Source organism: Mustelus asterias, chromosome 25, assembly GCF_964213995.1.
Source record: "Mustelus asterias chromosome 25, sMusAst1.hap1.1, whole genome shotgun sequence".
In the NCBI taxonomy this organism is placed as follows: Eukaryota; Metazoa; Chordata; class Chondrichthyes; order Carcharhiniformes; family Triakidae; genus Mustelus; species Mustelus asterias.
The window spans coordinates 45,556,434-45,700,612 of NC_135825.1; positions in this window are offsets into that span (position 1 = coordinate 45,556,434).

Sequence of the window (144,179 nt, forward strand, 5' to 3'; positions counted from 1 at the left end):
TAACTGGATTGGCAGGCATACAGACTGAATCAGGTGCAAATGGCTCCATCGGGAAACAGCTTACCCAGATGAGGAAGTGTACATGGTGGTATACATATGCTAATTTCAAGAGTCACGGAATGTGAAAGATGCAGAAAGCCCAACTACATAGAGGGGAAGAATCAGGGGAACCAAGGTATAATTGCCAGTAGAAGCAGGCAAGCCAGTTTAACATCTAGCAGCCAAGAAGGCATTGTAACATGTAAGAGCTAGAGAGGCCAGTTTAATATCTAAGAAGTCTTAGAGCCAAGATAGTGCAGAATCCTTCGTGAAGATGGTTTAAATATCTTCACTGGAAAAGAGGTTTCCCAGACTTGATCATCCGCCTTGTATTGTGTCATAACTATATGCTGGATTTGATTTATAGATTTATTTAATTTGGATGTTGTTTGGAGATGGAAAAGTCTTAAGGAGTTCAGGGGTCACAGATATATTTTTTGGAACAAGGGGTAATTTCCATATATACTGTGTGTGTTTAGTAATTCACATCATATTTAGTAATTCAGTGTCCTACCAAAATACCATCAACACGTCCCAGAGGCCCAAACATCCTCGACCATTGCTACACTAAAATGAAAATGGAGGGTAGGTCATATGAGGAAAGGTTGAGGGAGCTAGGGCTGTTCTCTCTGGAGCGGAGGAGGCTGAGGGGAGACTTAATAGAGGTGTATAAAATGATGAAGGGGATAGATAGAGTGAACGTTCAAAGACTATTTCCTCGGGTGGATGGAGCTATTACAAGGGGGCATAACTATAGGGTTCGTGGTGGGAGATACAGGACGGATATCAGAGGTAGGTTCTTTACGCAGAGAGTGGTTGGGGTGTGGAATGGACTGCCTGCAGTGATAGTGGAGTCAGACACTTTAGAAACATTTAAGCGGTTATTGGATAGGCACATGGAGCACACCAGGATGATAGGGAGTGGGATAGCTTGATCTTGGTTTCAGATAAAGCTCGGCACAACATCGTGGGCCGAAGGGCCTGTTCTGTGCTGTACTGTTCTATGTATGTTCTATGTTCTAAACATGGCTACTGCTTTATCCCCTGTCTGCACTTTGGCAAATCAGACCACAAGGCTGTGCTCTTGTTCCCGGATTACAACCAAAAACTGAAGCAGGAGAATCCAATAAAGAAAGTCATGCAATGTTGGTTTGAGGAAATGGATGATCAACTTCGGGATTGCTTCGAATCGGTGAACTGGTCAATATTCAAGAATTCAGTGACCAACCTAAATGAATACGCCACTACAGTGACAGACTTCATTAGTAAGTGCTTAGAAGACTGTATGTCAAAGAAGCTAATTTGAGTGGTTCCTAACTGGAAACCATGGATGAACAGGGATATCCATGGCTGACTGAAATCCAGGGCTGAGGCATTGAAATTGGGTGACCCTGATTTATATAGGAAATCTAGATATGACCTGCGAAGAACCATCAAAGATGCCAAGAGAAATACCAGACCAAGCTAGAGTGCCAGGCTAGCCACACGAACACCCACCAATTATGGCAAGATCTACTCGACATTACAGGCTACCTAGGTAAAGAAGAGTAGAATCACTGGCAACAATGCACCCCTCCCTGATGAGCTTAACATACTCGATGCTCATTTTCAGCAAGAGGTCAGCGATACGGCATCATCTGCTCCGACAGCCTCAGACAAACAGGTATCCGAGGTCACCATCGTGGGCATCAGATTGGCCTTCTTGAAAGTTAACCTATGTAAAGTGACTGGCCCGGATGGGATACCCGGATGAGCATTCAGATTCTGTACAAACCAGCTGGCGGGGTACTCGCAGATATCTTTAACCTCTCCTTATAGCGATCTGAGGTCCCTACCTGCTTCAAGAAGACGAACATCGTCCCTGTACCAAAGAAAAGCCAGGCAGCTTAATGACTACTTCCCAGTGGCTCTGACATCCATCATCATGAAGTGCTTCGAAAGGTTAGCCATGGCACACATTAACTCATCTCCCAGATTGCCTGGATCCACTACAGTTTGCTTATTGTCACAACAGGTCCATAGCAGAAGCCATTTCCCTGGCCATATACTCAAACCTGGAACACCTGGACAACAAGGACACTCATGTCAGATTCCTTTTTATTGACTACAGCTCAGCCTTTAACACCATTATCCCAAGAAAACTCATCTTTGAACTCTGTGGCCTAGGGCTCAGCTCCTCCCTCTGTGACTGGATCCTAGACTTCCTAACCCACAGATTGCAATCAGTAAGGATAAGTAATGGGGCAGCACGGTAGCACAGTGGTTAGCACTGCTGCTTCACAGCTCCAGGGTCCCGGGTTCGATTCCCGGCTCGGGTCACTGTCTGTGTGGAGTTTGCACATTCTCCTCGTGTTTGCGTGGGTTTCCTCCGGGTGCTCCGGTTTCCTCCCACAGTCCAAAGATGTGCGGGTTAGGTTGATTGGCCAGGTTAAAATTGCCCCTGAGATGCGTAGGTTAGAGGGATTAGCGGGTAAATATGTGGGGGTAGGGCCTGGGTGGGATTATGGTCGGTGCAGACTCGATGGGCCGAATGGCCTCCTTCTGCACTGTAGGGTTTCTATGATTCTATGATTCTATGACACATCCTCCATGATTATTCTCGGGCTCAGCTCCTTGTTGTCCAGGTGTTCCAGGTTATTCTCAACACCGGTGCTCCACAAGACTGTGTCCTCAGTCCCTTAAGGGCGGCCCAGTGGCACAGGGGTTAGCACTGCTGCCTCACAGCGCCAGGGACTTGGGTTCGATTCCCGGCTTGGGTCACTATCTGTGTGGAGTTTGCATGTCCTCCCCATGTCTGCGTGGGTTTTCTCTGGGTGCTCTGGTTTTTTCCCACAATCCGAAAGATGTGCTAGTTAGGCCATTTTTAAATTCTCCCTCAATGTACTCGAACAGGCGCCGGAGTGTGGTGAAGAGGGGATTTTCACAGTAACTTCATTGCAGTGTTAATGTAAGCCTACTTGTGACACTAATAAATAAACATTAAACTTTGCTATACTCCTTATACAATTATGACTGCATGGCCAAATTTTGCTCCCACTCCATTTTCAAGTTTGTTGATGACACCGCTGTAGTGGGTCGGATCTCAAACAATGACGAGACAGAGTACAGGAAGGAGATAGAGAATCTGGTGAAATGGTGGGAAGAAAATAATCTCTCCCTCAATGTCAGTAAAATGAAGGAGATAGTCATTGACTTCAGGCAACGTAGTTTTGGACATGCCCCTGTCCACACCAAAGGTGATTAAGTGAAGATGGTCGAGAGCGTCAAGTTTATTTTTCTTTCCTTTTCTTTTCTTCAATGCCTCTACTTTCTCAGAAGTCTAAAGGAATTTTTTTACAGATGCACAATAAAAAGCAGCTTTTCCAGATGCATCACAGCTTGGTATGGCTCCTGCTCTGATCAAGACCACAAGGAACTAAAAAAAGTTGTGAACGCAGCCCAGTCCATCATGCAAACCAGCCTCCCATCCATTGACTCCATCTACACTTCCCGCTGCCTTGGTTAACAAGCCAGCATAATCAAGGACCTCACGCACCCAGTCATACTCTCTTCCATCTTCTTCTGTCAGGAAAAAGATACAAAAGTCTGAAAACACCGACCAACTGACTCAAAAGCAGCTTCTTCCCTGCTGTCAACAGACTTTTGTATGGTCCTATCACATATTAAACTGATCTTTCTCCTCATCCTATCAGTAACTGCAACACTATTTTCCACACCCTGTCCTTTCCTTCTTCCCTATCTACGCTATGAACGGTATATTTTGTTTGTATAGCTTGCAAGAAACAATAGTTTTTACTGTATCTCAAAACATGTGACAATAACAAATCAATTCAATATAATTAATGGTCTTACAGTTTGATAGTCCTAGTTATATGTGTTCGTCTTTTCTTTAGTTTAATAAATTGTTTAGTAATTGTTACACGATGACCGGGCTAGTTATTCTCACTGGGAGTTTCAATGACTCCTCAAACCATTCCAAAAACAAGATTATACACCACCACAAACTGGTGTTTCAAGTTGAGATGCCCTATCAGATAACATTCGTGTGGTTCGTGACACTTATAGATGGTGGACAGGCTTTGGGAACTCAGGAAGCGAGTTGCTCACTGAAGAATTCTCAATCTCTGACTTACTCTTGCAGTCACAGTATTAATAAGGCTGCACCAGTTCAGGATGTTGATGGTAAGGATTAAATGATGGTCATGTCATTGAATGACAAGGTGAGATGGTTGGCTTCTCTCTTGTTGGAGATGGTCATTGCCTGGAACCTCTGTGAAAAGAATGTTACTTGCCTCTTATCAGCTCAAGCCTTAATATTGTTTGGACATAATTTCATATTGGCCCTAAGTCCCAAACCTCCCTCAACCCGACAATTTGAGGCATTTCACAGAAATTCCCCCTGTGCCTTTTTGGTCTGTACAAAGGGGTTTCTTCTGCAGGCAACTGCTTCACACCCTTCACTTCCTCACCTTCATTTTGAGGAAAGGTATCAGCACAGACAATGTGGAATCAGTCTGGGTCGAGTTAAGAAACACCAAGGGGCAAAAAAACATTTGTGGGGATGGTATGCAGCCCACCAAACTGTAGTGGTTATGTTGGGAAAAGCATTAGACAGGAAATCAGAGATGCATGTGATAAAGGAATATCTGTGATTATAGGTGAATTTAACCTGCATATGGATTGGGAGAGTCAAATTAGTCACAGTACAATAGAGGATGAATGTCAGGATTGTATACAGGATGTTTTTCTGGACCAATACATTGAGGAACCAACAGGGAACAGGCCATCTTGGACTGGGTATTGAGCAATGAGAAAGGATTAGTTGTCAATCTAGTTGTGAGAGAACCCTTGGGGATGAGTGATCATAATATGATAGTACTCTTTGTCAAGGTGGATAGTGACATAGTTGATTCTGAGGTCAGGGTCTTGAATCTCAATAAAGGTAACTATGATGGTATGAGACATGAATTGGCTATGATGGGAAACATGACTGAAAAGAAGGACAGTGGACAGGCAACGGCAATTCAAGGAACGAATAGGTGCACTCCAGAAGTTGTTTATTCTTGTTTGACGCAAGAGTGGTAAGGGAACTGTGGTCGAACTATGGCTTACAAAGGAAATTAGAGATAGTATTAGATTCATAGAAGAAACTTACAAATTGGCAAGAAAAAGCAATAGACCTGAGGATTGGGAGCAGTTTAAAATTCAGCAAAGGAGGACCAAGGGATTGATTAAGAAAGGGAAAATAGAGTATGAAAGTAAGCTCACAGGTAACATAAAAACTGACTGTAAATTTTTTTTATAGGTATGGAAAGAGAAAAAGATTGACAAAAACAAATGTAGACCCCTTGCAGTCAGAAATGGAAGAATTCATAATGGGAACAAAGAAATGGCTGAGGAACTAAATTCATACTTTGTTTCTGTTTTCACAAAGGAAGACATGAATAATATACCAGAAGTTCTGAGAGAAACAAGTTTTAATGAGGAGTTGAAGGAAATCAGTATTAATGGAGAAATGGTTTGGGGGAAATTGATGGGATTGATGGTGGATAAATATCCAGGGCCTAATAATCTTCATCCCAGAATGTTTAAGGGAGTGGCCCTGGAAATTATAGATCCTTTAGTGGTTTGATTGGTTCCTACAGATTGGAAGGTTGTAATGTAAGCCTGCTATTCAAAAAGAGAGGTAGAGAGAAAACAGGGAACTATCGACCAGTGAAACTAATGCCAGTACTGGGGAAGTTGCCAGAGTCCATTATCAAGGATTTCATAGCTCAGAATTTGGAAAGCAGTGATATAATCAGACAAAGTCAGTATGGATTTACGAAGGGGAAATCATGTTTGACAAATTTTTTGGAATTCTTTGAGGATAATAGAATTGACCAAGGAGAACCGGTAAATGTGGTTTATTAGACTTTCAGAAGGCTTTCGACAAGGTCTCACTGCTGACTACTATGGTATGGGTCGGGGCCTCATCCTGCTGGAGAGGCTGGCAGCATAGTGCTGAACGGGTCACTGTGTATGTGCTGATCTGTTAGTGGGGAAATAGGCACATGCACATTGACCCTCCATCGCCAGCCTCCCGATTTCTTTTACAGGCCCACCACCAATCGTTGGTCTACCCAACCCCGCCCCCCCGATCGCTGGCCTACCCAACCCCACCACCCCCAGGCCAGTTCCCCATGGTCAGCCCTGATCTCCACCCCCATCGACAGCCCCGATTGCCTCTCCCTCTCCCACCGATCGCATTGCTGAGTGGCAGTGGCTCCCACCCCCCACCAACCGTCCCTCCAGTAGGCTCCGCCCCAAGTAGGCCCCCGCTTGATACTGCCTGATGCCCCCTTGGCAATGCCTGGTGGACTGTACCAGGGTTCCCAGTGGGCAGTGCCAGGGTTCCAGACTTGGTGGGGTGGGGGGGAAGTCTCAATGGCCCCTGTCCCCACCAGCTGGTGAGCACGCCTGCTCCATGTTGGTGGGGAGCAGTTGTAAACCCCGTTGGTGGGAACCTTTCCTGGCGCAGGGGGAGACACTAGCGGGCCTGGAGGATACTGCCCCGGGCCCACTAATCATATGGAAATAGCAAATTCCATATGGTAATCAACTCCGCACCGATTTCTGCTGCGGGGTTGATAACATCAGAAAAAGGGCCTGGGAGACTTGTGATTGGTTGGATGCCAGTCATGTGTCCCCCAGAGGCTGATGCTGGGAGAATCAGTCTGGGTAGAAATAAAACATTTTTATTTTATTCATTTGTGGGACGTGAGCGTCGCTGGCTGGCCAACATTTATTGTCCATCGCTAATTGCCCGAGGGCAGTTGAGAGTCAACCACATTGCTGTGGCTCTGGAGTCACATGTAGGCCAGACCAGGTAAGGATGGCAGATTTCTTTCCCGAGAGGATATTAGTGAACCAGATGGGTTTTTCCAACAATCGGCAATGGTTTCATGGTCATCAGCAGATTCTTAATTCCAGATTTTTAAAATATTGAATTCAAATTCTATCATTTGCCGTGGCAGGATTTGAACCCCGGTCCCCAGGACATTAACCGAGTTTCTGAATTAATTGTCTAGCAATAATACCACGAGGCCATCGCCTCTCCATTACAAGGGAAATACTCCTGGGAATAATCTATAGGGCCTCAAACAGTAGTTCCACAGTGGGACACAGTATGAACCAAGAAATATTGAGGACTTATAAGAAAGATATGGCAATCATCATGTGTGATTTTAATCATAGAAACCCTACAGTACAGAAAGAGGCCATTCGGCCCATCGAGTCTGCACCGACCACAAAATGTGCATATCAACTAGAAAAATCAACCCAGCAAAGTTAGCCTTGAGGGAGAGTTAATTGAATGTATTAGTGATTGTTTTTGGAGCAATATGTTGTGGAACCAACCAGGGAGCAGGCTATTCTAGATTTGATATTATGTGATGAGGTTAGGCTAATAAAGGATCTCATAGTTAAGGGTCCTCTGGGGAAGAGTGATTGTAGCATGTTAGAATTTCAAATTCAGTTTGTGAGTGAGAAACTGGAATCCCATACTAGCATTCTGAAGTTAAACAAAGATAATTACAGGCATGAGATGAGGACAGATTTGCCTCTAATGGACTGGGCAGGAAGACTAAAATGTAGGACAGTGACTTAAGGAGATATTCAAGTCCTCCCAACCAAAATATATTCCAGAAAGGAGAAAAGGTGGTAACTGTGGGAAAAGACTTCCACGGCTAAGCAAGGAAGTTTACAGAGACTAAAACTTAGGCATGCCATATTGCAAAGGCCAATGGCACACTGGAAGATTGGGAAGCTTTTGAAGATCAACAAAGGGTCACTAAAAATAAATGAAAAGAAAACTAGTGCAAAATATAAAAAATGGGTAGCAAAAGCAAGTATATAAAGAGGAAGAGAGTAGCTAAAGTAAATGTTGGTCCCTTGGATGAGGAGGCTGGGGAGTTAATTGTTTTTGGGGCGGCACGGTAGCACAGTGGTTAGCACTGCTGCTTCACAGCTCCAGGGTTCGATTCCCGGCTCGGGTCACTGTGGAGTTTGCACATTCTCCTCGTGTCTGCGTGGGTTTCCTCCAGGTACTCCAGTTTCCTCCCACAGTCCAAAGATGTGCGGGTTAGGTTGATTGGCCAGGTTAAAAATTGCCCCTTTGAGTCCTGGGATGCGTAGGTTAGAGGGATTAGCAGGTAAATATGTGGGGGTAGGGCCTGGGTGGGATTGTGGTCGGTGCAGACTCGATTGGGCCGAATGGCCTCCTTCTGCACTGTAGTGTTTCTATGATTTCTATGAATAGTGGGGAAGGCAGAAATGGCTGAAACACTAAATCAATATTTTGCCTCAGTTTTTCATGGTGTAGGACACGAGTACCATCCCAATATTAACAGAAAATGCAGAGGTTATAGAAAGGGAGGAACTATCATCACCACTATTGGGATTGAAGGCAAGCAAGTCTCAGAGGCCTGATGGGTCTTAAAGGAAGTGGTATTGGAGATCGTGGATCCATTGGTTACAATATTCTAAAATTCCATGGATGTGGGAAAGATTCCAGTGGATTGGACAAATGCTAATATAAAGCCCTTATTCAAAAAAGGAGCAATAGGCCAATTAGTTTAACACCTCATTGGGAAATTGTTAGAATCCATTATTAAGGAAGTAATAACAGGACATTTAGAAAGTCAAAATCCAATCCATCAGATTTAGCATGGTTTTATGAAGGGTAAATCGTGTTTGACTAATTTGTTCGAGTTCTTCGAAGGTGTAACAAACAAGGGAGATAATAGGGATCCTGTCGATGTAGTAATCTGGACTTCCAGAAGGCATTTGATAATGTACACACAAAAGATTGATGTGCAAGGTTAGTTCATGTGGCATTAGGGGTAATTTATTAGCTTGGATTGAGGATTGACTAACCAACAGAAAACAGAGTCGAGATAAATGGGTCTTTTACTGGTTGGCAAGATGCAATTAATGGGGTGCCACATGGTTCGGTCCTCAGGCCCCAACTTTTACAATCTATATTAATGACTTAGATGCAAGGTTAGTAGGAATCATAGCCAAATTAAGTTGATCTTTCTCTACACCCTAGCTATGACTGTAACACTACTTTCTGTACCCTCTTCTTTCCTTCTCTATGCACAGTGTGCTTTGTCTGTAAACTGCACACGAAACAATACTTTTCACTGTATACTAATACATGTGACAATAATAAATCAAATTTGCAGATGACATTAAAATAGTTAGGATTGTAAGTTGTGATAATAAAATAAGAAATTTACAAATGGATATGGATGGGTTAAGTGAATGGGGCAAAATTTAGCAGTTTAGGAGTTTAATGAGGTTATCCATATTGGTAGGAAAAATATCAAAGCAAATTATTATCTCAATGGAGAGAAACTTCCAAGTGCTTTGGTGCTGGATGTCCTCATGTATGAATCACAGAAAACTAGAATACAAGTAGAGCAGGTAATAAGGAAGGCAAATGGAATCTTGGCATTTATTGCTAAAGGAATAAAATATAAGTCGTGAAATGTTGTTACTACCGTACAAAGCATGAGTGAAACGGCATTGAGAATATTGTGTACAGTTTTTATCCCCTTGAGGAGGGATTAGTTACATGTAACCATGTTACATGGTTTAGAGGAGGTTCACTTGATTGATTCCAGAGATGAAGAGTTTGAAGAGAAGTTGGGCAGTTTAGAACTATACTTCCTGGACTTTAGAAGAATGAGAGGAGATCTAATTGAACTGTACAAGATGATAAGGTGACAAAGTAGGATGTGCAGAGGATGTTTCCTCTTGTAGGGCAATCTAGAATAAGAGGTCATAGTTTTAGGAGAAGGAGTGGCAGATTTAAAATAAAGATACGTTATTTCTCTCAAAGGGTCATGAGTCTGTGGAATTCATTGCAACAGAATGGGGAATGCCAGGACATGGAGTAAATTTAAGGAAGAGATGGACAGATTTTTAATTAGTAAGGGTTTGAAGGACTTTAGTGAAAGACCAGGAAAGTGGAGTTGAAGCTGAGATGAGATCAGCCATGATCATATTAAATGGCAGAGCAAGTTTGAGGGGCTGAATTGCCTACTCCTGTGCCTAGTTCTTATGTTCTTATGTACTCAAGAGTATAAGGAGAGTGAGGTGGAAGAGAGGGTCAGGTTGCCCAGGTGACCAGAGTTGGAGATGTGCTGGATTGCGAAAGATCAGGCTGAATGACACCACAATGACTTGCACGTTGCAAGTCTGTTGTTGTCCCACTCATGAACAAACCCATCCACAGACTTAAAACCAGAGTTCTCCTCTCTGATTATATTCAAGGTGTTGAGGTAGCTCAAGCGTGCAGTAAACTCACATCTGAACTGATCCCAATTTGGACAGAATTTTACAATGTCTATGTCCTCAAACCTCTTTTGGGAACTGCATCACAATTTGAGCCATCTCATGGAAATTCCCTCCATGCCTTTTCATTCTGTGCAGAGGGATTTCTTGTGCAAGCTGCTGCATACCCTTCACTTCCTCATCTTTGTCAACCATAATGACATGTCAATGCGTTCCACCCAATTGTTCGGAAATGGCAGGGGCTTCCTATGTGGGACTCCTTCCCTTTTCTATTGGGGGTTTGGTGTGGAGGATGTTGCATGCAGCAGTTCCATGCAACCATAGGTTAAGATGGTTCACAGATACCAACTGGGTTTGTATTTTCTGAAGCCTTGAGGAGTTCGCATTTGGTGTGTATACATAGATTGTGCGATGTTGCAGCCCCTTTTTGATTATCTGAAGTGGCTACATCTCAACTTTTGGCTGCACGCTCCTGGTCTTTGGTCACTTGGTGTGGAGAGGGGCAGGCAAGGCGGGGAAACCTCCTTGTAAACCTATTCCTTGGCCTGGCCAACCTCACCATTGCAGGCACTGGTGAGTTGAGGGTGTCATTCAAGCTAACTTTCTGCCTTTCTTATGCAGCTATGTTTGTCTCTGGAGAGGAAGCATATGATGTCCACCAGTATAGCTGAGGCCTTTCGTGATCAGTGGGTAACGCAGGGGTTGAAGTTCATCATTGGCCCTGGGAAAAAAACTTTTCTTTTAGATTTGTTAAGCTTCCTTCAAAGTTTTGTCTTGTGTTACAGTACTCTTTTCAGGGACTGTTAATTAGTTAATTTATTTATTTATCTGTCTTAAAATCATCTAAAGAGAGTCAGCTCAGACACTGGGTATAGCAGTTAGGAGGCAGGGATCTATAATACTGCATCCTGTGACAAAATACATCACTCACACACTCCTCATCCCCACCCACAGTCCGTGCCTCATCATGCCAACTCATACACCCTTATGCCTCCCACCAATCGTGATAGCCACTCATACCCTCCATGCTAACCTCTGCTGCACTGCACGGCCCCTCATACCTTCCATGTCAGCTTAGTGCAACTCATGCCAATGCATAGCCCCACCCACCATTTTCCTTTACATCCTCAAGGCCTGGTATCCACCATGGGCACACCCCAGGAACAATGGTGCTATGAAATAGAATAAAATTCTAAGTATCGATTATAGATTTTACTATGTTAAAAATAAGTCATTGATAAAAAAAATCCCATTCAATATATTTAAATCCCTCATGTACTTGATCCCATATAAAAACAAACATTTGCATTTATGGACTCAAATCAGAGACAACTAATTTCTTTAACTAACAGAAAGCAAAGAGTGGGGGGTAAATGGGTGTTTTTCTGGTTGGCGATCAGTGACTAGTGGTGTGCCTCAGGGTTCAGTGTTGAAACCACAATTGCTTACAATTTACATAGATGATTTGGAGTTGGGGACCAAGTGTAGTGTGTCAAAGTTTGCAGATGACACTATGTGTGATAGAGCAAAGTGTGCAGAGGACACTGAAAGTCTGCAAAGGGATATAGATAGTTTAAGTGTGTGGGCAAGGGTCTGGCAGATGGAGTGCAATGTTGGTAAATGTGAGGTCATCCATTTTGGTAGGAATAACAGCAAACTGGACTATTATTTAAATGCTGCATGCTGCTATGGAGAGGGACCTCAGTGTCCTTGTGCATGAATCACAAAAAGTTGGTTTACAGGTGCAGCAGATAATTCAGAAGGCAAATTGAATTTTGTCCTTCATTGCTAGAGGGATGGAGTTTAAAAACAGGGAGGTTATGTTGCAGCTATATAAGGTGCTAGTGAGGCCACACCTGGAGTACTGTGTACAGTTTTGGCTCCTTACTTGAGAAAGGATATACTACCACTGAAGTGGGTGCAGAGATTCACTAGGTTGATTCTGGAGTTGAGAGTGTTGGCTTATGAGGACAGACTGAGAAGACTGGGACTGCACTCACTGGAATTCAGAAGAATGAGAGGGGATCTTACAGAAACATATAAAATTATGAAGGGAATAGATAAGATAGAAGCAGGGAGGTTGTTTCCACTGGCAGATGAAACTAGAACTAGGGAGCATACTTAAAATAAGGGGGAGCAGATTTAGGGCTGAGTTGAGGAAGAACTTCTTCACTCAAAGGGTTGTGAATCTATGGAATCCCCTGCCCAGTGAAGCAGTTGAGACTACCTCGTTGAATGTTTTTAAAGCAAAGATAGATAGATTTTAACAGAAAAGGAATTAAGAGTTATGGTAAGCAGGCGGGTAAGTGGAGCTGAGTCCATGAAAAGAGCAGCTATAATCTTATTGATTGGTGGAGCAGGCTCAAGGGGCCTGATGGCCTACTCCTGCTCCTAGTTCTTATGATAACCTCACTGAGCTGTCCCTCATACTGTGAACTTACAAGCCTCTCACTGTGGTATGATAGATTGTGGAAGCAGTCAAGCAGCACTAATCCCACAATGATAACCCTAAGGTCAACAAATATCTACTGAAATTGCAAATGCTTATTTTGTTTCAACTGCAAGATGGCTGTTTTCTTTCAAAATTTAAAGCACAGGGTATTTAAATGAATTGATAGCTTGACAGTTCCAAAGACATTATCCACTTTTAATGCACACCCATGTTTATTTTCACAATCCCATAGAGGTATTTGGCATCTCCCAAAGGGATCCCTTACCTCTTTTCCTTAAAAGTTGTGTTTCCCACAAGCCTGGTTTCAGAAACCTGGGTGACAAAAATTGCCTGTTTGAAGGCAGCTAAACTTTTAAAGGTGCTGCTGTATTCATGAAATATGGAAGTATGAAATTACTACAAGCCCATTCTGTTCTACTGAGTAAATGTTGAGCGTTGGTTTTAAGAGTGGAACTTTGGGATTCTGGTACTTCTTGGTCAATGCACATAGGCCTTCCGACCATACGAAAATTCAGGCCATAGGTTTTGGGGCAGATAATTATCAGAAATGGATTCCACTCTGCAAAAATGTTGTGCAAATTTTAAGGACCAGATGTGTTGAAAATGGCAAGTATGTTTGTAACCCAGGTTTTGAATCTCTTCAATCCTGTTTAGTTTTTGAACAGTAACCTATTAACAGTCAGCTGGCAAGTGAGAGCAATTAAATATGAATGTTATATTCAATATTTCCTCCAATTAGGTAATTAAATATGGGTGATACTTAAATATCAAGATGTATTTTAAAATGTCAATATTTTAAATATTTCAAAATATTGCCAGGTGGCGATAAAAACTTATTTAGAACATCAAAAGTAGACATCTAAAAGAATCATAATCAGATTAATTGCTGAGAATGCAAGCAAACCTGATGATTTGGGACAATTCTAGTTTTCTCAGCAGGAGTCCAGGTGTGAGTACGTTGAATAATTGAACCTGGCTGCTTAGAAAGTTCTGCTGATTTGGATGCAGCTGATAAATTGTTTCTTCGAATGGGAGTTGAAGGTACTTCACGATTTGATGCACTATTACTGAGGGTCTTCAACACAGAATTTGACTCCACATTCTAAAATGGAAAGCATTTACAAAAAAAATGTCACTTTGATTTTGTCCACAATTTTTATAGAGAACATTGATTGATTCAGCAACTTGTGCTTAGAGCATAGAATCATAAAATGTTACGGCACAGAAGGCGGCAATTCAGCCCATTGTGCTTGGAAATAAGTTCCTTAATACCTCTACGACAAAAGCAAAATACTGCAAATGCTGGCAAGCTGAAATAAAAACAGTAAAGCTGGAAAAACTCAGCATGCCTGGCATCATCTGTGGAGAAAGAAACAAATAATTGCTTCAGGTCAGTCACCTCTCATCAGAACTCCTAACCTCCATTTCTGATTAAAGGTCACCAACTTGAAATTAATACTGGGATGAATTTTTCTGGCAAAGGGCTGGGAAGTGGGAAGGTTGTAAATATGCTGGGGGAAAAGCATCAGAAGGGAAGCCCAAAGTTTTCTGGCTCCAATAGTATATTGCCAGCAGTGGGAACCTCAGCTGTGTGACCATCCATTGGATGGTCAATGAGCCACTTAAGGGACTGATTAAAGGTCACTTCCTGCTTCCCGGCATTTTGCCTGTGTTGGGATTTCCCTGTTCCAAGCGGGGAGACTGCCAGATCAATCCTGTCTTCTCCAAACAGGTTCCTAGTGATTGGGGGCACAACTTAATGAGTCATTCTATGGCCCATAGAGAGCCCCCCTGGAAGCAACAGATGCTCCTGCAGCTAAGGACTGATGCACAAACTTATCTTTGCTTCAAGGATGCATTAGACGTCCTCTGCTTCATGTTGCAGCCTCAGCATTGGCCAGACTAGCAGTGACACTGCTTAGGGTGTTAAGCTACTAATCCTCTGATTGGGCTGGCAGCACTGGGAAGCACATGTTAATTAGCCCTGCCAATAAAATGCCATCCCAAGGTCCTGCTGGTGAGTTGTTGGCTGCCAATCTCAGCCCATGTGGTGGGACTTTAAGTTCTGAGAAAATTAATTCCTGTTTCTCCCTCCACAGATACTGCCAGACCTGCTGAGTATCTCCAGCAGTTTGTTTTTGTTCCCACATGCCTGCTCTTTTCCTATAACCCAGCATAATTTCCTGTTCTAGTACTTATCGAATACCCATTTTGAAAGTTATTGCTGAACCTACTTTCATCACCTTTTTGGACACAGTGCATTCCAGATCAGAACTTGCTGCATTATATTTCTTCCTTGTGTTGTGTCTGGTTCTTCTATCATTAGCTTATATCTGGATGTTTTGTTATCAATCCTCCTAACTGAAACAGTTTCTCCTTATTTACTTTATCAAAACCCTTCATGATTTTGAAGATTTCCATCAAATCTCCGTTATCATAGCCTCCTCCAGTTTAAGTAGAACAACTCCAGTTTCTCTAGTCACTCTACTTCCGTGAAGTCTTTCAACTCTGGCATTGTTGTAGTAAATCTCTTCTACAATCTCTTTAAAGTCTTTAAAATAGAAATGTCTAAAGTCTGTATACAGAAAGGAGAACATTTATACTTGGTAAGAATATCAAGGTATTGTATCAAAGATCAGTCAAGATCTAATTAATGAAGAAAGAAGTTCATATAATTGAATAAATTGCTCATGTTCCAATGTAATCCATAATAACACATAGAAAAATTCCAGCTGCCCATCAAGTCATTACTTATACAGTCCATGCACAATATAATGATAGTCTCTATCAAGCCTATTAAATATCCAAAGCAAAGCAATTAAACTCCAAGTAAGATCTGTGACATTTCTCCCGAGAACCCTCAACAACAATCCAGGAAAATTTCAGAGAGTTTACCACATTTCATCATCCACTAGTAGTATCATATCAGATGACTCTTCAATGTCTTCAACAGAGCAAAGAAGCAACTTTTACATAATATTTTCATATCTGTACATATCATTAATACCATAAAATATTTATCCCATTCCAAAATGTTTAATTAGCGTCACACCAACTGTTTTTGCTACTACTTGAAGAGGGAAAAATCTAATTTTTCATTTATAATTTTACTTGTGTACAAATACAAAAAGTGTAATAAGGATGATATACTTCATTCTTGCCATATCATAAGTCTGAATCATTATTTCCTCTTGATATTGTTTCAAAATTATGGGCTCAATCTTCCAGCTCTTCACACTGGCAGGATCTTCTGGTCCTGCTGATGGCACAACCCATTGAATGTTTCCCAGCAGCTTGGAGTGGAATCAATGGGAATCCCACTGATAGTGGGAGGACCTGAAAATCCCACTGCCTGCCAACAGGCATCATTTCCTGCACCAAGAAAAATGCTGCAGGGAGGCCAGAGAATTCTGGCAATATTGTCCACTTAATTTCTCTAACTAACAACATTTTTAATGCAACAAGTGGATTTGGAATGCATTCCCTGCTTGAGATGCAGGGCAAAATCTTACCAAAAAATAGCAGAGGGTTGGTTGCGATGGGAAAAACAGGGCGATTCCCACCAACAGTGCCTGTGTGATTTCAAACCAAATCTTATGTCTCATTAACTTTTATGCCCACGAGAGTCACACCACATCTATGGCATGTCCCTCTGATTCCCTGCCCTGCAACAACTTAACTGCTGTGATTACTGGGGAGCTCCATATAAACGGCTCCCCAGCATGACCCACCACTTGTTCCAGATCTACTCCAGGGAATGGCAGCCAAGAAGTCTGCACCTCACCTTTCAGAAAGGGCCCTGACCAGACTGTTGGGTGGAGTGGAGAGGCAGGACACACTACCTCTGCTCCAGGAGAAGACCTTCCAGTAAGGTCACTACCCCTGGCTGGGATGTAGTAGCAGCCCTGATGAATGCAAGTTCACTCCATAGAAGGATGGGAAAGCAGTGTTGGAAGTAGATGAACAATCTTCTTCACTCTGGACCCCCTCACACATCTAACTCTTATTCAGCCACCTTGGGAGTTGCCGACACCAGGCACGAGGCCCTCCTCCCCCTCCCAAAATCACCATGTTCTCTGCAGTAGCTACTGTGCTCCTCATACTCCAGTTCCCACACAAGTTCCAAACCTGCCACAACTCATCAGCATTTTCAATCGTATGACTCCTGCCTACACTCTCCGTCTGTGACATTTTTGCAGGACAAATTCAATTACAACAAGTGTGAGCGGGCACAGCCAGCTGGATTCATGCCCGAGCTCAGAATCCTCACACCTTTCGAGGAGCAAACATTGGAGTTGGCCAGGGCAGAGGAACACGCGCCTGTGCTGCAGGTGAAGTGAGAATCCTCAAGCCACGCTGTCATTTTTCAAGTCCCAATTAATGTAAGGAGGGAGTAATTAATGCTCCCTCCTTATCCCGTAATGCACAGATGCCATCTCCCTTCTTTTGCAGGCCATCCAGCCAAACAGCCTGAACCATCCTCATGTCCCCTGATCCACCAGACACTAGCAGCTCCGAGGCAGATTTCTCCAACCCCACCATGAAAGAAGCATCACAGATGTCACCCACACAAGGCACCACCACAGATACTCACCTTGGTTGGATCACTAAGTAGACAGGCGTCTGGGTCACTTACTGGTGAGCACCTCACAACTGAAGGTGGAAGCAGAGATGTCCCAGGGGACCAGCACTTGGAAGGATGCTTGAGGCCAGGACTCTGCTGAGCCCCTTGCTGATGATATGCCCTTGGGTTCAGTCATCCTACAACTGCTGGAGCTGCAAAGGCAGAGTTGCAAGCATCAGGAAGGGATGACAATATCCCCCCTTGGATTACAAGGCTGACTGGAGGAGTCCCATCACCTTCTGTCCAACAAGATGATGCCATCACTTCAGCGCAATGATGGCGACCACAGAGGAGACCTCGGTAAAGGATGTGCACTCCATGGTATGAGATGTCCACACCATGGCTGAGCTCATGACCTCTGTTTGGGGGGGGTGAGTGCCCTGGTGCATGGCTTCGACTGCATGGTGCAGGCATTGGTGGGAATCCATAAGTGTCAGCATTAGAAGATGGCAGAACCTCTAGATCTCACTCCAACTGTTCTGCTATCCCATGAAGGAGCACAAGGGTCGTGCAAACTTGAGGGGAAAAGAATTGGCAGTACAGCCTGGGGCCCTTCAGCCAAGGTACCGAGGCACCTCCAGGCCATCTGACACATGCCGGTTTGAGCCTCTAGGTTGCTGTTCAGTAAAGGAAGTATGAGTTATGCTTCTTCATAAACAACCTTTATTTCTCTGATCCAACTCTCCACCAACACCCAGTGCCTCTTTAAGACGGAGAAAAATGTCTCTTTGAAGCTGATGCCCCTGCAAAAAGGCAGCTTTAATATCTATAAATTTGCATTCCCATGCCTTTGTAGCTAACAGAATCAAGAAGATCTTTATGTCAGTGACTTCTATTGAATAATTGACATCAAATTAGGACTCAATTGGAATGTCTGTTAACCCATTCCTAACAGGCTTCCCTTCCTGAAAAAATTGATGAATATTGTTTCCACAGAAAAACAGAAAACACAAAACAATATTTCCCCTTCCTCCTTTTATGTTATATACATTTCTTGAGGAAAAGAAAAAAAACATGCATTCACAGAAAGATACACCCTTCCTTAATAATGTCCAAAAGTTTCTTCGAACTAGCCCATCTCTTGGTAAAACAAATGGATAACTGATACCTGCTATTGACCCATTTAATTTTTGATATTTTCCCTTTGTCCAGCATTTGCTTTATGCTGGCTACGTCGATCCTCAACCTTTTCTCATTTACAATTTTTGTGAAGTGTACATTCTCCCAAAAGGTATTTATTGTCAATGTGACACTCAATTACCCAAATCCCCTAACCAAAATTTCTGTTAAGATCTGGGATATGAAGAAAGCCTTATTCACTGCCTGTACAAGACTTAGGGTCTCAGCGACCAATATGCTTTTTACCACTCTCCTTATTTTCTTTGTTTTCCACACAAGGGGACAATATTTTCCATTTTTCCCCAAAAGAAATTCTACAAAACCTCCTGTGCTTGAAAACCCATCACACAAATTGGCATAGGATGCATCACTATAAACTACAAGTTTCAGGTGCCTAGATCACCCAAAAACAGGAACCTCAAAACACACTCCTGAATTTTTAGTTTGGCCAACATTTTGTTTGCTCTCATTAGGTCTTCCACCATAGGATCTTTCATTTTTGTACTCAATTCTAGGGCATGAAAACTAATGTCCGGTCTGGTCTGTCTACCTAGCCAATTCAGTTGCCCAATCAAACTTTGGAGTTCCTCTTTTTCTGTCTTAGAGACCACCACATCCTCTTGTGAAGCCCTACCTAATTGCTATTGGGCTGATACTCTCCATTGGACAGACTAAGTCAGGTGTCACTCAATGACAGAAATTTTGGGGTTAGGGGATTTGGGTAATTGAGTGTCACGTAAAGTGACACCTGACTCAGTCTGTCCAATTTCCAGCCCAATATATTTGAAAGTGCCTGAAGCCCGACTTCCAACCCTGAATTCCTTCCTCAGCCCAGAAATTACAATAGATTCGAAATCATTACTATCACCCCACAAACAAAAGCATCAACATGCATCATAAAGACTTCCTTCATAGTGCCAGTAAAACACCACAGGATCTGCTTTCAATTGATAACAGCCTAATTTTAACAAAACCAATCTTACCGAAAAATACCAAACTCTAGACACATCATTTAGCTCATATACACATTTATTTAACTGCCAGAGTACTCCTCCTGTGTCAAGTGCCTCTTTAAGACGGAGAAAAGTGTCTCTTTGAAGCTGATGCCCCTGCAAAAAGGCAATTTTAATATCTATAAATTTGCATTGGCATGCCTTTGTAGCTAACAGAACCAAGAAGATCTTTAAAATAATCTTTCCTGCCGTAGGTGAATAACCGTTAAATCCTGGTCTTCTAAATTTTCTTCAAATCCCCTTGCCATAAATCTGGCCTTTGCCTTATAAGTTCTATCAGGAAGCACCTTCTCCGTGCAAATCCATTTGAGATAGAGCTCCTTGTTCCCTATCTGGTACCTCCATGTATACCCCAAATTCACTCCAACTATGCAGTTCTTGCTGTTTGGCATCTTTTATAACTTTTTCATCTAATTTATCAAAATCTCACGAGCATGTGGTCTTCTACTGTTATTAGCATTTGTAGTCTTACCCATATTCTGAGTCCTTGTCAAGCTATGCCCCCATCCTGCCTGATATCTTGTTCTGTACTACCACTGCTTAATCTTTCCCTCCTACTATGGGATGTTCTTTCAATAGTTCTCGGTCTCTTCCTGTGATCACATTCACTATCGCACTTACTATCTGAACTGGCACTACGTTTCTGTGCCCTCCATTTTTGAACTTTGTGTTCCCAATCCATGGTCCTGACGGCCTCCCCTGTACGTCAAACCAGTGTTTATACTTTCCAGTGGCCTTCCCTGCCCTACTAATGACAGTTGCATCCTTCCATTGACTGGACCCTTCAGGCAAGTATATCACTTTTGTACCAACTTTTAGCAGTTGTCCTTTCGGAAAAATGGCCTGTTCTAATTCATCAGAAGCATTGTGTTCCTCTACAGAAACCCTGTCTATTTCAGTTAACTGGTCCTCATAAGTATCAGATTTCCTGGTTCTTCGTCACGTTCATCTACTCTTGCAAGTTTGTAATCTGTACCCATTATCCTTGATCTTGAGCAGTCTGATTACCATGATGCAAAATAATTGTTTTGCCATCTATGCCTATAACCTTCCCTGGGCCTTTCTATTCATTAAAATTGTCTCTCTTATAGTATACTATGTCTCCTTGCTGAAAAAATGGCATTTGATGGCCGTACATTGTGCCTTAAAGCTCTGAATTTTTTCAGAAACTTCTGTTTCCAAAAACTTCTGTTTCTACTTATATGCAATGCATTTAAATGCTCAGCAAAGACAGTCCCTTCCCAAGCTGGAGGCTGGTCATTCAAAATGGACAGAATTTTAGGATTTTTACCAAATACTAATTGATATGGATTATAGCCCTCAACCATCTGCAACTAATTCTTTCTATGTATCGTCCATGCTAAGGCTGAATTTAACTTGCAATTTGGTCTATGTGCCAAAATTTTCCGGAGCATGTCAGCTATTACCGCATGGTTTCTCTCACACACCCCATTACTAAATGGGCTTTCTGCAGCTGTATTCATGACTATGATATTCATGTTTTCACAGATATCCCTAAACTCATTGTTAGCAAATTCCTTTCTCCCCCCACCCTCACTGTCTGTTAGGAACTTTGCTGGTGGCCCCATTCCTGTCTCTATCCATTTTTCCATGATCTGATCCAGGATTACTCTGATTTCTTTACTATGTACAACGGTTGATTGACTAGATCTGGTCACTAAATCTACAAAGTGCAAAATAAATATATTGTTGCTTTATCCCAGATCTTAAGGTCCATGGCCACAATGTTGTTAAAATCTCAGGCCATAGGTAGATTTACTATCAGTCCTTCTGTACTTCCTACAAACCTCACACCGATCACTGACCTGTTCTATGAGCTTAGTATAGTCTTCATCTCTTACCCCTGCATCCGTCAATAAATTTTGCAGCCTCCGAGGACATGGATGCGCAAATTGCCGATGCAGCTTCAACACAATGAGCTTTTTTATCAGCTAAAGTCCCATTTCCGGATGTTAATAACACTTCTTTAACCTCTTTACCTGAAAAATTATTTTTCATTTCTGGAATACAATAGTGTCCAAATCATTTTCCATATCCAGTTTCATGTGTGCTATCTTCATCGACGGTCTACTCAGAAGCAAAGGCATCTCACTTGACACAACATCTGTGCTAATGAAACGATTCACTCTTGCAATATTGCGAGGGATCAGCACTCCTTTCAGTGACTTCAGGGTATTATCATCCCCAAACCTGAAACTTGTGGAACTTTCACATTCTTTAGCCTTGTTCCAATTTTTGGCATTTAAGGAGTCCAGGTAACCAGTCAATGCCACACACGGTAGCTGTGCAGCGACTGTCCAATATCACACAATTAAAGGACTCTGCAACCAAAACTCTCAGTACCAGAAAAAAGCTCTTTGTTAATAAGACAATGCCTTCTTTCTGGTCACTATCTCTTTCCTCTTCCGATTCTTCCGTGTCATGTGTAGCTTCAAACAAACACTATCATATCGTTTCGGTCAGTTGAAAACATAATGAAATTTAGAGTCACACTGAAAACACCGATTTATCAAACCTTAGGCATTTCTGGGGTTACGTTACCATTTTCTATATCCATTAGGGGTTTCTGTCCTCGTAAATTCTGGATCCCAATCTTCTGCCATACTCTCGTAGCCTGCTTATACCTGTACGATCTCGCTATCCTGTTAACAGTGTATCTTCCACATTCTGTTTCATCACTGACTGGCCCATTTGTGTTATAAAAGCCATAGGGATAGAATGTTTCCCTAAATTTTTTTTTTTTTTTAAGGCCTCTGACATTTGATCGAATAAGGTATTTTTATCTGCAAATTTAAGTCCTGTTAAAACAAGGACTCTATCAATATTTGTAACTTTAGCACAGTCCAGTAACTTAAATGCCAACACAGACTGTGGAATTCCAGGCAGTGTTTTTACAGCCTTTTATATAGTCGACTAAATTCCATCATATATTCTTCAATAGAAATATCCTCTGATTTCCAAAATCTATCATGTACTGACCAGGCTTCATACACACTTAATAAGTCATTCTTTTGATAATTCCTATCCATGAAGTTTAATAAATTGTCCAGATCTTCTTCCGAGTTTAAATGTTCCAACTCCAATTCAGAAGATACTTTCCATCTGATTTTACTTCAGTATGTTCTCATTCCTCACAGGGACGAGCAGGATTGCATTAAGAGACAGGGTGGAGTTTCTATGGGTCAAGGAACTGAATTTTAATGAAAAATATTCAATATTATGGTGACCGAGCTACACTAGTGCCTATATTCACCCCTGCCCACTAAGTGCCTAGTTTCTTAATCTAGGAGTATCCCCAGCTGAAATTCCACAGTCCAACACAGACTGTGGAATTCCAGGCGGTGTTTTTACAGCCTTTTATATAGTCAACTAAATGCCATCATATATTCTTCAGTAGAAATATCCTCCGATTTCCAAAATCTATCATGTACTGACCAGGCTTCATACACACTTAAAGTTACAAATATTGATAGATTTCTTGTTTTAACAGGACTTAAATTTGCAGATAAAAATACCTTATTCGATCAAATGTCAGAGGCCTTAAAAAAAATTTAGGGAAACATTCTATCCCTATGGCTGAAATTCCCCAAAGCAGGTATCATAGTCCACATGATGACTTCACTTCTCCATTGGTAATAAGGTTCAGTCTCTGAAAATAAATGGTGGATATCCTGACACTTTTACTCTAGGTTCCACCATCTTGTTGTTTCCTACTCACTCCTTTGTTGATATAGAATTTGAGTGAAGTCTTCTCCTTTTTTTGCTTCCAAAAATTCACAACTTGCAGCCCTTTACTTGGAACCAACAACCATCCTCTGCTACCACTGTCTGAGCCTCTAGGTTGCTCTTCAGTAAAGGAGACTCAAGTGCTGCTTCTTCATAAACTACCTTTATTTCTCTGAGCCAACTCCACATACAGTTCTCCACCAACACCCAGTGCCACCTGTGGTCCCTTTATATATCAGTGACTTCTATTGAATAATTGACATCAAATTAGGACTTAATTGGAAGGTCTGTTAACCTATTCCTAACAACCCCACCCTGTGAGCAACACATCTCCAGCCCCAAACACCGATGAGGGCAGGAGTCAATCATTCAGGCTGCCCAAAAGTAGGCCTGGTCTCTCCAGATCCTGGCCACCCAGAGGACGCCCACCAAGGTCATCGCAGGTACCAGGACATGGAAGTCAACAGGCCACCTCAATTTCAGCTGTGGATCCTGGGGATACTCCTAGATTAAGAAACTAGGCACTTAGTGGGCAGGGGTGAATATAGGCACTAGTGTAGCTCGGTCACCATAATATTGAATATTTTTCATTAAAATTCAATTCCTTGACCCATAGAAACTCCACCCTGTCTCTTAATGCAATCCTGCTCGTCCCTGTGAGGAATGAGAATGATAGTCCCTTCCACATCAATGAAGCAGGAAGGAGGTGCTGCTGCCGGCAGTCCTTCTGCCCTGGAACCCATCCCCAACCAAGGAAGGGTGAACCCCCCAGCCCGCCCCTCTGCCAAAGCACACCCCTTTCATATCAACACTGTTCTCTAGTGATCACAAGGCTAAGGAATGGCGAGGTGCTTGCAAGTCTGCCCACCTCTGCTGTAAGATGGATGTGAACACCAGGACCCCTGACGTGAGTGGGGCCTGTAATTGCTGACTGCGCTCCTGGTGTTCTTGAGCCTATGAGGGTCTGAATCGGTTGCATTCTTGGACACATGCATCTCTATCAAGGATGGACATCTCAGCCCTTCACTCTACCGCAAGCCCATGGATAACTTCACAATGCTCCACTTCTCCAACTTCCACCCTAAACCATTAAAGAAGCCATCCCCTATGGAGAAGCCCTCCACCTACACAGAATCTACTCAGACAAGGAGGAATGCAACAGACACCTACAGACGTTGAAAGATGCCCTTGTAAAAATGGGATATGGCGTTCGACTCATTGACAGTTCTGACGCGCTACAGCAAAAACCCGCACCGACCTCCTCAGAAGACAAAGATGGGACATGACCGACAAAGTACCCTTCATCGTCCAGTACTTCCTCGGAGAGGAGAAACTACGACATCTTCTTCGGAGCCTTCAATCTGTCATCGATAACAATGAACATCTCACCAAGGCCATCCCCACTACTTGCCTTCAAACAACCACCCAATCTCAAACAGACCATTGTTCACAGCACATTACCCAGCCTTCAGGAGAACAGAAACCACAACACCACACAACCCTGCCACGGCAACCTCTTCAAGATGTACCAGATCATCGACATGGATACCACCATCACACGTGAAAACACCACCCACCAGGTACATGGTACTTACTCATGCGACTCGGCCAACGTTGTCCACCTCATATGCTGCAGGAAAGAACGTCCCGAGGCATGGTACATCGGTAAGACCGTGCAGACAATGGATGAACAGACACCATGCAACAATCGCCAGGCAGGGGTGTTCTCTTCCAGTTGGGGAGCACTTCAGCAGTTAAGGGCATTCAGCCTGCAATCTTCGGGTAAGCGTTCTCCAAGACGGCCTTCAAGACACATGATAACGCAGAATCGCTACGTAGGAAATGATAGCCAAGTTTCGCACGCATGAGAACGCCCTCAACCGGGAACTTGGGTTCATGTCATACTACTTGTAACCCCCGCCATACTGCCTGGGTTTGCAAAATCATACTAACTGTCCTGGCTTGAGAGAATTCACACCTCCATAACGTGTAATTATCCTCTCTCCATGCACACTGTTTGCACCCGTAAAGACTTGATTACCTGTGAAGACTTGCATTCCAACCATTCTTCATATTCCAACCTGTAATTGTCTTGCTATTGTATCTTTGCCTATATGTGCCATGTTTGTGAACCTACCTCCACTCACCTGATGAAGGAGCAGCGCTCCGAAAGCTCATGATTCCAAATAAACCTGTTGAATTTTAACCTGGTGTAGTGAGACTTCTTATTGTGCCCACCCCAGTCCAATGCCAGCATTTCCACCTCAAAAACATTGAGGGAGGAGTATCTCTTGTGGTTCATGAACGGTGCAGCGTTACGTCATGGAGTGCGCTAAGCCACGTCAGTGCAAACAATCAAACTTTGTACCTGGGACAAGCCTGCTAAGTGGGCAAATCCCTTGACCCTGACATCTTGGCTCTCTCGGTCCCGGTTCAAGTTAATATACAGCTGAGCACTCACATAAAAGGCTTCTGTAACCTCCCAGATACTATTGTGTGTGGTTCAATGGGACATGCTACATAGATTGCCTGTACTGCCCTGGAATAAGCCGCTTGTGTAGAGGTTCGGAGTTGCTGTGAGTTTAGGAGCCACAAGCAGTGGGTGTTTTCCCATTCCATGAGGTGCCACCCCCTGCAGGGTCTGGCAAAGGTGGTCCACCATCTCCCGGGAGAAATGCAGCTTTCTACGGCACTGAAACTCTTGACATTTGCAGGTACAGGGGACCGATGTCACAATACTTGATTTCTCGAGGAATTAAGGGCTATGGGGAGAGAGCGGGTAAATGGAGTTGAAATCAACCATGATTGAATGGTGGAGTGGACTCGATGGGCCGAATGGCCTTACTTCCGCTCCTATGTCTTATGGTCTTATGGTCTCTTAATACCCTCGGCTGGTACCTATGAGATTCCTGACTCTCTGGTGCCGCTTCCCAAAAAGCATCAGGCCTTCCTCTGTAGGATGCTGGTCCTAGCCAGGAGCTATTTCTTTCCCGTGCTCTATGGCAATAAGTAGGATCACTAACTCGACAGGCTCCATTAACAGACCATGCACTGTAAAGCGAAGACCATAGTGGTCTATAAGGGATTGTGAGAGAGTTCTGTGGATGGAGAAAGGACAACTACAACAATACAACAATGATTTTAACAACAATAATGGCAGTATTGACTTTAAAATGGCTGATCTGGCTGAGTTAAGCATGCTGGGATTTTTGGTCAACTTATAAATAAGACCAGATGCAGCTCGTATGGTTACTCTGAGTCAGGACCTGGTCAGGGAATTGTGATTGGAGGCTTCCTGTGTTGACCAAATATGGGAAGTTGTTTACTCTGGGGTAGACTGAATGGCCTGAGATTTTATGGGTTGTATGCCGAAGACATGCAATTTGAACCAGCATAATGATGTCATTTGCAAGTAATTTCATTGGTGGCTTGAGTCATGTGATCAGTTTCTGGTTACACAGTTGGTTGGATGACAGAGAATCTTCTGGGAGCATGTGAAAGAATTTGTAACTAAAAGACATGTGCAGCTTTTGTCTCCAGCAATAACTCTAGAGATCCACCATTGTAAAAACCGTGCCCTGAAGACTATGAAGATAAATTCTACTTGGAAAGAACTTGGTCAGTTTTTCCTAAGATCCGGTAATGTCTATTTTCGGTTAGAGTTAATGTTCAGTTAAGAGTTAAAGTTCAGTAAAAGAGTTAAAAATGTTGCAACGATTAAGTTTGAGTTGGTACATAAAGCGTTACATAAAGGGAGTTTGTTGAATGGATTAAGAGCCAGCTCCTGTTCTTGTTTGTCTCATTAACCTGGAATGCTTGGAGGGTTTTTAAATTAATAGCCAAGTATTTCTCAATTCCACCGGGACTACCACCTAATCACAGCACACTCAGTAAGTGCCTAAACAACATCATTCACATCCTCCACTCTGACACTACAGCCATATCCCCACATTGGTCCCTGTCAACTCCAGCAGAACCCACCAGGGTCTCAGTGGCACCAAACATTTGCATTCCCCCAGATCCCCAAAGAAACCTGGTGTCAAGTTAGAGGGCAGCTGAGTGGCTGCATGTGACCAATGTTTGCATCTTAATGGGGGACCTCACTGATCCACCCTGTCATGACCTCAATTGGGTGCGTGATGATAGACATCACCATCAAGCATTCCATAAGGGTGCAGATCAATGTTATCTGTGTGATGCTGTAGCCTTTATGGGAATGTTAGCTCAATGTTTGGAACATACATTTGCAAAGGATTAAAAGGTGGCCTCCATTAAATGGCTGTGCTGTTTGGCTGCACAGCAATTATTGGCATAGCTGGGGTGGCTGTTCAGTCAAATGCCTTCCTTTTGTTGTAGACGAGACACAGCTGAATCATGAGAGGTCAGCAATTAGCATGTCCAGCACATTCCTACAGGACACCCTGTTTCTCTCAAATCACAAGTAGTGCAGAGCTGAACAGCCTTCCATGACCCATTAAAATCTATCATTACTTGCAAGCACACTTGACAATTGGTTTTGGACTGCCAGGCAGCTTCTCCCCTTTGTCCTCACATTGCTGCCTGAGTGTAGATTCTAATGACAATGCAGTCATCTTCTCCCAGGTGCAAAGACCTTCAGGCTGCATGAGGGGAGACGCAACCCATTTCTGAATCACCCACTCTGCCCTTAGAGCCCATCCTTTCATAGGACCTCACCCGGATAACTCAGAGTCACCCTCAGTTCTGAACTTCTTGTTTTCAAGCCCTCCCAACCTCTTGCCAGCCCCCACTGAGGAAGGGCACTCGCTCAGCTGTGATATGGACAGGAACCAGGACATAGGACACAGGAAGCATTGCCTGCATACCAGCCTTCACAACCCCTTTAAAACAACGTGTACCCTGACATGAAAGGAAGGTAAAGCCTGCAAGTGATCCCTCCCGACCCTCTCTCTGAAATGGCGATGCTAGGAACCCCACTCATGAGTTGAACGTATCTGTGTTCCCTGAGTCTTCTCTGGTGCCCCCATGAGCAGTGCACACTGTGGAGGTGCTGGCTGCCTGAGTGCACACCTCCAAAATAAGAGATGAAGATGCCAGGTTCACACTTAAGTAGAGCTGTTTTAAATGGCACCAGCGTGGCATCACGCCAGTGCCCATTGAATATCTGGTGAGGGGGAAGTCCCGAAGAGAGTGATTGCTAATGACATGGTAATATATTAAAATGAGCTTCCTGGATTCCCGCGGCATGCTTCATGCTACTCTGCCAATGACAGGCTGGAAATTGGAACTTGGAAACTCGCCATGACAAATCATGTTTTCTGAGTCTCTCCGGATTTTGAGCACGCCCCACCATTCCTGTGGATGGAGTGTGCAGGCTCAAAATCTCCACAGATTCAATAGTAGACTTCAAAAAGACAATGGGTACATACTTATGTAGAAGAAAAAAATGGAGATGTGGGGAAAGAGCAGGGAAATGATCTTTGGCTGGGAGTCCAGACATTGATTACACTTGTCGAAACAGCTGCACTCAAAAAAGCACATGCTTGATTGACAGCTCAGGCTCTCTGCTGTCAATGTCACAATGTTTATTTATATAAGGTTAAGTGGTTTCAAGGGCCTGCTGTTTTTGTTATTGAAACTTCTAAGGATCTGTCCAATTGATACTTATTTTGCCTTCTGAGTGAAATTACATTTTTTAACATAGGGTGAAATTTTCTCATGTCTTTGGCCTTGTGTCAACTTAAGCAGGAAAAGTAGGGTGTAGCCGCAGGCTGCACTGCCGCTTTTTCCGCCATATGTTTTGACACATATTTTGAAAAAATTAAGGAGATGACTCCTATGACGTGATGAAGAGCCCGTCCTGCCAGCAACATCAGATGCAGTGCTCTTTAAAAAGGACATCCCAATGTCAGAAAGATATTGATAGAATAAAAGAACCTTCCCCACCATGGGATACCACCTCCCCCCTCCCCCTCCAGCCCCTGCCAGACACAGAGCTCACCTCCCCCTGCTACCTCCCCAACTATGGATATGGACCCGACCTGCCACCCACCCAGTGGATATAGAACTCTCGTCACTGGACACAGGTGAGGTCCCAGAGGATTGGAGGATAGCTAATGTGGTCCCGTTATTTAAGAAGGGTAGGAAGGATAACCTGGGAAATTATAGGCCAGTGAGCTTGACGTCAGTGGTAGGGAAGTTGTTGGAGAGGATTCTTAGAGATAGGATGTATGCGCATTTAGAAAGGAATAAACTCATTAACGATAGTCAGCATAGAGTATAAAAGTTGGGGTCTGATGTTAGAGTATAAAAGTTGGGGTCTGATGTTGCAGATGTATAGAACGTTGGTTCGGCCGCATTTGGAATACTGCGTCCAGTTCTGGTCGCCACACTACCAGAAGGACGTGGAGGCTTTGGAGAGAGTACAGAGGAGGTTTACCAGGATGTTGCCTGGTATGGAGGGGCTTGGTTATGAGGAGAGATTGGGGAAACTGGGGTTGTTCTCCTTGGAAAGACGGAGGATGAGGGGAGACTTAATAGAGGTGTATAAAATTATGAAAGGCATAGATAGGGTGAACGGTGGGAAGCTTTTCCCCGGGTCGGTGGTGACGTTCACGAGGGGTCATAGGTTCAAGGTGAAGGGGGGGAGGTTTAACACAGATATCAGAAGGACATATTTCACACAGAGGGTCGTGGGGGCCTGGAATGTGTTGCCGGGCAAGGTGGTGGAGGCGGACACACTGGGAACGTTTAAGACTTATCTAGACAGCTATATGAACGGAGTGGGAATGGAGGGATACAAAAGAGTGATCTAGTTTGGACCAGGGAGCGGCGCGGGCTAATTGTTCCTGGTTTCTCGTTTCAAGGCTTCATTCTACGATCATCTTGCTGGTGCCAGTACAGAGTGAGACTGCGGATAGTTGGGAACCTGTCTCGGGGGCAGGGGATTCATATGGTGTTCGTGGAAGTGGAAATGACTAGGGTTGGGAAGCATTTTCCGATCGGGGCCATTGTGATCTCCTGGACTCGTTTCGATCGCCTCAGGGGGTCGGAGAGGAATTTCCCAGATTTTTTTTCCCCATATTGGCCCTGGGGTTTTTCACTCTGGGTTTTCGCCTCTCCCTGGAGATCACATGGTCTGGAATGGGGGGGTGGGGGTAAGTTAATAGGTTGTAATGAACAAAGCATCGTAGCTGTGAGGGACAGCTCGGTGGATAGGATATTGGTATGTAGATAGGCTGGAAAATTGGGCGGGGATCCTGGATTCAGGATTCAATCCTGGACCGGGGAGCGGCGCGGGCTTGGAGGGCCGAAGGGCCTGTTCCTGTGCTGTATTGTTCTTTGTTCTTTGTTCTTTGTTCTTTGTTTTGTGAGAGGGAGGTCATGCCTCACTAACCTGGTGGAGGTTTTTTAAGAAGTGACTAGAATGGTTGATGAGGGAAGGGCCGTGGATGTCGTCTATATGGACTTTAGTAAGGCGTTTGACAAAGTCCCTCATGGTAGGTTGGTGCAAAAAATTGGATCTCATGGGATAAAGGGGAAGGTGGCTAGATGGGTGGAGAACTGGCTTGGTCACAGAAGACAGAGGGTGGTAGTGGAAGGGTCTTTTTCCGGCTGGATGCCTGTGACTAGTGGTGTTCTGCAGGGCTCTGTATTGGGACCTCTGCTGTTTGTGATTTATATAAACGATCTGGAAGAAGGTGTAACTGGGATGATCAGTAAGTTTGCAGACGACACGAAAATGGCTGGACTTGCAGATAGTGAGGAACATTGTCAGAGGCTACAGAAGGATATAGATAGGCTGGAAATTTGGGCAAAGAAATGGCAGATGGCGTTCAATCCAGATAAATGAGAAGTGATGCATTTTTGTAGAACTAACATACGGGGGAGCTATACGATAAATGGCAGAACCATAAAGGGTGTAGATACGCAGAGGGACCTGGGTGTGCAAGTCCACAGATCCTTGAAGGTGACGTCACAGGTGGAGAAGGTAGTGAATAAGGCATATGGCATGCTTGCCTTTATAGAACAGGGCATAGAGTATAAAAGTTGGGGTCTGATGTTGCGGTTTTATAGAACGTTGGTTCGGCCGCATTTGGAATACTGCGCCCAGTTCTGGTCGCCACACTACCGGAAGGACGTGGAGGCTTTAGAGAGAGTACAGAGGAGGTTTACCAGGATGTTGCCTGGTATGGAAGGGCTTAGTTATGAGGAGAGATTGGGTAAACTGGGGTTGTTCTCACTGGAAAGACGGAGGATGAGGGGTGACCTAATAGAGGTGTATAAAATTATGAAAGGCATAGATAGGGAGAACGGTGGGAAGCTTTTTCCCAGGTCAGTGGTGACGTTCACGAGGGGCCATAGGTTCAAGGTGAGCGGGGGGGAGGTTTAACACGGATATCAGAAGGACGTATTTTACGCAGAGGGTGGTGGGGGCCTGGAATGCGCTGCCGGGCAAGGTGGTGGAGGCGGACACACTGGGAACGTTTAAGACTTATCTAGATAGCCACATGAACGGAGTGGGAATGGAAGGATACAAAAGAATGGTCTAGTTTGGACCAGGGAGCGGCGCGGGCTTGGAGGGCCGAAGGGCCTGTTCCTGTGCTGTATTGTTCTTTGTTCTTTGTAGAACCTCTCAGGGGGCAGTGCCAGAGCATTGCCTTGAAATGATCTCTGCATCCCCAGTGGTTCTGTTGCCAGTTTCCTCCTTTTAAAAGCCTGTTGTAAGCCCAGGTGACATGATGCCATGCTGCCGGAGTGTGGAGAGGCGGGGAGCGGCACATGGGGGTACTTTCCTACATGGGGGTTGTTACAGAGGGGAGACCAGTTAGTTATGTTATAATATCTTATAATAGGGTTACTGTCATTGCATGGCAGGAACCCCATTACATCACTGGTGGAGGGGGCAGGTCAATCGAGCAGGGAAATCTTGTTGGCGTAGAAATATTTTGGGACTCCCCCTTGATTCTCCCCCTCTGTCATTCCCATCCACCGAAAATGGGGGGAAATCACCCCATCATAGAAACTTATGAATTAATTACTTTTTTAAAGGTTCTTTTTTACATATGCTGTCACTATAGGTTTCATTGGTTCTATACAGTGTATCGTGAATCAGTGGGCATAGAAGTGTCATAGCTTGTCATTGGAGGTATGACGGGTAATAAGGGGTGAGTTAAAGGGCAGATTTTGGCATATGGGGCAAAAGCAGCCAAGGGGGTAGGTGGAGGGTATAGCTTGGCATGCAGCGCCTAAGGATGTCCTTTTGAACTTAGCTTTTAAGTGGTCCCTTTATGCAAACTAAGCTTCATGACTCCTCTCAGGGGCTGTACACCATGACTATTTAAAAACCTGGCCCATCGCCATGAAAACTGTGAAGGAATAGAACATGCCTATTAGCAGATCTGGCCGGGTCAAGAGTGTGGGATGCAGGTTTTTGATAGGAACTATCCCGCACCCGCATTCTCTCCTTTCTTTCTTTATGAATAGTATGCTTTGTCTGTATAGTGCACAAGAAACAATACTTTCCACTGTATACCAATACATGTGACAATAATAAATCAAATCAAATCAAATCAAAAGGCATTCCCAGCCAGGGAATGGGGTCAGGAATCCTGGAATCAGGACCCACCCACCATTTTTAAAGTGCTCCAGAGTTGACTTGACTCAGTGAAAATCCAAGCCTTTGCCTGTGTACTGCTTTCATTCCTTTTCTGTAAAAAATAAAGTTTCCCATGAAAAGTGCCTTTCACATTTTATCAGCATTTAGTTGTTGGGCAGTCAAGTAAAGAGATGGAATGTAGTTTTCACATCACTGCTTCGGCAGCCTTAATACGGTTTATTCTGATTAATATGGTGGAGAATGAAATGGATAAAACATATTTACTCAGCCCAAGTAAAACTGAGAAGGTAACTTTGGTAGGAACTCCAGGGAATCCAATAGGCCATTCATTTGGAATGTCAAATAATTTATGGTTGATTAACAGGATGAGTTTGCATATTAAGGAATTTTCATTCATGATTAATTAGAAATGGAGTAATGACAGCAATTCAGTGACAGTTACACCCGATCTAGCAGCAAATCCCTGACTCCAAACCTACATCCTGCCTGGTAAATGGTTATGGCTGACAAAGGCTCATGTTATTATGCCAATGCAATGTTGTCTCTGCAGAGTCTTGAGGATAATTGAAGCCAGCCGAATAGTGTCTGAAGGATCGTTCTCACATTTTTATCATCACCCTGGTTAATAGGAAATATCTCCACGCACAGTGGAGTCACGTATAAACAGGAAGAACACTCATCTCTGGTCCTCTGGATGTCCTTCACCTGGAAAGGATGTGGTGGGGATGTCCTGGCTACAAGGAGGCCAGGCAAAGGGCCTAGCACTGGTCTACAGGTTTTGAGATGAAGGGAAACCTGTAAAAGATATGCTCACTAAATGTCTAACTTCAGTGGGTTCACAGATCCACTGAGGCATTGAAGATGCAGGCTGCAGGCAATCCAGCTTTGGTACTGACTCTCATCCAGACAAGCAGAAGGGCCTGTCGCAGTTTGGCACATGACCAGGAGGAGCACTGGCCTGAGCAGCAAGGGGTAACGGGGTCTCAGACGTCAAGATGTTGGTGAACAGGGTCCACTGCAATGGCAACCATTGACCCAACCATCGATGTATTGCAGGTGGTGCTTTTATCTAGAAACGAGTGCAAGATAATACTGGAGGCATCTTTGTTTGTCCCAAGATTGCTCACATCTGCCAGCTTCTCCACATGGGCGGCATCCCATGCCAATGGAATTGAAGGTCATCACCACCTTAAACTTTTTTTCTAGCAGATCCTTCCAGGGCTCCAGTTGAGATCTGTGTGGTATCTTGCAGTCAATGACAAATAGATGCCCTGTTCAAGAGTGCTTGGACCCTGAAAACCAGGCTGCAAGAGTATTGTGATATGCAGCAATCATAGGGTTTCCCCAAGTGGAGGGCAGGACATAATTGATTGCACATGTGGTCTTGAGAACTCCCTGCTAATATCCTGTCAGATTCATCAACAGAAAAGGATTCCACTCTTTGAACATGCAGCTCATTTGCAATCACCGAAGTCAAATTCTGTGCATTTGTGCTCGGTGCTCAGAGAACACTGAATACGCATGCATTTTGAGCTACTTGCAGATGGTGCACGATTTTGAAGGATCTTGGAGATTGCAGGGCTGGCTCCTCTGGGACAAGAGATGCTCCAAAATGACTTGGCTGATGACTCCAGTTGAAAGTCGAGTGCTGCTGAGAAGAGTTACAACGGTGCAGATGCTGCTACCAGGTCCCCGATTGAGCAGATGATAGGTCTCCTAAAGAGATCCATTGGTTTCAACTGCTCAGGCAGGACTCTGCAGTATTCACCACAGAGAGCATCCAAGATCATTGTTGTCTGCTGTGACAACATAGCGCTACCAAGGTGGCTGTCTTTCTTGAGGGCGATATGGAGAAGAAAGATGTCTCTACTGACAAGGGGGGCATTGAAGGGAATGGAGCTGATGAGGGCCACGATGTGGCACATGAAGAGGCCTTAGCAGGTGTACAGTGCGGCAGACATGGCTGTGACAACCTGATAGCTATCATCTTCCGGGTAGAGTATGCTCCGCTACATTTGTTGAACTTTTTTGTTTTCTATCCTTTGCTGGCTGAAGACCCCAGCACCTTTTCTGTTTAGGGGCATTATTTTTTGCCAATATTCTTTGATTTCTGAGAGCTGAGTTCGTTAGCACTATTTACCATCTGCCCTGATGTTGGTTTGATCCAAAACTATGCTAAAATGCAGAGACCTGCTGCTAAATGGGTGCAGTAGAACCAAAATGACTTTTCTCACAGTCTCAGGCACCTGTAAGTACAATAGTGATTTCACCTCTGCCCTTAACAAAAGCCATGTGTATGATAGCTTGGAAGCTATTTATAATCTGAAATCACCTGGCTTGCACCCTAAAACACCTGTTTCCAAAGGGAAGCCAACCAGGCAGTGAGCTCCTACAGGCAGAACCAGATAGCTGGGTCCACAGGGAGAAACAGCATGAAAGTACTATTTTTCCCCTCAAAATTGCTCTTCAATGTAGATTGATGAGGGGTGATTGTGTTCCTCTCCCCCGCCCCACGCCCCCCCCCCCCACCTCCCACCCCCCCCTCCCCCCACCCCCGCAACAACCAGAACCCCAAGCCCTCCCATAATAACACCAGGAGTCAGCTGCATTGTACAAAATAAAGTAACGCAAATCCACAGACTGGGACAATGCAATAATGGACCCACTCAGGGGCCTGCTTTCTACAGAACTTGGTATATGAGCTCTACCTGGTTAGTTAATTACCAATCCCTAGGGAGCTCATATTCAACAAGTCCTAAGTGAGGTCAATCAGTGATACCACGCGCAAGCTCTGAAGGTGATCATTCCTCTCCCCTCCGAGTCTGAGGGCACCCCCTCGCTCTTTGGCCTGTGACCTTCACTCTATTTCATACTCTGGACAGGTGGTGTACACCATAGCTGTGGGTGTCTCTTTCTGGATGACGGTCAAAGTATCACTGGAGGTGTTTCTTCCTCTACGATGGCTTCTGGCTGGGATTCCACTGCTTCTGTTTCCATTTTGAAGTCAGAAATCTCATAGGCTGTTTTTGAGCCTCCCATTGGTTGAGTTGTTTTATAGTTCCACAGTGTATTTGGGCAAGCTCACTTTGTTCGTTCGTCAACAGCTCCCGACGGTGTAGGTGGTCTACATCTTTCCTTAGGATCTTGTCCCCAACCTTTACCATATAGGACACTGGCCCTGTCCTTGTAAGAATTGTTCCTGGTGTCCATGGGGTGCCATCTCCAAAATTTTGCACTTCAACTGTGTCCTGGTGAAAAACCTTTATCAGTTTTTAGTCCATCGTGGTCCCTTTTTTGGGCTTCTTGCTTTTCTTGAATTCTTCCACCTAAGTTCAGGAAGGTAAGGCTTAGCTTGGTCCATAGGCGCCTGCCCATCAGTAACTCAGCCGCAGCTAAGCCTATTATTATGTTTGGCATTGTTCTGTAATTAAAAAGGAAATGTGGCAATTTTGTGTTTACAGACTCCCTGGTCTGATTTTTCATTCCTTTTTTTGAAAACTTGGACTGCTCGCCTCATTAATCCATTTGATGATGGATAGTACAGAGCTGTGCGCACATGTCGTGCTCCGTTTGTTTCCATAAATGTCCTAAATTTCCTACTGTTGAATGGGGTTCCATTGTCCATCACAAAACCCCTGGGATTCCACGAGTAATAAAAGATTGTCTAAGTCTCTCTATTGTGGTCTGCGATGTGGTGGATATCATTCGGCACACCTCCATCACGTCAATTAGTATCAGAAATATTGAGCCCATAAGTGGTCCTTTGAAATCCCATGGTCAAACCCATGGTCTTCCTGGTCATTTCCAGGGGTGTAGGGAAGCTACTGGCGGTGCCTTCTGGTTTTCTTGGCAGATTCTGCATGTTTTTAACCATCTTCTCTATGTCCCCATCTATTCTGGGCCACCAGACGTAGCTTCATGCTAACATCTTCATTTTTGATATGCCTGGGTGGCCATTATGAAGTTATTGGAGGATAGGTCTTTGGGCGGGATGTGGGATAACTACCCAGGCTCCCCATAGGATAATGCCATCTTCTATGCTTAATTCCAGGTACTTTGTCGTATACGGCTTCAAGCCTTGTGCCCGACATTCTTGTATTTCTCCATTTAATATTACATGACTTAATTTTGTCAATGTGTGATTGTTCTGAGTCCAAGTCTTTGTTTTGTCGAAATTGGTAAGGTATCCATAAAATTTAATGTCATTACGACTTTGTCCATTTTCGGTGGTGAGGGTAAGCTTGTGGGGAAAGGGAGACGACACAGGGCGTCTGCATCGGCGATTTGTGTCCCTGGTCTATGCTCCAGGGTGTACTCACAGGCACTTAATAATAGTGCCCATCGCTGCATTCGGGCTGATGCTATGGAAGGAATTGTTTTGTGCTCGGAAAAAAGGCTCAACAGGTTTGTGGTCTGTTATAATGGTAAAGTGTCGACTATAAACATGTTGATGGAATTTCTTCACTGCGAAGACCATTGCCAAATCCTCCTTTTTGATTTGTGCGTATCTTGTTTCCATATCGGGTAATATCCTTGAGGCATATGCAAACGAACATTTCATCCTGGTGCTCCTTTGGTGTGACAGTACTGCACCTATTCCACAGGGAGAGGCATTGCATGTTATGACCAATGGCCTTTCCGGGTTGAAATGGGTCAATACATTGTCCGACTGCCTGACCCTCACAAAAGCATCCTCCTATGGTTCTTTCCATGCTCATTGCTGATGCTTTTCAACAAAGTATGTAGGGGTGCCAGTAAGATGGCCTAGATTGGAATAAACTTTCCATAATAATTTACGAGGCCAAGAAACAATTTTAATTCTGTTGTATTCCTTGGTGTTGGAGTCTCTTTTATTGCTCTTACCTTTTCCTTGACTGGGTGTAGGCCATCTTTGTCAACCCTGTACCCGAGGTAGGTTACTTCAGCTGCTTGAAAAATGCATTTTTTCCTTTTTAGTCTGACTATGTCTTCTGAAAACCATCGCAAGACTTCCTCTAAATTTTCATGGTGTTCCTTGACAGTGGCTCCTGTGATTAAAATATCGTCTAGGTAAACTGCCACCTTGGTATTCTCAGCAATATGCTTTCCATTACTCTTTGGAATATGGCACCCGCCGATGATACCCCAAAATATAGACGAGTATATTCATACAATCCCGTTACCGTCATATATTTTCTTGATAACGCTTCTAATTCTAACTGGAGATATGCGTGACTCATATCCAGCTTTGTCAAAATCTGGCCTCTGGATAATTTTGCATACAGCTTGTCTAATTGTGGCATCGAATATTTGTCCAAATGAAATGTTCTGTTCGCTGTCATTTTATAATCACCACAGAGGCGGATTGTGTTGTCTGGCTTTAACACCGGAACTACTGGAGCAGCCCAATTGGAAAATTGCACAGGTCGAATAATACCCAGCTCTTCTAATCGCTTCGGCTCAGTCTCTACTTTTGCTTGTCGGGCATCTGGAACTAGTCTTGCCTTAAAAAAGCATAGTTGAGCATCCAGGTCTGCGTAAATGTTTGCATTGAATCCCTTTTATTTTTCCAAGCCCTGTCTGGGTACTTTCCAATTACCTCATATAAGTTTCCAGTGCCCATTTTGAAAATTTGCTGTCAATCCAAGCAGATCTTTTGTAACCAGTCCCTTCCCAAAAGATTGGATTCTGGTCCTTGTACCACTGTCAACGGGAGCTGGACTGTTTGTTGCCTCTATGTGACTGGGATTATAGTGGTCCCTATTCCGTGGAATGATTCTCTTGTACAAGTTGCCAATCTTGCCTTAGTGTCCCTCAACTTGAGTGAAGAGATGCCCAATCGTAATTTTCTAAATTCTCGCTCCCCTGCAATGGATACTACTGCACCCATGTCCACCTTCATTGTTCAATGGTTGTCCATCCATTTGGAGCTGTATCTGTATTGTGGCCACATTTGGTGTGGTGAAATAATTTAATTGTGCTAGTTCCTCTTTTTCAGCCTGACTTGTCTGATATGTTCTGTTTTGGGGTGGCTTCGCCCTTCGATATGGGTGCTGCATGCTCTACTTGTTTCGGTAACCTTGCTTGGGGCAGGCTCCCTGGCTACATGCACAGTGTTGTTGTGCTGGCCCTAAACTGTGGCATTTCCTCTTGCCCAGTGCCTGGATTTCTGGTTTCCTTTTTTTTTTGCTTTCTCTTGCTCAAGACTGGGGGTCACAAGCGTGTTCAACTGGGGACCTGGGTCTATGGTAGGGGGCTTGCCTGAGCCTAAGGACTTTGTTATCTCTGGGTCCTTGCAGATCTTAAGCACCTTTGTACGTATTTTCATGAGATAAGGCCAAGTCTATGACTTATTTAAAATTTAGGTTTGGCTCTGTCAAAAGCCTTCTTTGGGTTGCTCACTCATTTATGCCACAAGCTAAATGGTCTGTCAGTATTTCAGGTAATGCTGGGCCATACGCACCGTGCTGTGTCAGTTTTCTTAGTTGTGTCAGGAATTCTCTCACTGGTTCCCCTGCAAATCTAGTAGTTGTACCATTGTAAGATCACGGGAAGTTTAGGATTGTAATGATTTGCCACCATATCCACTAACTCATCAAAGGTCTTGGAATCTGGTGTTGCCAGATAAGTCAGATTTTTTATAATACTGAATGTTGCAGCTCTACGCAGTCATTAGGATGATCATTTGCCAGTTCTCTCCTTCTATTTCATTAGCCTGAAAGAAGTACCTAATTCTTTCAGCACATTGTGGCCAGTCCTCAATACTCACATTGTATGGCTCCAATTTCCTGCAATGCTAAATGATACAGGCTTACCAGGATCTGAGGAGCACAGTTACCGAAACACTCCTTTTACCTTGTTGCCAGTATAATAAGTCCAGGAGTTTACTGAAAAAGAACAGTGCCTTATTGCACAAAATAAAGTAAAGCAAAACAACAAACTTGTGGTGAACACAAACAGGTCCCAACCAGGACAATACAATTATATTGGTATACGGTATACGAACTCCATCTGGTAAGTTAATTACCAATCCCCAAGTGGCTCGTATTCAATGACTCCTACAGAGAGGTCAATCAGTGATTCCCCATGCAAATCCCCCATCGCCACTCGCAAATCATAACCCCATATTCCCTTGACAGCTTAATCATGCTGGGATGATAAGTTTGTAAATTCAGAATGCCTGAACTACACTGTGGATTTCTAAGCTGCATCCACTCTGGACTCTCCAATCGCAAAGGCCCTTGAAGGGGGTTCTGCTGCGAGAGTCTGCATTCCTATGGCTTATTCCTAGCCTGTGGGACACCCTGAGTGTTTTGAGGCGCTCCTACTAAAAAAAAACTAAATTCTTGTGTTCTTCCAGCCATATTATAGTTGCTAAAATGGCTTATCTGCGTGCCCAATCTTGACTTGGTATTGTCTTGCATTATGTGGTAACTGCTTTCGGGATGACCTGATTAGGTTTGATTGTTTGCCTATTGTCCTGACGTTGTGAGTAAGCTATGTAGATGGTTTGATGGGATTGTCGGTTACTGGGCCTTTGTTGGGATGGAGGCCCGAATGGGATTTGTGGACTATCCTCTCACCAGATCTGGAGTTGGTTCCTCTATGGGGGCTTCTGGAGAGGCCATGCTTGAACTCAGTCTCAGGCTATTGTTTAAATGTTAATGTTTCTTGGGGTGTGATTCACAGACAGGCTGCTGTTCCATAACCATTTTTAAAAATAGCAAAATGCACACGCATCAGTATCAGTATTTTCCCATTCTGTAGCTGTTCCAAAGTGCAAATTCATAAACTATGGGGGTGATTCTCCCATCCCGCCGTGCTAATTTTTTAGCGGCGGGCCGGGAGAATCATGTCGGCCGATTCGCAAAATTTGTACATGCATTCCCAGTGCATGTGCATCTCCCAGCACCAGATATCCGATGCCAGCCACGCTGGAAACTGGTGGGAACACCAGGTAAGTACTTTGCGTCTGTTTTTAATCTTATTTTAATGTGATTAGCAGGCCCGGGACTGAATTCTCCAGGCCCGCTAGCATCTCCTACCTCGTCAGGAGTATTTAACTCCAGAGGGGTTCAGACTAGCTCCCCGCTTTTGGGGAACTAGAGGGATGACCCCACTGAATTGAAGGGGGGTGCAATTGGGGCTCCCCAGAGGGTCACATGATGGAGGGTGGTGCTCCCTGAGCACGGGCACCCTGGCAGTGCCAGCCTGTGCCCCCTGGCACTGCCCAAGGGGCAAAGTGCCCATGCCTGGGGGCACTTTGGCATTGCCCATCGGGCATCAGGCAGTGCCAAGGGGGTGGGGCCTATTGGGGGTGGGGTCTGGTGGGGGTAGGGCTTGGGGACAATCAGTGGGTGTGGGGAAGGTCCAGCTGCCACTCTGCCATTGGGATTGATGTGGGCTGGAGGGATGCCAGCGATCGGGGCTGGCTGGGGAGGGGTGGGAGGGGGTGTGGTGGTGGGGGTGGTGATCAGCGAGGTGAGGTCTGCCTCCCGCGGGGGATCTGTCAGGGTAGAGGAGTCTGCCTGCTTTTGGGGGAGGGGAGGGGTTCTAAAAAGTCTGAGTTCTAGAGGGGCTTAGCATTCATGCGACTTTGGGAACACACCTGCTCAGGTATAATTCTTTCCTGCATGTACCCTGTAGAGAACTGTTAAGGAGTTGGTGATTCTTCACATGGATAGCCTCACAGTCCTCAACAGATCCAGCACACAGGTCCATTCAACTCTCTCTCCCCATTCACTAAAACTCCTATCCTTCAATGACATTGAAAGCACTTTGGTTACTAATTCATTATACAAGGTCTACTGGCATACTTAATAAGGGGGCAAACAGGCCATAAATCTCCATGTGAGCTCTGATATAAACTTCAGCAAAATGCATACGCATCTGTTAAAGCCGACACTCAAATTCCTCTTGTGGTCAAGACTAAGGCATCTGATGCCACCTTATTTGCTTTGACCTACTTGCTGCATGTTAGCTCAAAAGGACAAATCAACAAGGAAGGACATTCATTGAATGTGCCAACCGCATCTTCCTAAAGGCAGTTAAGGCAGCCTCTGGTTTTTACTGTTAAGAAGACAGTGTACAGTTTTAGTGTCTCACTCCCAAAACTGCACCTATATTGTACCTTGCTGCTCGCATAGCATATTTAACTCTTCTCGAATACAGGACGATGATTGGGATCCTGTTTGATCCCAACTGATGTTATTACTGGAAGGTTAGGTCTCAGAGTGGAACCCTGGGTCAATAGATGGTTGAAGAGTTGCAGGACTGCCAATTAACTTTTAACAAAAGAAAGGAGCTTTATTAAGGAGATGTATTCAGCACAGGTTACAAACCCACTCTGCATAGTTACCCGTGAAAACGATCAGTGACATCATGCTTGCATTATCTTGAAGTGCTCAGTTCAGCTTAAATGCTGCTGATAAGAAATCACTGTAAACCACTATAAATACACATTTCCTCACCTTTTAATTCAAGTGTGCCCTGCATATTTAAACACGTATAATACGAACAATTAATTAACAACAACAATCAATAAGTCAGAGGATTTGGAGATCATTCTTCTCTGAATGGTTGCCAGCGAACTTCAGGCAGCTGCTTCTTGGCACTAGTTTAAACTCTGGCATTTTTGACTTTATATGAACGCGCTGATGGTCGTTTTGACTGCTGTCGACATCGACATTGTGAGGACAGGTTGACGCTGTGCTTGATCTGAAATTGAGGAGTTGTTTTACCCAATCGGTTCTGTCAGTGTCAGGTTTTCAGGAAGGTTCAAGTCGGAACTCAGCAAAGTTGGAGTCAGATTCACTACAGCACACCTTCTTCGGTGACTCTTGTTACTACTGAATTGCAATTGTTGAAACTGCAGTTTCAGAGCTTTCACTTCAGAGGCTAGCTTCTTCTTCTCCTCCACTTCCTGTCTATATTTTTCTTGCAGTTTGAGCCCTCATTCGCACTGCAGAGGGTGGTACACCCAGGGTAGATCTTATCTGGAGTAAAGTGGAGCTGGCATTCTGCTGGTGTTTGGGGTCTTTGACTTCGCTGAAGCTCACCTTCCAGCCTCTTTAGTTTTTGCTCCAGGTTGTCGATCTGTTTCTTCATTGCCAACAATTTCCTCTCCAGGCTATGTACCACGGCTTCCTTTGCCTGACTCTCACGGTACAGCTTCTGCTGTGTATTCTCCAGATTATTGCGGGCCTCCATCAGAACATGCATCACTTTCCTTGGGGCTGCATTCTCACTGTGTTCACAATTGCACTTTTGGTTTTGTTTTTGGAAAGGAACTTCTAAACTGTCCAGTTGAAGCTGCTGCTCCTGAGGATTTTCAGAAAGGTTTTCACCCTTTCAAAACATCTCAAATTTAGCCTTTACAGTTGGGTTGTTAAGTACAGCTGATGACTGTGAGGAGATTTTCCCCTCAGACCAGGTCATGGTCATTCGTCTTTCCATTGGTATGTTCTTTGGACTTCAAATGATGTTGTACAGAGTGAAATGAGGAAGGCATATTGATATTGCAGACTGCGCCCTGCACAACTTCAACTCTTTTTATTTGGTCACCTGGGGTAACTCCCATCAAAACATCCTTTGTGAGTTCCTGTGCTGGCTGCTTCTGCCCCTGTTGTTGAAGTTGTTTATGATCAGCACCTTTTTTATTCTTGTTGACCATTGCTGAATGAAGAAAGTCAGCAGCTCTTTTTCAAATTGAACGTTCTTTCCAATGAACTCGAGAGTTTCCTTATGGTAAGTAGTTTTGAGGTGTGTCTCAAGTTCTTGTTCCTCTGTGGTTTGAAGTTTACAAAGGGAGCACGTAAATGTATTCTGGTAATCTTCCTCGTATTTCTCAGTATTCTTTTGACCTTAATTTTTGTCAACACATTCACTTGCATTTTGTAAACTCTTCGTCCTGTTTCCTGATCCTGAACCACATTTGTACAGTATGCTGATCCTTTGTTGTCTTGGCCCCAGTGCTGCTAACCTGAGCCTTAGCCAAGGCTACTTTCTCAGCAGCTGCTACTCTGTTTCTTTAGGATTTTGATAAGGCCTGATTTTGAATCAGTCATCCAGTTGACTTCAGCCTAATTTAGTCGAATCTTTTCTAAACATGTTCAACCAATTAATGATGGACAATTGCCCTTTACTATGTGTCTGTCCTGAAGAAATCACTTTAAAGGCACATCATTATAATATACCACTCTTTCCCCAGCCATAACTTCACAGATATATACAGGTTTGTAATGATAATGCAAGTTCCCCAATATATGTTAAACTCTAATGTTCTCACTAAGTACACAGTCCATGTAAATCAATAGGTGAAATGCGGTCAGACACATCACAACTAAGTGTCAGATGCCACCTAAAACAACTTCTGCTTATTCTCATCAAATCCTCCCAGATGCTTGCCAACTGGTCTCACTGGAACTCTGACTTCCACACAAATATTTCTAAACTCCATTCTCGAAAAACACGCTTGGAATCTTACCCCAAAGAACACTTTCTCTCGGATGCCTTCACCAAGGATCTATCACCAGGATGTCATTCTTTCCTTTTGGTATTCCTCTGCCTTGGGTTGCCACATGCATTCAAGCTTCCACACAATCTCTAAAGTATCCATCCACGCCAACGGAACACCCCTACTTAAGATGTCACCAAACTTTGGATTTACCTCAGCAAAGAAAAATGGCATTGACGCAGACTTTGGGGACCCGGGGTTCGATACCCTCTATGGTAGATGGTGACATTTGAATTCAACAAAAATATGGAACTAAAAATCTAATGATGACCATGAAGATATTGTGAAATGTCATAAAAACCCATCTGGTTCATAAATGTCCTTTAAGGAAGGAAATCTGTCATGCTTACTTGGTCTGCCTACAAGTGACTCCAGAACCACAGCAATATGGTTAACTCTTAAATGCTCTCATGGATGGGCTTTAAATGCTAACCAGCGCTGCCCACATCCCATGAATGAATTAAAAAAAGAATGTCTGGCTTCTCACCTAACCCTCCATGCCACTTCAGGAATAGCACCTACAGAAATGTTTATGGGCAGATGACTCCACACCAGATTAGGTTTGCTATTCCCAAACCTGGAGGCTAAGGCGGAAAAGCAACAAGAAGCCCAACACAAATGCCAGAACAATAGTAGTCGGGAGAGACAATTGGAGGCCGGTGAAAAGGTTTGGGTAAAGAATTACGCAAATGGTCCCTCATGATTACCTGAAATGGTTGAATCTAAGATGGGGCCTGTATCCTACAGAATACATGTGGGTGAAGCCATCCTGAAAAAACATCTGGACCAGGTGCGGGCCACGAAATCACAGTTCATCCTGGGGCCAACTATGCCCAATAGGCCAAGAACTGAGGAGATTCCTCCCAGACTGCCAGCCCCACCTCTCCGTCACCTATAGTTAGGACCTCGGAGTCCGAAGTGGACACTGCTATTCCTTTGCCATACAGTGGCCTCAGGCAAGGCTAGGGGAGGTGGGGTCTGCTTCCTAATCAACACCTCGTGGTGCCTAGATGTAGCAACACGGGCAACTTTCTGCTCCTCAGACCTAGAATACCTGACGCTAAAATGCCGGTGAAAAGGTTTGGGTAAAGAATTACAGTATTACATCCCTAGAATATCTGACGCTAAAAACCTTCCCCGGGTGTTTACCTCCGTTATCCTGATGGTAGTTTACATCCCACCCCAGGCGGACGTGAAGATCGCGCTGGACGAAATATGCACCAATACGAATAGGCTTGAGACGAAACATCCCAAGGCCTTGTTCATCGTGGCCGGGGACTTCATTCAGGCCAAACTCAAGAGCGTACTGCCAAGTTACCACCAACACGTCTCCTGTTCCACCAGAGGCCCAAACATCCTAGACCACTGCTACACAAATATCATGATGTGGAGATGCCGGCGTTGGACTGGGGTGAACACAGTAAGAAGTCTCACAACACCAGGTTAAAGTCCAACAGGTTTATTTGGTAGCAAATACCATAAGCTTTCGGAGCACTGCTCCTTCGTCAGATGGAGTGGAAATCTGTGGATTTCTGCCACTGCGGAAATCTGCCACTTTTTCCTCCTCTGTGCCCTTCTGCAGTTCAGGGCCCCACCTTTGCTGTGAAGTATGCTGTCCCTCATCAGCACTGGGTTAAAATCTGACAGCTGTGCCCCCACTGCCAGCTGCAGCCCTTGTTTTGGACAAGTGGTTGACCTTTGCCAGTCTTGCTCCAGCTCTTCTTACCTCACGATGCTAGGGTTGACAATCCCATTCAAAATCTGAGCACTGTGCATTCACTCTGCCCACCATCTGTGCAGCGCCAAAGTGACTGGAGTGAGTCTCTGTTTCCTTGTTGACCCTCTTATGGGGCTGGGGGTAAATCGCTGGGACAGACATGACTGGCTCTAGATTCTTTATCCACTTCCCTTCAGCTGGTCAGTAACAGTTAGTTCTTGAAGCCCATGTGACTCCTTCAAAATTGCAGTCTTCACCTCTAACAAGCTCTTAATGAGCTTTGCATGTATTTCATTTGGCCTCACATAGAAATTGTAAGGTGTTGGGTACCATTCGGTAGATCTTAGTGAAGTCTTTGTGGTCTTCAATAGGTTACTGTATGTATTTATTAGCTACAAGAGTATGTATATATATGCAGTAAAGGGTTCAAGCTGGGGGCTGTCTCCATGCTTGCTTGTGCATGCCACTCTGTCCAACACTTGGCTGACTCTTGGGTCATGTGTTCTCTTACATCACCTTGTGGACGGTACGGTGCTCAGCCTGACATTAACCTTATACTGGCCACCCTTGCATTACATGTCCAATCCTATTCCTGCACTAATGAACAATGCCAGCACTAAGAGTCTCAAATAGAGTCTCATGACATGCTGGCAGAAGTCACTATTCGGACTTTCCCAAACCCCACCCCAACCTGCCTTAGTAAACAGCTACAGTTCAACCTGAATATAGTATACAATGCAGCCACAAAATGAATGTTTATTGCAGTTGAAGGAAAACCAATCAAGTAAACAACTTTGTCATAGATGATGTCAAACTTCTTGAACGTTGTTGGATCTGAAATCATCCAGGCAGGTGGAGAATATTCTATTATGTTCATGACCATTGTAGATGATGGAAATAATTTGGGGAGTCAAGAGAGGATTCAGGATATAAGGAGATAAATCACTAGCCACAGAATACTCACCCTCTGATTTGGTCTTACAGGTAGGCACAGGCTCAGTTAGGTTTCTGGATAATGGTGACCCTCAGAATATTGAGGGTGGGCGATTTGATGATGATAATTTCATTAAACTTCAAGGGGAAGTAGTTTGAATCTCTCTTGTAGGACACAGCTATCGCTTGACACTTGCATGTGAGTGTTGCCAAACATCAGTCAAAGATCGGGATATTGTCCTGATCTGGTTGCATCTGGGCATGGTCAGCTTCATTATCTGAAGAATTGAGAAATGAACACTGTGCAATCACCAGCAAACATCCACATTTCTATCTTTATGATAGAGAGACGATAATTTATGAAAAAGTTGAAGATTTCCAGCCTAGCAAAGCGCCCTGAGCAACTCCTGCAGCAATATCCTGGGATTGAGATGGTCGGCCTACAACAGCCACAGCCGTCTTCCTTTGTGCTAGGTATGATTTCATCCAGTGGTGCGTTTCCCCAGATTTGCATTGACTTCAGTTTTATTGGGCTTCCTTGAGGTTGCACACTTGGGCCTGAATTTTACATTTGGGTTGCACCTAAAGTTGGCGTAGGCAGCAGACGATATGAAACCTACTCCCACCCAATATCATGTTGTTAACGCGATATTATGTTGGTTGGCCAATTAACAGCCATCCTGTGTGAAACACGCCCTAAAAAAAAGGCTGAGAACTGTTGGGAAGGGAGGAAGGAGGGCAGGCACTCACAAAAGGGAGCATGCGGGCTTGCACTTCCAAAGTACTCCCTCAGGAACAGCTTCTGTGACGCTGTATGAAAGAACTGCTGACCTGTAAAAAATAAATATCAGCAGAACGACTATACTAAGTGTCAAAAAAATTATACACTGACCTCAGTCCAGAGATACAATTGTTAATTTTATTTGAGTCTTGACTTTCCTTCCGTCTTGGATCGGGATTGCAGCTTAAATGTAAAAGCCACCTTGCCAATAGGCCCACTCGCCGACCCTGGGACTGCACAGTGGTTAGCACTGCTGCCTCACAGCGCCAGGGACCCGGGTTCGATTCCCAGCTTAGGCCACTGTCTCTGTGGAGTTTGCATGTTCTCCCCATGCCTGCGTGGATTTCCTCTGGTTTCTTCCCACAATCCAAAAAATGTGTTGGTTCGGTGGATTGGCCATGCTAAATTCTCCCTCAGTGTACCCGAACAGGCGCCGGAGTGTGACGACTAGGGGATTTTCACAGGAACCTCATTGCAGTGTTAATGTAAGCCTACTTGTGACACAAATAAATAAACATATAGGCAGACTGGAAATGTGAAATCCCAGTCAATAAATTTAAATTGGCTACCTAACGTCATCCCCTTGCTGACTGAAATATCACACGAGGGCGCGATGACGTTGGGCGCTTGACCCAGTCTTCTTGTGTGATTTTTCACCTTTTGGGTCAGGCACACATCTGCCTGAGCAATATAGAATTCTGGCCGTGGTCAAATATTGCCAAGATTGCCAGTCACAGTCACATCACCTCTGGAATTCAGCTCGAGTGCATGGTTGGAACAAGGAACTTATGAAGTCTAGAACAGAGTGTTCCTGATAGAACTCAGCATCAATGAACAGCTTATCGGTGAGTAAGTGGTGTTTGATAGCACTGTCAATGAGATCTTCCGTCACTTTGCTGAATTTTCAACAGTGACTGGTCAGATTTAATTTGTCCTGGATTTTTGTGGACAGGGTTTACCTTGGTAATTTTCCATTTAGAATCCCTACAGTGCAGCACAAGGCCATTTGGCTTATTGAGCCTGCACCAACAACACTCCCACTCAGGCCCTTATGTATATATCCTGCTAATCCCCCTGACAATAAGGGGGAAGTTAGCATGGCCAATCAACCTAACCTGCACATCTTTGGAGTGTGGGAGGAAAGCATGCACCCGGAGGAAACCCACGCAAACATGGGGAGAACATACAAACTCCACACAGAGAGTGCTCCAAGGCTGAAATTGAGCCTGGGTCCCTGGCACTGTGAGGCAGCAGTAATAACCACTGTGCCACCATTTGCTGTAACTTAAGCAGGCATGTTGACATCAGGCTCACAAGCATAAGAATTGTTTTGCATGGCACTTGTAGATCTGCATTTTATAAGTCAGCAACTCCTTTCACAGGGGCCAGAAGCATGTGGCAAGGCTGAGCAGGTGGTGGTGGTGTTTCGTGTAGGATATTATCAATTAATGGCTGGCAAGCAGTGGAGGTGTCCAGTGTATTAGGACACGCCGGAAAAGTTCTTTAATATCAGTATCTCAATCAAGGGCAGAAACACTTCTCTGTAAGTTCTCCATCACAGCCTGGAAAAACAGAGAGAAGTCTTGATTCACCAGGATGGCAGGAGAAGGCCGACACAGCAGACCACTCTGGATAGTTCCCTGCAATATGCTTTCCATTGTTCTTTGGAATATGGCGCATGCTGATGATACCCCGAAAGGTAGATGAGTATATTTGTACAATCCCTTGTGCGTGTTTACCGTCATATATTTTCTTGATGGTGCTTCTAATTCTAACTGGAGGTATGTATGACTCACATCCAGATTTGTGAAAATCTGGCCTCTGGATAATTTTGCATAGAGGTCCTCTATTCGCGACATTGGATATTTGACCAAACGAGATGCTCTGTTCACCATCATTTTGTAATCACCACAGAGATGGATTGTGTTGTCTAGCTTTAACGCCGGAACTACCGCTGCAGCCCACTTGGAAAATTGCACGGGTCAAATAATACCCAGCTCTTCTAATTGCTTCAGTTCAGTCTCTACTTTCGCTCATTGAGTCTATGGAACTGGTCTTGCCTTAGAAAATCTCAGTTGAGCATCTGCGTCTACATAAAATTTTGCCTTAACATCTTTTATTTTTCCAAGGTCTGTTTGGAAAACCTCTGGGTACTTTCCTATTACCTCACATCAGTTTCCAGTGCCCATTTTGAAAATTTGCCACCAATCCAAGTGGCTTTTTTGAAACCATTCCCTTCCCTAAATTGTGAAACTCCCTCTCATCCGGTGCCAGGATTTCCTGGTTTCCTTGTTTTCTTGATTTTCCTCACCCAAGACTGGGGGTCACAAATGCAATGAACTGGGAACCTGGGCTTGCGGTAGGGGGCTCTCCCGAGACTAAGGATGTTGTTATCTATGGGTCCTTGTACTTTTGGGCTCCTTTTTATGAATTTTCACAAGGTAGGCCAAGTCTATGGCTTTCTTAAAATCTAGATTTGGCTCTGTCAAAAGCCTTCTTTGGGTTGTTAGATCATTTATGCCACAAACTTAATGGTCTCTCAGCATTTCAGGTAATGCTGGGCCATACTCGCAATGCTCTGCCAGTTTTCTTGGTCATGTCAGGAATTTCATCACCGGTTCCCCTGCAAATCTAGTGGTTGTATTCAACCTATACCATTGCAGGATAACGAAAGGTCTAGGATCGTAATGATTTGCCAAAATTTCCACTAACTCATCAAAAGTCTTGGAATCTGGTGTTGCCGGATACGTCAAACGTTTTATAATACTGAATGTTGCAGCCCCACACGCAGTCATTAGATTGACCTTTTGCCGGTTATCTCCTGTTTCATTAGCCTGAAATAAGTACCCCATTCTCTCAGCATATTGTGGCCAGTCCTCAACACTTGCACGGTATGGCTCCAATTTCCCAAAAAATGGCACTGCAAAAACTAAGTGATACAGATTTACCAGGATCTGATGAGCAAGGTTACCGAAACATTCTTTTTACCTTTTGCCTATATAGTAACTCCAGGAGACAGCTGTAAAGGAACAGTGCTTTATTGCACAAAATAAGGTAAAGTAAAACCACAAGCCTGTCGTGAACACAAACAGATCCGAACCGGGACAATGCAATAATAGACCCACTCAGGGGCCTGCTTTATACAAGGCTTGGTATACGCGCTCCACCTAATAAGTTAATTATCAATCCCTAGGGAGCTCATATTCAATGAGTCCTATGGAGAGGTTAATCAGTGATTCCCCACGTAAGGCACAGACCTGCTAGGAGAAATAGGTCTCTCTTTCTCCAGGAATACTCTGGAGTCTCGAGGACTGGCAGCTCATGTAAGCCTGTGTGTTGCTGACTTATTTTGAAGAGGAGTTTAAGTCTGTAAGAGTATTATTGCTTGAATTGGAACTAATAGATTAGCAGTTAAGAATTGTATCGTCATGTTTAAGTATTTCAGTTGATTAAAGTTAAGCTAATTAATTTGTTATAGCTAAACAGCATTGTTAAATACAGTTTGTTTTGATAAAAGCTTCCTAGTGCATCAATAGAATCACTCTTGGAGAGAAACACTTTATCTCACACTAATGCCAAAAATAGAAAACTGTTGGGGTCTATTCAGGCTTCATAACATACTATGGGGTTTCTGATCCGTTCCTTAACATTATATCCTGTGGAAGTCTCACCTACACAATATTGGTTGCAACCTATATTTCAAAGTTCAAATGCAGAGTTAATCAGAATTGTTCAAATATTCATTAGATAGTAGGAAATTTGCAACATTCCTATTTGTAGCCATGTATAATTTTCCAGGTCTTGCTTCAAATAACCACCTTAGTCCTCTTGCTATTTTTAGTGAACTGATCCATTTGTAGTCCTGTACTTTGCTTTCAAATAGTATGATTAATTGTTGCTCATACATTAAAATACGATTAATCAAAATTAATTTCCACAATGAAATATTAAAACTTCAAAGTCTTTTGTATTGTGGCATCCTGAATTTATCTTCAAAGTTTGCAGTGAAAATTACATGTTACCTATGTATTAAAAGCAAGGTCCCTGCACATGACATTCGTAAACTAACTAGACAGCTTACAGATCTACAAAAGATGTATTGTAATTTTCATCTATTTGAAATGTTCTCTTGGCTTTTGTTGCCACAGGTGAAGTCAGCATCCACCAGCTATGTATTTTGTTTTATAATATCACAATGTATCTATTTTTAAGTGACCACCACTGCTATCAAAACCATTACTTGGGTTTTAATCAATTTACCTTCTTTAATTCATCTTTCAAAGATTTGATTGTATCCTTCATTGCTTTAGTTTGCCTAACAAAAACATCCTAGAAAATGAAAAGTATTTCACATTAGACAAAAATACATCACCATACTTTGATGTGCATTTAAATATTTGTACTTTGAACTGGAAACAAAACTTTTAGTCAAAATGATATGGAAAAGCTTTGATGATGGAGCAATTATTATATGCTGGTCATATTGGGATGAAGCACAAAAACATAAAAACATGTTTTATTAAATGCAAATCACAAAAATAGATTAATGGCACCATAGAAAGCATTCTTTCTGGTTGTGTCACAGCTTGGTATGGCTCCTGGTCTGCCCAAGACCGCAAGGAACTACAAAAGGTCGTGAATGTAGCCCAATCCATCACGCAAACAAGCCTCCCATCCATTGACTCTGTCTACACTTTCTGCTGCCTCAGCAAAGCAGCCAGCATAATTAAGGACCGCACACACCCCGGACATTCTCTCTTCCACATTTTTCCGTCGGGAAAAAGATACAAAACTCTGAGGTCACGTACTAACCGACTCAAGAACTGCTTCTTCCCTGTTGCCATCAGACTTTTGAATGGACCTACCTTGCATTAAGTTGATTTTTTTCTACACCCTAGCTCTGACTGTAACACTACATTCTGCACTCTCTCGTTTCCTTCTCTGTGTACGGTATGTTTTGTCTGTATAGCGCACAAGAAACAATGCTTTTCACTGTATACTAATACATGTGATAATAGTAAATCAAATCAAATCAAATCAAAAATCAAATCAAAACCATACTTTTTGATCCAATTGACTTGAAGGTTTTTAGCTGGGAAGTCCCAAGTTACATTTAAAACATCAAACTTTGAAGTTTATTCACCAGTAGTTGAGCAATATGACAGTTTTAAATAGGAGATGGTTTGACACATTCCCAAGAGAGGAATAGAAGGGTATCCAAATGCTAGAGATCTATGTATATTTAAAGATATAGGATGGAATTCTCCAGTTTTGAGACCAGGTGCAATGGCTGATGGGTCTGGCAGTGTCTGCCCTGCTGACCAGAATAGTCGGATCCCATGCCAGATTCAACGCTTGGAACCTTATAATTGTATTTAAGGAAGAGATAGATAATGTTTTAGATTTTAATGGCATCAAGGGGAAAATGGCATTGAGATTGAGGATCAAATGTGATCATATTAATGGCAGAGCAGGCCTGAAGGGCTGAATGGCCCATAGCTATTCCTCGGGCCCGATTCTCCCATCGTGACACGCAACTTTTCTGGCAGGTCCGGTCCGGAGAATCGCGTGTTGGCCATTTCGCGAGGTTCACAGATGCAGCTGATCCTGTTGGAAACCGGTGGTAAGAGAGGTAAGTCATTTGAATCTCTTTTTAGTATATTTTAAATATATTTTCCATGTGATTATCGGGCCCAGTATGGAATGTGCTGGGCCCGATAGCATCTCCCACCCCGCCAGGAGTAGTTCATTCAGCGGGGTTTAGAGTAGCTTCCCACATTCAGGGAACTAACAGGAGACCCTGCCTGAGTGAAGGGGGGGGCAATCGGGACCCTCCAGGGGGTCGGGCGGCAGGAGGATGGTGTCCTCTGGGCATGGGCACTCTGGCAGTGCCAGCCTGTGCCCCCGGCACTTCCCAAGGGGCAAAGTGCCCCAGCCCAGGGGGCACCTTGGCACTGCCCACTGGGCATCGGGCAGTGCCAAGGGAGGTGGGGCCTATTGTGGGCGGGGCCTAGGGACAATTGGTGGGGGTAGGTGCTCCCGCTGCCACTCTGCATGAGATTGGTCTGGGCTGCAAGGAGGTCAGTGATCGGGGCGGGCTGGGAGGGTGGTGGGTGGGGTGGTCTGCCTACTGGGGGGAGGGGGGGGTCTGACGCTGAAGGGGGCTGAGCAGGAGGGAGGATGCGGGGGGGGGTCTGCCAGGGTGAAGGGGGTGGGGGGATCACCACTGCTGCGGGGGATGGGCTGGACATCGGGGCACTCCGGGGCGGGGGGGTCAGGCTGGCCCAGGAATTGTTGTGGGGGCCGCTAATGGGCCGTGAGGAGGAGGGGCTGGAAGGGCAGCAGTGCGGTGGTTCCGGGCTGGCCAGCGATCAAGCTGATCAGTAAACGAGGAGACCGACAGATCGGAGCTACTGCACACGCACAGAGTCCCGGAGCTGTCAGACTCCGGTGCGAATAGCACCCCACCCCCGCCGGGTTTTTAATGAGATTCACAATTTTGACCACTGCAGTGCACAGAGTGGGGAGATTCAGGTCTGAAGCTGCACTGAAAAAACAGTCGTGATCTAGAAAAGTTTTCCCACCAACTCAGCACTTTTGGGAGAATCGCCCCCCTAGTTTCTGTTTCTAATTATGCACAGGCGAGTTTCCCTCCACCTCTCCTGGCAGTTGATTTGTCTGCTGCCCTCAACTGGTGGGTTTGTAGGTCCCGGTGCACACCCTCCCCAGCCTACCTGTCTTCACCAGACCCTTCAACATGTCAGGAAACCAGAGGGAAAACACTAACAGGCTCACAAAGAAGGTAGCATCGGCATTCAATACCAGGACCTTTGAGGGCTTTATTTGGGGAGTGCAGGCCCTACGGCATGTTATCTACCCCAGGGATGGCTCAAAGAAACACATGAATTCCACCTGTCCAGCCAAGGAGGTTGCTGCCTAGGTCAGCATGGTTGTCATATGCACGTGAAATGCCATTTAGTGCAGGAAGTGGATGAATGATCTCATCCGCTTTGCCAGGGTTAGTCCTCTCTCAGCATGACATTATGTACCAAATGGCTACTCTCTTCACGGATCTCACATATTTATTAGAGACAGTCACATATCAACACTCACTCTTGCAACAAGACTTTTATATCTCCACCATTCCATCTATCTTGTTGCTTGAACTTCATTTTCTGTCTCTTCTGGCAGGGCACAACACACACATGAGACATGCATTTCACTCACCTTTTGCTCCATTCCCTCTGATCACACCTCTCTCTTTTATCTCCACAAAGGCCAAATTGTACACAAGTGAGAGTGAGCCGAGGCTGGGGGAGGGACTGTGGGGTTCATTGGCCTCACTGAGTTCGAGGAAGCTGCTGCAGAGCTTGCTGGCGAAGTCGGAATCTCTCCTGTGATGACACAGAACTTGTACTCTCGCATCAATTTGATATAGATCTCAGCCCCACCACTTCATCCAATCCTGCAATTCGAAGTGGGTGCAATATACTCTGAATTAGCTTCAGCTCATCCACTAAAACTGTCCTTTTGACTTCTGCAGTACCAGAAGACCATAGCCAGCTAGCCAATCCAGCAGCTCTCCAAGCCACCAAATCATGTCTAAAGATGAAGGCATTCAGGAAAAACCATCACAGTGCTCACCTGCATTTTCAGCCAGTGCTCACCTTGGTGGGGTTCTGTTCAAGGTTAGACTTGGGGTGACTTTCTAGAGACCACCTCACAGAAATGTGCCCGCAGCAGTCAGAGGCAGGGACTGTCCAAGTCTCTGGCACTTGGAAGGTTGCTGAAGATCAGCCACTTGCTCAGTCCCAGTCGGATGATGAGTCTCTAGAGGCAGCTCCCAGCTCACTGATAGAGATGCAATGGCAGACAGTGGAACATTGGGCAGAGCTTCGACAGTCACTCATCTGAGTAGAGAGCACAATAGAAGAGTCCCTCCACATTCTGTCGGATGTTGTGGCTCCGACATGCGGCCAGACCACCACAGTAAGTTTAGCAACAACCACTGAGGCCTCAATCCACAGATCCTGCCAGCTTTGTACTCGGCCATTGGCACTCTATGGCCAAACACTCTAGTGGGTACCATCAGGATGTAGGCATATGGGGACCAAGCACCTTGCCCCATCTCCTCCAGGAGGCATGCTGGGAATCTTTGGCACCCACACGGAAGATGAGCATCAGCCTGCCTCCACTCAGGACACTCCAAAGGTCTGCAGCCTCTCACATGCCCCTGCCTTTGCCCCATAAATCCAGAAAGCAAGTTGTTAAGGGTGCTTCTGTTCCTGAGCAGGTGATCCTTATGAGCCCCTTTCAGGGCTTATACCACCAGAGGACATCCACTAAGGTCATCACAGGCATCAGGATGTAGCAATCAGCAGACAGCCTCCGCCAACTGTTACGGATGTCAAGACATAGTGACAGGGTTAGGAAAGTTAAGAAGTTTTAATGTCACCTCAGGGTTATGGGTACTTTACCACTGAATAAACTGCACTTTTTAAAAACCATTCCATGGGTGGCATGGTGGCACAGTGGTTAACACTGCTACCTCACAGCTCTAGGGACCTGGATTCCATTCCCAGCTTGGGTCACTGTCTGTGTGGAATTTGCACATTCTCCCCGTGACTGTGTGGGTTTCCTCCGGGTGCTCCGGTTTCCTCCCACAGTCCAAAGATGTGCAGGTTAGGTGCATTGGCCATGCTCAATTGCCCCCCTTAGTGTCCCGGGATACATAGGTTAGAAGGGTTTGAAGGGTAAATAGATAGGGTTACGGGGATAGGGCCCAGGTGGGATTGTTGTTGGTGCAGACCCGACGGGCCTAATGGCCTCCTTCTGCACTGTAGGGTTTCAATGATTCCATGATATGTGAATGTAATGGTCAGATGGTTTGGATCTTTTGCTATCCTCTTATTCCAAAGTTCAACCTTTGTCAGAATCAGAGTATCCCCTTTTAAGATTAACATTCATGTGATGCAAACCTCAATGCCCTCTGATACCATACCTTTGTCTTGTCAGGGAGGTGTGTGTGATTTTTTTATTTGGAATGTATAATGGGTGAGTTCTCAATCATTAGTTTTCAAGGGTTAGCAATGGCTAATGAGGGCTCATCAGATATGTGACTCTGCGCATCTAGGTTTCCTAACTGATGGTCTCCCAAACCATGACATGCACATTAGGTTGAAAGCCATGCACTGATCCGCATTTTTTTTCGGCAGTATTTGCATCCTTAAGTGGTGTGGGCTATATCCAACCTCAACTCACATTGCTGTTCTTTCTTGCTGGACATTATGTTGAGAGAGTGAGCACATTACCAGGACACCGATAAGCACCACTAAGATCCGACTCATGGTCAACTGATGATCACACCGATGTGTTGTTGATTGTGAAGTGCCGCACAGGTCCCCAGTTGCTCCCTGGAAGTACCCAGAGGCAAAGAGATTGAATGCTACCATCACCTTCAGGGGAAGCCTCAAAACCCATGTAGTGTCAGGTCTTCTCAGAGCATGTGCCATATCATATTTGGTAGACCAGATCTCTGCTCAATCACAGCTTTGGTCTGCACTACATCTCTCACACACTTATAGAAATCAGACTCATGGACTATAAACCATTGGTGTTGCCAGTCATCTCTGCAGTCTGTGTCACTGCTCCTCAGCCTCCTGTTGATGCTTATGCTTTCCTTGGCTTTGTCCCAGTATCTCCTGCTCAGTTGCTTTTCCTTTTTTCGCCACCTGCCTCGAAGGAGGATTAGTAGAAATACTGCTTGAACTCCTGGATCTATTCTCACTTTTGGTTCCTCACTGAAAAGAAATATTGAAGACCAGAATGGGTAAAGGGTGCTGAATGGTGTGAATGAGAGAGCTGTGGGAGAAGTTGTGCAGTTAAGCTTTGGCACCTTACATAGCTTTGTTCCTCATGCTTACCCCTGGGACTTGTGAATTACATAACTGAACCAATGTGGCTCTGTAGAAGGGGTTAATAGACATTAGCAGCTAACAGTTAGGATAGAGAGAGATATATAATCAATCTTCCCCAACATGAAGATTGTGAGCAGTTGATTATATGTGAAAGAATTTGAAACAATATTGAATCATGATCTATATGCTTTATCTAAATGAAATCAATAATAATAGAACATAGAACAGAACATAGAACAGTACAGAACAGAACAGGCCCTTCGGCCCACGATGTTGTGCCGAGCTTTATTTGAAACCAAGATCAAGCTATCCCACTCCCTATCATCCTGGTGTGCTCCATGTGCCTATCCAATAACCGCTTAAATGTTCCTAAAGTGTCTGACTCCACTATCACTGCAGGCAGTCCATTCCACACCCCAACCACTCTCTGCGTAAAGAACCTACCTCTGATATCCTTCCTGTATCTCCCACCACGAACCCTATAGTTATGCCCCCTTGTAATAGCTCCATCCACCCGAGGAAATAGTCTTTGAACGTTCACTCTATCTATCCCCTTCATCATTTTATAAACCTCTATTAAGTCTCCCCTCAGCCTCCTCCGCTCCAGAGAGAACAGCCCTAGCTCCCGCAACCTTTCCTCATAAGACCTACCCTCCAAACCAGGCAGCATCCTGCTAAATCTCCTCTGCACTCTTTCCAGCGCTTCCACATCCTTCCTATAGTGAGGTGACCAGAACTGCACACAATACTCCAAATGTGGTCTCACCAAGGTCCTGTACAGTTGCAGCATAACCCCACGGCTCTTAAACTCCAACCCCGTTAATAAAAGCTAACACACTATAGGCCTTCTTCACAGCTCTATCCACTTGAGTGGCAACCTTTAGAGATCTGTGGATATGAACCCCAAGATCTCTCTGTTCCTCCACAGTCTTCAGAACCCTACCTTTGACCCTGTAATCCACATTTAAATTAGTCCTACCAAAATGAATCACCTCACATTTATCAGGGTTAAACTCCATTTGCCATTTTTCAGCCCAGCTTTGCATCCTATCTATGTCTCTTTGCAGCCTACAACAGCCCTCCACCTCATCCACTAATGATTTTGAAATAATCTGTTGCATTAAAATAATCGATTAAATTGTATTAATTAAGGTTTTAAAGCAAAAACAGTACCGTGACTAAAAAAATCAGTAACATTAATGAAAGAATACAAGACTTGGAACATTTGATGATACATTTTATATGATTCAAGCTGTCCAGGCCTGGAATGATGCCGAATGATGGGCCCATGTTTGGCATTAGACCAAGTCTTGGCATCTTTTCTAGTGCTGACTTAAGCAAAAAAATGTTTCTTGGATACTATGGCAACAAAAAAGTAATCTATGCCAAGACATGGACTTCTGCTAATCGGAATGAACTAATGAAATAACGTTATTTAGGGTGGCAGATTTTAATTGATTTAAAATACTGTCATGATTAGATTGACATATTAAATAATAAACGAAATCACACTTAGCTCTTGATAACAAAAAAGTATAAATGGCTTGTATTTTGGCACGAAAGACGGGATCTTTTGAAAAAGCTCTGTGGTACTGTTGTGCTGCCTGGCATATCTGAGGTCTCCCTTCGGCTGAATTTATTGTTCTGTCTTTTTGTATGTCATGTTTGATTTTTCTATGTTTTAATAAACAAGTTTTAAATAAATTCTGTTACGCTTTTAAAACTGAGTCATTTTACCTTTGCAAAGTTTGCATTTTCAGAACTACTTTAGTATTTCTAAAGATATCTGGCCACCGAATCAAAATTCCCCACAAGAGGCTCTGAACTCATAGCATAACTATGAGCATTTGTTTGTTCACGGTGAATGAATGGAATTTGTTTAGCCACTGATAAATGGCATTAATTGTTAACCCGTGACTCCCCTTCACTGATCGGATGGAAGAATTGATGCAGCTGCGCCACCTTGACTATAGAATTCACTCTCCAAGGCTGCATTACCATGTTCCACAACATAGTCTTCAAAATTTTACATCAGCCTTTTATTAAGTTGTGCCGATCCCTTTCAAAATGCTAAATTAGAAATCTGTCTTGGTCTTTCTTCCTGGACAAAAAGCATTTAGACAGTTACATGGATAAGATGAGTATAGAGGGATATGGGCCAAATGTAGGCAATTGGGACTAGCTTAATGGTAACAACTGGGCAGTATGGACAAGTTGGGCCGAAGGGCCTGTTTCCATGCTGTAAACCTCTATGACTCTAAAGGGCTTTGAGTCCTGTGTAATTGACCTGGATCCTGTCCACAGCAGTGGCACCAACAAGTGAGTATGTATTGCAAAAAAGCTTCCCTCCCCCCCACCTTCGATTGTTCGTCCTCTTCATCCGCTTCCTTGCCCCTCTGCCTGCTACTGTGAGACCTTGCCCATATCCCATCCCCTCAGCTCTCCTTCAACATTGCCCTCTAGCATTTGCCTTCCCCCTCCTTGCTCAGCCCTCCTTCTGCATTGCTCCTAGGATTTGCCCTTCCCACACCTCACTCCTTGCACAGCCCTCCATCCACATTACCCCACCGTCTTATCTTTGTGTGGTGGTTGCATGTGCCCCACAGTAACAGTGCTGTCCAGATGGACACTGGTGTGTGGCACCGAGGGGAAGGAGGTCCCTTACTGTGCAACCTCAGGTGCAGTACTCATCTGAGTTGATGACACAGGAGGGTCCATGCCTCCAGCAGCTGGGTCCATGAAGACCAGCTCAGCATGGAGATGGAGGGCAGGAACTGGTGCACAGTGCATCTGGAGCAGCGCGGCACAATAGCAGGTAGACTTTGCATGTTGCACTCACTTCAGTGCAACATGTCTTGCATATGCCAGCCTTTATCAAATGGGTTTGACATCAATGTAACTTCCCACTGGCACGACGCAAGATTGGAAGGCCTGATGGGATTCTGCGGGAAATTGTTTTAATGAGCATTCATGAGATACAATTGAATGCCAGTGGGAAGAGCAACCCCACTTAACCTGCCATTGGGAGAATTGCAACGTGATTTTATGCTGGTGGCTTTCCTACTTTTTGCCTGTCGCCTGTTTCTCTGCGCAGCCTGCCATTAAACCTGTCTCAGGCAGGTTGGGAGAATTATGCCCATAGGAACTACAGAGACAGAAAAAAGATGCTTAAGTCAATTGTGAGTTTCATAACAGAGAACCAAGGTGAATATAGAAAGTACAGAAGTGATCAAAAGATAAAAATAAGAGAAGAAAACAGAAAAGGTGTTAGAATAGATTGGGGCCAACATAAAAGGGATTTTCAAAGTCTTTTATAAACATATAAACAGGAACATTATGGCTAAAGAAAGGGTGGACAGCTTAGGGTCAGAAAAAGAGACGTTCTTTAAGAGGCAGCAATACTAAATGAGTACTTTACATTCTGGATTCTAAGAAGTTCCATCAGATTGTAAAGTAACAAATATGACCCCTCTAGTCAAGAATGGAGGGAGGCAGAAAACAGGAAAAGATAGGCTAGTTGGCTTGATGTCATGGAGAAGATAATGGGGAGGCAATGGCCTCGTGGTATTATCGCTAGATTATTAATCCAGAAACTCAGCTAATGTTCTGGGGTCGCCTGAATGTTCGAATCCCCTGAATGAATAAAATAAAAGATGATTGGAGGTTACAAACATAGAAACAAGACCAGGAGAAGACCATTCAGTGCCCTGAGCCTGCTCCACCAATTAATAAGGTCACAGCTGATCTGTTAGCAAATTAAACTCTGCTAGAAAGGAGGGAGAGGGAACCACAGGACAGTTAGCTTGACATCAGTCATGGTCTGGACAACATGTGACTCCAGAGCTACATGTGGTTGATCTCAACTGCCCTCAGGCAATAGGGATGAGCAATAAATGCTGGCCAGCCAGCTATGCCCATGTCCCACGAACAAATGAAACAAAATCGATCATTAAACAGGTTATAACCAGGCACTTAGAAAAATTATAAGCAATCAGGAACAGTCAGCACTGTTTTATGAAAGGAAACTCATGTTTAGTTGGCTTATCATGTGCTCTGGATAATGGGGAACCTGTAGACATGCTGTTCTTGGATTGCCAGGAGGCATCAAAGGTTATTGAGGAAAATAAAGGCTCATGATGTGGTGGGTAATGCATTAGAAGATTGCTGGCTGGCAGAAAACAGTCTATGCAAAAATGGATCTTTTTCTGATTGGCAAAATAATGGGGGAGAATTCTCCCAGCCCAGTGCGCTGCTTTTCTAGTGCAGCGGGCCAGGAGACTTGAGCAGAGGCCGTTTCGCGGACTCCCTGCTGGGCGCAACGGCCTTGGCACATCTCTGGCAGCTGGACTTCTGGTGCCATCAGCTCCGCGCCGGAAATCGGTGCAGAGCTGCATAACTGAATTAAATCCCAATTTGCATACAATTGAAATACCATTAGGGGGCCGGGACTGAAATCTCCAGGCCCACTAGCCTCTCACCCTGCTCCCCCTAGCAGAAGTGGTTCACTGCAATGGGGTTTAATATAGCTTCCCACTTGCAGGGAGCTGGCAATCCAACCCCGCTGCAGTGAAGGGGGGGTCAGTCGAGGCAAAGGGTCGGTGCCAGGGAGGGTGCCCCATGGGCATTGCCACTTTGGCAATGCCAGCCTGGGCCCCCTGCACTGGCCAAGGGGCAAAGTGTCAATATCCGGGGGACACCTTGGCACTGCCCACTGGGTATAGGGCAGTGCCAAGGGGGAGTGGCATAATGTGGCCGGGGCCTGATGGGGTGTGGGGCCTCTGGGTCGAACTCTAGGGCTTGGGGGTCCCACTGCCACTCTGCATTTGGGCTGAGCGACTGAGGGAGGCCAGCAATCGGAGCTGGCTATCGGGGTAGGGGTGAGCCTGCTCGGAGGTGTGTTGAGTCAGGACTGGGAGAGGAGCGGGGGAGGGGCTGCAGGTGGTGGGGGGATGGGGGAATCAGGAGATCGGGGCTGGGGGAGTGGGGGAGGTGGGGGAACACATCGAGGTGGGCTGGGATGGGGAGGTGATAGAGGCTGGCCCAGATAAGTCCGGGTGGCCGGCGATCAAGCCCGTGGGGATGCCGCATGGCCAGTGATGTGGAGTTGAGGGGCAGGCCAACAATCAGCTGGCCAGCGATCAGGAGGCCTGCAGTGCAGGGCTACTGCACATGCGCCAATCTCGGCTGACAGCTAGGTGCATGCACAGTGGCCCGCTCAGTGCTATGCGGCCAGCCTCTCCAGCAGGAATAGTCTCTGCCCACTGAATTTCAGTGTGACTCATGCAGAGGCACTCTGCAGTGCACAGAGTATGGGAGGTTCATTTTAAAACTCCCGCTGAAAAAAAAAGCAGGATTTATTCAATTTTTGCACAAATTCGACACTTAGGGGCTGATTTTACCATTGTGATCGACCCGTTTTTGTGCGTGAAAACTTGGTAAAGTCGACATGAGGTGAGTAGCACGATCAACACCTGCCTCCGTGCTGGTTCCCCCTTTACCAAGGCCTGAAAATGGCTGCGATCGGGATCGCACCCAAAACGGGCACGCCGGCTTTTTAAATTTCATATGTTCTTATTAAATGTATTTGCATGCATTTCAATTCACTTAACGGGCTGCACGCCCAACTTTACCGGCACGTCCCCCTTTAACACCGCTTTTGCCAATCCGGAATCGGCCTGAAAGAGACATGCTCCATAAAAATCCGATTTGGGCACTCCATCAGTGAGGGTTAGTGAGGAGGTAAGTGCCTAGAGTCCGATGGCTCTGTCCTGCTTTCATAGCAGCCATTTTGTTTTTCGGGTCTGCGAGTGTGTGGGGAGGAGGGGGACTGTTGTTCAGTAAGTGTCTAATGTCCGATTTGCAGCACAGATCTGGGTCTCAGCACTGACCTCAGGTCTTGTGGATGCTGCTGGCTCCTAGTGCACTCAGCACTTTTCCAGCTGAAGGATGTGCACAAAGCCCTTGGAAATTGCACTGCTGCTGCCTCAGAACTTTTCAAGGAGCTGTGATTCTGGGGAGCATGTGGGTGAGAATTGGGGAGGTCCGTGTTCTGAGGGTCATGTGGGTGGGAATGGGGTGTTTGTGATTCTGGATGGGGCATGTGGGTGGAGAATGGGTGGGGTCTGTGTTCTGTGAGTCATGTGAGTGGGGAATGAGGGTGTTTGTGATTCTGGGGGACATGTGAGTGGGAAATGGGGGGGGGTCTGTGATGCAGGGGGGCATGTGGGTGAGGGAATGATCAAGTTATAAGGTAAGTCCATTCAAAAGTCTGGCGGCAGCAGGGAAGAAGCTGTTCTTGGGTCGGTTGGCAAGTGACCTCAGACTTTTATATCATTTTCCCAACGGAAGAAATTGGAAGAGGGTATGTCCGGGGTGCGTGGGATCCTTGATTATGCTGGCCGCTTTTCCAAGGCAGCGGGAATTGTAGACAGAATCAATATATGGGAGACTGATTTGCGTGATGGACTGGGTTACGTTTACAACCCTTTGTCATTTCTTAGGTCTTGGTCAGAGCAAGACCCCTACCCAGCTGTGATACATCCAGAAAGGATGCTTTCTATGGGTGCCTCCAATAGCGGTGGCCTGGCTGCTCTTTTTTTTCTATTTTTAACTGATTATTTTAAAAATGTTGCTGAGAAGGCACGTTCATATGGAAGCATTCTCTCAGTTATTTACCATTCATTGCAACTTGTTGTTTCTCTGAAACTGGAAGGCTTTTGATTAAGCCTTAGTTTCAAGAGTCTGCCTACTGTACTTAATTCCACAGGGAACCTATCTCCAAGCCAATTAAAACAGTGACCTGGTCAACATCTCAATGAGTGACTGTGTCTTCATAGAAGCAGTTTCAGAACCTGGAAACAGACCTGGCTCCTGTTTCCCAATCTTAAAGTGAAAATTCAGCTCACCATGTTGTATGGGCAGAATTTTACGAGAAAAATTTTAAGTGTCCAGCTAGCGTGAAAATGGGCGAGTCTTGACTTCTAATCTTATGCACTTAGTACATGAAAAAATGGGCTAGAATGTTTCTAGTTACGAGAGGCAGTGGATGGGGCTTAATTCACCAGCCAGCCTGTTCAAGCAGCAGAGGGAGCTATTGCGCATTTTCAGACCTCTGTGGCTGCACATGCGCAATTGCAACAGCAGAGGGCTGACATAGAAAGAGAGAACTGTCAGGCCTCTGCTGTTACAGCTGGTCCCGATCCAACCCTGGGACTTTTTTGTAGAGAGTTGTTTTTCATACTGGAGGCCTGTGACCAGCGATGTGCCTCAGGGATCAGTGCTGGGCCCACTGTTATTTGTCATTTATATTAATGATTTGGATGAGAATGTAGGAGGCATGGTTAGTAAGTTTGCAGATGACACCAAGATTGGTGGCATAGTGGACAGTGAAGAAAGTTATCTCCAATTGCAACGGGATCTTGATGAATTGGGCCAGTGGGCTGACGAATGGCAGATGGGAGTTTAATTTAGACAAATGCGAAGTGATGCATTTTGGTAGATTGAACCAGGGCAGGACTTACTCAGTTGATGGTAGGGCGTTGGGGAGAGTTACAGAACAAAGAGATCTAGGGGTACATGTTCATAGCTCCTTGAAAGTGGAGTCACAGGTGGACAGAGTGGTGAAGAAGGCATTCGGCATGCTTGGTTTCATTGGTCAGAACATTGAATACAGGAGTTGGGACGTCTTGTTAAAGTTGTACAAAACATTGGTAAGGCCACACTTGGAATACTGTGTGCAATTCTGGTCACCCTATTATAGAAAGGATATTATTAAACTAGAAAGAGTGCAGAAAAGATTTACTAGGATGCTACCGGGACTTGATGGATTGAGTTATAAGGAGTGGCTGAGTGGACTGGGACTTTTTTCTCTGGAGCGTAGGAGGCTGAGGGGTGACCTTATAGAGGTCTATAAAATAATGAGGGGCATAGACAAGGTAGATAGTCAATATCTTTTCCCAAAGGTATTGGAGTCTAAAACTAGAGGGCATAGGTTTAAGGTGAGAGGGGAGAGATACAAAAGTGTCCAGAGGGGTCATTTTTTCACACAGAGGGTGGTGAGCGTCTGGAACAAGCTGCCAGAGGCAGTAGTAGAGACGGGTACAATTTTATCTTTTAAACAGCATTTAGACAGTTACATGGGTAAGATGGGTATGGAGGGATATGGGCCAAATGCGGGCAATTGGGATTAGCTTAGGGGTTTTTAAAAAAAAAGGGCGGCATGGACAAGTTGGGCCGAAGGGCCTGTTTCCATGCTGTAAACCTCTATGACTCTAACCCCCCTCCCCCACTTCCCCCTGCTATCACGGGGGCCCGTGGTCAATTGTGAGCCCACACCACCCGGAAATATCACCACCCCCATTGCCCAGACCAATCAGACCCCTCCTCCCCCCTCCACCAATCACAATGCACAGCAGGCAAAGTGTGCAGTGGGGTCCTCCCTCTCTCCCCATCGGGCTGCCCAGTCTTGCCCAGCCTCCCCATAGGCCCTGCCCTCATAGCCCTTCCCTCCACTGGCACTGACCTTTCAGGCCCTACCCCCATGGACGTCACCCCCTTCAGGCCTGGTGAGCAGTGCCATGGTGCCAGGCTGGCAGTGCAAAGATGCAGGCTGGCACTGCCAAAGAGACACCCCCTCCCTTCCCTTGACCTCCCTGGGGGGCTGCAATGGCCTCCAATTCTACCAGCGAGGGCAACATGACTGTTCCCTGTTTATGGGGAGAGGCATTTTCCTCGCCGGAGAGAACTTTTCCCAGCGGGGCCACAAAGGCAAGTGAGTCCAGACGATTGAGTCCCAGGCGCGCTAAACACATGCAAATCACTATTTAAATAAATTTAAATAAATTATTCAGTCTCTCACCGGAAATGAGTGAGAGGCTGACCACACCGGAAATCTGGTGCCGGTAAAATGGCAAGAGCCGAGAAATCGGGCACGATCCTGATTTCTTGGCTGTCGTGCGATTTTAGTGGGTCACTTCTCCCACAAGAGACTGGAAGCAGTGGAGGAGTGGCATGACATCCTCTACTCTCGCAAAAGGAGGGGACCATTGAGCTGGGACACCAACTCAGCGGTGGCTGTGGTGGTCAGCACGAACACCCTGCCAAGAAGAACTGGCATCCAGTGCTGCCAAAGGGGGATCTCCTTCGTTCTGGCAGGGTAAGTCACTCTTCTCATTACTCTCAGCTCACACACCCATTGCACATTCACAGTGAGCTCACTCACTGCCAGATCAAGGGACACCGCAGCTCACTGTCCCATACGCACCTTCATCTGCTCTGCAGGTCATGTCCTCATCACCTCACTGTTTTCCACTCACCATCCACACGTTCCAGACATCCTTAGCAGCTGCTCTGGCACATATCCTGCTTATAGTCTCTCCATTTGTTTTCATGCAGGTCAAGTTGGCACATAATAACTGGGAGAGATCCCAGATGGGCAGAGATTTGGGCTTCAAAGAAAGAACCCTCCAGCTGGCCAGGGAGGAAGTCGACTGCCCCTGTGCCAACAGTGAGGTTGACGGCAATAAACCAAATGAGGATGCAGTCAGCACAATCCATCACAAAAAAACTGACATGAGTCATGTCTCCTGTTTCTGAAGACTCCCACCATGCAGTAATGAAATCTCCCTTCTCTCATTGGCATACCAGGTGAGCAGCAGGACCTCGAAAGCTCCGATACCAGCACGGATGATTTCTTGGACATTGACATTGAAGGACCGTCACAGCTTTAACTCAACCTCCAGCAGCACAGAAACACATAATTCAGTGGGATGTAGTTTTATGGGGGGCTCGAATCACAAACTGGTGAACACCTCACTCTGTCTGATCCACAGCAGGCAGAGGCAGGGTGTCTCAGGGTGCTGGCAATTGAAGGACTGCTGGAGGCCAGAAATCTGCTGAGGCCCAGTCAGATGACATACCACTAGACTCAGCCATCCTCAGTTGCTGACGCTCCAAAGCAAAAGTCAGGAACATCAGAAAGTGATGTCAGCTCCACACCTCGGATTGAAAGGCAGAATGAAGAAGACCTACCATCTTCTGTCTGAGGAAATGGTGCCCGACACTGCAATGCAACAAAGTCAACATAGTGAGGGTGGCAGGTGACGTGACGACTTTGGTGCAAAACCTACAGTGCTGAATGACATGGACTCCATGGTGCCAAGATTCAGAAATGTCAATGCCAGAGGATGGCAGGGCTTCTCAAGTTCACTCCAGCTGCCTGTCTATCCCAAGGTAGATGCCAGGGGCCCTCGAGCACCCTTAGGGACGAGCAGCAGATGATGCTCAGCCCAGGGCTATCCACCCAGATGACTCCAGGAGTATCCAGTCCATCCAATTCCCCTCTTCCTGTGACCGCTTCAGCTCCAGCTGCACAGGCTGACACTGCCGCACAGCAGGGCCCCAAATGCAGACCAGGTCATGTCCTCATCACCTCACTGTTTTCCACTCACCATCCACACGTTCCAGACATCCTTAGCAGCTGCTCTGGCACATATCCTGCTTATAGTCTGGTTTTGGTTTTGGCCCTCCAGAGGACACCTTTTCTTTAATTCATTCATTTGTGGGACAATGACGTTGCTGGCTGGCCAGCATTTATTGTCCATCCCTAGTTGCCCTTGAGAAGGTGGTGGTGAGCTGCCTTCTTGAATTGCTGCAGTCCACGTGCTGTGCATTGACCCACAATGCCATTCGGGAGGGAATTCCAAGATGTTGATCCAGTGACTGTGAAGGAATGGCGATATATTTCCAAGTCAGGATGGTGAGTGGCTTGGAGGGAGACTTGCAGGTGGTGATGTTCCCATGTATCTGCTGCTCTTGTCCTTCTAGATGAAAGTGGTTGTGGGTTTGGAAAGTGCTGTCTAAGGATCTTTGGTGAAGTGCTGCAGTACATCTTGTAGATAGTACACACTGCTGCTACTGAGCGTCGGTGGTGAAGGGCATGGATGTTTGTAGATGCGGTGCCAATCAAGCGGGCTGCTTTGTCCTGGATGGTGTCAAGCTTCTTGAGTGTTGTTGGATCTACACCCATCCAGGCAAGTGGGGAGTATTCCATCACACTCCTGACTTGTGCCTTGTAGATGGTGAACTTTGGGGAGTCAGGAGGTGAGATACTCGCCACAGTATTCCTAGCCTCTGACCTGCTTTTGTAGCCACTGTGCTAATGTGGTGAGTCCAATTGAGTTTCTGGCCAATGGTAACCCCAAAGATGTTGACACTGGGGGATTCAGTGATGGTAACACCATTGAATGTCAAGGGGCAGTGGTTAGAGTATTTCTTATTGGTGATGGTCATTGCCTGGCATTTGTGTGGCGCGAATGTTACTTGCCACTTGTCAGCCCAAACCTATTGTCCAGATCTTGTTGCATTTCAACATGGACTGCTTCAGTATCTGAGGAGTTGAAAATGGTGCTGAACATTTTTCAATCATCGGCAAACATCCCCACTTCTGACCTTATGAAGGAGGGAAGGTCATTGATGAAGCAGCTGAAGACCGTTGGGACTAGGACACTACCCTGAGGGACTCCTGCAGTGATGTCCTGGAGCTAAGATGATTGACCCTTCACAACCACAACCATCTTCCTATGTACCAGGTATGACTCCAACCAGTGGAGTGTTTGCCCCTGATACCCCTTGATTCCAGTTTTGCTCGTGCTCCTTGATGCCACACTGAGTCGAATGCGGCCTTGATTCAAGGGCTGTCACTCTCACCTCACCTCTGGAATTCAGCTCTTTCGTCCATGATTGAACCAAGGCTGTAATAAGGTCAGGAGCTGAGTGACCCTGGCGAAACCCAAACTGGGCACCACTGAGCAGGTTATTGCTGAGCAGGTGTTGCTTGACAGCACTTCCATCACTTTACTGATGACTGTCAGTAGACTTATTGGGTGGTAATTGTCTGGGTTGGATTCGTCCTACTTTATGTGTACAGGACATACCTGGGTAATTTTCCACATTGTTGAGTAGATGCCAGTGTTGTAACTGTACTGGGAGAGCTTGGTTAGGGGAGCAGCAAGTTCTGGAGTACAGGTCTTCAGTACTATTGCCAGAATGTTATCAGGACCTATTGTCTTTGCAGTATGCAGTGCCTCCAACCGTTTCTTGATATCACGTGGAGTGAATCAAATTGGCTGGAGGCTGGCATCTGAGATGCTGGGGACTACTGCAGGAGGCCAAGATGGGTCATCCACTCGGCACTTCTAGCTGAAGATTGCTGCCTTATCTTTTGCACTGACAAGCTGGGCTCCTCCATCATTGAGGATGGGGATATTTGTGGAGCCTCCTCCTCCACTGAGTTGTCTAATTGTCCACCACCATTCACAACTGGATGAGGAAGGGCTGCAGAGCTTAGATCTGATCCGTTGGTTGTGGGATCGCTTAGCTCTGTCTATCACTTGCTGTTTTTGCTTTTGGCATGCAAGTAGTCCTGTTTGGTAGCTTCACCAGGTTGATACCTCATTTTTAAGTATGCTTGGTGCTGCTCCTGGCATGCCCTCCTGCACTCTCCATTGAACCAGTGTTGATCCTCTGGCTTGATGGTAATCATTGAATGGGAGATATGTCGGGCCATGAGGTCGCAGATTATGCTGGTGTACAGTCCCACTGCTGTTGATGGCGCACAGCACCTCGTGGATGCCCAGTCTTGAGTTGCCAGATCGGTTCGAAGTCTGTCCCATTTTGCACGGTGATAGTGCCACACAACACGATGGAGGTTATTCTCAATGTGAAGGCGGGACTTTGTCTCCACAAACACTGTGTGGTGGTCACTCTTACCGAAACTGTCATGGACAGATGCATCTGCAGCCGGCAGATTGGTAAGGATGAGGTCAGGTATGTTCTTTCCTCTCGTTGGTTCGTAGCGATTGAGCCTTCAGCCTCTTCTGGTCCCACAGCCTTCAGCCCTGTGGCCCTGGAACCTTTGTCACTTCCAGCCCCAGAGACTCCAGCCCCTTCCAGTCCCAGAGCCTTCAGTCCTGTGTCCCCATGTCTTCAGCTCTGAAGCCCTAAGGCCTCTCCTGGAACTCCAAATTCCTCTCTCAGTATTCTGGGAGAAGTCAGACCAGCAACATCTACTAAGAAGTAAGAAGCGAAAGAACACCTCCAGAGATAAACAGGAGTTACAGCATCTGGTAGAGGCGGCTGAGGGACTTCACTGGTGCATTCTGGGAGAAGTCAGACCAGCAACATCTACTAAGAACTGGGAAGCGAAAGATCTGGTGTCAAGGAGTGGTAAGCCCGAAACACTACATTAATGTTTCCCTCCTTCCCTCCTCTTCTGACCAAAAAAAAGGCCACTGTGAGAAGGTAAAAGTGAAGGTAAGAGTTTTATAATTTTTCTTAAATAATTTAATTGTTGCTCGAAATGTCGGTCAGTGGGGTTAAGTGCTGCACTTGTGAGATGTGGGAGATCCCGTGACACTTCCAGTGTCTCGGACAACTAAGCCTGCAGGAAGTGCACCCAATTGCAGCTCCTTACAGACCGCATGGATAAATTGGAGCAGCAGTTGAATGCACTTAGGAGCATGAAGGTGGCGGAAAGCATCATAGATAGAAGCTTCAGAAATGTGGTCACACCCAAGGTGCAGGCAGATAGATGGGTGACCACTAGAAGGGGCAGGCAGTCAGTACAGGAATCCCCTGTGGTCATCCCCCTCTCTAACAAGTATACCGTTTTGGATACTGTAGGGGGGGATGGTCCATCAGGGGATAACAGCAGCAGCAGCCAAAGTAGTGGCACCACGGCTGGCTCTGTTGTTAAGCAGGGAGGGACAAAGAGTACTAGAGCAATAGTTATAGGGGACTCTATAGTTAGGGGTGCAGATAGGCACTTCTGTGGATGTGAAAGAGACTTCAGGATGGTATGTTGCCTCCCTGGTGCCAGGGTCCAGGATGTCTCTGAACGGGCAGAAAGCATTCTGAAGGGAGAGGGTGAACAGCCAGAGGTCGTGGTACATATTGGTACTAACAACATAGGTAGGAAGGGTGATGAGGTCTTGCAGCAGCAGTTTAGGGAGTTCAGTAGAAAGTTAAAAAGCAGGACCTCTAGGCTTGTAATCTCAGGATTACCCCCTGTGCCACGTGCTAGTAAGGCTAGGAATAGGAAGATAGTGCAGCTCAACACGTGGCTAAACAGCTGGTGTAGGAGGGAGGGTTTCAGATATCTGGACCATTGGGGTCTCTTCCGGGGCAGGTGGGACCTGTACAAGGACGGGTTGCATCTAAACTGGAAGGGCATAAATATTCTGGCCGGGAGATTTGCTAGTATCACATGGGAGGATTTAAATTAGTTTGGCAGGGGGGTGGGAACCAAAGAAAAGGTGAATTAGCTGAAGGGAACCAGAGAGTAGGGCCAGTAAGACTTAAAGAAAGAGCAGGCATGGTGAGGTTGCTAATCAAAGAGGGTCTGGTGGACTGAAGTGCATTTGTTTCAATGCAAGAAGTGTAACAGGTAAGGCAGATGAACATAGAACTTGGATTAGTACTTGGAACTATGATGTTGTTGCCATTACAGAGACTTGGTTAAGGGAAGGATAGGATTGGCATTATCATTCCAGGATACAGTTGTTTCGGGCGGGATAGAGGGGGATGTAAAAGGGGTGGGGGAGTTGCACTACTGGTTAAGGAGAAGATAGTAAGAAGTCTCACAACACCAGGTTAAAGTCCAACAGGTTTATTTGGTAGCAAATACCATAAGCTTTCGGAGCGCTGCTCCTTCGTCAGATGGAGTGGAAATGTGCTCTCAAACAGTGCACAGAGACACAAAATCAAGTTACAGAATACTGATTAGAATGTGAATCCCTACAGCCAGCCAGGTCTTAAAGATACAGACAATGTGGGTGGAGGGAGCATTAAACACAGGTTAAAGAGATGTGTATTGTCTCCAGACAGAACAGCTAGTGAGATTCTGCAAGCCCAGGAGGCAAGCTGAAGGGGTTACTGATAATGTGATGGCTTCTTTAATGTGTTTAGGGTGGAAGCTGGAGAAGTGGAGCTTCGTGAGGTTATCTGTGGGCTTGCGGTACAGTGAGGTGCTGAGGTGACCGTCCTTAATGGAGATGCGTGTGTCCAAGAATGCAACCGATTCCGGAGAGTAGTCCATGGTGAGTCTGATGGTGGGATGGAACTTGTTGATGTCATCATGTAGTTGTTTCAGTGATTGCTCACCATGACTCCAAAGAAAGAATCATCGATGTATCTAGTGTATAGCATCAACCACACAACCCTGCCACAGCAACCTCTGCAAGACGTGCCGGATCATCGACACGGATGCCATCATCTCACGTGAGAACACCATCTACCAGGTACACGGTACCTACTCTTGCAACTCGGCCAACGTTGTCTACCTGATACGCTGCAGGAAAGGATGTCATGAGGCATGGTACATTGGGGAAACCATGCAGACGCTACGACAACAGATGAATGAACACCGCTCGACAATCACCAGGCAAGACTGTTCTCTTCCTGTGGGGGAGCACTTCATCAGTCACGGGCATTCAGCCTTGGATCTTCAGGTAAGCGTTCTCCAAGGCGGCCTTCACGACACACGACAGCGCAGAGTCGCTGAGCAGAAACTGATAGCCAAGTTCCGCACACATGAGGACGGCCTAAACCGGGATGTTGGATTTATGTCACATTATCAGTAACCCCCACAGCTTGCCTCCTGGGCTTGCAGAATCTCACGAGCTATTCTGTCTGGAGACAATACACATCTCTTTAACCTGTGTTTAATGCTCCCTCCACCCACATTGTCTGTATCTTTAAGACCTGGCTGGCTGTAGGGATTCACATTTAATCAGTATTCTGTAACTTGATTTTGTGTCTCTGTGCACTGTTTGAGAGCACATTTCCACTCCATCTGACGAAGGAGCAGCGCTCCGAAAGCTTATGGTATTTGCTACCAAATAAACCTGTTGGACTTTAACCTGGTGTTGTGAGACTTCTTACTGTGTTCACCCCAGTCCAACGCCAGCATCTCCACATAAGGAGAAGATCACAGCTATACTGTGGGAGGACACCTCGGAGGGCTCATACAGCGAGGCAATATGGGTACGAATAGGAAGGGTGTAGTCACAATGTTGGGTGTTTACTATAGGCCACCCAACTGCCAGCGGGCGATAGAGGAACAGATATGTAGGCAGATTTTGGCCAGGTGTAAAAGAAACAGGGTTGTTGTGGTGGAAGATTTTAACTTCCCCTATATTGACTGGGACTCACTTAGTATTGGGGCGTGGATGGGGCAGAGTTTGTAAGGAGCATTCAGGAGGGCTTCTTGAAACAGTATGTAGATAGTCCAATTAGGGAAGGGGCCATACCGGACCTGGTATTGGGGAATGAGCCCGGCCAGGTGGTCGATGTTTCAGTAGGGAGCAGTTCGGGAACAGTGACCACAATTTTACACCATGAGTGTAGTCCTCAAGTTAAGGTGCTAAATTGGGGGAAGGCTAATTACAACAATATTAGGCAGGAACTGAAGAATATTGATTGGGGGCAGGTGTTTGAGGGCAAATCAACATCTGGCATGTGGGAGGCTTTCAAGTGTAAGTGTAAGTAGAGATTCAGAACCGGTACATTCCCGTAAGGATGAAGGATAAGTATGGTAAGTTTTGGGAACCTTGGATAACGAGAGATATTGTGAGCCTAATCAAAGAGAAAAAGGAAGCATTTGTCAAAGCTAGGAGGATGGGAACACACGAAGCAAGTATGGAATACAAGGAAAGCAGAAAGAGTTTAAGCAAGGAGTAAGGACGGCTAAAAGGGGTCACAAAAAAGCATTGGCCAGCAGGATTAAGGAAAATCCCAAGGCTTTTTATGCATATATAAAGAGCAAGAGGGTGGCCAGGGAGAAGGTTGGCCCACTCAAGGACAAGGGAGGGAATCTATGCGTGGAGCCAGAGGAAATGGGTGAGGTATAAAATGAGTACTTTGCATCAGTATTCACCAAAGAGAAGGACTTGGTGGATGATGGGTCTGGGAAAGGGTGTGTAGATAGTTTGAGTCATGTTGAGATCAAAAAGAAGTTATTGACGTTCTTGAGAAACATTAAGGTAGACAAGTCCCCAGGGCCTGATGGGATATACCCCAGAATACTGAGAGAGACAAGGGAGGAAATTGCTGGGGCCTTGAGAGAAATCTTTGTATCCTCACTGGCTACAGGGGAGGTCTTTGTTTAAGAAGGGTAGCAAGAATAATCCAGGTAATTACAGGCCGGTGAGCCTTACATCAGTGGTAGGGAAATTATTGGAGAGGATTCTTCAAGACAGGATTTAGTCTCACTTGGAAATAAGTGGACGTATTAGTGAGAGACAACATGGTTTTGTGAAGGGGAGGTCGTGTCTCACAAACTTGATCGAGTTTTTCGAGGAAGTGACGAAGATGATTGATGAGGGTAGGGCAGTGGATGTTGTCTACGTGGACTTCAGTAAGGTCTTTGACAAGCTCCCTCAAGGCAGACTGGTGCAGAGGTCGCATGGGATCAGAGGTGAGCTGGCAAGGTGGATACAAAACTGGCTCAGTCAAAGAAGACAGCGGGTAGCAGTGGAAGGGTGCATTTCTGAATGGAGGGCTGTGACAAGTGGCGTTCCTCAGGGATCAGTGCTGGGACCTTTGCTGTTTGTGATATATATAAATGATTTGGAGGAAAATGTAACTGGTTTGATTAGTAAGTTTGCAGATGACACAAAGGTTGGTGGATTTGGGGATAGCGATGAGGACCATCAGAGGATACAGCAGGATATAGATCAGTTGGAGGCTTGGGTGGAGAGATGACAGATGGAGTTTAATCCGGACAAATGTGAGGTAATGCATTTTGGAAGGTCTAACACAGATTGGAAATATACAGTAAATGGCAGAACCATCAACAGTATTGATACGCAAAGGGATCTGGGTGTACAGGTACACAGGTCACTAAAAGTGGCAACGCAGGTGGAGAAGGTAGTCAAGAAGGCATACGGCATGTTTGCCTTCATCGGCTGGGGCACTGAGTTTAAAAATTGGCAAGTCATGTTGCAGCTTTATAGAACCTTAGTTGGGCTGCACTTGGAATATAGTGTTCAATTCTGGTCGCCACACTACCAGAAAGATATGGAGGCTTTGGAGAGGTTACAGAAAAGATTTACCAGGATGTTGCCTGGTATGGAGGGCATTAACTATGAGGAGAGCTTGGAGAAACTTGGTTTGTTCTCACTGGAACAACGGAGGTTGAGGGGAGACTTGATAGAAGTCTACAAGATTATGAGAGGCATGGACAGAATGGATAGTCAGAAGCTTTTTCCCAGGATGGAAGAGTCAATTACTAGAGGGCACAGGTTTAAGGTGCGAGGGGCAAGGTTTAGAGCAGATGTACGAGGCAGATTTTTTACACAGAAGGTGGTGGATGCCTGGAGCTCGCTGCCGGGGGAGGTAGTGGAAGTGGATGTGGTAGTGGCTTTTAAGGGGCATCTCAACAAATACATGAATAGGATGGGAATAGAGGGATATGGTCCCCGGAAGGGTAGGGGGTTTTAGTTAAGGCGGACAGCATGGTCGGTGCAGGCTTGGAGAGCCGAAGGGCCTGTTCCTGTACTGTAATTTTCTTTGTTCATTGTTTGTTCAGTGCACCCTCTTGAGTATTTCACCAGTACCCCTGAGGCCTCTCTGGAATTTTGATTTGATTTTATTTATTATTGTCACATGTATTGGGATACAGTAAAAAGTATTGTTTCTTGCACACTATACAGACTCAAAATATACTGTTCAGAGAGCACATGGGGGAGAAGGAAAGGAGAGGGTGCAGAATGGATGGCACGGTGGCACAGTGGTTAGCACTGCTGCCTCACAGCGTCAGGGACCTGGGTTCAATTCCCGGCTTAGGTCACTGTCTATGTGGAGTTTACACATTCTCCTCGTATCTGCGTGGGTTTCCTCCGGGTGCTCTGGTTTCCTCCCACAGTCTGAAAGACGTGCTGGTTAAGTGCATTGACCTAAATAGGTGATATGGGGAATTTCACAGTAACTTCATTGCAGTGTTAATGTAAGCTTTACTTGTGACGAATAAATAAACTTTAAACTTTACTTTAATATAGTGTTGCAGTTACAGATAAAGAGAAAGATCAGCTTAATATTCAAAAGTCTGACGGCAGCAGGGAAGAAGCTGTTCTTGAGTCAGTTGGTACATGTTCTCAGACTTTTGTATCTGTCTGGGGTGCGTGTGATCCTTGATTATGCTGGCTGCTTTTTGGAGGCAGCAGGAAGTGTAGACGGAGGCTGGTTTGCGTGATGGATTGGGTTACGTTCATAACCCTTTGTTGTTTCTTGCAGTCTTGATCAGAGCAAGGGCCATTCTAAGCCGTGATACATCCGGAAAGGAAGCTTTCTATGGTGCATCTGTAAAAATTGGTGAGAGTCTTAGCGACATGCCAAATTTCCTTAGCCTCCTGAGAAAGTAGAGGGAACTCCCGAGGCCTCACTCGATGCTGTCTGAGTATTTTGCCGCTACTCCTGAGGTCTTTCCTGGAACCCTGGATGCTCTCCCGGTCCCCGTGAATATTTCCCAGTGCTGCCCGAGTATTTCGCCGATATCCCTGAGGCTTCTCCCAATGGCTTTCTCATTCCCCCCCGCCTATGATTCCTGCAGGGAGGTCCGATAATTCAATGCAAATGAAAACAGCAAACACAAGTCTAATATTCTGACAAACAACATTAAAATAAAGTTACAGTGCAAAAAGACAAACCTTTTCTTCAGTTACTTTCTGAAGTTCTTGTTTTGTAATTGATAGCTCATCTTTGACAGATAATAGCTCAATTTCCTGGAAAAAGAAAAATACATTTATTAATATCAATATTACCTTAGCCTGAAAACCAATAATTTAATTATTTTAAATTGGCAGGAAATTGCATCATTTCCTGGTTTACTCTAGCCCTACCAGTCACAAGCTATTGACAAAAAATATTGGTATCTTTTAAATGTTATCCAAAAAAACTATAGAATATTTGATAATATTAAATATAAATTTCTAGTCCTGACCTTTCTCCTTCTCTCACACCCCCACCCCACCAAGAATTTGCACACACGTTGAAGGCACCCAAAGAACACTGCACCTATGCAAACCCAAATGGCCCAATTGAACGCTTTGTGCCAGCTTCCCAAAGCTTTGATCCAAGCGAGAACTGAGGTTGGGAATATAGGGAGGAATTTTAGCTGCCAATGATGGACAGGTTATTGGTGGGTGGGCAGGTTAAAAAAATCAAAAATAGGAAACCTGACCCCAGCCAGCCTCCAATGTTCTCACTCATCGTTTTAATGGAGTTTGTGTGTACTGGCACAATGAGACCTTGAAAGTTGGGTCCATTGTTATATTAGTGAGGTTAACTGCATTTTCAAATTAATGTCTCCAAACAGGTTTCCTAGGCTTCAGTAAATTTGGCAGTAAAAGAGGTGAGATGGAGTGACACTTCATGGGATGAAGGATAGAGGATCCAAAAGGAATTCTAAACTACATCATGAAATACATTAAAAAGTATTTTATTGGCATCAAACACTTTCTTTCTTTCATTGCTCCCAATTGCTTTTTTATATTTAAAATTTGTTCATGCGTTGAGAGTCATTGGCAAGACCAGCATTCATTGCCCATCCCTAATTGCCCTTGATAAAAGTATTTTGTAGTCCATGTGGTGTAGGTATACCTCATGCTATTATAAAGGAAGTACTGGAAATTGGACCCCAACACAGTGATGAAGCAGCCAGACATGGGGGAGTGATATACTACTCTGAAGAACTCCTATTGCTATGTTCTGGGGCTGAGATGATTGGCCTCCAACGATCACAACTATCTTGCTTTGTGCTAGGTATGAATCAACCAGAAGAGTTGAGTCATACCAAGCACAAAGTATGACTCCAACCAGCCCGTAACTTTACACAGATTGCTGTTGTAGGTCCTGAGGCAAAGGTAACTTGACTGCAAGCCTTGGGAGCGGCCTTTTCCTTTTGTGCACAATAAAGGATGTGGGTGATGGAAACCTGATTGTGGCAGAATTATTACATTGGCAATGAGGAGAAAAATTCTTTTCTTTTTCCATTTTTCCTCCGAACAACCTCTGAAAGTCAAAATTTTCTCCGGTAAGAAAAAGCCATTATGCCCCTTTTGGGAAACTCGAGTGCTACGACACAAGTGAGGAAGACTGGGCACTGAATACATGCATTACTTCTTGTGTGCTAGCAACATTGAAGGAGACGAAAAGCATTTTGCTAACAGCATGCGGGGCCCGTCTTTCAGTGTAATAAGAAGTCTGACCTATTCGGATGCCCCTGACTCAAAAAACGTGGACCTGGTGGACCTCGTAAAAAAACCCCAGCAATTCAACAGCAATATTCTTTAACATGAGAATCCCTGGGGACCTGTCATTGAGTTCTTGGCTAGGTTGCGGAAATTAGCTGAACACTGTGAATTTGAACAGCCACTTATTGAAATGTTACAGGACAGATTGATATGTGGTATAAATGACCTAACCATCCAAAAGCTGTTGGCAGAACCCGATTTGGACTTTAAAAAAGTCATTGTCCAGTTGTCAAAGAACCATTGTTGTCAAGAAAATGTTATGGAACTATGCAGAAAGTGTCGAACTATCAAGGAACTGCCCAAGGTTACTGGGTGAGTTGGCATGGAGACCATGGTGTTGGGTGGGGGACATAGATTGGCATGGAATGGGCATAGGGAGTGTTTGGAAGGGAGAGGGCTGTTTTTTGTTATATTATTAAGGGTGAGGCGACGGCGAGCGGTATTATTGCTAGACTATTAATCCAGAAACTCAGCTAATGTTTTGGGGGACCTGGATTCGAATCCCGCCACAGCAGCTGGTGCAATTTGAATTCAATTAAAAAAATATCTGGAATTAAGAATCTACTGATGGCCATGAAACCGTTGTTGATTGTTGGAAAAACCCATCTGGCTCACTAATGTTCTTTAGGGGAGGAAATCTGCCGTCCTTACCCGGTCTGGCCTACATGTGAGTCCAGAGCCACAGCAATGTGGTTGACTCTCAACTGCCCTCTGAACAAGGGCAACTAGGGATGGGCAATAAATGTTGGCCATGATGTGGAGATGCCGGCGTTGGACTGGGGTAAACACAGTAAGAGGTCTCACAACACCAGGTTAAAGTCCAACAGGTTTATTTGGTAGCAAAAGCCACTAGCTTTCGGAGCGCTCGCTGCTCCTTCGTCAGGTGAGTGGGATTTCAGTTCACAAACAGGGCATATAAAGACACAAACTCAATTTACAAAATAATGGTTGGAATGCGAGACTTTACAGGTAATCAAGTCTTAAAGGTACAGACAATGTGAGTGGAGAGAGGGTTAAGCACAGGTTAAAGAGATGTGTATTGTCTCCAGCCGGGACAGTTAGTGAGATTTTGCAAGCCCAGGCAAGTCATGGGGGTTACAGATAGTGTGACATGAACCCAAGATCCCGGTTGAGGCTGTCCTCATGTGTGCAGAACTTGGCTATCAATCTCTGCTCAGCGACTCTGCGCTGTCGTGTGTCGTGAAGGTGCCTTGGAGAACGCTTACCCGAAGGTCAGAGGCTGAATGCCCGTGACGGCTGAAGTGTGTCTCAACAGGAAGAGAACACTCTTGCCTGGTGATTGTCGTGTGGTGTTCATTCATCCGTTCATCTGCATGGTCTTCCCAATGTACCCTGCCTTGGGACATCCTTTCCTGCAGCGTATCAGGTAGACAACGTTGGCCGAGTTGCAAGTGAATGTACCTGGTGGATGGCGTTCTCACGTGAGATGATGGCATCCGTGTCGATGATCCGGCACGTCTTGCAGAGGCTGCTGTGGATTCCGACGCGCCACAGCGAAAAACCGCACCGACCTACTCAGAAGACAAACACGGGACACGGCGGACAGAGTACCCTTCGTCGTCCAGTACTTCCCCGGAGCAGAGAAGCTACATCTTCTCCAGAGCCTTCAACATGTCATTGATGAAGACGAACATCTCGCCAAGGCTATCCCCACACCCCCACTTCTTGCCTTCAAACAACCGCACAACCTCAGACCATTGTCCGCAGCAAACTACCCAGCCTTCAGGAGAACAGTAACCACGACGCCACACAACTCTGCAAGACGTGCCGGATCATCGACATGGATGCCATCATCTCACGTGAGAACACCATCCACCAGGTACATGGTACATTCATTTGCAACTCGGCCAACGTTGTCTACCTGATCCGTTGCAGGAAAGGATGTCCCGAGGCATGGTACATTGGGGAGACCATGCGGATGCTACAACAACGGATGAATGAATACCGCTCGACAATCACCAGGCAAGACTGTTCTCTTCCTGTTGGGGAACACTTCAGCAGTCACGGGCATTCGGCCTCTGATCTTCGGGTAAGCGTTCTCCAAGGCGGCCTTCACGACACACGACAGTGCAGAGTCGCTGAGCAGAGACTGATAGCCAAGTTCTGCACACATGAGGACAGCCTCAACCGGGATCTTGGGTTCATGTCACACTATCTGTAACCCCCATGACTTGCCTGGGCTTGCAAAATCTCACTAACTGTCCCGGCTGGAGACAATACACATCTCTTTAACCTGTGCTTAACCCTCTCTCCACTCACATTGTCTGTACCTTTAAGACTTGATTACCTGTAAAGACTCGCATTCCAACCATTATTTTGTAAATTGAGTTTGTGTCTTTATATGCCCTGTTTGTGAACTGAAATCCCACTCACCTGACGAAGGAGCAGCGAGCGCTCCGAAAGCTAGTGGCTTTTGCTACCAAATAAACCTGTTGGACTTTAACCTGGTGTTGTGAGACTTCTTACAATAAATGTTGGCCAGCCAGCAACGCCTGTGTCCGACAAATGAATAAAACATTTTTTTAGGTAGACGGAGAAAGAATGACTACAACAATGATTTTAACTACAATAATAGCAATATTAGCTTTGTAAAACTTGACTTGATTGACTTGATTTATTGTCACATGTATTAGCATACAGTGAAAAGTAGTGTTTCTTGTGCACTAAACAGGCAAAGCATACCATTCATAGAGAAGGAAACGAGAGACTGCAGAATGTAGTGTTACTGTCATAACTAGGGTGTAGAGAAAGATCAATTTAGTGCGAGGTAGGTCCATTCAAAAGTCTGATGGCAGCAGGGAAGAAGCTGTTCTTGAGTCGGTTGGTACGTGACCTCAGACTTTTGTATCTTTTTCCCAACGGAACAAGATAGAAGAATGTCCAGGGTGCAGAGTGTCCTTAATTATGCTGGCTGCTTTGCCGAGGCAGCGGGAAGTGTAGACAGAGTCAATGGGTGGGAGGCTAGTTTGAGTGATGGACTGGGCTTCGTTCATGATCCTGGAAACTCAAATAGGTGTGAATTGTGATGTGGTAGATTACACTTAACAAGACATAGTGAGGCATAGGGTGGCACAGTGGTTAGCACTGCTGCCTCACAGTGCCAGGGACCCAGATTCGATTCCCAGCTTGGGTCTCTGTCTGTGTGGAATATGCACATTCTCCCCGTGTCTGCGTGGGTTTCCTCCGGGTGCTCCGGTTTTCTCCCACAGTCCAAAGTTGTGCAGGTTAGGTGGATTGGTCATGCTAAATTGCCCCTGAGTATCAGGGGGACTAGCTCTGGTGAATGCATGCGGTTGTGGAGATGGGGGCTGGGTGGGATTGTGGTCGGTGCAGACTCCATGGGCCAAATGGCCTCCTTCTGCACTGTAGGATTCTATGTTTCTATGAGATGGTAATGTGCAAAATCTGCACCTATACTCATCTTTCCTGGCTTGGTTAGGTTGTTAAAGTGTTTTTTGCACTGGAACAGGGACAAGCAACAATACTACTGCTATTAGCCTCTTCAGTCATATCCAACTATGTCTTCTTCATTACAATAGAAGATTTCTTCCTATTTTGATCATTTGGATGGTGATCAGATATAATTGTTGTAACACAGTGTGTTTTTGTACTGAAGACATGATGAGTAGAATCTTCCCATCCAAGGGAGAAGCCTTTGGAAGCAGATGTGGTGGGGAAGATCTGAAATCTCAGCACCAAGTAACTGACCCAATCTATCCCTGCATCCTTAGATGTTTAGCAGAGTCAGGTGCATACTTAGTGGGACACGGAGTGGTTATTATAAATTGTCCTTGATGTCCCATGGCCCATGTGAGTGAAGCACGTTATCGCAACTCTTAGCAGAGATACCAGTCCCCTTCTCCTACTTACAACATTTATGATCTTAGTTCTGATCTTATTTCCCATACATTGTTAGCTCTGCTCTATGTTCTTACCTATAACTAGAATCTATCCTTCACCAATGTATCCACAGCTTATTTCCATGATTCTAACACATCAGTTAACACATCAGTTAAATATGAAAATTTAGCTCATTCACCTCACATATTCCAACACTTCGGGCAACACAAAGAGAGATCTGGCCTCCAGATTCTCTGCCCTCCAGATTCTCTGCCTTTATTTTCTTTGGTTTACGTTCAAGGCATTAAGTGCATAGGTACATCTTGAAAAACTGTGTCCTACTATTTAAAGGATGATGTAATTAATACCTACTAAATAGGATTAGAATCTTACCAAAGGCTTTTTAGATAAGTTGATTTTTAGTTCATTTTCTTTCCAGCATTTCAATTCAGCATCTTTTTCATCAACCATTTTATCATACTGGTGCTGTGCAAATTGATAAAAATACTAAAATATGTTAAATAACTTTTTTAAGGCAACATGTTTACTCATGTACATTATCAGTATTAAAATAGCTATTGCACAATTTTACTCACCGTGAGTCAAAGGATATGGGCTGGAATTCTCCGGCCTTTCATGCTGGCGAGATTCTCTGGTACCACCAGCAGCGCATCCCCCATCATTAACAGCGGTGGGACGAGAGAATCCCGTCACTCACAAACAATGCACCACCTCCCGCTGGCAGGAAACACGTTGCTGGGAGGCTGGAAAATCCCGGCCATGCCGTTTTATACTACATGTCACACAATAAATTAGCAGAGCTCTTTTAAGTAAGTGAAATTGGTCCCAGACATCTATAGTCTGTAATTCGAGTAGTTAGGCTAGGATTGTGCCCGTTGGCAGATTTGGCGCTGATTCCCAGGGCTAGTGGGCATCTATGCCACTACAGACAAATATAGGGCACCTGGCGCTCCCACTTCTATAAATTCTGGCATCTTATTTCTATACAGTGGAAGGTATCCAGACCCCTAGGCAATGACCTTCACCCATGTCCAACCCCCCCCCCCCCCCCCCCCCCACCACACTAGAGAAACCTATTGTGTTTCTTTGAGAGCTTGAACAAAGGATGCATTACAAGAGCTCTTTTTATAAATTATGCTCTTCCTCAGAGCCAATTCCCTGGTGTTGATTTTTCCTCTTCAGTTGAGTTTATTTATTAGTGTCACAAGTAGGCTTACATTGACACTGCAATGAAGTTACTTTGAAAATCCCCTCGTTGCCACTTTCCAGCACCTGGAGGGAGAATTTATCATGGCCAATGCACCTAAGCAGCTCGTCTTTCAGACTGTGGGAGGAAACCAGTGCACCTGGAGGAAACCCACACAGACATGGGGAGAATCTTCAGACTCCACACAGACAGTGACCCAAGCCAGGAATTGAACCCAGGCTCCTGGCGCTGTGAGGTAGCAGTGCTAACCACTGTGCCACAGTTTATTTTGACTGCTTGCATCCTTCTAAAGGCAAAAACATGTGGCTCAGCATACTGACCAACAAACATGCCAGGTGCTATGTGAATTAGGAAAGCAGGAATTCCAAGTGTAGAGAAACCTCCCCTTTGATCCCACATTCTCCACATCACTATTGCTTTCAAGTTCCAGCAGGAAAACTCAGATTAGGCTAAAACCAGGCACATCTGGTCCAGTTTGTTGCCAACCATCTTACCAAATGCTTTCATGGGCAGAATGTCTGTAGAAACTAAGCCCTCATAGCTACGGGAGTCTATTAGGTGAGTGCCAATTTTTGGCTCATTTGATGTGAAATATTCCTGGTAGCCAGTTGATGAAGGAAGAATTCTGAACCAATGTTTACTTGGCATAGATTCAATCACAGAGTAAATCATTACAGGTATACAACTGTTAACTTGGACGAATTTAATCCCCTCCCCAGTGGTGACTTTGGTGATGGGGGCATTTAATCAGGTGAGAGGGTGACAAGTGGGACCCTGCCACTTTCCTGCCTCCACCTCAATTAAATCAGTGGCGAGAAGGCTCATTGGATGGCCTTCTCACCTGCTGCCAATTGAGGATCTTAAGTGAGAAATTAATACCCATTTACGGGCTTCATCCTACTATCACTGGTATTCAACCAGTGGCGATGGTTTGGGAAGTAACTATGCGGGGAGCCTGACTGGCAAACCCATGCTTGTGGGCTTCTGCGGGGGTTGGAGGGGTGGGGGGGGGGGGGGGGGCAAGGCGGTCCCTTGTTTAAAGAGACTTGGATCCTGATCAAAAGACCTGGCAATGGGAAGTGATGGACCCTTGGATAGCCAACTCACCACTTCCCACCAATGCTGACAACTCCTCCCCTAACCGTACAACTGCTAACCCGGCATTACTCACATGTGGCCCAGGTCCAAGACAATCTTGGGCCTTAGCCAGCTGTCTTGCCAGCAGCAGTAGTCACCCCACTCTGATTTGCCAGCAGCTCTCAGTGGGCAATACCTCTGCCCCCAGGGTTCTCGATTTCATGGAAGGTCTAGTTATGTGCTAGAGTGCCACATAATGCAGAAAATCCTCCTTAAGAGAGACGACTCAGGGCTCTCGCTGGCACACCAGCTGCCGGGCAAATTCCCCATCATCTCCACTAAATTCAGCCCCTTGTGTTAGCAATTGTCTTTTTATGCATTCTCATATAACCATCTCATCAATGCCCTCCATCTATATATACTCAAACTCAATTGATACAATTAACAGATTTCCCTATTTTTTAAATTAAAACTTAATAGTTAATATGCACCAACAATGCTTCAAAACAAATCAAAGAAAAACTGTACCAATATTTGCACTTCAAGCTGCCCTCCTTCCAGGATCCCCAGCAACTTATGAGTACAGGCACTTGTTCACAATCTGATAATTGATCAGATCATCCCACTTGATCTTGGAGATTTTCTTTCTCACCAATGTCTGTTTCAAACCAGCAAAGTCAAGCTTTATTCCTCTTGTACTTGCACTTGCTGAAAAGTGCAAGTACAAAAGTCCAGCTATGCATTGGAGTACTGATTTGGATCCATTAGATTGCTCAAGTTGGAATCTGGTGAGTGAGGGAGTTCAGTGAAGAGGGGAAGGAAATGCTTGTTACTTTTTCTACCTTTTTACAGCATCCGGTAGTAGCTGGTTCTTACTTTGCCACAGGGAAAGAAGCCGATTAATATGAAACTGTTGTTATTCCACTTATTCTAATTCTAATCAATAGTTTTAAAGTTATTGTATGGCAGGTCAGCTCAGCTGAGTGGAATGTACAACCTGAAGTATGAGCGAAGTCATGAATGCATCATGTGTCCTAGATGAACATATCTGCAGGAAGTGTCACCAGCTGCAGAAGCTTAAGCTCTAGGTTATGGAACTCGAGGGGCATCTGGAGTCATAGCTGTGCATCAGCAAGGCAGAGAACTATGTGGATAGCACTTTTAGGGAGGTGATTATACCACAGGTTAAGAGCATGCAGGCAGAAAGGGGATGGGTGACCACCAGGCAGTCTAAGAGATCCAGGCAGATAATCCTGGAGTACCCTGAGTATATATTTTACTTACCAATCAGTTTTCCATATTGGATACTGGTGAGGCAATGTTCCTCATGGGACTGCAGCCAGAGCCAAGTCTGGGGTGGATGAGCTATACAGGAGGGAAGGAAGAAGAGTGGGAGAGCAACAGATAGGGGATTCCATAGTTAGAGGATCAGGTAGGCATTTCTGAGACAGTAAATGTGACTCCAGAATGGTGTGTTGCTTCTTTAGTAAGAAGTCTCACTGTGTTTACCCCAGTCCAACGCCAGCATCTCCACATCATTGCTTCTTTAGTGCCAGGGTCAAGGGTGTCATGGAGGAGCTGCAGGACGTGCTTCTGTGGGAGGGTAAACAACTAGAAATCATGGTCTTAAATGGTACCGATTATATAGGTATGAAGAGGGATGCTGTTGGGGAGGGTTTACACTTGCTAGTCAGAGGGCTGAGAGGTGGCACAATTTGGAAGAAAGTCAAGCTGGTAATGGGAAGTAGAAAGTGATAAGTGAAATTTGAAGGCAGGCAAAAAAGGAAGTATCAACAGAGCCTAAAATGGGGATTAATTTCAAAATGACTAAGGGGAGGATTCACAAGCCTTGTTCTTCACAAGAAGGAATTCCGATGGTCCACTGAATAGGGTGTTGGTTCAAAATCAGGATTCATGCTGGGTGTCACAGCATTTCCAATTCACCTGACCCGATAAAACCCTCATTGTAATATCATTAGTGGGCTGGATGGTCCATTCAGCAGCCACCTGCTATTAACCCACCACCCAGCCAGTCACATAGACTTGATTTGGTGTTGCTCTTGAAAAGTGGGGCCCAGGTGCCATGGCCTTTAAGCAGAAGCAAGGAAGTAAGTGGCCTGTTTTAAACGTATCTGCAATGTATTGGGCTTTGCGCATCTCATTTGGGGGAAGTGGGGGTCGACCTGGAAGGAAAGGGCTGCCCTCGGGGCGGAGGCGGGGAGCGGCCCAGATAGGGGTGCCTTGGATGGCCGACTTATTGGTGCATTAAAGCGTTCTCACTATCTCCCACCATGTCACTTTCAGGCACCTGACGGTTAAAATTATTTATTCCTCCTTGTGTCATGTAACAGCTCTGAGGTTGCTGCTCAGTGCTAGTCCATGCACAATGACCATCTAGACCCTGGCATATCTCCAACAGCAACCCACTCACAATCTGACCTTGCCCTGAGTTTATTCAATGACCACTCACATTGTCTGTATCTTTAAGACCTGGTTGGCTGTAGAGATTCGCATTCTAATCAGTATTCTGTAACTTGATTTTGTGTCTCTGTGCCCTGTTTGAGAGCAGATTTCCACTCCATCTGACGAAGCAGCAGCGCTCCGAAAGCTAATGGCATTTGCTACCAAATAAACCTGTTGGACTTCAACCTGGTGTTGTTAAAACTCTTACTTTATTCAATGACCGCCAGCTATTGCTAGCTAGCCTTCTCTCAACTCCTCTCACTCAAAGGCAGAATGAGCGCAAGCTATTGGCACAGCTCATGGAACTCCCTCCATTGACAGCCCCACAGCTCATTAGCGAGGAGAATCACTGAGATTAGTGTACTCAATGATCAGATGCCCCAGTGGCAGGTAAAAGATGTGCTGGCAGAGAGTCCATATCACATCCAGAGTTGTATTGTCAAAACATTTGTAGAACGCCCCATTAAGGTTGCTGCTTTTTGCCCCTGCCCCACAGTTGCTCCCTCTGTTCTCATCTTTAACCCACTGATTCTTGGAACCTTGCTGGAATTCACAAGTGCTTTTTGACCAGACTCACTTTAACCAGTGGCTATATCACTCAGTGCAGCCAAGGTTCCAGCAAAGGCACACATCTCTCTCTGACCAAATTGTGGCACCACCTCAGCTTTGTAAGTTTTTCGGGCAACTCAGGCCTTTTTATGAGCTGGGAAAAGGACTTGAACCCTAAAAAACTGTGAAAGTGGCCACATTTGGCTGCAGGACTTGACCAAAAATTTCCCAGGGAGCTCAGCCAGCCTGTGTGTGTGTGTGTGTGTGTGTGTGTGTGTGTGTGTGTGTGTGTGTGTGTGTGTGAAGGGGCCCAGTCCAAAAATTGCAAGCAGCCAGAAACCAGACAGACTGCTGATTAGGTTATCAGCAGCACAAAAAGTATCTGACGACATCACCAAACTAGGCCGGCAGCAAGACAATACACCTGGTCTGGACTCAATACAGGTGATAATGGCCTTGTCCCAGAGCGAGGAGAAGCCCATTTCCATAATGGGAAAACAATTAAACGATCTCCGATGGAACAATAAAGGACAGCAAGAGACCTATCACCTGGGATGGGATCATCTGGTCTCTATGGACTGTAAGATCGCAGCTGCAGATAACACTAGCAAGCCTTTGTCTGTGGAACTGCCGGTTGGAAGGGGGCGGAGTTGGCAGGAAATAAATTCAAGTTTTACAATATAAAAGGATGGTCAGGCCGGCCATCTCTCTCTTTTCTCTTCGGACCAGCATAGCAGCACTCTTCTCCTGTTTCCTGCCTCTCGTTCGTCTCCAGCACGCAGCCCGAAGCCCACTGAGCAATTTAAACTAGGATTGTGAGTATCCCCTGGTAATTCGCGAAGTTCCCGAGATCATCATAGTGGATGAGGCTTTGGCGAAAGGGGGGGCTTTTGCATGCACCTTTCATAGTTTAAGACATGGTAAACTTGTGTAAAGTAAGCATTCCGGTGTGTCCGTTTTAGTATTCCTTCCATAGCTATAGTCTTATAGAGCATAAGGCATTGTGTGTTGTTTTCCTGGTGTTTGGTGATTGACCTTGATGTTTTAATAAATATATATATCTTTGACTTCCATTGGAGTCCGTTTTGATCTTTTCAATTTCTCACCAATGATCTCTGACTAAGTCACAATATGAAATATTCCTTACCATAATTCCGGAGTCTAGAACTGAGGCTACCCTGGGCGCTTCAAAACCGCCCACTCAGGAAAGGCTGCCAGGTAGTGGATAGGCAGCAGTTTCCTTTTCTCTCTCTTGGGAGCGCTACTCTAGTGAAGTAGACGCAAGGTGGCCGTTGTTCCATCGGCGAGAGAGAGAATCACTCGGGCATTGGTGGGGTTTGGGTGACGGAGAACCAAACCTAAAATAAGCCCAGTGGAGTTAAAAAGAGGGATCCCGCTACAGCTTCTTCAAAAGGAGATGATTGCCTGCACAGAACTAACATTTGCAACACACAAACAGCTGCACAGCTCAGGCAGGCAGCCACAAGGGACCCTTATTGAGGAGGTCATCTTAGGCTCCCCGGGAGACCCAGGAAAAGGGGCTTAATACATTTCACTAACACCCAGTGTAGTTAGGGCAGATGTCAGCCAGGGTCCTACACGGCCAGGGGACTAGATAAGCCCTCATAGCCTCCAGATTTGCTGTTTAGTAGGATAAATGTCTGGTAGTTCAATCCCCACCTTGGGTGGATTTTTACTAGATTTCTTCTATGGGCCCTATTTTACCATTGCCTCGCGCCCGAAAACGGGCGCGAAAACGTGGTAAAGTCGTGTGAGAGGCCATTAACGCGATCCGCACCCGCATCCGTGCAGATTGCCACTTTACCAAAACCCGGGAATGGCGGTGATTCGATTCGCGCCCAAAACGGGCGCAACGGCGATTTAAATGCATTTGCATGTATTTAAATTGAATTAATGAACTGCCCGCCCAACTTTATCAGCATTTCCCCCTTTACCACCGCGTTTGCCGATCTGGAACCGTGCCGTAATGGACCTGCTGAATAAAAGTCTGAATCAGGCGCTCCAGCTGCTGAAGAGCGCATTCAGTGCTTCCAACGGCTCTCTGACTCAGATCAGTGGTGGGGGGAGGGAGGAGGGAGGCGGGCCTGATCATTCTCTGGTTGGGGGGGGGAGGGGAGTGAGGCCAGATCGTGGTCTGGTGGGGGGGGGGGGAGGGAGGAGAAGGCGGGTCAGACGTATCTCTGGTGGGTGAGGGAGGAGGGGGAGGGCTGATCGTTGTCTGGTGGGGAGGGAGGAGGAGGCGGGTCAGATGTTCCTCTTGTGGGGCGGGGGGGGGGGGGGGGGGGGTGGAGTGAGGCCAGATCGTTGTCTGGCGGGGGGGGGGGGCGGCGGGGCGGGGCAGACCATTCTCTGGGGGGGGGATGAGTGAGGCCAGATCGTTGTCTGGGGGGGGGGGCGAGGGGTGAGTGAGGCCAGATCGTTGTCTGGCTGGGGATGAGTGAGGCCAGATCGTTGTCGGGGGGGGGGAGGGGGGAGGAGGAGGGAGATGGGTAAGATGTATCTCAGGCGCAGGGGTGGGGGGCAGATGGATCTCTGGCGGGGGGGGGGCAGACGGATCTCTGATGGGGGCACGGGGGGGCTAGGGGGTCCGCTGCCACTCTGCGGGTGATGGGTGGGGGAGGAGGGGGACAGGAGTGGCGATCGGTCTGGGTAGTGGGGGGGTGGATAGGGGGACAGTGATGTGTGTGGGTAGCGGGGGGGTAGATAAGGGGGACAGTGATGTGTGTGGGTAGCGGGGGGTAGATAAGGGGGACAGTGATGTGTGTGGGTAGCGGGTGGGTAGATAAGAGGGACAGTGATGTGTGTGGGTAGCAGGGGGGGGTTGATAAGGGGGACAGTGATGTGTGTGGGTAGTGGTGGGGGGGGAGGGGTGGGTAAGGGGGACAATGATGTGTGTGGGAGCCATCGCTCCCGTTTTTTGCTCCCGGGCCGCTTTCTTCACTTTCTGCGGCCCGGGAGCGATCTGACAGGGTCAGCTTTTTCAATTTTTTTTTCCAACTGCGCATGCACAGTTCAGAGCTCCGATCGTTTCGGCCGCGCTAAACCCCGCCCACAGCACGAATGGGACTGGAGATGGCTGAGTGCGTATGGGGGTGCCTGAAAGCAGATTTCTTAGTCGGATCTGCATTACGCCCAGATTCAGCACTTAGAATGAAAATGGTAAAATCGGGCCCTATGTGTCAGGTGGGCGTGAAACTGGGAGAGTTCCAGATCTGTTTTTTTGGGCGCGTTTTCAGGCCCAATCTTATGCACTCTGTCTCCAAAATTTTGGGAGAGTCCATTTCTCACTACAGAAGGCAGTGGGTGGGGCTTAACGTGTCTGAAAACCAGCAGCTCTGATCGGAGCCTCAAACTGCGCATGCGCCAAAATAATAATATAATGCAGCTCCCCTGCCAGATCCCTCCCGGACCAGATACAGCCTCCCCCTGGCAGACATTGGACCCCCCCTCCTCCCAACATTACTGACCCCATTACCCCCCAACACCCTGCACACCCCAGCCCAGACCCCTGGCCCCAATGGCTGTCTGACACGAGCCTCTCTCCCTCTCCTGCCCCCAATCATCACAGAGGCATAAATGCCTGCACCCCAGATTCCTCTCCCTCCCTTGCACTTAACCTTGTTCCTGTGTTGCAGGAAGGGACTCTGATACGCCCAGACCATCTGGCATCGTAGCCCCCACTGCTGCTTCCACCCTTCCTGTCCCTGACAGCACAGAAGACTCCTTGGAGGAAGCGCATTAAGGGACCTCCGAGGGTGGCACCAGTTTGGCGTCAGCTTCTACCTCACAAATCATCATCCAAGAGACTCTCTCATTGGTGGGTCAAGTTAGTGGCGAGGCATCTGGGTCACTCTCTGGTGTGCACAACGCATCTGCTGATGTACATCAGGTGCAGGAGGAAACATTCGATGCCTCTGGCACATGGGGACCTGCTGGAGGCAAGGACTCAGCTGGCCCCAGACTACATGCTGGACCTCTGCGATCACTTCTCCCTCAGCTGCTGGAGATGCAGCAACAGAGCCAGGGAATGCAGGAGTGGCTGTCCGCAACACTGGACCGACCGGAAGGAGTCCCAAAGCTTTCAGGCAGACCAGCTACAGCTATTGCCTGTCTTGCGTGGTTCCCAGGCCAACACTGCAAGGGTGGTGTCTGTGGTGGAGAGCCTGGGGCAGGGAATCCTCACCATGAGTGGCAGGGTCCAAGCGATGGCCGAGTCACAGCAGGCCACAGTGGAGTCCCAGAGGACCACAGCTGAGACACAGCAGGTTCCAGATGGTAGCACAGTACACCCTCCCTCCCTCCCCCCCACCACAACTGAGGGCCTCAACAGGCTTCTCGAGATTCTGCGGCCCATAGCTGAGAGGCTCGAGAACTTGCAGGAGGCCCAGCGGGAAAGCGCTGAGACACAGCGGGCTATGGCAGCAGCCCTTGAGAACATGGCCCAGTCACAGAGGGTAATGGCTGAGGGGCTGCAGGGCGTGGCCAAGTCTCAGAGGGCACTTGCTGCTGCCATTGACAGGTGGCTGCCGACTCAGAGCGCTATCGCAGAGGGCGCTATTGCAGAGGGCTCAGCCACCATGCCCAGAACGCAAGTGGTCCTCCAGGACTGGCAGAGCCAGGTGACGCCGGAGCTTCTGGAGCTCATTGCAGGGGGACCGGCCTATTATGGAGTGACCCAGGGGCCCACAGGAACCCCAAGGGAAGAGGAAGGGCTGCAGCCCATGCCAGGGCCTTCCAAGCAGAAAACAGTAGCTGTGGCTACACCTTCTGACACTTCCTCCCCTCCTTCCTGACACTGGGGCACCTCAGGGGCAGCGGGATAAGAGGAAATGTGCCAGACACCTGGAAGCCGGCCAGGGCCCGGCCCTCAAGGTCCAGGCCCTTCAGAGGACGATTGCCAAGGCCATCACAGGCCACTGGGCGTGGTAGACAGCTGGCCACCTCCACCTCCAATGTACATCCTGGGGAGACACCGAAATGTAGTGGTGGGCCATGTAAAAGATAGGAAGTTATAGCGGCACTAAGATTGCATGGATGAAGGGCAGCACTAGGTAGATAGAATAGTTATGCAGCTCAAAGTCTCATGTTCACATGTTTGCATATTATTACTTACCGTTAAGACACTTTTATTGGCACAAATAAATGTCATTTCACCACCCACCTGTGATTAATTTGTCTCAGATTTATCTCCAACAGGATTGTCCTTACCCCAGAGGGAACCTGCATGTTAATATCAAGGGGGAAAGCCCCCCAATGCTCTGTCGCTGAGAAAATGAAGGCGCTCAAACAAATCACTAGCTATGGTGGGTGGCATGCTTGGGCAGAAACTTACACCATCTGCCATGGCATCCCCAGAGCAATGAGAGATTCCCTCCTCTCCCCTACCCCACATGCCCTGTGGACCTGCATGGGGATTAAGTGATCCCTTACCCACTATCCAGACGTGGGCCCAGGTGCCAGTGTGCATTCGGCGCACAGGTAGGAGTCAGACTACTTTGCATCAGGGCATCATCACAATGGTGCATAGCGAGTCGACATCACCCTCCTGCCTGCCAGAGAAACACACTAACACAATGTACCCAGGCCCACCACTCCGGTGTACAATGTTGCAGGAGATTGTAGGACTCCCGGGGGGTGGGAGGCGGATGTAATTAGGAGAAAGGGAGAGACAGATGGAGAGGTTAAACAATGCTGCTCGCTGCCCCTCCCGCTCCCAGCCGAGCAACACACACAACCCACCCACCACCCCACAGCCCTCCAGCGACATACACTGTCCACAACCCCACAGATTCCAGAAGCCCAGCACAGCAGCCCCACCTGCCACCCCCCCACCCCTCACAGGCAGAGATGCAGAACCCATGTAGTAGTGGCCACAGACAGTGCTGCTTTAAAAGCCCTGAGACTGCATCACTGTCAGTTTTCAGCAAACCTCCACCTGCAACAGTGCTTTCAGCTGCGTGCACTCGGATCATGAATGATCCCTATGATCCAAGGTCAGTGCTCCGACCTGGGTCCGTGTTGAAAGTCCGAGGTTGGACCCCATGAGCAACAAGAGCCCCCCAATCCCTCACACACTCACAGCAGCCCCCCCGACCCGAAACACAATATGGCCACCACGAAATAGCATCCTCTAAGCAGCATGGAGCAGTTTGAACGCAGAGACTTACCTCCTCGCTTGCCCACACTAATTCAGCACCAAACTCCAACTTATATAGAGGAGGTGTTTTCCAGACTGATTCAGTTGCGGTGAGCGAGGTGGTAAAGGCAGGCGAGCTGGGATGATTGGGCATGAAGGTCTGTTAATGACATTATGAATAATGCAAAAGCGTGAAAATTGACGTCTCACGCGGTTTGGGTGGGTTCCCGATCGTGCCAATTTTCTTACCGTGGTAAAGTGGGAACTGGCGCCAAAATGGGCGCCATTCCCGCTAGATGTTCAATTTTGCGATATTTTTGCACCAAAAATGGGCGCAATGAGGTCGTAAACTCCCGCCACTTATCCTCAGACCGTTCCTTGCTCAGTCCGTTGTCACCCCCCTCTTCTTGTCAACCCTCGTCTCCCCCCCTTCCTTGCAACCTTGGTCTCCCCGTCCTTACTCTTAACCCTTGTATCCACCACATTCCCATGAAGTGGCCCTCCAAGGGTCACAGTTACATCACACCAGGGTGCTAGACCTGGGTTGGCAGTATCAGCAGGTCTGCTTGCACGGCAGGAGTGTGATGACAATTAGCTGTGAGGAAGGCTCTGATGCTTCTCATGATCCTAAATATCTGAATCCTTTTTCATGACAACACTGAATTCCCAGCTCATTCCTGATTGTGCAATGCGAGCACCTTCATCTGGGAAAGTGAGGTCAGGGGGTGGGGTGGGGAGAGCCATTGCTGTGGAGAATGGAGAGAGCCTCTGCAAAATTGAATGGTAATGCTGTCAAAATCTGGCTCTCATGACCTCCCAGTTGACAATAGGGCTGTAGGGCGTATGGGAAGATCTGAGGTCTGAGCTGGAGACAGAGGTCCCCCTAGCCCATGCCCTCAACTCCTAGTGCTGAGGGCTACTTCACATAGTGAGAGGCAACTCATTGTAGATTGTCACAATGATTTAGTATTGCAAGTGCACATTCTGTGCCCCCTTCTTCCTAACTTACACTGTGATACTGCACCTGTGCCAACTCAGTGCTTGGACAAGTTCATAGTCTTTTTAGGCCTCCCACTCCTTTTAGGTGTTCCCCCAGATTGTTTATTTGAAGCGGAGATGGGCTGCTTCTTTTTTTGCCCTCTGGCCTGTGATGATCTTGGCGGGCCTGGATTTGGAGGGCCCCTGAGGACTTTCGGGTGTCACAGGTGACATTGTGTCACCCTGTTCTGCCACTTCCCAGGAGATGCATCAGTGTCAGGAGAGGGGTGGGAGGGAATTCAGAAGGGCTGGAGACTGCCCTCGTCTCTCTGGTGAGAGGTCCCGAGACAGGCTGCGGCATTTTGTTATCCCTTGGGGTGCTTGGTGACCCTTGGGTCACTCCATGGGATGGAGGGGTTACTGGAGTGAGCTCCAGATGCCTCAATGTCACCTGATGATGCCAGTCCTGGAGGCCCGCCATTGATTGAGTCATCCAATTGATTTCATCCAATGTCATCAGTACAAGCCTTTGTATAAATTACAGAAGAAAGAGATGCCAGAAACACTAAAAAGGCTACAGAAGTATGGAAGTAGCCTCGCAATGGAACTCTTGTGGCTGCAACAGGCCAATGCCAGTCGTAAAAATTGTTTGAGACATGTTGGTGTCACCTCAGACATGGTCCGGTGTGACTGGGCCAAGCTCCGGAGTGTCCCTGAGCATCTGGCACTTGTTTGTGTGTGTTTGGCCCTAATATCGTGGGCATCAACCAGGGACATCACAGTGAGCCAAGCAAGAATTGGCATTCATCTTAAACTTCCCCAGGAGCTTTCTAACTGTAGATCAGCAGAACTTCAAAAGAAGTCATATAAATGGCTAAATACATTTCTCCAGGAGTTAGCAGCATAGGAATTATTGAATGAAAAAATAAGTCGCTCTTAATTCACCTACCATCCTGGTAGTCACATTTCAAAACGATAGTGAACAGTGTTTAGCATTGCTGTCTCACACAGCCAGGGACCCAAGTTCAATTCCAGCTTTGGGTGACTGTGTGGAGTTTGCACGTTCTCCCTGTGTCTGCATGGGTTCCCTCTGGATACTCCGATTTCCTCCCACAGTCCAAATATGTGCAGATTAGGTTGATTGGCCATGATAAATTTCCCCTTAGTATCAGGGAAAATATGTGATGTTATGGGGATAGGGCCTGGCTGGGATTATTGTCGGTGCAGGCTTGATGGACCAAATGGCCTTCTTCTGCACTGTAGGGATTCTCTGATTCTAAATAATCATAGAAAGCAATAGTTCCACTGATGTCTTAACAGATTTATGACAGGTAATCAAAAAATGCAGACATACAGGGTCATTTTTGAAGGTACGAGGAGATGCAACTTCTACATGAAAGTGAGTCTGCAACCAAAATAATCTACAATAAAAAGTTTTTTTTAAATGCAGAAACATAAAATAAACATCTGACAATACCTTGTGCTTTTCCATTAGCGTGACCATTTCAGCAATCTTATTCTGGCACATAATCTCAGTTTCTTTCTGTGCTTGAAGTGCTGCTTCTGCTGTCAATTTCAATGTTTTTGCCTTAAATACAAGCAGAAAACCAACACTCAAAACTCTTTACAATGCATTACATGAACACTGTTACAATCCCAGCTGATGTTACTTCTGGACAAGACAGAGTGGACTCCAGCTTAACAGATCCTTACTCTCATTTTTTGTTTAGAAATGTAGATGATCCAAAGTCACAGGACTGCTAATTAACTTTTAACAAGAGAATAAAATATTTACTAAACAAGAAAAGATTAACCATAATACACTACTCCTTCACCCCAGCTATGCAGCTTTGTGAGGATAACACAAGCTACAAAATATATCTTGCACTTGAATGTCTTCAGTAAATACAGTCCATGTAAACCAATAGGCAAAATGTGGTCAGACATACCACACTCTGAAATCATGTGACAGATGCCACTCAACACAATGTCCCCCATCTGCTTGTTACACTGAACCAACTGGTCTCGCTGGAACTCTGACTTTCACACTCAGGTTTCCAAACTCTGCTCTCGGAAAAACATGCTTGGAATCTTCTCCCAAGCAGCACTTTCTGTCTGATGCCTTCCCCAAGGATCCACATTCAGAATTTCACCCTTTCCTTTCAGTATTCCTCTGCCCTGGAACATCCTGTACATTTCAAGCTTCCACACAATTTCCCAGATACCTAGCTATGCCAATTGCATCACAGGCTGTATTAAGGTGTCACCATGGATGTCTGGCTTTTTGTTAGCCGACATCTGCAGGTCTGTACCTTGCAGCCCTGTATTTAACTGGGATCCTATCTCTCTGCTCCTGTCTTCAATGATCAGAACCCGTTTTCCAGATTTCTGTTCTTTATTTCTTTAACTGGCTGGAGCTCTTGTTTCCTGGTTTCTCGGGGACTTTCTGTTCCTTAGCTTCTGGGACTTTCTTTCAGTCTCTCTGTATTGACAGTTTTTGGGCAGTGTGTACAGGAGGGTTTCCTGACACAATATGTGGATAGGCCAACAAGCGGTGAGGCCACATTGGATTTGGTACTGGGAAATGAACCGGGCCAAGTGTTAGATTTGGTTGTGGGAGAGCACTTTGGAGATAGTGACCACAATTCGGTGTCTTTTGTTATTGCAATGGAGAGGGATAGGGCCGTACGGCAGGGCAAGGTTTACAATTGGGGGAGAGGTAATTATGATGCGATTAGGCAAGAATTAGGGGGCATAAGTTGGGAACAGAAACTGTCAGGGAAAGGAACTAATGAAAAGTGGAACTTTTTCAAGGAACAAATACTGGATGTCCTTGATAGGTATGTCCCTGTCAGGCAGGGAGGAAATGGCCGAGTGAGGGAACCATGGTTCACGAAAGAGGTGGAATGTCTTGTGAAAAGGAAGAGGGAAGCTTATGTAGGGATGAGGAAACAAGGTTCAGATGGCTCGATTGAGGGTTACAAGTTAGCAAGGAATGAGCTGAAAAAGGGGCTTAGGAGAGCTAGGAGGGGACACGAGAAGTCCTTGGCGGGTCGGATCAAGGAAAACCCCAAGGCTTTTTACTCTTATGTGAGGAATAAAAGAATGACCAGGGTGAGGTTAGGGCCGGTCAAGGACAGTAGTGGGAACTTGTGTATGGAGTCAGTAGAGATAGGCGAGGTGATGAATGAATACTTTTCTTCAGTGTTCACCAAGGAGAGGGGCCATGTTTTTGAGGAAGAGAAGGTGTTACAGGCTAATAGGCTGGAGGAAATAGATGTTCGGAGGGAGGGTGTCCTGGCAGTTTTGAATAAACTGAAGGTTGATAAGTCCCCTGGGCCTGATGAAATGTATCCTAGGATTCTTTGGGAGGCAAGGGATGAGATTGCAGAGCCTTTGGCTTTGATCTTTGGGTCCTCGCTGTCCACGGGGATGGTGCCAGAGGACTGGAGAATGGCGAATGTTGTTCCTCTGTTTAAGAAAGGGAATAGAAATGACCCTGGTAATTATAGACCGGTTAGTCTTACTTCGGTGGTTGATAAATTGATGGAAAAGGTCCTTAGAGATGGGATTTACGACCATTTAGAAAGATGCGGATTAATCCGGGATAGTCAGCATGGAATCGTGAAGGGCAAGTCGTGCCTCACAAATTTGATAGAATTTTTTGAGGAGGTAACTAAGTGTGTTGATGAAGGTAGGGCAGTTGATGTCATATACATGGATTTTAGCAAGGCGTTTGATAAGGTCCCCCATGGTCGGCTTATGATGAAAGTGAGGAGGTGTGGGATAGAGGGAAAGTTGGCCGATTGGATAGGTAACTGGCTGTCTGATCGAAGACAGAGGGTGGTGGTCGATGGAAAATTTTCGGATTGGAGGCAGGTTGCTAGCGGAGTGCCGCAGGGATCAGTGCTTGGTCCTCTGCTCTTTGTGATTTTTATTAATGACTTAGAGGAGGGGGCTGAAGGGTGGATCAGTAAATTTGCTGATGACACCAAGATTGGTGGAGTAGTGGATGAGGTGGAGGGCTGTTGTAGGCTGCAAAGAGACATAGATAGGATGCAAAGCTGGGCTGAAAAATGGCAAATGGAGTTTAACCCTGATAAATGTGAGGTGATTCATTTTGGTAGGACTAATTTAAATGTGGATTACAGGGTCAAAGGTAGGGTTCTGAAGACTGTGGAGGAACAGAGAGATCTTGGGGTTCATATCCACAGATCTCTAAAGGTTGCCACTCAAGTGGATAGAGCTGTGAAGAAGGCCTATAGTGTGTTAGCTTTTATTAACAGGGCGTTGGAGTTTAAGAGCCGTGGGGTTATGCTGCAACTGTACAGGACCTTGGTGAGACCACATTTGGAGTATTGTGTGCAATTCTGGTCACCTCACTATAGGAAGGATGTGGAAGCGCTGGAAAGAGTGCAGAGGAGATTTACCAGGATGCTGTCTGGTTTGGAGGGTAGGTCTTATGAGGAAAGGTTGCGGGAGCTAGGGCTGTTCTCTCTGGAGCGGAGGAGGCTGAGGGGAGACTTAATAGAGGTTTATAAAATGATGAAGGGGATAGATAGAGTGAACGTTCAAAGACTATTTCCTCGGGTGGATGGAGCTATTACAAGGGGGCATAACTATAGGGTTCGTGGTGGGAGATACAGGAAGGATATCAGAGGTAGGTTCTTTACGCAGAGAGTGGTTGGGGTGTGGAATGGACTGCCTGCAGTGATAGTGGAGTCAGACACTTTAGGAACATTTAAGCGGTTATTGGATAGGCACATGGAGCACACCAGGATGATAGGGAGTGGGATAGCTTGATCTTGGTTTCAGATAAAGCTCGGCACAACATCGTGGGCCGAAGGGCCTGTTCTGTGCTGTACTGTTCTATGTTCTATATACAGACAGTTTCTGTGGAAACCTTCTTGCCTCTGGGTTGCCTGGTTTCAAAATGTGAAACTCAAGTGATTCTGCTTTTCAGCATGAGCTGCTGTAATTGTTTTTATGTCATAAAACTTTAAATACAATGCAGGTAAAGTTTAAAGTGAAACTGAAACCTAAGTAGCCACTTTTGTTTAACATGAGGCTAAATTGAAGTTTTAACCATTTCTTAGCACGCAAATTAAGATTAAAGTCAAAAATAGACCTCATTCCTAACACACACAATACAAATATAAACTACTTAATATATCTCTATTTCTTAACAACATGCTCGCATGGGGAGGAGGGAATCGTGATGAGGTGACTGAGAGCGAGGAGGTTAGCCCGCAAATAGAGAAGGATTGTAGACAGTGTAAGAGGGATATTAGACGGATGATGGAGAAGGGGAGAGCTCAGACCAATGGTTTGAGATGTGTCTATTTTAACGCAAGGAGTGTAGTGAATAAAGTGGATGAGCTTAGAGTGTGGATCAATGCTTGGAAGTGTGATGTGGTGGCCATTACGGAGACTTGGGGACAGGGACAGGACTGGATACATCAGGTGCCGGGTTTCAGATGTTTCAGAAAGGACAGAGAGGGAGGCAAAAGAGGGGAGGGAGTGGCACTGCTGATCAGGGATAGTGTCACAGCTGTAGAGAAGGTGGAAGCCGTGGAGGGATTGTCTATGGAGTCTCTGTGGATGGAAGTTCAGAGCGGGAAGGGGTCGATAACTTTGCTGGGTGTTTTCTACAGGCCGCTCAATAGTAACAGGGATGTTGAGGAGCAGATAGGGAAACAGATCCTGGAGAGATGTAGTAATAACAGGGTTGTCATGATGGGAGACTTTAATTTCCCAAACATCGATTGGAATATCCCTAGGGTAAGGATTTTGGATGGGGAGGAGTTTGTTAGGTGTGTTCAGGAGGGTTTCCTGACACAGCATGTGGATAAGCCTACAAGAGGAGAGGCTGTACTCGATCTGGTGCTGGCTAATGAGCCTGGACAGGTGTCGGATCTCTCAGTGGGGGAGCATCTTGGGGATAGTGATCATAACTCTATCTCCTTTACGCTAGCATTGGAAAGAGATAGGATCAGGCAAGCTAGGAAAGTGTTTATCTGGAGTAAGGGGAAATATGAAGCCATCAGGCAGGAGATTAGAGGCGTAAATTGGAAGGAGGCATTCTCGAGGAAAAGTACCAAAGTAAGGTGGCAGATTTTCAAGGAATGTTTGTTTGGAGTTCTGCATGACAACGTTCCGATGAGACAGGGAGGTTTTGGTAGGTTACGGGAACCGTGGTGCATGAAAGCTGCGCTGAACCGAGTCAAAAAGAAAAGGAAAGCGTACAAAAGGTTCAGAGAGCTAGGCAATGATAGGGATCTAGATGAGTATACGGCTTGTAGGAAGGGACTTAAGAGAGAAATTAGGAGAGCCAGAAGGAGTCACGAGAAGGCCTTGGCAGGTGAGATTAAGGAGAACCCTAAGGCGTTCTATAAATATGTGAAGAGTAAAAGGATGAGATGTGAAGGAATAGGACCTATAAAATCTGAAGGTGAGAAAGTCTGTACAGAACCAGAAGAAATAGCAGAGATGCTTAATGAATATTTTACCTCGGTATTCAAGGTGGAAAAAGACCTGGGTGGTTGTACTACAGGGTTGAGGCGGACTGAAAAGATTGAATATGTGGACATTAAGAAAGAGGATGTGTTGGAAATTTTGAATAGCATCAAGATAGATAAGTAGCCAGGACCGGATGGGATGTACCCCAGGTTACTGTGAGAGGTGAGGGAAGAGATTGCAGAACCTCTGGCAATGATCTTTGCGTCGTCGATGGAGACAGGAGAGGTTCCGGAGGATTGGAGGATTGCGGATGTGGTTCCTATATTCAAGAAAGGGAATAGGGATAGCCCAGGAAATTACCGACCGGTGAGTCTAACCTCAGTGGTTGGTAAGTTGATGAGAAGGTCCTGAGGGACAGGATTTATGAACATTTAGAGAAGTTTAGTATGCTCAAACGGAGTCAGCACGGCTTTGTCAAAGGCAAATCGTGCCTTACGAGCTTGGTGGAGTTCTTTGAAAATGTGACTAAACACATTGACGAAGGAAAAGCGGTAGATGTGGTTTACATGGACTTCAGCAAGGCGTTCGATAAGGTCCCCCATGCAAGACTTCTCGAGAAAGTGAGAGGGCATGGGATCCAAGGGGCTGTTGCCTTGTAGATCCAGAACTGGCTTGCCTGCAGAAGGCAGAGAGTGGTTGTAGATGGGTCTTTTTCTGAATGGAGGTCAGTCACCAGTGGAGTGCCCCAGGGATCTGTTCTGCGACCCTTGCTGTTTGCCATTTTCATAAATGACCTGGATGAGGAAGTGGAGGGATGGGTTGGTAAGTTTGCCGACGACACGAAGGTTGGTGGTGTTGTGGATAGGTTGGAGGGATGTCAGAAGCTGCAGCGTGACATAGATAGGATGCAAGACTGGGCGGAGAAGTGGCAGATGGACTTCAACCCGGATAAATGTGTAGTGGTCCATCTTGGCAGGTCAAATGGGATGAAGGAGTATAATATCAAGGGTAAGACTTAGCAATGTAGAGGATCAGAAGGACCTTGGGGTCCGGGTCCATAGGACTCTTAAATCGGCCTTGCAGGTAGAGGAGGTGGTTAAGAAGGCATATGGTGTGCTGGCCTTCATCAATCGAGGGATTGAGCTTTGGAGTCGGGAGATAATGATGCAGCTTTATAAGACCCTCGTCAGACCCCACTTGGAGTACTGAGCTCAGTGCTGGTCGCCTCATTACAGGAGGGATGTGGAAATGATTGAAAGAGTGCAGATAAGATTTACAGGGACATTGCCTGGATTGGTTGGCATGCCTTATGAGGATAGGTTGAGGGAGCTCGGTCTTTTCTCCTTGGAGAGACGAAGGATGAAAGGTGACCTGATAGAGGTGTACAAGATGTTGAGAGGTATAGATCGGGTGGATTCTCAGAGGCTTTTTCCCAGGGCTGAAATGGCTGCTACGAGAGGACACAGGTTTAAGGTGCTGGGGAGTAGGTACAGAGGAGATGTCAGGGGTAAGTTTTTCACTCAGAGGGTGGTGGATGAGTGGAATCGGCTGCCGTCAGTGGTGGTGGAGGCAAACTCGATAGGGTCTTTTAAGAGACTTCTGGATGAGTACATGGGACTTAATAAGATTGAGGGTTATAGGTAAGCCTATATATAAGCCTAGGTAGGTAGGGACATGACCGGCACAACTTGTGGGCCGAAGGGCCTGTTTGTGCTGTATTTTTTCTATGTTCTATGTTCTAAGTACTTTACATCCCATTCTTCATTAAACAGGCGGCACTCACTGTCCACTTTTCTTTTCTTTTTTCCTTCCATAACTGAATTGGTCTGAATTGACGCCATCATTGTCATTGTTCTCGCTCATTTCAGACAGATGGAGCTTACGGATTGGATAAAGCAGCTGTCCCTCAGTCAATGCTGAGCGGCAATTGGATAACAGATGTCTCAAATGCTGATTTATTTAATGAACTGTCAGTCACAGGACGGCAGCTCTGATTGGACAATAGGCTGGTAAAGAGGGTAGGGATTCCCATGGGTCCATCAGACACTGCGCGGAGCGGCAGCAAATGTCCGGCCTGTGGCTTCCGTCCCCGCATCCAGGTCCTGCGTCAGCGGTGGGGTTCCGGACGCGGGAGTGTTTTTGGCAGCGGGAATCCCGTCCCGCCCCACTGGCTGCGGGCCAGATGTTAGCCCGCTGCGGACTGGGTGTGGCCCGTGGGCCGTAGTTTGGAGAGCCCTGTTCTAGATGGTCATGGGTTTGGAAGGTGCTGCCTAACGAACCTTGGTGAGATCCAGCAGCGCATCTTGTAGATGGTACACATGGCTGCCATTGTTTGTTGGTGGTGGAGGGATTGTATGTCTGTGGAAGGGGTAGCAATCAAACGGGCTGCTTTGTCCTGGATGGTGTTGAGCTTCTTGAGTGTTGTTGCATTCGTTCAGGCAAATGCAGAGTATTCCATTACACTCCTGACTTGTGCCTTGCAGATGGAGGACAGACTTTGTGAGGTCAGATGGTGGGTTACTTGGTAGCCACAGTATTTACATGGCTGGTCCAGTTCAATTTCTGGTCAATGGCACCCCCCCCCCCCCCACCTCCCCCCCCCCCATGATGTTGAAGTGGGAGATTCAGTGATGATGATGCCATTAAATGTCATGGGGCGATGGTTAGATCCTCTCTTGTTGGAGATGGTCATTGCCTGACACTTGTGTGGTGTGAATGTAACTTCCCACTTGTTAGCCCCAAGCCTTAGTATTGTCCAGGTCTTCCTGCATTTGAACATGAACTGCTTCAGTATTTGAGGAGTCACTAATGGTACTAACCGTTGTGCAATCATCTGCGAACATCCCCAGTTCTGACGGAATGATGGAAGGAAGATCATTGATGAAGCAGATGAAGATGGTTAGGCCTAGGACATTCCCCTGAGGATCTCCTGCAGTGGTATCCTCGAGCTGAGTTGATTGATCTCCAACCACCACAACCATTTTCCTTTGTGCCAGGTATGACTTTATCCACTGGAGGGTTTTTCCCTGATTCTGATTGATAGAACGGCATGGTGGCACAGTGGTTAGCACTGCTGCCTCACAGTGCCAGGGACCCAGGTTCAATTCCTGCCTTGGGTCGCTGCCTGTGCGGAGTCAGCACATTGTCCCCATGTCTGCATGGGTTTTCTCCAGGTACTCCGGTTTTCGCCCACAGTCTGAAAGATGTGCTGGCTAGATGCATTGGCCATGCTAAATTCTCCATCAGTGTACTCGAACAGGCGCCGGAGTGTCGTGACTAGGGGATTTTCACAGTAACTTCATCGCAGTGTAAGCCTACTTGGGACTCGAATAAATAAACTTTAAAAACTCCAGTTTTGCGAGGGCTCCTTGATGTCATACCCAGTCAAATGCTGCCTTGATGTCAAAGGCAGTTACTCTCATCTCACCTCTGGCATTCAGCTCTTTTGTCCATGTTTGAACCAAGGCTGTAATGAGATCAGAGGCTGAGTGACTCTGGTGGAACCCATGCTGAGCATCCGTGTGCAGGTTATTGTTGAGTAAGTGCCGCTTGATAGCACTGTTGACGACCCGTTCCATCAACCCGTTGTTGATGATCGAGAATAGGCTTATGGAGCAGTAATTGGCGGAGTAGGATTTGTCCTATTTCTTGTGTACAGGACATACCTGGGCAATTTTCCACATTGCTGGGTAGATGCCAGTGTTGTAACCATGTTTAAACTCAACTCCCTGCCAAACGTGATAAGTAAACATCAAGCTTAAAAGGCACTTTGCCACACATGGCACCCCACAAAGACTCATGACAGAAAGCGCTCGCCAATTCGTCTCCACTGAATGTCAAACTTTACATACGCATAGGGCTTTGAGCATATCATGAGCAGCCCCCCAAACCACAGTCAAACAATTTGGCAAATGGGTGGTTTGCTCAGCCAAGCATCTTTTGGAGAAATGTCCGTGGGATTGCACAGACTTATAATGCTGCACTCCTCAGCCTGCACAATCTATCATGACAGGGCCTGCCCTTATTAGCACAACTATTTTCCAGGTGTGCTACGACTACAATTCCTACTGCTAAGGGTCTGCTGCAGCCTAAACTTGAAACCAATGTGAATGATGTCCTTCTGCGACACAGATTGAAAGCAAATATGATCTAGATGCCCATAGACCAGGTCCTCTAACACCGGGTAGAATGGTCACGTCTCAGATGGCAAATAGCCATGACCAGTTGGCAGTGGTACTCAGTAATGCCCCGCAACTGAACAGTCACTTGGTAGCCTCAGATGGTGATGCTATGTATGCAATTGCCGTCACCTGCAAGTAGCAGAACCAGCACCAACAGATAACACAGCGCTTCAGTCGTTTGGCCTATGGTACCAGCCCCCTGCCCCAGCGGACATGCAGACTTCCTACAGAGGCTAACACAATGAATCCTGCACCTGATGAACACACAACTGAAATAACCCGTGTTGCTAACAGTGAGGAAACTGGCCACAGAAAGACAACAACACACCAACTGGGATAATCACATGCTCAGGATGCTTGAGCAGGCCGAAACAAATTTACAGGACTTTATTACCACTTAACCTAGAATTGACTTTCAAATGTCAATATTTTTGTCCAACAGAAATTGGACCCCGGTGAGGGGAGGGGGAGGGAGAAGGAGACGCAATGATTTAGGAAATAGTTGCTATCGGTTAATCTGTGCCTCAATAAATTTAAGTAAATAGTTATGCATTATCAGTTTGTTTAATTGTATGTCACACAATGGTCTGCGCATAGTTTCCCATTGCTTACACAGTTGTATCTCATGCCACAGGGTGTCCCAAATAAATGGGGAAGATGTAGACCAAATTATCACGTGAGAATATGGTGTTCCGGCTACAAAAGAGGTCACATGGCAGGAATGCAGGAGTTATCCCAGGAGCACAGATAGAGCACAATGTTACATGTAACTATTGAGCTCAGGAATAATTCTCAGGATGATTGGCAGGTATGGTCATGGGAAGTTGGGCTTACACAGAATATTAAAACCTAGATACTTATTTTGAGTGGAGAGAACAGTGTCTCTCTTTTCCCCTCTCTGAAGTTGGAGACTGGAATTTGCCAGGAGATGTCTTTTTTTTGTAGATTCTGCTGTATGAGAGTAGAATCTTTCTCTGAGAGTTTCTGTTTTGGAAACTACTGTCTCGATCTCTGTCCAGAAGTGTTAAAAGACTGAAAGTCCAGCATCCCATGTGAGTATACTTGTTTTTGTGCTAACTAATTCTGAAGTAGGGTGTACATCTATGGGGTATTGTTTTTAATTGGGAAAACAGAGATAGCTAGCTGTTAAGGATCATACTTTGCCATGTCTACGTATTTTAATTGGTAAAAATTAGGCTAATTCTTTTTGTTATATTCCAACTGTATTCTTAAATAAAGTTTGTTTTGATAAAGCTTCCTAGTGGATCACTTGAATCATACCTGGAGTGAAACACTTTATGCACACCCTAATGCCAAAATCAAATGCAAAAGTTGAGGTCTATATCATGCCCATCGACTATCCTCTCTATAAATTCAGTGTACTCTTCATCCCTTAATCCTGAATCCATTAGAAAAAAAATTAACCTTTGGGAAGCGGGATCATAGAAATCATAGAAACCCTACAGTGCAGAAGGAGGCCATTCGGCCCATCGAGTCTGCACCGACCACAATCCCACCCAGGCCCTACCCCCACATATTTTACCCGCTAATCCCTCTAACCTACGCATTTTAGGATTCGAAGGGGCAATTTTTTTAACCTGGCCAATCAACCTAACCCGCACATCTTTGGACTTTGGATGGCCAAACTGTAAATACAACTTTAACACAATTAGCTTTTCATCCTCCGAATTCCTATCCCCAGATGCTAATAGCACTTCTTTAAATATCCTCAGTAGAAAAATTAGGTTTCTTTAAAGGAATTCAAAGCATCCAGATTGTGTAAATTGCAAATCCACAGGTTTTCCAAATACAATGGCTTTATTGTTTTCCATATTCAGTTTCTTTTCTGCTTTTTTCATTCATGGTCTCCTCAGCTATAACAGTACTTTGCTGGACACTACATCCAGTCTGATAAAATTATTGATTCTGGCTATCTTGCAGGGACACAGTAAGAAGTCTCACAACACCAGGTTAAAGTCCAACAGGTTTATTTGGTAGCACAAGCCACTTGCAGATGATCATTACTATTTTAAAAGATTTTGTTACTATCCCCAAAACTAAAAGTGATGGAATTCTCAAATTTCCTAACATTGTTCTGATCCTCATTATTTAAGGAGCCGAGACAGCATTTTAGCCAGTCTATTCCACACACTGTAGTTGTGCATCCACTTCTTACACTGCACAATCAAAGGACACTGCAACCAACAAACTGACTGAAACTTCTTGTAACTAACAATCGACTCTTTGGTCGATATTTCCATCATCTTCCAAATCTTCCATATCGCCCCTCGATCATCAGTAAAGTGGTGGAAGGGGTCATCAAAGGTGCAATCAAGCAGCACCTGCTCAGCAATAACCTGCCCAGTGATGCCCAGTTTGGGTTTCGCCAGGGTCACTCAGCTCCTGACCTTATTATTGGTTCAAACATGGACAAAAGAGCTGAATTCCAGAGGTGAGGTGAGAATGAAAGCCTTTGACATCAAGGCTGCATTCAACCGAGTGTGGCATCAAGGAGACCGAGCAAAACTGGAATCAATGGGTATCAGGGGGCAAACTCTCCGCTGGTTGGAGTCATACCTAGTACATAGGAAGATGGTTGTGGTTGTGGAGGGTCAGTTATCTCAGCTCCAGGACATCTCTGCAGGAGTCCCTCAGGGTAGTATCCTAGGCCCAACAATCTTCACCTACTTCATCAATGACCTTCCCTCCGTCATAAGGTCAGAAGTGGGGATGTTGACCGATGATTGCACAATGTTTAGCATCATTCGCAACTCCTCAGATACTGAAGCAGTCCATGTTCAAATGCAACAAGATCTGGACAATATCCAGGCTTGAGCTGACAAGTGGCAAGTAGCATTCATGCCACACAAATGCCATAAACAATTACAAAGGAAATTGGTTGGGCATTTGAGAGGTTTCCAAACAGAAAATGCTGACTAAATATCTCTGAACTTCCTAACACCCTGTCACTCTGTGATCCTTGTGAAATTTGAAAACATGTATTCGCAACAAGACTCAAAGAGCATCAGCCCACTGGAGGCAAATTTGTGAGACCGGCCAGTCCAGCAGAAAGGAACCCTCTGACCATCACCAATAAGAGACACTCTAACCACTGCCCCTTGACATTCAATGGTGCAACCATCACTGGATCCTCCACTGTCAATATCCTTGGGGTTCCAGTGACCAGAAACTCAACTGGACTTATCACATAAACACAGTGACTATAAGAGCAGGTCAGAGGCTCGGGATACTGTGGCGAGTAACTCACCTCCTGACTCCCCAAAGCCTATCCACCATCTGCAAGGCACAAGTCAGCAGTATGATGGAATATACTCAATTTGCCTGAATGGGTGCAGCTCCAACACACTCAAGAAGCTTGACACCGTCCAGGACAGAGCAGCCTGCTGATTGGCACCAAACATTAAATCCCTCCACCACCGACGCTCGTAGCAGCAGTGTGTACTATCTACAAGGTGCACTGCAGCACTTCACCAAAGATCCTTAGACAGCACCTTCCAAACCCACAATCACTTCCATCTAGAAGGACAAGGGCTGCAGTTCCATGGGAATACCACCACCTGCAAGGTCCCCTCCAAACCACTCCCACCATCCTGGCTTAGAAATATATCGCCGTTCCTTCACAGTCACTGGGTCAAAATCCTTAAGGCAGGCCTTAAGACACAATGTACAGCCATCAGAAACAATTTTCAATCAGGGGGCCTGATTTTACCATTTTCATTCTAAGTGCTGAATCTGGACGCAATTCAGATCCGACTTGCAAATCTGCTCTCAGGCGCCCCCAAACGCACTTAGCCTGAAAAAAAAATCGCAAGTCTGAATTGCGCTGTGGGCGGGGCTTAGCACGGCTGAAATGATTGGAGCTCTGAACTGCGCATGCGCAGTTAGAAAAACAAATTTGAAAATCGCGCCACTGTCACATCGCTCCTGGGCCGCAAAAAGCAGATAAAGAGGTCCAGGAGCAATGGTCCCCACAGATATCACCCCCACCGCTGCAACATAACTTTCTCCCTTATCCACCCGCCTCCCCCCCGCTATCCAGACCGATCGCGACCCTCTGCCCCTTTACCCCCCACCAATCACCTGCAGAGTGGCAGCGGTCCCCACTTCCCCTGTGCCCCCCCCCCCCCCACCCCGATCCATATGGTCTCCCTCCCCCCCACCACCCCCATACAGAGATCCATCTGGCCTCCCTCCCCCCCAGAGAATGATCGGGCTTTCCCCATCTCCCCCTCCCCCCCCGCACAACCAGACAACGATCTGGCCTCCCTTCTCCCCCCTCCCCCCACCAGAGATACATCTGACCCGCCTCCTCCTCCCTCTCCCCCCCACCAGAGAATGATCAGGCCCGTCTCCCCTCCCCCCGCTCCCACCAGACGACAATCTGGCCTCCCTCTGCCTCCCCCCCCCCACGCCCCCCCCCCCACCAGAGAGCAATCTGTCCTCCCTCCCCCCCATCCACTAGAGATACATCTGACCCGCCTCCTCCTCCCTCTCCCTCACCAGAGAATGATCTGGCCCACCTCCCCTCCCACCCCCAACTACCGATCTGAGGTAGCGAGCCATTGGAAGCTCTGAACTTACCTCTTCAGCAGCTGGTGCGCCCGAAACAGACTTTTGCCGAGCATGTCTGTTTCGCGCCAAATCTGGATGCGCGAATGCGATGGTAAAGGGGAAATGCTGATAAAGTTGGGCGGGCAGTTCATTAGTTCAATTTAAATGCATACAAACGCATTTCAATCACCATTGTGCCCATTTCGGGCACGAATCGGATCGCGACCATTCCCGGGCCTCAGTAAAGTGGGCATCTGCGCGGACGCGGGCGCGGATCGCGTTAATGGCCTCGCGCCTGGCTTTACCACGTTTTCGCACCCGAATGGTAAAATCAGGCCTAGGGTGTACAATTAAAAAAAGGACTTAAGAGAGGAGAGGCTCCAGAAAGGTTATTGGTAAAGATGGTAGGAGTCATATTACAGTATGGGAACCAGATTATTCAGGTACACTTCGATGTCAGTAGGCATGGATTATCAACTTGCGGATCTGGAAGAGATTATAGAAAGTGACATGGAACCATGTACTTCCCATATCCATTTGTTGCATAATTGTGAGGATCAGATTACTGTGATCAATAGGGTGTCTGAAGATGGACACAGCAATTCTGACAAATTATATGAGGTGATTTGTCCCAGACAACTGTGAAAAGGTGGCAAAAGCGTTGCATACATGTCAGAAGGGTCCAGTCAATGGAGAGATGCAACTATTATAGGTAGAGTAGGGAAAGCCACCAGTGTTATAATCCAGGTTAGAAACTCCAAAGTGTTTTATGAAGTCAGCCTAGGCCATAACTTTTGCACTTTGAATTTTGGCATTCTCCCAAAAAAATTCTAAGCGCCGAATTTGCATGAAAACTGGACTAAATCCCGTCGATTTTCTAGCATGATTTTCAGAATGAATCTCCCACACTCTGAGTACTGCAGAGTGCCCGAAAGGGATTCACTCTGAAAATCAGTGGGCAGGGCCTATTCCCACTGGACAGGCAAGCAGCATAGCTCTGAGCAGGTCACTGTGCATGCGCTGATCTGTCAACACCGTGGCCCTGATTGCCGGCTTCCCAATCGGTGTCCCTGCATCGCTGCCCCTCCGACCTCCCTCCCCACCCTCCAATCGCTGGCCTCCTGGACCGCTCAGGTCAAGCTCCGATGCTCCCCCATGCCCCAGACAGCCCCAATCACCCCGATCCACCTCTCCCCCCAGTCCTGCCCCCCTCCTCCCCAAGGCAACCCCGGCCTACACCCGGGAGCCCAAACACCCCTGGCAGCCCCAACCCCCACCTGCCCCCTACCGATGGCCAGCACTGATCACCCCCTTCCCTCCCTCTCCCACCAATCCCTCTGCAGGGTGGCAGTGGACTCCTAACCCCTACTGATTGTCCCCCAATAGGCCTGGTCCCTCAATAGGCCCTGTCCCCTGTGGCCCCGCCCCTTCGAGCTGCCTGATGCCTGGTGGGCAGTGCAAAGGTGTCTGGTGGGCATTGCATGTTTGCCGCTTGTGCAGTGCCAGGGGCCCAGGCTAGCACTGTGAAGGGGAGGCAGCACCCCCTTACCGCAACCTCCTCGGGGGGCCTCCATGGCCTCTGATGCCTCCAGCGGGGTCAGGCCGCCTGCTCCCGGTTAGTGGAAAGCAGTTGTAAATGCTGATGGAGTGAACCACTCCGGGCGGTGGGCGGCGGAGGGGGGGAAGACGCTAGTGGGCCTAGAGGCTTCAGTCCCAGGCCCGCTAGTGATGGGCAAATAGGGTTTTAAATATTTAAATCAGCTCCGCACTGATTTCTGAACCCTCCACCCCGGACCTTCCTGCACAAGGCCCCCACCTCCTCCATTGTGGCACAGATTCCCCCGCCCCCATCAGCACTCTTGCCTTCCCCTCAATGCTAACAAGCAAACTACATGTAACTTGCTGGAATGCTCTGCCAAACTGCCTGCAGCTGGTCTGCCCTAAAGAGGAGCAGCTTCATAAAAAAACCCAAAGATGGACAGACAGGAAGGCAGTACAGGAAAAAATAACTACACGACCAGCCCCCCTGATTTGCTGAGGGCGACCTGCTGGATGTGGCAGAGGCGAGGCGGGACACCCTCTTCCCCCCCAGGAGGATGCAGACTCAGAGGAGCTGATGGTAATGCGGCCTGGGAGGCAGTCGCCCCTTCGGTTAGTGCCATGGCACTAACCCAGAACTGGGAAGCAGTGCTGCAAGAAGGCCAATGAACTCATCCAGGCAGCAAGGCCTAACCCCATCTAGCATCTTCCCCCAAATCTCCCCCAGATCCTCCTATCCCCAGTACCCTGCATGTTTCCAGCTCTTGACCCCAAGCATCTCCTTCCTATCCCCCCCAAGAGCACCACTGCGCTTGCCCTCTAAGGGTCACCACCTGATACTCTGCATGAGTCATGCTATCATTTCTTTCTTGGCTCCTTCTGTCTCCACAGGAGAAGTCCGACCATAACACCAGAGAGAGGGCGAAGACAGGGGGTGGTGACCCAGACCTCCGGGTCCTCAGCCCCTTTGAAGAGCGAGCGCTGGAGCTGTCCAGGGAAGGGGAGTTGCAGGCTGTCAGCGACTGCATGGTCGGGCTGGAGTCAGGAAGTGAGTACCTATCAATCCTCCACTCAATTTCTCTTGAGGCAACTTCTCGGGGCATGGGTTTTGGGTGTGAGGGGCAAGGTTTAAAGGAGATGTACGAGGCATGTTTAATTACACAGAGAAGGTGGTGGGTGCCTGGAACTCGCTGCCAGGGGAGATCGCAGAGGAAAATATGAGAGTGACTTTTAAGGGGCATCTTTACAGCTATGTGAATGGGAATAAAGGAATATGGTCCCCGGAAGGGTATGGGGTTACAATTCAGATGGGCAGCCTGGTTGCTGCAGGCTTGGAGGGCCGGAGGGCTTGTTCCTGTGATGTAATCCTCTTTGTGCTTTCTTCTATGTTCAATTGAGAAATGTGAATCATGTTTATTGATCCCGGATTCCTCTCCCTCCTTTGCACTTAACCTTGTATCCTATTTTGCAGGGACAGATTCGGACACCCTGGGGCCATCTGGCATTAGGGTCCCCACAGCGGCTCCCTCCCATCCTGCTCCAGACAGCTCGGACAGGTCCTTGGAGGATATGGGTGAAGGGACCTCCGAGGGTGGCACCGTTTTGGCGTCATCTTCCACCTTACAGTTCACCATCCCAGATACTGACACGTCGGTGGGTCCACATGGGGTGGGGGGATCAGTGCCACAATGGAGGAGATGGGGGCCTTGTGCAGGAGGGTCCAGGGTGGAGGGGGGGGGGGAGGGCTCAGAAATCAGCGCAGAGCTGATTTAAATATTTAAAACCCTATTTGCCCATCACTAGTGGGCCTGGGACTGAAGCCTCCAGGCCCACTAGGGTCTCCCCCCCCCCTCCCCCCCCCCCCCTCCGCCGCCCACCGCCAGGAGTGGTTCACTCCAGCAGCGTTACAACTGCTTTCCACTAACCGGGAGCAGGCGGCCTGACCCCGCTGGAGGCATCAGAGACCATGGAGTTAGTGGTGAGGCTTCTGGGTCACTCTCTGCTGAGCATGACACATCTGATAATGTACATCGGGTGGAGGAGGGAGCGTCCAAGGCCTCTGGCATGCAGGGGCCTGCCGGAGGCAAGGACTCAGCTGGCCCCAGGCTACATACTGGGCCTCTGCGATCACTTCTCCCTCAGCTGCTGGAGATGCAGCAACAGAGCCAGGGAATGCAGGGGGGGCTGATGGCCACATTGGATCGACTGCGAGGCTGCTGGAAGGAATCCCAAAGCTTTCAGACGGACCAGCTATTGTCTATCTTGTGTGGTTCCCAGGCCAACACTGCAAGGTTGGCATCTGCAGTGGAAAGCCTGGGGCAGGGGATCCTCACCATGTGGCAGGCTCCAAGTGATGGCCAAGTTACAGCAGGCTCCAACAGCGGAGTCCCAGAGGGCTGCGGCTGAGTCACAGCGGGCCACAACTAAGGGACTGAACAGGATTCTCGAAGTTCTGCAGCCCATGGCTGAGAGGCTCGAGAGCTTGCAGGAGACCCAGAAGGACAGTGCTGAGACACAGCGGGCTATGGCAGCACCCCTTGAGAAAGTGGCCCAGTCACAGAGGGTCATGGCTGAGGGGATGCAGAGCATGGCCCAGTCTCAGAGGCACTTGCTGTGGCCATTCACAGGTGGCCCCCGACTCAGGTGGCCATCGCAGAGGGCTCGGCCACCATGGGTAGGACGCAAGTGGTCCTCTAGGACTGGTAGGGCCAGGTGACGCCAGAACTTCTGGAGCTCACTGCAGATGCACCACCTTCCCATGTCGTGAACCAGGGGCCCACAGGAACCCCAAGGGAGGAGTAAGGGCTCAAGCCCATGCCGGGGCCTTCTGGCTAAGAGACTGTGGCTGTGGCTACACCTTCTGATTCCCCTCTTCCTGACACTGGGGCATCTCAGGGGCAGCAGGGTAAAGAGGGTGTCATGGAAATGTCCCAGACGTCTGGAAGCCAGCCAGGGACCTCAAGGTCCAGGGCTTCCAGAGGACGCCTGCATCACAGGGCAATGGGCAAGGTAGGTAGCTGGCCCCCTCCACCTCCGATGTGCATTCTGGGGAGACACTGAGACATTGTGGGAGGCCAAATAAGACTAGGGAGTTGTAGTAGCACTAAGATGGCACGGGTGAAGAGTTGCACTAGTTAGATAGATCTTTAAGCACATTAACATTTTCTATTCGCATGTTTTTATGTTTTTTCACACCCACATGACTAATTTGTCTCAGATTTGTCTCGAATAGGAATCATCTTCCAATGATGATCATCAGAGGGATGCTTCATATTGATGTCAGTTGGGGAGGCCTCTCAATGCTGTGTCACTCAGAAAAGGAAGCCATTGGTTCCCCAGAGCCCATGAGCGATTTTCTCCCCTACCTCACCTGACCCAGGGCCCTATGTGGGGGTTTCAGATCTGTTATCCACTACACAGACGTGGGTCAGGTATCAGCATGCATGCGGAGCTCAGGTAGGAGCCAGACTAGTTTGGACCAGGGCATCATCATAATGGTGCTTTGCGAATTATCATCACCCTCCTGCCTGCTAAAGAAATTCACTAACACAGCGTACCCAGGCCCACCGCTCTGGTGTGACAATGTTGCAGGAGATAGAAGGACTTTGGGGGGGGGAAGGAAGGCCCTAGCGACTGAACTGCCTGGTGATCAGGGCCTCCCTAGCTGCCTTCGCATGCATCATTCAAGCTGCCAGTCCTCCAGCACCTGTTGCTCGGCGTACTCTTCCTCTTCTTCCTTCTCCTCCTCCTCCTCCAGGCACTGGAATCACATTTTGAGAGCCCAATGCACCACTCCACTATTGCACAGGTGGCTAAATGGGCCTCATTATAATGGGTCTCCTCCTTAGTCACAGGCCTCCGCATCATCAGCCATGTCCGAAGTAGGTAACCCAAATCACCCACGAGCCACCCCTGCAGCCTGGGCTCCTCTTCAAATGCCTCCGGGATGTCAGACCTCCTGAGAATGAAGCTGTCATGCACGCTGCCTGGGTGTCTCGTGCAGACGTGCATAATGTTCATATTGTGGTCACACGCCAGTTGGACATTCAGGGAGTGGAACCCCTTTCTGTTGACGAATCTTTGTAGATTCTGCAGCGGGGCCTTGAGTGCGACGTGGGTGCAGTCGATGCCCCCCTTGTACATTAGGCATTCCCGCAATGGCCGTGAACCCTGCAGCCCGGGCTTCCTGATGGGTTTGGTCCAGGTTAAATTTGATGTACTGCCCAGCCCGGGCATACAAGGCTTCCATGACCTGTTTGACACAAGTGTGCGCATTGACTGGAAAATGCCACATATATCTCTGCTAGAGGTCTGGAAGGAACCAGTTGCATAAAAGTTCAGAGTGGCCGTCAATTTGACAGCAACCGAGAGTGGATGCCCCCCGCTGCCCCGAGGTAACAGGTCCTGCAACAGATGGCACAGGTGTTGCATTGTCTCCTTTCAGAGGCGGAGCTGTCGGCGGCACAGTGTCCGACACCTGTTCAAATGATACTCGTGCATGGAACTGCTGGGATCTCCGCTCCCTCTTTCTCCTGCGCTCCCCCTCTGGGCGAATGGCGGCTATCTCCTTCCTCTGGTGGTCATCTCCCTCCACTCCTGCAAGTGGTAAGGCTTGGGCCTCCTTTGCCCGCAATTCTTCCTCCTGCTCCTCAGCTCCAACAGCAACCAAAAGAACAGCAAGATCAATCAGTTGCATCGCAAAAGCCATCTCGTCACTCTGAAGGGAGGGAGGTTGGGCAGCTAGGTTGCAGAAGGAGAGGAACAACTGAAGAGGTCAAACAACGCTGCTTGCCCCTAGCCCAGCAACACACTGTCCATACTGTCCATTCCTCACCCACATGCCCCCCAGAATCACAGAGCCCCCCCCCCATTCGCCCAGCCACATGCTCGCCACAATCACAGACCCCCCCATTCCCCCAGCCACATGCTCCCCAGAATCACAGAAGCCCCCCATTTCCCCAGCCACATACTCCCCAGAAGCACAGCTTCTTGAAAAGCTGAGAGGCTGCAGCAGTGCAATTTGCAAGGGCTTTGTGCACATCCTTCAGCTGGCAGAAGGCTGAGTGCACTGGAAGCCAGCAGCATCCACAAGACCCGAGGTCAGTGCTGAGACCTGGCTCCGTGCTGCAAATTGGACATCGGACACCCTGCTGAGCAACAGTCCCTCCTCCCCACTCACACTGAGCCTCCACCGCCCCGAGAAAGAAAATGGCCGCAACGAAACCAGTAGAGAGCCGTCGGACACTAGGCACTTGCCTCCTCACTAACCCTCACTGATGGAGCGCACGAATCGGACTTATATGGAGCATGTCTGTTTCGTGCCGATTCCGGATTGGCGAACGCAGTGATTAAAGGGGAAGTGCCGGTAAAGTTGGGCGTGCAGCCCATTAAGTCAATTGAAATGCATGCAAATGCATTTAAATGGTCGTCGCGCCCGTTTCGGGTGCAGTCCCGATCGTGGCCATTTTCGGGTCTTGGTAAAGGGAGAACTGGCGCAGAGGCTGGTGCGGATGGCGCTACTCGCATTGACATTTCTATAGTGCACACTTGATTGTCATGTACCATTGGGTTTTGGTGCTAAGACTATGATCATAGATCATAGAATCCCTACAGTACAGAAGGTGGCTATTCGGCCCATCGAGTCTGTACCAACCACAATCCTACCCAGGCGCTATTCCCACAACCCCATGCATTTACCCTCCTAATACGCCTGACAGCAGGGTCAATTTAGCATGGCCAATCAACCTAACCCACACATCTTTGGACTGTGGGAGGAAACCGGAGCACCGGAGGAAACCCACGTAGACACGGGGAGAATGTGCAAACTCCACACAGACAGTGACCCGAGGCTGGAATTGAACCTGGGACCTTGGCGCTGTGAGGCAGCAGTGCTAACCATTGTGCCACCGTGCCACCAAACCATTGTGCCACTGTGCCACTCAACCATTCTGCCACCACATGAACTCCAATCAATTCCAGCCATCCGGATTGCATGGATCCACTACTTCGCCTACCGCCGCAACAGGTCCACAGCAGATGCCATCTCCCTGGCCCTGCACTCAATGCTGGAAAACTTAGATGACAAAGACACCTATGTCAGACTCCTATTTATTGACTTCAGCTCAGCCTTCAACCCATTATTCCTACGAAACTCATCTCCAAACCCCATGGCCGGGGCCTTGGCTCCTCTCTCTGCAACTGGATCCTGAACAACTTAACCCATGGACCACAATCAGTAAGGATAGGCAACAACACCTCCTCCATGATCATCCTCAACACCAGTGCCCCACAAGGCTGTGTCCTCAGCCCCCTACTATACTCCTTATACACCTATGACTGTGTGGCCAAATTCCCCTCCAACTCGATTTTCAAGTTTGCTGATGATACCACCATAGTGGGTCGGATCTCAAACAATGACGAGACAGAGTACAGGAATGAGATAGGGATCTGGTGAACTGGTGCGGCAACAATAATCTCTCCCTCAATGTCAACAAAACGAAGGAGATAGTCATCGACTTCAGGAAGCGAAGTGGAGAACATGCCCCTGTTTCCATCAATGGAGACGAAATAGAAATGGTCGAGAGCTTCAGGTTTTAAGGTATCCAGATCACCAAAGCTTGTCCTGGTCCCCCCATGCCAACGCTAGTTAAAAAAGCCCACCAATGCTTCTATTTTCTCAGAAGACTAAGGATATTTGGCATGTCAGCTACGACTCTCACCAACTTTTACAGATGCACCATAGAAAGCATTCTTTCTGGTTGTATCGCAGCTTGGTATGGCTCCTGCTCTGCCCAAGACCGCAAGAAACCACAAAAAGGTCGTTGAATGTAGCACAATCCATCGGCTGCATTTGGAATACTGCGTCCAGTTCTGGTCGCCACACTACCAGAAGGGCGTGGAGGCTTTGGAGAGAGTACAGAGGAGGTTTACCAGGATGTTGCCTGGTATGGAGGGGCTTAGTTATGAGGAGAGATTGGGTAAGCTGGGGTTGTTCGCCCTGGAAAGACGGAGGATGAGGGGAGACTTAATAGAGGTGTATAAAATTATGAAAGGCATAGATAGGGTGAACGGTGGGAAGCTTTTCCCCAGGTCAGTGGTGACGTTCACGAGGGGCCATAGGTTCAAGGTAAAGGGGGGGAGGTTTAACACAGATATCAGAAGGACGCATTTTACACAGAGGGTGGTGGGGGCCTGGAATGCGCTGTCAGGCAAGGTGGTGGAGGCGGACACACTGGGAACGTTTAAGACTTATCTAGATAGCCACATGAACGGAGTGGGAATGGAGGGATACAAAAGAATGGTCAAGTTTGGACCAGGGAGCGGCACGGGCTTGGAGGGCCGAAGGGCCTGTTCCTGTGCTGTATTGTTCTTTGTTGTTCTTTGAGTTGTCACAACTAACACCACCCTCCTTCTGCTTTAATTCCCTATCAAAATACCTTTGGAGCAAATTCACATAGCACACTTGAGTTTACCTTCTATCTGGCATTCTTTACAAATAATTCACCTCACTGAATGTACTTTCAATTTGATAAGGCCCGTTAAAACTTGCTTCAATGGTTCACCTACAACTGGTAATAATACTAATACTTTCACCCCAGTAACAAAACTACAGATTTTTGATTTCTTATCTGCTTCTTTTTTCATCACATGCTACGCTCCTTTCATGCTGTCTAGACAATTCAATAGCCCTAGTTAATCTCTCCCTAAAGTTTGACACATAGTCCAACAATGTAGTCTCAAAATGCTGACTCATCAATTTGTCCTTGATCAATTTAAGTGGTCCTGTTACCTCATGACCAAAAATCAATTTGAATGGACTGAATTTAGTTGATTCATTCGGTGCATCCCTAATTGCAAAAAGTACAAATGGAATTCCTTTATCCCAATCCTCTGGATAATGCTGACTATAGGCCCTTAACATGGTCTTTATAGTTTGACGCCACTGTTTTCATGCTCCCTGCAATTCTGGATGATTTAAATTGCTTTACTCCTAAGCTGTCCATAACTTCAATGTAAAATTTGGTCACCGATCTGATTGGATTTCTGTGGGCAGTCTGCATCTGGTAAGAAATTTAAGTAAATCCTCTACAATCAATTGGGTGGCACAGTAGTAAGCACTCCTACCTCACAGTGCTATGGACCCCGGTTCAATTCCAGCCTTGGGTGACTGTGTGGAGTTTGCAGATTCTCCCTGTGTCTCCATGGGTTTCTTCAAGTGCTCCAGTTTCCTCCCGCACTCCAAAGACGTGCGGGTTAGGTGGATTGGACATGGTAAATTGTCCCTTCATGTCAGGGGTTAGCATGGTAAATATGTGGGGTTACAGGAATAAGGCATGGGTGGAATTGTTGCTGGTGCAAGTTCAATGGGCCAAATGGCCTCCTTCTGCACTTCAGGGATTCTATGAATCCCTTTAGCTGTAAAACTATGTAATGGAATGGCCTCCAGAAATCTAGTAGACACATCCATTATGGTCAACAAATATTGATTCCCACTTTTAATTTTAAACAGGGGTCACACACAATTAATTGTGACCCTAGTGAAAGGTTCATCAAATGCCAGAATGGGTATTAAGGTTTGATGACTACTTAAGGATTTCCTAATACCTGAAATGTGTGACATGCATGGCAAAATTCAACCACATTCTCATGCAGTCCAGGCCAATTAAAGTGTTGTATTTTCGCTTGGGTTTTCCTCACTCCTAAATGACCTCCTACTGGAACCTCACGTGCTATTCGCAAAACCCCCTTTCTATAACCCATTGGTAGTACAACTTGATGACTTTCTGTCTATTTTTCATCCACTTGAATATGTAAAGGTCTCCACTTCCTCATTAAGGCATTATTTCTAAGGTAATAACACTGGTGTACATTCAGATTCTCTTCCTCCGTATGCTTTCTGATACAACTGCTTTATCTCTGCATCTTCCTGTTGTACTTCTGCCAACTTTCCTGAACTAAAGATATCTGCTTCATCCTCCACCTGTTTTTATTCTTTATCAACCATCTGGTCATATTGTTTCTGATAACTGAACATCAGCCTCATTAACTTTACTCCTTGATTTCTCCTCCTCATGTCTCAACCTATGGCTTTGTGATCTTGTTACTACACAGATGGGGAACATCCTAGGGTATGCTTCCTGCAACACCTCAGTTGTTTGATTTTCCATTCAACCACAGTAGGTATCATTCTCATCTGTGATCCAACTATATCATCACCCAGGGTAAACCGTACCCCTAAAAAAAGGTAATTTCTCTGTTACTCTTACCACCATTTCACTAGCTTTCATTGGAATCTCCAACCTCACTTTACATAGCGGAACACTACTCCTTTCACCACTAATTCCAAATATTACCATCTTTTCTGGCAATACCTCTTCCTTTCTACATATCTCCTCATCTCACACCAGCAAAGATTGACTTGCTCCTGTATCCCTTAAGATCTTAACCTCTTTAGCTACTCTACCATGTACAGATGAGTAAACTTTACCCATACATACAAAATCTTTAAAAAGATCTGACAGCTGCATATAAATCAACATCTGAACAGACAGTACATTCTTTTATGCCTCTTCAGCTTCAATCATGGTTTCCTTTGCCAATTTAACAAAGCCCACTGGAGTATCCTGTTTTACCATGTCTGTCTTCCCGGTAATTTTCTTAAGCCACCAACAATGCAACTTTGTGTTCCAACTTTATTACAATGAAAACATTTAAGATTTCTTATGCCTATTCCACCTTCTTGTTTCATTTTTAACCTAAGACAAACTGTCCTTATTATCTCCAACAAGACCTCTTTTAAAAGCCTTGACCACCTGTGGATTTCTCTTTTCCCCAGTTTCTATCCCTCACAAATTAAAATTGACGTTGAACCTTGATATATGAACTAATTCAAAATCATCTGCCATTTCTGCTGCCAGACTCACAGTTTTAACTCTTTTCCCTTCCACATTTTTAAGTTGAATTTTTCTTTTCAGTTCCTGAAGTTCAAAAGCTCTCTTCCTTTCCTTTGCTTCTAATTCATTTCTCATTTGCAATTGATTTCTAGCCAATTACAATGCTTCAGACTGTGTTGCTTGCAAATTTAAATGCTGAGCTATCACTGAACTTACTCTATTACTATTTGGGGGCCTATAGTAAACTCCTAACAACGTGGCCGCTCCTTTCCTATTTCACCTGAAGGGGCGAGAACTTGCTCGCCCCTTCAGGTCACCAAATCCGAAAGCGTTGCTTTAACCACCCTTTGTAAACCACTCTGAATGACCTCTTCCACACCTAAGAAATCTTTAGCCACTGAAAGAGCCATGTTCACAAGGCACTCCCTATTTAAACTAGCCGATTGCAACACCTGAAAGAAAACACCAGCTCCTCAACACCCACTGTCTTTGAGTTCAATAATCCCAAAACAAATAAAAAAGGAATTATACTTTTAATCCCGGATAGAGCCTCCAATTTTTGTTAGGGTCCTAGGCCCAACCCCAAGTATATTGTGAAGCCAGACTAGACTTCAACAATTTTTCTATTTTGACATAAATGTGAGGATAGAATGCTTCACTCCAGGAGTAATTCCACTGACAAATTAGGAATCTTTGATCATAACAAGCTTTCTTCATAATACAGTTTAAATGTAATTCTAACAAAATGAAGCAGCTGAACAATAGTTAAAAAAATGAAAGGAAGCAACTCTAATTTTTTACAACACTATTTTAGTTTCAAATAAGCAACAGTCAGGGGGGTTTAAACTAATTTGTCAGGGGAGTGGGAAAAGGAGTTGTAGTCCAGAAGTCAGTGTTGAGGGTGGTGAGGTATTGGGGAAGGTATCAAGGTCAAGGGTGGGTACCGGTAGACAGGAAGGTGGGTTGAAGTGTGTCTACTTCAATGCAAGGAGCATCCGGAACAAAGTAGATGAACTTGGGGCGTGGATTGGTACTTGGGACTACGATGTTGTGGCCATTACGGAGACGTGGGTAGAACAAGGACAGGAATGGTTGTTGGACGTTCCGGGGTATAGATGTTTCAGTAAGTGTAGGGAAGCTGGTAAAAGAGGTGGAGGAGTGGCATTGTTAATCAAGGATAGTCTAACGGCTGCGGAAAGGCACTTCGAGGGGGATCTGCACACTGAGGTAATATGGGCTGAAGTTAGAAATAGGAAAGGAGCGGCCACGTTGTTAGAAGTTTACTATAGGCCCCCAAATAGTAATAGAGATGTGGAGGAAGAAATTGCTAAGCAGATTATGGATATGTGTGGGGGTCACAGGGTAGTTGTCATGGGGGACTTTAACTTTCCAAATATTGATTGGAAACTTTGTAGGTCAAATAGTTCGGATGGGGCAGTTTTTGTGCAGTGTGTGCAGGAGGGTTTCCTGACACAATATGTGGATAGGCCAACAAGAGGTGAGGCCACATTGGATTTGGTACTGAGAAATGAACCAGGCCAAGTGTTAGATTTGGTTGTGGGAGAGCACTTTGGAGATAGTGACCACAATTCGGTGTCTTTTGTTATTGCAATGGAGAGGGATAGGGCCGTACGGCAGGGCAAGGTTTACAATTGGGGGAGAGGTAATTATGATGCGATTAGGCAAGAATTAGGGGGCATAAGATGGGAATAGAAACTGTCAGGGAAAGGCACTAATGAAAAGTGGAACTTTTTCAAGGAACAAATACTGGGTATCCTTGATAGGTATGTCCCTGTCAGGCAGGGAGGAAATGGCCGAGTGAGGGAACCATGGTTCACGAAAGAGGTGGAATGTCTTGTAAAAAGGAAGAGGGAAGCTTATGTAGGGATGAGGAAACAAGGTTCAGATGGCTCAATTGAGGGTTACAAGTTAGCAAGGAATGAGCTGAAAAAGGGGCTTAGGAGAGCTAGGAGGGGACACGAGAAGTCCTTGCCGGGTCGGATCAAGGAAAACCCCAAGGCTCTTATGTGAGGAATAAAAAAATAAAACCCCAAGGCTCTTATGTGAGGAATAAAAGAATGACCAGGGTGAGGTTAGGGCCGGTCAAGGACAGTAGTAGGAACTTGTGTATGGAGTCAGTAGAGATAGGCGAGGTGATGAATGAATACTTTTCTTCAGTGTTCACCAAGGAGAGGAGCCATGTTTTTGAGGAAGAGAAGGTGTTACAGGCTAATAGGCTGGAGGAAATAGATGTTCGGAGGGAGGATGTACTGGCAGTTTTGAATAAACTGAAGGTCGATAAGTCCCCTGGGCCTGATGAAATGTATCCTAGGATTCTTTGGGAGGCAAGGGATGAGATTGCAGAGCCTTTGGCTTTGATCTTTGGGTCCTCACTGTCCATGGGGATGGTGCCAGAGGACTGGAGAGTGGCAAATGTTGTTCCTCTGTTTAAGAAAGGGAATAGAAATGACCCTGGTAATTATAGACCGGTTAGTCTTACTTCGGTGGTTGGTAAATTGATGGAAAAGGTCCTTAGAGATGGGATTTACGACCATTTAGAAAGATGCGGATTAATCGGGGATAGTCAGTACGGATTCGTGAAGGGCAAGTCGTGCCTCACAAATTTGATAGAATTTTTTGAGGAGGTAACTAAGTGTGTTGATGAAGGTAGGGCAGTTGATGCCATATACATGGATTTTAGTAAGGCGTTTGATAAGGTCCCCCATGGTCGGCTTATGATGAAAGTAAGGAGGTGTGGGATAGAGGGAAAGTTGGCCGATTGGATAGGTAACTGACTATCTGATCGAAGACAGAGGGTGGTGGAGGATGGAAAATTTTCGGACTGGAGGCAGGTTGTTAGCGGAGTGCCACAGGGATCAGTGCTTGGTCCTCTGCTCTTTGTGATTTTTATTAATGACTTAGAGGAGGGGGCTGAAGGGTGGATCAGTAAATTTGCTGATCAAAGAACAAAGAAGAACAAAGAACAGTACAGCACAGGAAACAGGCCCTTCGGCCCTCCAAGCCTGTGCCGCTCCTTGGTCCAACTAGACCAATCGTTTGTATCCCTCCATTCCCAGGCTGCTCATGTGACTATCCAGGTAAGTCTTAAACGATGTCAGCGTGCCTGCCTCCACCACCCTACTTGGCAGTGCATTCCAGGCCCCCACCACCCTCTGTGTAAAAAACATCCCTCTGATATCTGAGTTATACTTCGCCCCTCTCAGCTTGAGCCCGTGACCCCTCGTGATCGTCACCTCCGACCTGGGAAAAAGCTTCCCACTGTTCACCCTATCTATACCCTTCATAATCTTGTACACCTCTATTAGATCTCCCCTCATTCTCCGTCTTTCCAAGGAGAACACCAAGGATGACACCAAGATTGGTGGAGTAGTGGATGAGGTGGAGGGCTGTTGTAGGCTGCAAAGAGACATAGATAGGATGCAAAGCTGGGCTGAAAAATGGCAAATGGAGTTTAACCCTGATAAATGTGAGGTGATTCATTTTGGTAGGACAAATTTAAATGTGGATTACAGGGTCAAAGGTAGGGTTCTGAAGACTGTGGAGGAACAGAGAGATCTTGGGGTCCTTTTCCACAGATCTCTAAAGGTTGCCACTCAAGTAGATAGAGCTGTGAAGAAGGCCGATAGTGTGTTAGCTTTTATTAACAGGGCGTTGGAGTTTAAGAGCCGTAGGGTTATGCTGCAACTGTACAGGACCTTGGTGAGACCACATTTGGAGTATTGTGTGCAGTTCTGGTCACCTCACTATAAGAAGGATGTGGAAGTGCTGGAAAGAGTGCAGAGGAGATTTACCAGGATGCTGCCTGGTTTGGAGGGTAGGTCTTATGAGGAAGGGTTGAGGGAGCTGGGGCTGTTCTCTCTGGAGTGGAGGAGGCTGAGGGGAGACTTAATAGAGGTTTATAAAATGATGATGGGGATAGATAGAGTGAACGTTCAAAGACTATTTCCTCGGGTGGATGGAGCTATTACAAGGGGGCATAACTATAGGGTTCATGGTGGAAGATATAGGAAGGATATCAGAGGTAGGTTCTTTACGCAGAGAGTGGTTGGGGTGTGGAATGGACTGCCTGCAGTGATAGTGGAGTCAGACACTTTAGGAACATTTAAGCGGTTATTGGATAGGCACATGGGGCACACCAGGATGATAGGGAGTGGGATAGCTTGATCTTGGTTTCAGATAAAGCTCGGCACAACATCGTGGGCCGAAGGGCCTGTTCGGTGCTGTACTGATCTATGTTCTAGTCCTTTTAGATTCAAATGTCACTTTAAATACAGTTAGTAAACCCAGGCACACTTACTACACATTGGGTTAACACCCTTGGAGCTTTCAGAGAGGTTTTGATTTTCAGAGCAGCTTGCAGACTTTAAACAACCCCAGCCAGAAAATGAACAGAAAGCTATGTCTCTACCTCAGCTACATACCTAGCTCTTCCCATTAACCACATTATCGCATGACCCTGTATCCCTAAATCCATCTTCCATTCCTTTAAATCAAATACCGCAGGGGACCTTTTCATTTCTAACAAAAACCCATTAGCTTTCTCTTAAATAAACACAACACCAGGTTAAAGTCCAACAGGTTTACTTGGCATCACGAGCTTTCGGAGCGCTGTTCCTTCATCAGGTGAGTTAACTCACCTGATGAAGGAGCAGCACCCCGACAGCTCGTGATACCAAGTAAACCAGTTGGCCTTTAGCCTGCTGCTGTGAAACTTCTTACTGTGCCCACCCAAGTCCAACGCCGGCATCGCCACATCTTAAATAAACATTACATGGCTAAAACGAGTAATTAACCTGCTTTCCCAGTATCTGAGCTGTATTTCTACCAGACACACTGACTGTAGAAAAAAAAACTGAACATTAAAACGATCCTTTTAAAAATAAAGGGGGGAGTTTTCCCATCCCACCCACCACAGGAATCGTAGCAGGTGGGGGCGAACTATTCAAAGGTATGTTGACCTCAGGCGGGATTTTCCGGTTTTGGGGCTCGTGTGGCCGGAAAATTCCACCCAAAATATATCAACGGTACTCTGTGCGCTATTAATAAAGCCTAAGATACCTCATGCTTTATTAACCACACTCTTAAACTGTCCTGCCACCTTCAATGACTTACACACATATACATCCAGGTCTCTCTGTTCCTGCACCCTTTATTTAATATTGTCTGTCTATCTTCTTTCTATCAAAATCGGGGGAGGCAGTGGCATAGTGGTATTGTTGCAGGACTAGTAATCCAGATAGCCAGGATAATGCACTGGGGACCCAGATTCAAAACCCACAATGGTAGATGGTGAGATTTGAAGTCAATACAAATCTGGAATTAAACATCTAATGACAATGTAACGATTGTCATAAAAAGCCCACCTGGTTCACTAATGTCCTTTACGGAAGGAAATCTTGTATGGTCTAACATGTGACTCCAGAACCACAAAAATAGCATTGACTTTTAAGTGCCCTCAGGGATGAGCAATAAATGCCGCCCAGTCATCGCCACCTACGTCCCATGGACAAATAAAAAGAATTGCATTACATTTCTCTGCAATGATTTTCATCTGCCACTTGTCTGACCATTCCACTTATGTCTATGACCTATCAAACCATTATGGAAGGGTTGAAAATTTTCAGATTTATGGTTAATTTATTTTTGCTGTTGCACTGATTATTTGCTAAAATCAGCATTAATTAGGCCAGATTATTGTGGCATTGACAATTATAGATAATGTAACATGAATTACCTCTTTAGTTAATTTTTCATTGTCAAGCTTCCCTTCTTCAAGTTTCTTCTGAAGGCTCTGAATAATTTCTTCAGATTGCTTGTTGAGGCTTGACAGTTCCAAATTCAATTGTTCTATCTTTTTAAAAAGAAAATCATTGTTAAATAAATCAATATTAAGTTCTAATTATATTACTTATCATTCTACAATTCTCTAGTGAAGACAAATACACATACACATATCTGATGTTAAAGTAAATGATCTTAACTATCACTTAATCCATTTCTAATATCCATTTTAAAATCTCATCCACTCTCTCTGCAACCTCTATCACACTCCTGGACACTATTCCTTTCACTCTGATCTCTGATGCATCACGTCTCCCTTTAATTCACAATTGGTAGCAGGTATTTGAATTGCCATGGCCATACTTTTTGGAGTTCTTGATCTAAACTTTCTGTCATTTTTCTTCTCCTTCAAAAGCTTTTTCAAAATATATCTCTTGAACCATGCATTTAGCCATACCATAAAAACCCCTAATTTCAATTTGATTTGATTTGATTTATTGTCACATGCATTAACATAGAGTGAAAAGTATTGTTTCTTGCACGTTATACAGACAAAGCATACCGTTCATAGAGAAGGAAACAAGACAGTTTCAGTCATAGCTAGGGTAGAGAAAAATCAACTTAATGTGAGGTAGGTCCATTCAAAAGTCTGAGAGCAGCAGGGAAGAAGCTGTTCTTGAGTTGGTTGGTATGTGACCTCAGACTTTTGTATCATTTTCCCGATGGAAGAAAGTGGAAGAGAAAATGTCCGGTGTGCGTGGGGTCCTTAATTATGCTGGCTGCTTTGCCGAGGCAGCGGGAAGTGCAGACAGAGTCAATGGATGGGAGGCTGGTTTGCGTGATGGATTGGGCTATATTCACGACCTTTTGTAGTTCCTTGCGGTCTTGGGCAGAACAGGAGCCATAGCAAGCTGTGATACAACCAGAAAGAATGCTTTCTATGGTGCATCTGTAAAAGTTCACGAGAGTCGTAGCTGACATGCCAAATTTCCTTGGGTCTTCTGAGAAAGTAAAGGCGTTGTTGGGCTTTCTTAACTATAGTGTCGGCATGGGGGAACCAGGACAGGTTGTTGGTGATCTGGACATCTAAAAACCTGAAGCTCTCGACCCTTTCTACTTTGTCCCCATTGATGTAGACAGGGGCATGTTCTCCTTTATGCTTCCTGAAGTCAATGACAATCTCCTATGTTTTGCTGACACTGAGGGAGAGATTATTGTCGTCGCACCAGTTCACCAGATTTTCTATCTCTTAGGTTAGTATCTGTTTTTCAATGTTTCTGCAAAGCATTTGTTGCTTTTCTTTTACATTAAAGGTGCTATATAAATTAAGTTTGTTACTATGCATGTGACCAATCATGCTTTACAGTCATTCAGAGCTTGGATTCAACAACCTTGTTTATATTCAACCTTCAACACTGTGCTGAGCAGGTTCTAAGCCACCTACATAAATAAAAGCAAATTACTGTGGATGTTGGAACCTGAAACCAAAAGAGAAAATGCTGGAAAATCTCAGCAGGTCTGGCAGCATCTGTAAGGAGAGAAAAGAGCTAACGTTTCAAGTCCAGATGACCCTTTGTCAAAGCTAAAAGACATAGAAAGTGGAAGATATTTATACTGTTGGGGGACGGAATGAAAGATGAGTCATGGCCACAAAATCAAGGGGAAAGGCTAAGACTGCTAATGGCAGTCCATAGGGTGAATAGAAGGTGTACACTGGCAAAACCTGGCTGCCCAGACAACGGGGCACCCCGATCATAGCCTGCATAAACCTCTCCATCAGCCTGCCATGAGGCTCTCCTCCCAACTCTGATTGGAGTCGGCCCCTGCCCCCTCGATCATCAGCTCCTTTGCCCCCACCCCCCACAGTCTGAGCTGGCAGCCACATCTTCCACCCTGTTCCCTACAACGGCTATCACCGGCATCCCAGCCACGGCCACATCTAAATGACTCCCCCCACCTCCCCCGTGAGGCTCCCGCTGGGCCTACCCTTCGGCACAGGTTGAAACTGCTAGGTTGACGTGGGAATGGTGCTAACCTGTGCCAAGGGACAGGGGCAGGAGGCATTGCCAGGGCACTGCCTGGCCTTGTCCCTCTCCCCGGGGACTATACTTACCGTTACACCCTGGGGAGATCCCACTGGAGGTTTACATCTGTGTGAACCTGTTGTAAACCATGCCAATGTGATGTAACCTTAGCGTGGTGTCAATGTACGGCGTGGGTGAAGATCTGGCGAGGGTTAATAACACTTAAATATATTCAATGTAATGTAAAGCAGGTCCATGCCTGTTATGGGTATGAACCTGATGACTTGGCCAGCAAAGGAGTGGGGGAGGGCAGGGAAAATCCAAAATAGCGAGAACTGCGACTTCTGGATCTTGAGGTTCTGCCACCATGGACGGCGAACGTGGCCTTAGGATTGCTCCCATTATTTGTGGCTAGGAGAGACAAAATGATGAAGGCCAGCCTGCTATTTCACCATCTGAGGTGAAGAGGAAGGCAAGGTGCCCTGTGCCCATTGGGGAACCCCTCACAAAATGATATCCCCCTTTGCGAATCCACCCCTGACTGCCAGAACCCACCCCCGATGATCCTCACCCTGCTCACCTCCCCACACCCCGTAAGGTCCCTGATCCCTCTTCAACTGAGAACTCCAAATTTACCTCTAAGTTCAGTCACCATAAATCTTCTCCTACTGACTGCTTTTCTTCCCAGGAGTGGCCACTATTGCCTTTCAGATTGATCAGCATTTCTTGAGACAGGAATTATTTTACCTGAGCAGTGGAAGACCATAATTATCTCATTAAGGCCCCCCCCCCCCCCCCCCCCCCCCGCAATTGTATTATCACAGTGGAACAGCCTCTTTTAAATTTATATGGCTTGCAACTGACTTTTCTACAGGGGGATCCCTATAACATTTAGCCCTATTCTAGTCTTTTACTTTTATGCCCCTGTTCATTACATCCTCAAAGAAAGTTGGCAGGCATGATTTCTCTTCATAAAATCATGTTGACTCTACCTGATTGTATTATAAATTTTCTAAATGCCCTTGCTTAATAATGGATTGCAGTATATTTCTAATAAGATTTGTTAGAGAACTCCATTGGATCGCAGTAGAATTGGGGGAAGACAGGACACATCTTTTTACAGCATTAGCTGTTGTATGCTAAGTTTAATGGTCCAGCGTGAATGTTCTTGAACTAGTGAATGGATGAACATTAGTGAATTGTGAATGGGTGAATGGATGAATAAGCGAATGGTATATGGGTGTTGGACTAGGTAGATGGATGAGATAAATGGATAGTGTGGATGAAGTGGCAGGAGTAGTTTGGAAAATGGTTGGAGGAGTCAGGGGTGTATTCTTGATGGGGAGCTGGTGGTTAGTGTGAGTGATTTGTTGGGGGGGTTGCAATCAGTTCTGGAGTTACTCAGATGTTAGACAATGTTTTAATCTGTCTAGCCTTTCTTGGGTAACTATCAGGTAAGTAAATTGGAACTGTCCCAAGTCCTGAATTCTAACACAGGGTCAGAGCCATTTGTGAAGTGTCCTGGGGAGTAGGGAATTGCCCACCAAAAATTGAAACTTCACAGGCAATTCCTACTCAGGTCAGTACGTCAGGCCTTCCACAGGATCCTGACGCACACCTTGGGTCGTGTGTCCAGTTTCTGACAATACAGTGACTGGAAGATCTGGGCCATAATTTTAGTCAGCTGTTTAATACAAAAATGAACTCCAAATTGAGCATGGTTACTAACATCAGCATGTTTGTAAGAAGCTGAAACAAATTAGTTTAATGTTGTGGTGACTGTGACTAGGGGGAGGGGGAGAAGTGTAAGAAAAGTGACATGGGATGGGGAAATGAAATTCAATGGGAGCGGTGTGGAAAATGTACAGTACTGGATTGACTGCCCATTGCACACTCGACCCAATTTTCCTGCCCATTACAGGTGACTGATCTGCTGCTGCTTAGTTTTACTTTTGATTTCAACATACAATGCAATCCCAGCAGTTGCAGTGAATTGCAGACCTTGTAGCAGATGCTCCCAGGTCAGGTATAATGTCAAATAAATCATCCTCTATTTGTCCCCTAAAACATACCTCAAACCCAACCTCAGAAGTGCACCTCTTATTCAATGTGCTTTTATTTTAAGCAGTAACAAAACTAGATTTTTTAGTGACCATGTCAAATGAGGAGAAATGTTGTGCTGTGGGTCCTTGGGCCCTGGCAACTGGAAAATGAAAGCTAAATTCAGGCTTGATATACTGGGACTTTTTTCCCTGGAGCATAGGAGGCTTAGGGGTGATTTTATAGAGGTTTATAAAATAATGAGGGGCATAGATAAGGTAGATAGTCAACATCTTTTCCCAAAGGTAGGGGAGTCTAAAACTAGAGGGCATAGGTTTAAGGTGAGAGGGGAGAGATACAAAAGAGGCAATTTTTTTCATGCAGAGGGTGGTGAGTGGCTGGGATGAACTGCCAGAAGTAGTAGTAGAGTCGGGTACAATCTTGCCTTTTAAAAAGCATTTAGATCGTTACATGGGTAAGATTTGTGTAGAGGAACATGGGCCAAACATGGGCAATTGTGACTAGATTAATGGTAACATCTGGGCGGCATGGGCAAGTTGGGCTGAGGGGCTTGTTTCTATGCTGTAAACCTCTATGGCTCTTACAGAAAACAAAGAAGAAACTTTCATCCCAGCAGCCAGGGCTGATTTCAAACTTGTAAGAAGTGAAAACTTGGGCTGGAATTTTACTGCCCTGCCCGCCACAGGAAGCGGAGCAGGCGAGGGGCAGATAGTGGGAAGGTTCATTGAACTCGGGTGGGATTTTATGATTTCTGGACGAGCGAGGCCGTAAATTCCCGCCCTTAATGTCTAATTATTTTTCAGTATCCCACATTCTGGCAACTTTGAAAATGTTTTTAATTTTCTGTACTCTAAAGCAAATGGCATTAATTGAGCTTATATTTATACATACCTCAGTTTTATAAACACTGTGCTGTTTAGTTTCTTCTATAAACTTCTTTTTCAAGCTCTTATTCTATCAAGGAGAGTGATAGGAGAACTACATAAATAACTGAAGAACATTATACAACATTTCTCATAGCTAAACAAACACTTAGGTTTGATTTCCACATTCTCAGAAAATTAACAGGAAACACTTGTGAAATTATTCAACTTCAGTATCTGATTTTCCAAGCCATAAATTGAATGTTGGGAACATTCAACTGGGAATCAGATCTAAAATCTAACAGTCACACAACAAAACAAATATTACATTTGATTTATGATGATTTACGTTGGTATCTATGGTATCAGAATAAGAAAGAAAATCTGAGCTATTAAAGAATTTATAAATAAATTAATCTTATTTTAAAATCATAGAATAGAATCTTAGAATCCTACAGTGCAGAAGAAGGCCATTCAGCCCATCAAGTCTGCACCGACCACAATCCTACCCAAGCCCTATCCCCATAACCCCATGCATTTACCCTAGCTAGTCCCCCTGACAGTAAGGGGCAATTTAGCATGACCAATCCACCTAACCCACACATCATTGGACTGTGGGAGGAAACCCACATAGACATGGGATGAATGTGCAAACTCCACACAGACAGTGACCCAAGCCAGGAATCGAATCCAAGTCCCTAGCACTGTGAGGCAGCAGTGCTAACCACTGTGCCGCTCCATTGATACATAGATACAATGTTTTAATCTTTAAGAAAGTGTTTCTAAAATATAATTTAATATCAGAATGTGATCCACTTTTTCATAAGAAATCATAAAGATAAGCACAAAAAGCAGACTCAAAAAATATAGCATTCTGTTGTAATTCAATTCTCTTCATACAAAGAATACACCAGTCCTGTATGCCTGATAATTGTTTGGGGACCAAGAAACCATATTCAGGATTATCATAAACAAGATACTCGCACTCACCATTTACTGTAGTAGGTTGTAGTTGATGGGAAATATGACCTTCTTGAGTATGGTGAGGAAATGCATCTCAAAATGAATAATTTAGTAGCTACCATGACAACTATATAAATCATGAAAACCCTGTAACTGTAACTCTCAAAGTTAAGATTCAAACTTTCTATGGCTGACCTGAAAAAGAATGTGAATGTATCTGCTCTTAAAGTTAACAACTTGCATGAACACAATTTTTCTGAGGACCAAAAAACTTTGAGATGGAAGTAGCATAGTGGCATTGTTACTGGCCTAGTAAACCAGAGATCCAGGGTAATGCTCTGTGGATACGGATTTGGAATATGGGTTTGAATTCCACCATGGCAGATGACAAAAGTTGAATTCAATAAAAAGTCTGGAATTACGAAGCCATTGGTATTGTTGTAAAAACCATCTGGTTCCTTTAGTGAAGGTGACTCCAGATCCACAGCAATGTGATTGACTCTTAAATGCCCTCTGAAATGGCCTAGCAAGGCATTTAGTTCAGGGCAATTAGGGTTGGGCAATTAATACTGGCCCCAGCCAGCAATCGCATGAATGAATTGAAAAAATACTCCTTTCTTGATGCACAGGAATCTGCTAGTTTGCACAAGCAGACATCAAAAACCTCCCTGGTGCAAGATCGTCAGTAACTTAGAATCCTCCAGGTGATGTGACCATGGCAGGAAGAAGTTCAAACACAAAATTGAGACAGTGGTTTCTGGTATGAATAAATGCCCATTTTGTCATGAGCTATAGCTGGCTAGTCCTGGTTTCCTGAAATAGATGGAAGAATAGATAGACTGTGGATAAATAGGTTGGGATGAGATGATTTGGTGGCCTATGTTGATATTCACTGGTGCCACAAGTTCTTGAAGGACCTTGGTGATTGCATGGTTGGCTCCTTCTTTTTACACAGAAAGCAAATACCAAGTGATTCCATTTAATTATTCAACTAATTCATCATATACAATTTTGAAACATTTCCTTTAAAAAAGTCAATTTTACACATATTAGAATATAGCGCTATTCATGACTGCAGGACATCCTAAAGTGCTTTATATCAAAAAGTACTTTTGAAGTGTAGTCATTGTCATAATGTAGAAAATTAGCACAATCCAGTTTTGCTATTTCATGTGCTTTATTGTGCTGCCATCTTTTAAGCCTGGTGCAGATTATCTTTGAGAGCAAATGTGTAGCTACGATATGCAAAACATAGTAAAATACCCCAAAATAAAAAAGCAATAAAATCATCAGGATTTTGGTCATACTTCTGAGCTTACAGAACAGCAAGGAAGTATCATATAGATGTTTCCATATTCAGAATTCGCTTTACAAAGTTGGCCTTTTTTAATAGAAACTTAAGATTTTGCAGCAGTGAGTCATGACACTTCCTTGTCAAGTTAAGTAAAGGTACACTTCGAGTTGGCCTGAGGGAACACCATTTCATTCATCCATACCAATATTTCAGAATAGATATGACATTGATTTACCATTGTGGATTCTTCCCACAAGACATGGTTGCCATTTCACCGTCTGCACGGTGCTGTTAAGGAGAGCTACAATGATGCACATGCCTCAGATGCAGGTGCACTCTACTCAGCCTGACCTGGCAGAAAGGAGAGGAGTGGCAGGGTATGCTTGGAGTGCCCTGGGATGAACACAGGAACATAGGAATTAGGAGCAAAAGTAGGCAATTTCAGCCCTTAAAGCCTGCTCCATTCAATCAGATCATGGCTGATCTTTCTCTGGTCTCAGATCCACCTCCCCACCTGTTCCCCATATCCCTCTTTCCCTCTTTTATTAGAAATGTGTCTATCTCCCTCTTGAAACCATTCAACGATTCAGACTCCACCGCGCTATGGAGCAGTGAGTTCCACAAATTCACCACCCTCTGCACGAAGTAGTTCCTCCTCATCTCGGTTTTAAATCTGAAAAATGAAGCACTTCAGGTGCCTGACTGGTGCTCCCCCACCTTGTGGGTAACCAAAGGAACCTTCCTGACTCCTTAAGGAGAAGGGGCAAGTGGAGGGAGGTTGAAGTGCTCCACCCCCTTAGCTGCTGCTCCACTGCACTTATAGCTAGAGCAATGGAGTGCTGTTCCAAGCGAATATCCAAGGAACTGCGCATCTGTGGTCCTGGGTCTCCAAGGTGGACACCACCCTTCCCATGGAGGCAGCTGTGTGCTCGCATGTCAGTGTCATGACAGCAGACAGAATTTGGATGGATACTCCAACCTTCAACCTCCAACCTTTGTTCCAGTCCGCACATGACTTCTGGCAACTGCACCTGATGTTCCCCTGCCTCTTCCTGCATCTCTAACAGGTCTCTTAGGGCCAAGTACAGAGACTCGCCATCTGCTTGAGGCTCAGCAGGGGTCTAGTCTTCAGCAGTCCTCCAATTGTTCATCTCCTGCAGAAAGACAGAAGGATTGATTGTTATCCCAATGGTTGCATAAGCAGTTCAGAAACTTGCATGCCTGTGGCAGCTGCTGAGCCCTGCCCAGTAAGTGATTAAAAAGCTGTTTGTCTTGCAACTGATATGAGGTTGAGAGCATAAAGTATATGGCAGACATTCAGCACTGACATTGTGTAACATCATTTTGTACTCTAACCCCTACATTGCCTGATGCCCTTATGAATGTCAGTTTGAAATGAATAGACAGTGCACTTACCCAACCGAGTGCAGCAGGTCTTTCATCCTTTTCCTGCACTGCAGGCTAGTTCTTTCCTATGCCCCACAGGCACCCTTCTACGCTGTCATGGTCAGGTGGGAGGGCCTCCTGCTGCCATCCCAAGGAAACAACAACGCCTCCCGCATTTCCTGGATGGCCTGGTGGAGAGTCTCCAGGGAGGAATTGGTGAACTGTGGGGTTGCTTTCTTTTTAGGGCCATCCTTGACGAGTTCTCCAGCACTGCTAGCCTGCACTGACTGAATGGCTGTCTGAGTGCCCTCTAAATATGGCACCAAGACCTTCATCCCCAAGAGGTAATGTCAGGGATTGAGACCTGCTCCTGGCCTCGCCACGAGTTCACCGTGCTCCATGCAGATAAATAATGAGCTAAACAGAGCAAGACCATACACGTTCAGCCATCCCATTGCCCAGCAGGAATCACCCCTGAGTCCAGGGACCCTTACCGGATTCAGACTCTAGAGCGGAAGATTCCACCCAGAAAACTACCAAAAATATTTAGACCAGAAACAAGCATCACTTACCTCATTCATTAAAAATATAAAATGCTAAAAATACTCAGGTCAGGGATCATCATCTGTCAACATTTTCAGAGATTGTATGGGAAGGTGTAAGAAACTGCTGGCAGAATACAAAGTAAGGTAAATGATATTGAAATGTTGAGGCACAAAATGAGAAATTGGAAAAGCAGTGTGGTTCCTGATCTCTGAATCAGACGTTTGTGGTAAATAATATAGGCTGATACTTTAGTGCAATACTGACCTGGACAATTAATGTTTATTCCTCAGTCAACATCTAAAATTAATGATCTGTTTGAAAGTTCACATGATGGCAGATGAGGTTGGGGAGAGGAGTTTCCCTGAATGGAGTTCCAGGAAGAAATAGGAATGGCCAGGCTTATTATTTAAAGTAACTGAATTGCATAGAAACAGATGGCCAAGAAGACAGCATACTCTAAGAAACTAAGCAAGGTAAAGCTGAAGCTGGAATCTTGTGGAAGCATGGTGTCTTAGCCATCTGCTGGAGAGCCAGCTAGGGCTCTTTCAAGGAAGGCTTGCACAAGTTTTTTCACTCAGGCACCTGACAAGACAGCGGTAGGCCTTTTCCAGGAATCAGGACCCCAGGGGTAGAAGGTCCGCTTGCCAAGAACTGCTGGTCAATTAAAAGCTGGTAACTCTATTGAATGGCAACATGTTATGATGGCCATAGGGGGGTCATTATTAGATCTCCCCGTGGGCCTCATAGAATACGAGCTCCCCTATCAGGGGTGGCAGGGTGGTACAGTGGTTAGCACTGTTGCCTCACAACACCAGGAACACAGGTTTGATTCCCAGCTTGGGTCACTATCTGTGCGGAGTCTGCACATTCGCTTTGTGTTTACGTGGGTTTCCTCCGGGTGCTCCGGTTTCCTCCCACAGACTGAAAGACGTGCTGGTTAGGTGCATTGGCCATGCTAAATTCTCCCTCAGTGTACCCAAAGAGGCAGTGGACTGTGGTGACTAGGGAATTTTCACAGTAACTTCATTGAAGTGTTAATGTAAGCCTACTTGTGACATTAATAAATAAACTAAACTTAGCCAATTGGAGGCTTACCCAATAGGGAAGGAATAGCAGTGTTTCAAAACAAGCTGGCCCCATTCAGGGTGGCAGTCGAAAGACGTCAAGGTAGACCTGTACACTGCAGCCATTCAGTGGTACTCTGATGCTTGCATGTTGCAAATAAAGGGTGATATTGATGGAAGACGGGCCTCAGTAAGATTATTCCATTGGCGATGAGGAGTAAAGCAAGTTTTTTTCTTTCCTGCAGACCATCTTTACTCTTGAGACAAGACAAATGCCTCTTTTTGGTAAACTTGAAGCCTACTATGCAAGCACAGAAGAGTGGACGCAATACGCAGAGCGTATGCACTATTTGTTTTGGGCCAACAATATTGAGGGGCAATTGAAGCAGAAAGTGGTCCTGTTGATGGCAAGCAAGGTGCTGACATTCAGTGTAATAAAAAGCCTGACCTACATGGATGCCCCGACTCCAAAACCTTTAATGATTTGGTGGATTTGGTTAAAGGTTATTATGACCCAAAACCCTCCCTAATACTCCAGCGACCCCTAGGGAATCTGTCACCGAATTTCTGACCCAGTTGCGAAAATTGGCAGAGCACTGTGAATTCAGGCCACCCCTGAAAGTCATGTTGTGAGATAGACTGGTCTGTGGAATTAACAATGTGACAGTCCAAAAGAAATTATTGACAGAACCCAAGTTGGATCTAAAGAAGGCCATTGAGATAGTTCTATGCAGAGAATGCAGAGAAAGGAACTCAGGACCTAATGGGGATGTGAGACAGCAGTGTCCTCCGATTGGGGGAGGGGCCTCATGCAATATCCATCCCTCAGCTGAGAGCGATGGGATCCGTAAAATATCACAGAATCCCTTACAGTGGTGGAGCACAAGTCACAACATCAGGGAGCCAAGGAAGGGCAAGGAGAGCCTTCAGACTCCTACAGAGCATCTTCCCAAAGATTGTAGATGCCACACTATGGACTATTGAAATGCTGCAAAATTCCATAACCGTGGCAAAGATATAGGAACAGTCGAAGCACATGGTATTTTGAAAAAAGGCCAAGGGCCTTGCAGGTACCACCAGGAACAGGGACAATGCAATCAAATTGCATCTCCACAACAAATGTTGCCCCTATAACAGGTTGGGTGTAGGGACACTGTACAAAGTTATCAGTAAGTACACCAAAGTCTTTCAAGAAGGGCATGGAAAAATAAGGGAAGCCAAAGCTAAGATCTACATTGACCACGATGCTACAACCTAATTATTTTAGAGTGAGTAGAGTAGGAACTGGAACACCTGGAAAAGTTGGGCATAATAAGGCCTTTAGAATTTGTAGAATGGGCTGCACATGTTGTTCCAGTCCTTTAGCCAAGTAAGTGGGTTTGACTTTCGCCTGGATTGGTGACCTGTAGATAGGTTAACTGGGGGCCAATTATTTTTGAATTTGGACATGAACGGTGCATATCTCCATCTTGAATTAGACAACCATCCCGAAAGTATGTGACAATTATATGCACAAAGATCTATACGAGTACACTCACCTGCTCTTTGGCATCTCCTCTGTATGCTCCATTTTTCAATGTGTCATGGAGAACATACCCCAAGGGTTACCTCAGGCAGTGGTGTACCTAGATAATGTCTTGGTCACAGGAATTTTGGAACACAAACACCGAGCAAACTTGGAAGAAGTCTTTTGGCGATATTTGTTGGTCGGGATGTGCCTGAAAAGGGAAAATGTGTCTTCCAAGCAAGTGTCATGACCTATTTGGGCTATTGGGGGGATGGCAAGGCCTTCATCCGGTGGAGAACGAGGTAAGGGCCTTTAAGGCGGTGTCAACTCCAAGGAATCCCATGGAATTGAAATCCTTTCTGGGGTTAGTGGATTATTACGGGAGGGTTATTCCAAATTGAGTTTCTTTATTGGCCCCCTTGTATACCCTACTACAGAAACATCAAAGATCTTGGTGGGGCGCCACAGCTGGAGGCTTTCAACTGCATTTTAATAGAACCTTTTGTCCTCAAATTTATTGGCCCATTTTGACCCCAAAAAGGAGCTTATCTTGAGATGCGATGCTGTCCCTTATGGGGTATGGGCAGTACTGACACGTCACCGGAGAGAAAGAACAGAGAAGTCTATTGAGTATGTATCTAGGAGCCTCTCGGATGCTGAGCAGGGGTATTCCCAGATTAAGAAAGAGGGTTGGCAATTGTCTTTGGCATTAAAAAATTCCATCCATACCTATACAGTTGACGTTAGTGACTGATCATAACTAACCATTGCTGGGACTTTTTAAAGAAGATACAGCAATACCGCCCATTGCCTCCAACCAGATACAACATGCGGCCTTATTACTGGCAGCTTATGAATACCTCCTAGAGCTCTGCCCAGGGTGCAAACAGCTAACACCGATGCACTGAGTCATTTGCTGTTGCCCATAAGCCCAGAAAGGCAAATCAAGGCTTAGCTGCAAAAAATTAAAACATATAATATTACATGGGAGACTCAGAAGACAACCCTTAAATGAAATGAAACATCACTTGGACAAAGAAAGACGAGCTTAGTGTTGGGATGGCATCATTGTCTGAGAATTCCGTATAATTGTCCCTCGCCCAGGATGGTGTCCAATATTTATGGAGTTACACCATGGCCACCCTGGGGATTTCGAAGATGAAAATGCGAGCCAGAAGATACATATGGTGGCCCAGTCTTGATGCAGACATTGCCACTTTGGTCAGACAGTGTGAATAATGCCAAGAGAATCAAAAACTCCTCTCCTCAGCCTCCCTACATCCATGGGAGTGGCATGGTAGGCTCTGGACTTCACCAGGACTTTTTTTGGTACCATGTTCTTAATTATAGTTGGCGCGCACTCCAAATGGTTGGAGATGCATTGCAAGAGCTTCACCACTTCCCATGCTACCATTGAGGAACTATGGCTGTAATTTTACCTGCCATTTATGCCATGTTTCGGCTGCAGCGAAGTCAGAGAATTTGGTGGCCAGCCAAATCTCCGTTCACTGCGGCGAGATGAATGGTGGTAATATTCTGGCCTATGACAAAGTTTCTGCACGCTCAGGATTCCTGAAGTCCTGGTCTCTGACATTGGCACTACCTTTGCAAGTACTGAATTCCAGACCTTCATGCTTTCCAATGGAATCAAACACATTAGGGCAGCGCCCTATCACTTGTCATTGAATGGGTTGGCTGAACAAACGGTGCAGATTTTTAGGCACCGCAACAAGAGGAACCTCTTTGTCCATTGAGACCAAACTAGCACGATTTTTATTTGACTATAGGACCATCCCTCACACAACGACAGGAATTAACCCAGCAGAATGGTTAATGGGACAGGGATTTCGGACAAGATTAAGCCTATTGCTCCCAAACCTGATGGGGAGGGTGGAGTCCCAACAAGAGAACCAGAAGAACTGTGACTCTGCAAGGTCAGATAGAACATTCAAAACCTGCGACCTGTGAGGGACTTCGGGGATGGCCTCAGTTGGGTACACGGATCATATGGAAAAAACATGGACAATATCTTATATGGTCTAAGGGCAGGGCAAAATTGTCAGGAAGCACCTGGACCATCTCAGGATTAGGGAGCCCATGCCAGTGCAAGTCTCATTACTAGCCATGGGGACGACCACTGCCAGCGTCGAGCCACGACAAGATGTCGACCTATGCCTGCCCCTCTGGGTGAGGACACGGATTCCAAGATGGAAGCAGAAGAGATCCGCTCTCCAATTGAAGCAAGACCTCAGGAAGAACCACTATCAGTGGCTTTACGACGCTCCGTTTGGCAGCGAAGATCTCCAATTCGTTTCACATCACCTGATCTAACCCTGCCTCTAATTGATCTCAGGCCGATAGGTAAGTGGCAGAAAGACTCTCCCATGGCGGCTGAGTTGGGGAAGAAATTAACTTGAACGGGGATGGATGTTATGATGGCCATGGGGCATCGTCAATAGATCTCCTCGTGGCCTTGTAGAATACAAACTCTCCAATTCGAGAAGTAAAGGCTTGCCCAATAGGGAAGGAGCAATGCAGTTTTAAAACCAGCTGGTTGCACTCAGACAGACTGTCAAAAAACTTTAGGCTGACCTATACTCTGCAGCCACTGACCGGCACTTTGAGCATATTGTAAATAAAGGGTGATGGTGATGGAAGACTGGCCTCAGTAAGATTATTACACAGTACAACAGTGAGGTGGTAACTGCAGCTGGTACAACACCACCCAAAGTCCAGGATCATTGCTGGATCCTAGATTGAGGTGAATGAGAGTGGGGTGTGGGTCGTGGTAGAGGAAGTTGCATCGAGAACAAGGACAGGGAATAGTCTCTCAGTGGGTCTCATCCCCAGTGCTGAGTCCTTTGGCTGTTGAGTTCATAGGTTCATAAGATAGGAGCAGATTAGGCCATTCGATCATGGCTGATATGCTCCTCATTCCCATTTTCCTGCCTTCTCCCCATAACCTTTCAACCCATTACCAATTAAAAATCTGTCTAACTCCTCCTTACATTTACTCATTGTCCCAGCATCCACTGCACTTTAGGGTAGCGAATTCCACAGATTCACAACTCCATGCCTTTGTGTTGTGATTGAGGCATAGCAAGTGCCTGTGAATACCTGTGAATAAGGGATAGCAATCTCCCATCCATCTGCCACTGGGTTAATACCAGCAGGGGAATGAGGCCCTTAAATGGTCACTTAAGGGTCTCAATTAGCAGCAAGGCTGAAAGACCACCCACAAGATTTCCCACCACAACAATCAAGTTGGAGGAAGATGGTTGGATCCCCATCTGTCACCCTCCTTGCCTCACCACCAAAATCACCATGGGGGAAGGTAAAAGATTCCACACCGACAAACAGATAATGTAGAATCACTCTGCTGCATGTTTAATGCTTGCTCATTTCAAACCCGCATAGAACCTCATTGCTCTTTTATTGCATTCCCATAATTTAGTAGGCAGACAATCAAAATGCAACATAGAATAAAGCCTTCCAAAAGCTTCAGATCGGATACATGATAGCAATGATTCTGCGCAATTTTGTAAAAGTATCATAGGGCAAAACTGAACCAAAGTATTACATGGAAAATATGCTAAAGTATTTGTCATGTTGACCAATGCACAAATCACTTTGATCTTCTTGTGGGCAGCATAAAAAATATAAGGAACATGAGTGTTTGAGCAGTATAGTGCATGATATTGTAGCTCCAGCCAAGACTAAGCCAAAGCCATTAAACATTAAGGAATGGTGTTGCTGTCAATCTCATATGGTGCTGTCCCAAAGTTGCAAGTTTGCATGCACATTGTTCTGCTGCTCGTAATAAAGCTCTTTCTTGCTGACCTGGAATAGCATACTAAGGTAGATGAGTCAAGACCTGCAGAATGGTCTGATCTGACTGGTATGCCTTCATCCAGTATTATCTCTATCCTGAAAATAAAGTACTTTATAGAGATCTACTTCAAGAAGTGAGCAATATAACTGTTAATTTTTCCCCAAAATATGTTTATTTAAGGTCAAAAAAATATATATCACTGACAACCTAAAATATTAATGTTTCAGGCCAGGAAGTAGCAGCAGATAAACAGAAATTAAAAGGGAAAGAGGGATTAAAAACAGAAAATACTGGAAGTATTCAGCAGATCAGGCATCAGATGGGGGGAATGAAACAGAGTCAATGGACAAAATCTTTGTGTCCATCCCCTGTTATATTCTATGTTTGCTTAATACAAATTTACCAATCTCACACCATATTTGGCTCTTGCTGCATTCCTCTGAGGACAGTAAGGAGACCACAGTAAGGAGACCGGCATTTCCACATCATGACTTCCTCTGAGGAACCAACACCGTCACCAGTATCCAAAACAGAAAACCGGTTAGCAAGCAAGATCGACTCCTGCTTCTCCTAGACTGCCTGGTGGTCACCGAAATCCTAGTTGCTTGCATGCTCCTAAACTGTTATGTGACCATTGCCCTAAATATACTATCCACATAGTTCTCAGCCATACAGACGCATTACTTGATTCCAGCTGCCATTGAAGTTTCGAAACCCAGAGCTCACGCTTCTGCATGTAGTGACACTTACTGCACATGTATTTGTCCGCGACGTGTCGGGAGGGATTTTCCAGGCGC